This window comes from Ranitomeya variabilis, chromosome 4 (genome assembly GCF_051348905.1).
Source record: "Ranitomeya variabilis isolate aRanVar5 chromosome 4, aRanVar5.hap1, whole genome shotgun sequence".
In the NCBI taxonomy this organism is placed as follows: domain Eukaryota; kingdom Metazoa; phylum Chordata; class Amphibia; order Anura; family Dendrobatidae; genus Ranitomeya; species Ranitomeya variabilis.
Window position 1 is genome coordinate 729,857,641 of NC_135235.1, and position 140,247 is coordinate 729,997,887.

General features: G+C 45.2%; 1 protein-coding gene across 1 annotated transcript; it reads left to right on the forward strand.

The window, feature by feature from the left end:
- Window positions 1–35,042: 35,042 nt before the first annotated feature.
- Window positions 35,043–120,162, forward strand: LOC143767930 (uncharacterized). Its single transcript, XM_077256454.1, has 11 exons — window positions 35,043–35,082; window positions 60,788–60,937; window positions 61,063–61,242; window positions 61,326–61,449; window positions 61,533–61,630; window positions 113,686–113,835; window positions 113,965–114,144; window positions 114,227–114,350; window positions 114,434–114,531; window positions 114,730–114,820; window positions 118,287–120,162. The coding sequence occupies exons 1-11, from the start codon at window positions 35,056–35,058 to the stop codon at window positions 120,152–120,154; spliced, it is 3,090 nt and encodes a 1,029-aa protein (XP_077112569.1). The 5' UTR covers window positions 35,043–35,055; the 3' UTR covers window positions 120,155–120,162.
- The last annotated feature ends 20,085 nt before the right edge of the window (window positions 120,163–140,247 follow it).

Here is a 140,247-nt window from a genome sequence, read left to right on the forward strand (position 1 = left end):
CTGCAAAAAACGCACTAAAAACGCATAAAAAACGCAGGTGCGTTTTCTGCCAGAAGATGCAGATTTTGTGCAGAAAATTCTGCACCAAATCTGCATCGTGTGCACATAGCCTAATAATGTGTGTGTGTGTTTTTAACCCTTTCATACAACTGGATTAATAATGGATAGGTGTCATAATTGACGCCTCTCCATTATTAATCTGGCTTAATGTCACCTTACAATAGCAAGGTGACATTAACCCTTCATTACCCCATATCCCACCGCTACACGGGAGTGGGAAGAGAGTGGCCAAGTGCCAGAATAGGCGCATCTTCCAGATGTGCCTTTTCTGGGGTGGCTGGGGGCAGATGTTTGTAGCCAGTGGGGGCCAATAACCATGGACCCTCTCTAGACTACTAATATCTGCCCTCAGTCACTGGCTTTACCACTCTGGCGGAGAAAATTGTGCTGGAGCCCACGCCATTTTTTTCCGCGATTTAACCCTTTATTTTAGCAGCTACAGCGGCCAAATTTTGCACATACACACTAATAACAGTAGTGTGGAATATGCAAAAAAAAAAGGGATATGAGATGGTTTACTGTATGTAAACCATGTCTCATATCATGTCGGGTTTGTGCAGGAGAAATGAAAAGCCGGCAATTGAATTACCGACTTTTCACATATATAGCGCTGAATTAAATATAAATACAGAATATATATATATATATATATATATATGCGTCTCAATGAAATATATATACACTGTATATATGTTTTAACGAACATTTGGGCCCATAAATCCATTAGCTGTCGGTTTTGCAAGCCTGCGAGAAAATATCGCAGTACGGATGCCATACGGATTACATACGGAGGATGCCATGCGCAAAATACGCTGACACACCCTGACTACGGAGGACATACGGATCACTATTTTGGGGACTTTTCTGCTTATTACGGCTGTAAAATACGGACCCTATTTTGATACGCTGAGTGTGAGGCCGGCCTTAGACATCAGAGCAGTCACACAGAGGAGAAGCCTTTTTTATTTTCTTAATGTGGGAAATATTTTACTTGGAAATCAACTGTTAATAAACATTAGAGATGTCACATAGGGGAGAAGCCATTGTTATGTACATAATGTTGGAATAGTTTTAACCAAAATTGGATCTTCTTAAAGGGGTTGTCTCATGTCATTCCTCATGTTTGCTGACAAAAGGATAAAACTAAACTTTATTAATTCCAAATGTAAAACTATACCCATAATTCACCCCCTGAAGGTTAGTCAGAAGGTGACTAATAGAAAAAACATGTACCCCACATTTCAGTATATAGGGTGAGGTGAGGTATACACACTCACTCTCAAAGCCTCTCACTTCTATGGGTTTCTTCGTCCTCACCAAAGACGACTCATCGGGAGACTTAATTTAATATTGACCTATATTCAAGCCAGACTAGATGGGGAAAAACAGCTAAAATCGTGTATCATGTTATCCCAAACAGTCAGAAAACTAGTCATATATAGGCAGATCCCAGACGTCAAACTATATACTTCGTAAGTTTATAAGCCACTCCAGTGGCGGTCAGTCAGGAATAGAAAGTATGTGAAAATACAATATAATTATTGTTTTTTTTATTTGTTTGGTATTGTAACAGCTGTCTATTAGTAGTGCAGGCAAATTGTCCTAGACTGAACTCAGTTTTCAGACGGCCTAATATGTACCACTCAGGGAAACTTATCTGCTCCAAAGATCATTAGCAGCTTCTACAGTAAGTAATGGTCATGCTGCGGTCTGTCAAGCAATGAGTACAATATCATTATAAAGACTAGGGATATGTGCAACCATAATGTCTGGGAGATCTGTGCTATTATTTAGTATGAATATGGAAATTAAGTTGTGTTCCCTGAGCGGTATATACTGTATTTTCACATACTATCATTCCCGACACTGGAGTGGCTTATAAACTTACGAAGTATATAGTTTGAAGTCTGTGATCTGCCAATATGTGGCTAGTTTTCTGACTATTTCAGATGACATGATACATGATTTTAATTTTTTTTTCGTCTAGTCTCGCTTGAATATAGGTCAATATTAAATAGTCTCTTGATGAGTCGTGTTTGGGGAGGACGATGAAACGCGTAGAGACGGAAAGCTTGGAGAGTGAGTGTGTATATGTCACCTCACCTTATATACTGAGATGTGGGGTAAATGTTTTTTTCTACTGGTCATCTTCTGACTAACCTTCAGGGGGTGAATTATGGGTATAGTTTTACATTTGGAATTAATAAAGTTTAGTTTTATCCTTTTGTCAGTGAATCTTCTAATCAAGGGATAATTAAATATATATATATATATATATATATATATATATATATATATATATATATATATATATATATATATATACTGTGTGTATATATATATATATATATATATATATATATATATATATATATATATATATATATATATATATATATATATACAGTGCCTAAAAGTAGTATTCAACCCCCTGCAGATTTAGCAGGTTTAATAAGATGCAAATAAGTTAGAGCCTTCAAACTTCAAACAAGAGCAGGATTTATTAACAGATGCGTAAATCTTACAAACCAAAAAGTTTTTGTTGCTCAGTTACATTTTTATAAATTTTAAACATAAAAGTGTGGGTCAATTATTATTCAACCCCTAGGTTTAATATTTTGTGGAATAACCTTTGTTTGCAATTACAGCTAATAATCGTCTTTTATAAGACCTGATCAGGCCGGCACAGGTCTCTGGAGTTATCTTGGCCCACTCCTCCATGCAGATCTTCTCCAAGTTATCTAGGTTCTTTGGGTGTCTCATGTGGACTTTAATCTTGAGCTCCTTCCACAAGTTTTCAATTGGGTTAAGGTCAGGAGACTGACTAGGCCACTGCAACACCTTGATTTTTTGCCTCTTGAACCAGGCCTTGGTTTTCTTGGCTGTGTGCTTTGGGTCATTGTCTTGTTGGAAGATGAAATGACAACCCATCTTAAGATCCTTGATGGAGGAGCGGAGGTTCTTGGCCAAAATCTCCAGGTAGGCCGTGCTATCCATCTTTCCATGGATGCGGACCAGATGGCCAGGCCCCTTGGCTGAGAAACAGCCCCACAGCATGATGCTGCCACCACCATGCTTGACTGTAGGGATGGTATTCTTGGGGTCGTATGCAGTGCCATCCAGTCTCCAAACGTCACGTGTGTGGTTGGCACCAAAGATCTCGATCTTGGTCTCATCAGACCAGAGAACCTTGAACCAGTCAGTCTCAGAGTCCTCCAAGTGATCATGAGCAAACTGTAGACGAGCCTTGACATGATGCTTTGAAAGTAAAGGTACCTTACGGGCTCGTCTGGAACGGAGACCATTGCGGTGGAGTACGTTACTTATGGTATTGACTGAAACCAGTGTCCCCACTGCCATGAGATCTTCCCGGAGCTCCTCCCTTGTTGTCCTTGGGTTAGCCTTCACTCTTCGGACAAGCCTGGCCTCGGCATGGGAGGAAACTTTCAAAGGCTGTCCAGGCCATGGAAGGCTAACAGTAGTTCCATAAGCCTTCCACTTCCGGATGATGCTCCCAACAGTGGAGACAGGTAGGCCCAACTCCTTGGAAAGGGTTTTGTACCCCTTGCCAGCCTTGTGACCCTCCACGATCTTGTCTCTGATGGCCTTGGAATGCTCCTTTGTCTTTCCCATGTTGACCATGTATGAGTGCTGTTCACAAGTTTGGGGAGGGTCTTAAATAGTCAGAAAAGGCTGGAAAAAGAGATAATTAATCCAAACATGTGAAGCTCATTGTTCTTTGTGCCTGAACTACTTCTTAATACTTTAGGGGAACCAAACAGAATTCTGGGGGGTTGAGGGGTTGAATAATAAATGACCCTCTGAAAAAACTTTTCACAATTTAAAAAAAAATAAACAAAGAAATAACATTCTTTTTTGCTGCAGTGCATTTCACACTTCCAGGCTGATCTACAGTCCAAATGTCACAATGCCAAGTTAATTCCAAATGTGTAAACCTGCTAAATCTGCAGGGGGTTGAATACTACTTGTAGGCACTGTATATATACTGTGTATATATATATATTTATTTATTTATTTTTTTCTCCTTGAACTCATTCCTCATGTTTGGCCTCATTAAAATAAAAACACTCATACTCTGCTGGCGTGCCGGCTACACTTCAGCGGTGTTGAGACTCACTGTTCCAGGGCTTATGTGAGTTTATCACATCACACGAGCTCTGCGCCCAATCAGTGGCAGCTTCACTGTTCCTTCCTTCGGATGTATTGAACATCAGCAGGAAGCCAAGGCTGCGACTGGTCTCTGACTGCCTCATGATGCTCGATTTGTCTGAAGGTGGGGACAGTGATGTCAGCGCTGTTTGGGCACAGGGCGTAAAAACCTCAAGAGACCCAAGAATGCAAGTACCTACACTGCTGAAATGGTGCCGGTGTGGGAGGTTTGTATAAGTGTTTTTATTTTATTAGGACCAAGCATGAGGAATGAGAAGAGGTTGTCCAAGTAGTGGACAACCTTTTTAAAAATCAAAAATCCCACACAGAGGGAAGTCATTAATTATGAGCGAGTATACTCGTTGCTCGGGTGACCTCCGAAAATTTATGACTGCTCGGAGATTTAGTTTTTATTGCGGCGGCTGAATGGTTTCCAGCTACTAACCAGGCTGAGTACATGTGGGAGTTGCCTTGTTGCTAGGGAATACCACATGTAGTCAGCCTGGCTAGTAGCTGTAAACCATTCAGTTGCCGCAATGAAAACTAAATCTTCGAGCAGTCATAAATACTCGGAGGTCACCCGAGCATGCTCAGGAATACCCGAGCAATGAGTACACTCGCTCATCACTAGTCATTATCATTAGTGATGAGCAAGTGTACTCGTTGCTCGGGTTTTCCCTAGCATGCTCGGGTGATCTCCGAGTATTTCTTAGTGTTCGGAGATTTAGTTTTTCTCTTCGCCACGACAGCACCCACTTGAGAGAGGGGATCCGCCCCTAGGAACAGGAAACCCTTTGGAAAGATAAAAGGGGTGGTCCCCCTCGCTCCCACAGTTGGTTTCCTGTTTCTAAGGGAACTCGTGGAGAAGAGGATACCTGGCCTGGACGCCACTTGCGCGACTTACCTTAGAGGACGGCAGGGGCTCCAGTGCTGGAAGCAGCGTCGGGGGTCCTGGTTCAGCTCCCCCCTCTGCTGGCAGGCACCGTGAGGCCAGGATCGGGGAGTCACCTGGCTCACGGAGGAGGATGCTTCGGCTAAACGTACTCAGGTAAGCACGACGCTGCTTTCGGTGGGCGTACACGCGAGTGTGGGGCCAATGTGTGTTTCCCCAGAAGTGAAACAAAAGCTTCCGGGGTGAGTGAAGGAGAGAGATGGCGCAGCCAGTGTGCAGGTGCACGTAAGATGGCCGTGACCCGGAAGTGACGAAGACTTCCGGGTACAACAGGAAGAAGATGGCGGCCTCCAGTGTAAAAGGACACCAGCGCTGATACCCCGGCATCCAAGCATGGCATCACCTCAGGACCTCATGGGGTGAGTGTGTATCCAACCCTATTAAGCTGATTGTTGCTCCCTCTTTTTTTCTATGCACCCTAGGCAAAAAGAACCGAAAAATCAAAACACAATGTGCTTTATGTACCCAGCCCCTCCCGGATAGTCATACAAAGAGAATGTGTTACACTTGTATTGAAACCACATTACATGAAGAATCCTCAGTAAGATCAGATGACATCAGACAAATGACCAGGGACGAATTGCGGGCCTTACGTAGTTCAGAGAGTATTCTTGAAAGTAAAAGCAAGAAATATAATTCACCAAAATTGGACTGTTCTACTGGTAATGAAGATAGAGATACGGATATTTCCCAGGAATGTATTTCCTCGGAAGGTGAACAAGACACGTGCTTTCCAACAGAAAGCATTGATAATCTTGTAAAATATGTCTGTGACACCATGGGTAATAAGGATACCAAAGACCCCAAAACACCACAAGATATAATGTTTGCAGGATTATCAGAAAGGAAAAGATCAACCTTTCCAGTAATAACAGCAATGAAAAATTTAGTTAAAAAAGAATGGGAGAGCCAAGAGCAAAAAGGGTTCCCTTCATCATCGAAGAGGCGTTATCCCTTTAATGACGAGGACATGTCTACTTGGGCTAAAGCCCCAAAAGTAGACGCGGCAGTAGCGTCCATGCCCAGAAAATCCTTACTTCCAGTAGAGGATTCTGGTTTCCTACAAGACCCGCTGGATCGCAAAGCCTACTCTCTGATAAAGAGGGCATGGGAATCATGTACAGGGGCATTTAAACCGGCTATATCAGCTACATGTACGGCAAGGTCCATGTTAGTCTAGCTAAACGACCTAGAAGAAGGTCTAAAAGGCGGCCTCTCCAGAGATAAGCTAATCTCTTCTACAGCATTCCTGGCGGATTCATCTGCTGACTCTATTCGGTTAGCAGCCAAATCAGCTGGCTTAACCAATGCGGCACGTTGAGCGCTTTGGCTAAAGGGTTGGAAAGGAGATGCCCAAACAAAATCAAAGCTCTGTGGCCTTCCATGCCAGGGTGAGTACCTGTTTGGTACAAAACTAGATGAAATCCTGACCAAAGCGGGTGAGAGGAAAAAGGGGTTTCCTAATAATTATTTTCCATCTTATAGGAGAGCATTCCGTAAGCCCGTTTTTAATAAGAGAAAGGATTTTAGAAACCAGGACCGCTGGGCCAATAGAGATACCAAACAAAAAGGTTCTTTTTTCTGAAAACGCCCATTTAAAATGGAAGACAAACCACGTTAGAACAGATCTACCTGTAGGTGGTAGATTGTCTTTTTTCTCCATATAATGGCATATAGTAACCTCCAACTCTTGGGCAATTAGCCTCATAACTTCAGGCCTAAAATTAAAATTTGCCCGAGTCCCTCCTGACTCATTCCTGTTGACTTCTTTAAAGTCGCAATCTCAACAACAGTTTTTGGAGCAGGAAATAATAAATCTCCTATCCAAAAGAGTATTAGTAGAAGTCCCGTTTTATCAGAGAGGAAAGGGATTTTATTCCCCTTTTTTCTTGGTTCCAAAACTAGAAGGGTCATATAGAACTATAATAAATCTTAAGAAATTGAATATCTTTTTAGAAAACCAAACCTTCAAGATGGAGTTTATCATATCCACTGTAAAACTTCTGTTCCCCGGGTGCTTCATGGCAGTCCTCGACTTAAAAGATGCGTATTACCATCTACCAATTTATGTCAAACATCAGCAGTATCTGCGTGTGGCGATCATGATGAAGGGACAGATATGTAATTTCCACTATACAGCATTGCCCTTTGGACTCTCAATAGCTCTCATAGTCTTTACCAAATTAATGTCAGAAGTAATGTCATACTTAAGATTAAAAGATACTCTCATAGTTCCATACTTAGATGACCTTTAAGTGGTGGGAAATTCCCCTTAACAATGTCAGCAGCGCCTGTTTAATACGATTTCATCCCTACAGGAAATGGGATGGTTGATTAATTGGGAAAAATCCAGATTGTCTCCAACAACCCGTCAAACATTCTTGGGTCTTATCTTAAGGTACCTTCACACGAAGCGACGCTGCAGCGATAGCGACAACGATGCCGATCGCTGCAGCGTCGCTGTTTGATCGCTGGGGAGCTGTCACACAGACCGCTCTCCAGCGACCAACAATGCCGAGGTCCCCGGGTAACCAGGGTAAACATCGGGTTGCTAAGCGCAGAGCCGCGCTTAGTAACCCGATGTTTACCCTGGTTACCAGCGTAAAAGTAAAAAAAACAAACAGTACATACTCACCTGCGCGTCCCCCAGCGTCTGCTTCCTGACACTGACTGAGCTCCGGCCCTAACAGCACAGCGGTGACGTCACCGCTGTGCTTTCACTTTAGGGCCGGCGCTCAGTAAGTGTCAGGAAGCAGACGCTGGGGGACGCGCAGGTGAGTATGTACTGTTTGTTTTTTTTACTTTTACGCTGGTAACCAGGGTAAACATCGGGTTACTAAGCGCGGCCCTGCGCTTGGTAACCCGATGTTTACCCTGGTTACCAGTGTAAAACATCGCTGGTATCGTTGCTTTTGCTTTCAAACACAACGATACACGGCGATCGGACGACCAAATAAAGTTCTGGACTTTATTCAGCGACCAGCGACATCACAGCAGGATCCTGATCGCTGCTGCGTGTCAAACTAAACGATATCGCTAGCGAGGACGCTGCAACGTCACGGATCGCTAGCGATAGCGTTACAAAGTCGTTTTGTGTGAAGGTACCTTTAGACTCTGAAAGTCAGAGGTTTTTCCTTCCAGAATCCAAACAGTTAACAATAAAAAACAAAGTACAATCGGTAATTAATAACCCTGTAATCTCCCTCAGAGAAGGTATGTCCCTTCTGGGTTCCTTTACATCATGCATTCCGGCGGTCCCATGGGCTCAATTCCATACTAGATGGTTGCAGTATACAATATTACAGGAAGAAGAGAAATTACAAGGTCATTTAGGTAGCCGCCTATACCTTCCATTAAATGTAATAGAGTCCCTGACCTGGTGGTTAGAGCCGAATCACCTTGTAGGTGGGGTTCCTTGGGTAGTTAAACCTTCAAAAACAATTTTTACCGATGCCAGTCCTAGTGGTTGTGGAGCACATCTAGGAGACCAGATAGTTCAAGGGCAATGGTCTATTAGGGAGTCAAACGATTCATCTAATGGAAGGGAACTAAAAGCAATTTATCATGCCATATGTAAATTCCTTCCGCAGTTACACAGAACTCACACAAGAATACTATCAGACAACATAACATCTGTTGCATACAAACCATCGAGGAACGAGATCAGGAGCTCTCATGTTTATAACAGACGACATCCTATCTATAGCCGAGATACATCTATCTTTGTCAGCACTGCATGTCAGAGGAGTGGACAATTCAAAGGCAGATTTTCTCAGCCGTCACACTCTCCACCAAGGAGAATGGGTACTCAGTCATCATATCTTCACAATGATAACCAAGAAATGGGGCACTCCCGAAATAGACCTTTTTGCAACAAGAAACAACAGACAAGTCAAAAAGTTCGCTACATTATTCCTGTCCGACAACCCCAATATGCTCGATGCCCTCCAGGTTTCATGGACATTCTGGCAAGCATATGCATTTTCTCCATTAATACTCCTTCCAACCGTAATCAGGAAGATAAGGGAGGACAGAGCAAACATAATCCTAATAGCACCATTTTGGCCCATGGTTTTCCTGCCTCAGAGCCATGTCAATCTCGGATCCATGGATTCTCCCAGAGATTCAGGACCTCTCCCAGGGTCTCTTCAACCACCCTCATGTGAAGGGCCTACGGTTGACAGCCTGGAATTTGAAAGGCAGCTACTAAAGCGAAGAGGCTTTTCAGGAAAATTGATTGATACCCTTCTATTAAGTAGAAAAAGAACTACAACAACTATATATGTAAGAGTATGGAAAAAAATTCTTACCTTCTACCCAGTAGCTCTGTCAAAAGAAATTCCCATATCCTCTATCTTAGAATTTCTCCAGAGAGGGCGTGACTTAGGCCTATCAGTCAGTACTTTGAAGGTACAGATTTCTGCTCTAGGAGCCATGTATAGTCACAGTAATGCCGGAGACAGGTGGATAGCCCGATTTATTTCAGCATGCCAAAGGTCAGAACCAGTCCAAATTCCCCACATACCACCGTGGGATCTTATTCTAGTTCTAGAGGCCCTAACAGGGGACCCATTCGAGCCACTACACTCGTCCGCCATAAAATTTGTCTCCCTTAAAACAGCTCTTCTCGTTGCCCTAGTATCAGCGAGAAGAGTAAGTGACATCCAGGCATTGTCAAGAGATCCTCCCTTTCTGTCAATATTCCAAGATAGAATTGTCCTAAAAACAGACCCTTCTTACTTGCCTAAAGTAGGTTCAAAATTCCATAGATCTCAAGAAATCTTCCTTCCTTCTTTAGTAACCCCGCAAATCAGGAAGAGGAAAAATACCATACACTAGATGTAAGAAGGGCTATAATAGCTTACCTAGACAGAACTAGCCCCTGGAGGAAGAGCAGGGCTCTCTTTGTTTCCTTCCAGGGCCATAAGAAAGGTTCTGGTGTCACGAAGAGCACGTTATCCCGGAGGATTCAGGAAGCAATTTGCTTGTCTTATTCATCAAAAGTGGAGAATCCGCCTGAAACCGTAAAGGCACATTCTACCCGTGCGATAGCTTCATCCTGGGCTGAGAGAGCAAAAGTCCCAATAGAACTGATATGTAAGGCCGCAACTTGGTCTTCTACTACCTTTTATAGTCACTATAGATTGGACTTATCTTCCTCATCTGACTTATCTTTCGGTAGATCAGTTCTTAACACGGTGATCCTCCCCACATGACTATCTCTGAAAGTCTCTCAAGTGGGTGCTGTTGTGGCGAAGAGAAAAAAAGGATTACTTACCGGTAATACTTTTATGGAGCCATGACAGCACCCCTTCACTTCCCTCCCTAATAGTTATTTTCTCATAAGAGCACTGATAAGGGTGAATTGTTCTTGTAGTTGGCCATACTTAAGTTAGCTAAAAGATAATATTGGATTGCCTTCTAAAACTGGTGGGCGGTTCCTCGTGATCTCTGTAACCCAACTGTGGGAGCGAGGGGGATCACCCCTTTTATCTCTCCATAGGGTTTCCTGTTCCTAAAGGCGGATCCCCTCTCTCATGTGGGTGCTGTCGTGGCTCTATAAAAGAGTATTACCGGTAAGTAATCCGGTTTTTCATCGCCCCAGCTGAATGATTTACAGCTACTAGCCAGAGTACATGTGGGGGTTGCCTGGTTGCTAGGGAATCCCCACATGTTATCAAGCTGGATAGTAGCTGTAAATCATTCAGCTGCCGGGATGAAAACTAAATCTCCGAGCAGTCATAAATACTTGGAGACCACCCGAGCGTGCCCGGGAAAACCCGAGCAACGAGTACACTCGCTCATCACTAATTATCATACCTAGAGTGTGAGAAATGAATTACAAGAAAATCGTATTTTGTTGACCATCAAAAATAACTCAGATAGGGAGAAACTATATATGTTATTGACAAATTGTATAAAAACATGATGCGTGCGGCGTGCGTTCAATGATGGAATATTATATGGGAGTTTTATAGAATAAATTAAAGGTGAGAATATTATATGGGAGTTTTATAGGATAAACCAAATCTGTAAAAATAACTCATCTTGATTAGGTAAAGTGTAAAAGAATTGCACCATTTTCCGATACCCGTCGCGTCTCCATTTTTCATGATCTCGGGTTGGGTGAGGGTTTACTTTTTGTGTGCCGAGCTGACATTTTTAATGAATACAATTTTGATGCAGATACGATCTTTTGATCGCCCATTATTGCATTTTAATGCAATGTTGTGGTGACCTAAAAACTGAATTCTGGCATTTTTACTTTTTTTTTCTCGTTACGCAGTTTAACAATCAGGTTAATTCTTTTTCATATTGATAGAACGAGCGATTCTGAACTCAGGGATACCAAATACCTGTATGTTGGATTTTTTTTATTGTTTTATTTTGAATGGGGCGAAAGGGTGTAATTTGAACTTTTATAGTTTTTTTACTATTTTTTATATTTTTAAAAACTTTTTTTTTTACTTTTGGCATTGTGAATACATGCATCATTGTATCTTAATTAACCAGATGACTATATTTAGCAAACGAAGAATAATAGAATATTATCTGTATGTTGGCTTTCAAATTTAAGTATTGATTTCTGGTTGGTTAAGAAAACAGACTTTTGTTTGTTTAAGCCTGTAATATTGACTTTTGTTATGCGTGTATCCTTAATCACTACTGATGTTTGCTTAATATGCTAATTATGCATTGTATTATGGAGCCAGTTTGTTGACTTCTAAAGCAGAAAGGGAAAAACTATGCAAATACTTTACATAATGAAGTAATGCTACTTGATCTTGTCTCCATTTTTACCCTTTATGTAAATACTGAATGAGGGATACTTGTCCAAAAAATAGTCCAAAAATAGGTTACATGCCTCTGTATAAAGAGATTGAGAGAGAGAAACTGGAGGGACCTAGGTTTGTTGCAGGGCATCACTATCTGTGTATTCATAGTGTGAGATCAATGGCCAAAAGTCATTTAACCCCTGAAAAACATCAGTTACATATTCAAATATATGAACATTGGCTGTTTGCCCACTTTGATGCCAGTTCTGATGCCCAGAACCCATTTGGGCCAGGTTGGAGAGACCTGGATTTGATTCGGGCCATCAAAATGTATTCCTAGTGTGAGATCAGTGGCCCAAATGTTATGATCCGGTGGTAGGATCTCAAAACTGACCAGACTCATATGACCAGAATATAGTGACAAGTTCTGGGGATGTGGAAACTATATTGACCGCAATCCTAATCCTATCCACGCACACTAAAGGTAGCCGTGGAGCGTTCCTAAAATCCTAGACGCCTCTTCACAGCCTGAGAAACTGACTACCCTGTCATGATCTCTGCAGGCAGAGATCATAGCAAGCCTATAGAGGGACAAGCTCTCGGAAGATGGAACTATACTGACCATGAACTAAGCCTGCCGCGCAACTAGAAATAGCCAGGTAGCATTTCCTATTTATCGCTAGATGCCCAGCTCTGGCCTAAGACCTAAATAGCTAGCAGAGGGAAATATAAGACCTGGCTCACCTCTAGAGAAATATTCCAAAGAAGACAGTAGCCCCCCACATATAATGACGGTGAGTTCAGATGAAACAACAAACGCAGCAGGAAAATAGTCTTAGCAAATTTGAGGTCCGCTTACTAGATAGCAGAAGACAGATAGTATACTTTCATGGTCAGCAGAAAAACACTAACAAAACACCATCCAGAGATTACCTTAAACTCTGGCATTAACTCATAACGCCAGAGTAGCAATCCCTGATCAACGAGAGCTTTCCAGACACAGTAACAAAACCTCAGCTGTGAACTGGAACAAATAGGCAAAACAAAACATGGACAAAAGTCCAACTTATCTAGTAGTTGTCTAGAAGCAGGAACAAGCACTGAGAGGCATCAGATAACATTGTTGACCGGCAAGAAACCACCAGAGAAATGAGCTTAAATAGCGACACCCACTACTGATGGAACCAGGTGAAACAGGAAAGAGGATGACAAGTGCAATTCCACAAGCGGCCACCGGGGGAGCCCAGAATCCAAATTCACAACAGTACCCCCCCCTCAAGGAGGGGGCACCGAACCCTCACCAGATCCACCAGGGCGACCAGGATGAGCCCTATGGAAGGCACGAACAAGATCAGAAGCATGAACATCAGATGCATTGACCCAAGAATTATCCTCCTGGCCGTAACCCTTCCAGTTGACCAGATACTGGAGTCTCCGTCTGGAAACACGAGAGTCCAAAATTTTCTCCACAAACCCTCAACCAACACCGGAGCAGGAGGCTCAACTGAAGGTACAACAGGTACCTCATACCTGCGCAATAACGACCGATGAAAAACGTTATGAATGGAAAAGGACGCAGGGAGGTCCAAACGGAAAGAAACAGGATTAAGAATCTCCAATATTCTATAAGGGCCGATGAACCGAGGTTTAAACTTAGGAGAAGAGACCCTCATAGGGACAAAACGAGAAGACAACCACACCAAATCTCCAACACAAAGCCGAGAACCAACACGACGATGACGGTTGGCAAAACGCTGAGTCTTCTCCTGGGACAACTTCAAATTGTCCATAACCTGCCCCCAGATGTGATGCAATCTCTCCACCACCGCATCCACTCCAGGACAATCCGAGGATTCCACCTGACCGGAGGAAAATCGAGGGTGAAACCCCGAATTACAGAAAAACGGGGACACCAAGGTGGAAGAGCTGGCCCGATTATTGAGGGCGAACTCTGCCAATGGCAAAAAAGCAACCCAATCATCCTGGTCAGCAGAGACAAAACACCTCAGATATGTCTCCAGGGTCTGATTAGTCCGCTCGGTCTGGCCATTAGTCTGAGGGTGAAAAGCAGATGAAAAAGACAAATCTATGCCCATCCTAGCACAGAATGCCCGCCAAAATCTAGACACAAATTGGGTACCTCTGTCAGAAACAATATTCTCAGGAATACCGTGCAATCGGACAACATTCTGAAAAAACAGAGGAACCAACTCAGAAGAAGAAGGCAACTTGGGCAGAGGAACCAAATGGACCATTTTAGAGAAACGGTCACAGACCACCCAGATGACAGACATCTTCTGGGAAACAGGCAGATCTGAAATAAAATCCATCGAGATGTGTGTCCAAGGCCTCTTAGGAATAGGCAAGGGCAACAGCAGTCCGCTAGCCCGAGAACTACAAGACTTGGCCCGAGCACAAACGTCACATGACTGCACAAAGACTCGCACATCTCGTGACAGGGAAGGCCACCAGAAGGATCTTGCCACCAAATCCCTGGTACCAAAAATTCCGGGATGACCTGCCAATGCAGAAGAATGTACCTCAGAGATGACTCTGCTGGTCCAATCATCCGGAACAAACAGTCTATCAGGCGGACAACGATCCGGTCTATCCGCCTGAAACTCTTGCAAGGACCGCCGCAGATCAGGAGAAACGGCCGACAAAATTACTCCCTCCCTAAGGATACCTGTGGGTTCAGAATTACCAGGAGAGTCCGGGTCAAAACTCCTAGAAAGGGCATCTGCCTTAACATTCTTAGAACCCGGTAGGTATGACACCACAAAATTAAAGCGAGAAAAAAATAAAGACCAGCGCGCCTGTCTAGGATTCAGGCGTCTGGCAGTCTCAAGATAAATCAAATTTTTGTGGTCAGTCAATACCACCACCTGATGCCTAGCCCCCTCGAGCCAATGGCGCCACTCCTCAAACGCCCACTTCATGGCCAAAAGCTCCCGATTCCCAACATCATAATTCCGCTCTGCGGGCGAAAATTTGCGAGAAAAGAAGGCACAAGGCCTAATGACAGAGCAGTCGGAACCTTTCTGCGACAACACTGCCCCAGCTCCGATCTCCGAAGCGTCAACCTCAACCTGAAAAGGCAGATTCACATCAGGCTGACGCAACACAGGGGCAGAGGCAAAACGGTGCTTAAGCTCCTGAAAGGCCTCTACAGCATGAGGGGACCAATTAGCAACATCAGCGCCTTGTCTGGTCAAATCAGTCAGTGGTTTAACGACATCCGAAAAACCAGCAATAAATCGGCGGTAAAAGTTGGCAAAGCCTAAAAATCTCTGAAGACCCTTAAGAGAGGAGGGCTGAGTCCAGTCACAAATAGCTTGCACCTTGACGGGATCCATCTCAATGGAAGAGGGAGAAAAAATATACCCCAAAAAGGAAATTTTCTGGACCCCAAAAACGCACTTAGACCCCTTCACACATAAAGAATTAGACCGCAGAACCTGAAAAACTCTCCTGACCTGCTGGACATGAGAGTCCCAGTCATCAGAAAAAATCAGAATATCATCCAGATATATTATCATAAATTTATCCAGAAAATCGCGGAAAATATCATGCATAAAAGACTGGAAAACTGAAGGGGCATTAGAAAGACCAAAAGGCATGACCAAATACTCAAAGTGGCCCTCGGGCGTATTAAATGCGGTCTTCCACTCATCCCCCTGCCTGATCCGCACCAAATTATACGCCCCACGAAGATCAATTTTAGAGAACCACTTAGCACCCTCTATACGAGCAAACAAATCAGTAAGCAATGGCAATGGGTATTGATACTTAACAGTGATCTTATTCAGAAGCCGATAATCAATACATGGTCTCAAAGAGCCGTCTTTTTTTGAGACAAAGAAAAACCCAGCTCCCAAGGGAGAAGAAGATGGACGAATATGTCCCTTTTCCAAAGACTCCTTTATATATTCCCGCATAGCAGCATGTTCCGGCACAGACAGATTAAACAAACGACCCTTTGGATATTTACAACCCGGTATCAAATCTATGGCACAATCGCACTCACGGTGCGGAGGTAACGACCCAAGCTTGGGTTCGTCAAAGACGTCTTGATAATCAGAGAGGAACTCAGGGACTTCAGAGGGAATGGACGACGAAATAGAAACCAAAGGTAAGTCCCCATGAATACCCTTACATCCCCAGCTCAACACAGACATTGCTCTCCAGTCCAAGACTGGGTTGTGAGACTGCAACCATGGCAATCCCAGTACCAAATCGTCATGTAAATTATACAGCACCAGGAAACGAATAATCTCCTGGTGATCCGGATTGATACGCATGGTTACTTGTGTCCAGTATTGTGGTTTATTATTAGCCAATGGGGTGGAGTCAATCCCCTTCAGAGGAATAAGAGTCTCCAAAGGCTCTAAATCAAAACCACAACGATTGGCAAAGGACCAATCCATAAGACTCAGAGCGGCGCCAGAGTCAACATAGGCGTCCGTGGCAATGGATGACAAGGAGCAAATCAGGGTTACAGACAAAATAAACTTAGACTGAATGGTGCCCATGGAAACAGACTTATCAAGCTTCTTTGTACGCCTAGAGCATGCTGATATAACATGAGTAGAATCCCCACAATAGAAACACAATCCATTCTTCCGTCTAAAATTCTGTCGCTCGCTCCTGGACAGAATTCTATCACACTGCATACTTTCTGGCGTCTTTTCCATAGACACCGCCAGATGGTGCACCGGTTTGCGCTCCCGCAGACGCCTATCAATCTGAATAGCCATTGTCATGGACTCATTCAGACCTGCAGGCACAGGGAACCCCACCATAACATCCTTAACGGCATCAGAGAGACCTTCTCTGAAAGTTGCCGCCAAGGCGCACTCATTCCACTGAGTAAGCACAGACCATTTACGGAATTTTTGGCAGAAAACTTCAGCTTCGTCTTGCCCCTGAGATAGTGCCATCAAAGTTTTTTCTGCCTGAAGTTCCAAATGAGGTTCCTCATAAAGCAAGCCCAAGGCCAGAAAAAACGCATCCACATCGCGTAACGCAGGATCCCCTGCTGGCAATGAGAAGGCCCAATCTTGAGGGTCACCCCTGAGCAAGGAAATCACAATCCTAACCTGCTGAGCAGGGTCTCCAGCTGAACGAGACTTCAGGGACAAATAAAGCTTACAATTATTTCGGAAATTCTGGAAGCTAACTCTATTCCCTGTGAAGAACTCCGGCAAAGGAATTCTCGGCTCAGATACCGGAGCATGTACCACAAAATCTTGTAAATTTTGTACTTTCGTGATGAGATTATTCAAACCCGCAGTTACACTCTGGAGATCCATTATTGTCAGGTGCACACAGAGCATACAGAGATTAGGAGGAGAGAGAGAAAAAAGACTGCAGCAAGGCAGACTGGAGGAAAAAAAAAAAAAAAAAAAAAATTCCAGCAGACTTCTTATAACTCTCCTTTCTCAACCTGGGTCTTTAACACTTTAGGGGCCGGTCAAACTGTCATGATCTCTGCAGGCAGAGATCATAGCAAGCCTATAGAGGGACAAGCTCTCGGAAGATGGAACTATACTGACCATGAACTAAGCCTGCCGCGCAACTAGAAATAGCCAGGTAGCATTTCCTATTTATCGCTAGATGCCCAGCTCTGGCCTAAGACCTAAATAGCTAGCAGAGGGAAATATAAGACCTGGCTCACCTCTAGAGAAATATTCCAAAGAAGACAGTAGCCCCCCACATATAATGACGGTGAGTTCAGATGAAACAACAAACGCAGCAGGAAAATAGTCTTAGCAAATTTGAGGTCCGCTTACTAGATAGCAGAAGACAGATAGTATACTTTCATGGTCAGCAGAAAAACACTAACAAAACACCATCCAGAGATTACCTTAAACTCTGGCATTAACTCATAACGCCAGAGTAGCAATCCCTGATCAACGAGAGCTTTCCAGACACAGTAACAAAACCTCAGCTGTGAACTGGAACAAATAGGCAAAACAAAACATGGACAAAAGTCCAACTTATCTAGTAGTTGTCTAGAAGCAGGAACAAGCACTGAGAGGCATCAGATAACATTGTTGACCGGCAAGAAACCACCAGAGAAATGAGCTTAAATAGCGACACCCACTACTGATGGAACCAGGTGAAACAGGAAAGAGGATGACAAGTGCAATTCCACAAGCGGCCACCGGGGGAGCCCAGAATCCAAATTCACAACACTACCCCTAAAGAGAAAACAAAGACCTCACTTGACTCAGAGAAATAACCCCAAAGTATTAGAGAGCCCACCACAAATAATAACGGTGAGTTAAGGGGAAAATACAAACGTAGAAATGAAACAGGATTAGCAAATGAGGCCCGCTAACACTAGATAGATAGAAGATAGATAGGAGTCTGTGCGGTCAATACAAAACTATCAAAAATAAGCCACGCAGAGAATGCAAGAACCCCCACACCGACTCACGATGTGGGGGGCGCACGCTGCACCCCAGAACTAACCAGCAAGCAAAAAATCACATAAAGCAAGCTGGACTGAACTCATCATACACTGAGAAACATTTCCAAGGAAATAATGAGCAAAATAAACAAGCAAACTTAGCTTCTCCAGCAGGAGACTGGTCACAAGGAATATTCAGGAGAGCTGAGAATCAGGACTGAATACACCGACAGCAGGCGACAAGTAAAGGTCCAGGTGAATTAAATAGGCCCAGCCTAGGCAGGAAATGAAGCAGCTGAGCCCAGCCAAGACCAGCCATATCGCTAAAGGCCACAAGAGGGAGCCCAAGAACAAACTCACACAGTACCACTCATGACCACAGGAGGGATCCCGAGAACGGAATTCACAACACCCAAAGTCATTAAACCCCTTAAAAACACCAGTTACTTATTCAATTGGCAAAATTTGACTATCTGCCCACTTTGATGCCAGTTCTAATGCCCAGAACCCATTTGGGCAAGGCTGGAGAGACCTGGATTTGATTCGGGCCATCACTATGTATTCTTAGTGTGAGATCAGTGGTCCAAAGTCATTTAACCCCTTAAAAACATCAGTTACTTATTCAAATCTGTGAAAATGGGCTGTTTGCCCACTTTGATGCCAATTCTGATGCCAAGAACCCATTTGGGCCAGGCTAACGGGACCTGGGTTTGATGAAGGGCATCACTATCTATGAATTCTTAGTGTGAGATCAGTGGCCTAAAGTCATTTAACCCCTTAAAAACACCAGTTACTTATTCAAATTGCCAAAATCGAATGCCTGCCAACTTTGATGCCATTTCTGATGTCCAGAACGCACTTGGGACAGGCTGGCTGGAGATACCTGGTTTTGATGTGGGGCATCACCATCTATGTATTCTAAGTGTGAGATCAGTGGCCCAAAGTCATTTAGCCCTTTCATTAATGCCTTCGGTGCCCACTTTGATGCCCATTTTTGTGCCTATTTTATAATTTTTGTAGCTGATTTTAAGTGTATTCACATTAGGGCACCTCGCTGCATTGTATGTTATTATTGTGCTACTTATTTTTTGTTGTTAAACCTATAAAAAACAGAAAGGAAAAAATTGCTGAATAAGAAACTGACGAATAAGAAGCCAACTTCAGTCTCGTGATATATCACTTGAAATCAATTTATAAGGTCAATAGATACTGTGCACTTATAAATGAACTAGCTATTGAACCTGTTCTACATTTATATTGGTATATGGTCTCCATCCTGGTATGTGCTGCTTCCATCCTGGGCCTTAATCCTGTCATGTGGTGCTCCCATCTTCTGCCCCAATCCTGTTATGTGCAGCCCCCATCCTGCGCCCCCTTCCTGTCGTGCAGCCCCCACCCTGTTCCCTCATCTTACTTTGTGTGCCTCCATCTTGCCATGTGCTACTCTCTTCCTGTGCCCTCATCCTGTCATGTGCGCCCATCCTGACGCCCCAATCCTGTCATGTGGTGCTCCCATCCTACGTCCCCATCCTGTCATGTGAAGCTCAGATCCTGCACCCCCATGCTGTCATGGGCTGCTCTCATCCTGCGCCCCCACTATGGTATGTGCTGCCACCATCCTGATATGTGCTACTCCAATTCTGTGCCCCCATCCTGTCATGTGGTGCTCTCATCCTGCGTCCCCATCCTGTCATCTGGTGCTCTCATCCTGCGCCCCCATTCTGTCATGTGCTGCTCCCATCCTGCGCCCCATTCTGTCGTGTGCTGCTCCCATTTTGCTCCCCCATTCTGTAATGTGCTGCCCCCATCCCGAGCCCCCAATCTGTCATGAGCTGCTCCCATCCTGTGCCCCATCCTGTCTTCTGCTGCTCCCATTCTGCACCCCATTCTGTCATGCGCTTCTCCCTTCCTGCACCCCCATTCTGTCATGTGCTGCTCCCATCCTGCACCCCCATTCTGTCATGTGCTGCTCCCATCCTGTGCCCCCATTCTGGTATGTGCTGCTCCAATCCTGTGCCCCATTCTTTAATGTGCTGCCCCAATCCGGAGCCCCCATTCTATCATGAGCTGCTCCCATCCTGTGTCCCCATCCTGTCATGTGCTGCTCCCATTCTGCAACCCCATTCTGTCATGTGCTGCTCAAATCCTGCGCCCCATCCTGTCGTGATGCTCCCATTCTGCGCCCCCATTCTGGTATGTACTGCCCCCAACCTGCGCTCCCATTATGGTATGTGCTGCCCCCTTCCTGGTATGTTCTACTCCAATTCTGCACCCCCATCCTTTCATGTGCTGCCCCCATTTTCTCATGTGCTGCTCCCATCCTGCGCCCCCTTTCTGTTTTGTGCACCTCCATCTTGTCATGTGCTCAGAGGTGTAGCTAGAGGTTCAGCTCAGGAGGGCAAACCATCTGAGTGAGCCCCTAACCCTTGATTACTACTATGGTGGCGCACTTTAATCATGGGTATAGGGGAACCTCAGAAGATGATCCTGCTGTAACCAAAATTAAATCAGTAAACAAAGACCAACACTAAAGCCATATGGTGACCATATAGCGGTAGATACCAGTGCTGCAGAACATATAGGAGATTATAGTACAGGAACAGATAGTGACTTACAGCTGATGTTCATTCTTATTAAATTGTTCATCTTTTCCATCTGGCCCAAACCGACAGGACTCGGCTGAAGAGGTTACAACAAATACACATTTGAATGCTCATATTTCCAGCCCCATCACCATCTATTCTCAACCTGCACAAACTCCTCATCCACCTGATACCCCAATACTGAGCCGCTGCTGCCGTATGTGACAATATTACTCCACCTGATACACGAATACTGAGCCGCTGCTGCCGTATGTGACCCTATTACTGCACCTGATACCCCAATACTAAGCTTCTGCTGCCGTATGTGTCCCTATTACTGCACCTGATACCCCAATACTGAGCCGCTGCTGCCGTATGTGACCCTATTACTACACCTGAAACTCCAATACTGAGCCGCTGCTGCCGTATGTGTCCTATCACTGCACCTGATACCCCAATACTGAGCTGCTGCTGCCGTATGTGTCCCTATTACTGCCCCTGATACCCCAATACTGAGCCGCTGCTGCCGTATGTGTCCCTATTACTGCCCCTCATGCCCCAATACTGAGCCGCTACGGCTGTATGTGTCCCTATCACTCCACCTGATATCCCAATACTGAGCCGCTGCTGCCATATGTGACCCTATTACTCCACCTGATATCCCAATACTGAGCCGCTGCTGCTGTGTGTGTCCCTATTACTGCACCTGCTGTGTGGTTCTCTGTGCCCTCTAAATTCTAAAGCAACCCTCTATAATATAGTAATGCCGGGTGCAAGTGCACTAGAAAACAGTGCCCATATTTTGCCCCCTAGAAAGTAATATTGCCCTGTGTGCCCTTTTGATAGTCACAGTAACCTAAGTTCCCTATAACAATAAATGCCCACTTTACATTTAATAATGTCCCAAGTCTTCCCCTGTACTGCTCCCCTACACAGTGTGATGCTCTCTTATGCACAGTATAATGTCCCCTCCCTGTATAGTACCACCCACACACTATACTGACCCCTTAGTAGCCCCCAAACTGTTTGATGGCCCCAATAATGTATGATGACCCCCTCACTGTAATCTCCATACTGTATGATGACCCCCTAGATAGACTCCATATAGTATAATGCACCAAATAGTCCACAATATAGTATAATGCACTCGCTATAGGCAGACTCTATAGCATAAGGCAGATCCAATAGGCAGACACTGTAATAAGGCAGCACCCCCATAGGCAGACCCTGTAATAAGGCAGCACCCCTATAGGCAGACCCTGTAATAAGGCAGCACCTGTAATACTGTTGTAGGAACTCGAGGATTCTGGTAGCATGGGGCAATGAACAGACAGAGACCGATTTCTTTAGTGCAAATAGTGTATTTGTACCACAGCAATAACACCTAAAACAATATACTGATATCCCGCAATGAAACAAGTCCCTTAACCATATACAGCAAATTGGCAGAGTTCTTAGGGCAGAGTCCTCGGCAAGGTGAGTGTGACAGGTGACGTGGTGCAGATCCAAAACACTGTCGGTGCAGAAAGAGTCAAATCCAGGTATGTAGTAAACGCAGGGAAGTCCAGAACAAGTCCTCAGGTTAATCCCAGGTGTGGCATGAACACGGGTAAGTCCAGAAACAAGTTCTCAAGTTGATCTCAGTTGTGGTATAAACACAAAGATGGGAGGCGGGGAGCCGATGAGCCATGCATGGAGGGGGCCAGGGGGGGAGAGATGACGAGCCATGCAAGATGGGAGCTGATGAGCTATGCATACAGGGGGGATGGCAGATGAGCCAGAGCCACCCATGCATAAAGGGAGGGGGAGATGAGCCACGCAAAAGGGGGGGGGGAAGATGAGCCACCTATGCATACAGGGAGGGGGAGATGAGCCACGCATACAGGGAGGGGGGGAAAGATGAGCCACGCATACAGGGAGGGGGGGAAAGATGAGCCACGCATACAGGGAGGGGGGGAAGATGAGCCACGCATACAGGGAGGGGGAGATGAGCCACGCATACAGGGAGGGGGGAAGACGAGCCACCCATGCATACAGGGAGGGGGAGATGAGCCACCCATGCATACAGGGAGGGGGAGATGAGCCACACATACCGGGAGGGGGGGAGATGAGCCACGCATACAGGGAGGAGGGGGAGATGAACCACGCATACAGGTTGGGAGGGTAAGATGAGCCACCCATGCATACAGGGAGGGGGAGATGAGCCACGCATACAGGGGGGATGGGAGATGAGCTAGAGCCACCCATGCATACAGGGAGGGGGAGATGAGCCACACATACAGGGAGGGGAGATGACGATCCACCCATGCATACAGGGAGGGGGAGATGAGCCACGCATACAGGGGGGTGGGAGATGAGCCAGAGCCACCCAAGCATACAGGGAGGGGGAGATGAGCCATGCATACAGGGAGGGGAGATGACGAGCCACCCATGCATACAGGGAGGGGGAGATGAGCCACGAATACAGGGAGGGGGGAGATGACCAAGCCAGCCATGCATACAGGGAGGGGGAGATGAGCCACGCATACGGGGGGTGTAGATGAGCCACCCATGCATACAGGAGCGGGGAGATGAGCCATGCATACAGGAGGGGGGAGTCGGGAGAGATGAGCCATGCATGATGGGAGCGGGGAGCCGATGAGCCATGCATACAGGGAGGAGGGGGAGATGAGCCATGCATACAGAATGGGAGGGGGGTGGGCCATTATACAGTATGCATGGAGCATCATATGTGGCCATTATACACTATTGAGCATCATGTGTGGCCATTATATAGTATGGAGCATCATGTAGAGCCATTATACAGTATGGAGCATCATGCGTGACCATTATACAGTATGGAGCATCATGTGGGGCCATTATACAGTATGGAGCATCATGTGGGGCCATTATACATTATGGAGCATCATGTGGGGCCATTATACAGTATGGAGCATCATGTGGGGCCATTATACAGTATGGAGCATCATGTGTTGCCTTTATACAGTATGGAGCACTGTGTGGCCATTATACAGTATGGAGCATCATGTGTTGCCTTTATACAGTATGGAGCACTGTGTGGCCATTATATAGTATGGAGCACTGTGTGGCCATAATACAGTATCGAGCATCATGTGTGGCCATTATACATTATGGAGCATCATGTGGGGCCATTATACAGTATGGAGCATTATGTGGAGCCATTATACAGTATGGAGCATCATGTGTGGCATTATACAGTATGGAGCATCTTGTGTGACCATTATACAGTATGGAGCATCATGTGTGGCATTATACAGTATGGAGCATCATGTGTGACCATTATACACTATGGACCATCATGTGTGGCCATTATACAGTATGGAGCATCATGTGTGGCCATTATACAGTATGGAGCATCATGTGTGGCCATTATACAGTATGGAGCACTGTGTGGCCATATTTTTTTTTGTTTATAATTATTGTTTGTGAAACAGTGTGATCAGCAGTGCTAAATGGCTGTGGTTGGGGCGTGGATATGAGTGTGACTAGTTGTGAAATGGGTGTGGTCAGAGCCGCGGCATAAAACTTGCGCGCCACAAACTTTATCCCTCTTACACTTCCTTTAAAAGTTGGGAGGTATGGTACTGCATTTGCCGGATCACAGCAAGTGCTGCGAATGGCCACAAATCCCATAGGGAATGAATGAGGCCAAACGCAGTGTTGCCGTAAGTGATCCGTTACGCGGCAGATGCGGAAAAATTGCCGGATTTGCTGCAAAAGGCTACTGTCACATCAGCGATTTTTGCCAAAAGTCACTGCCGATAGTGTCATGCTCACCAATGGGGGAGGCAGCACTAAAAGTGCCTAGGGCAGCAGAAACTCTAAATACGGCCCTGCACATAGTGACTATGTACCAATATATCACGTATGTTGTTACTTCTACGTGCTGTCATCAGGGGTTGGTCCGACAAATGTTTCCATAACACCATATCTGTTTGTAAAACCGACCAGTGTTTTTTCATGATGTTTCTCATCAAATCCCATCTATGATTATAGCTGTATACAAAGTGTGTATTTATTATGTGATGGTACAATTATCATGTATGTGACTTTTTTGTTGAATAAAATTTGTATAGACACTTTTTTCAAAATTTGGACGTGTACTCTGAGTGTTTCTCTGTAATAAGGCAGCACCCCCATAGTCAGACCCTGTAATAAGGCAGCACCCCCATAGGCAGACACTGTAATAAGGCAGACCCTGTAATAAGGCAGCATCCCTATAGTCAGACCCTGTAATAAGGCAGCACCCCCATAGGCAGACACTGTAATAAGGCAGCACTCCTATAGGCAGACCCTGTAATAAGGCAGCATCCCTATAGTCAGACCCTGTAATAAGGCAGCACCCCCATAGGTAGACACTGTAATAAGGCAGCACTCCTATAGGCAGACCCTGTAATAAGGCAGCACCCCCATAGGCAGACACTGTAATAAGGCAGCACTCCTATAGGCAGACCCTGTTATAAGGCAGCATCCCTATAGTCAGACCCTGTAATAAGGCAGCACCCCCATAGGCAGACACTGTAATAAGGCAGCACCCCCATAGTCAGACCATGTAATAAGGCAGCACCCCCATAGTCAGACCCTGTAATAAGGCAGCACCCCTATAAGCAGACCCTGTAATAAGGCAGCACCCCTATAGGCAGACCCTGTAATAAGGCAGCACCCTTATAGGCAGACCCTGTAATAAGGCAGCACCCCTACAGGCAGACCCTGTATAAGGCAGCACCCCTATAGGCAGACCTTGTAATAAGGCAGCACCCCTATAGGCAGACCCTGTAATAAGGCAGCACCCTTATAGGCAGACCCCGTAATAAGGCAGCACCCCTTTAGGCAGACCCTGTAATAAGGCAGCACCCTTATAGGCAGACCCTGTAATAAGGCAGCACCCCTATAACCAGACCCTGTAATAAGGCAGCACCCCCATAGTCAGATCATGTAATAAGGCAGCACCACCATATTCAGACCCTGTAATAAGGCAGTCCCCATAGTCAGACCCTGTAATAAGGCAGCACCCCTATAAGCAGACCCTGTAATAAGGCAGCACCCCTATAAGCAGACCCTGTAATAAGGCAGCACCCCTATAGGCAGACCCTGTAATAAGGCAGCACCCTTATAGGCAGACCCTGTAATAAGGCAGCACCCCTACAGGCAGACCCTGTATAAGGCAGCACCCCTATAGGCAGACCTTGTAATAAGGCAGCACCCCTATAGGCAGACCCTGTAATAAGGCAGCACCCTTATAGGCAGACCCCGTAATAAGGCAGCACCCCTTTAGGCAGACCCTGTAATAAGGCAGCACCCCTATAGGCAGACCCTGTAATAAGGCAGCACCCTTATAGGCAGACCCTGTAATAAGGCAGCACCCCTATAACCAGACCCTGTAATAAGGCAGCACCCCCATAGTCAGATCATGTAATAAGGCAGCACCACCATATTCAGACCCTGTAATAAGGCAGTCCCCATAGTCAGACCCTGTAATAAGGCAGCACCCCTATAAGCAGACCCTGTAATAAGGCAGCACCCCTATAAGCAGACCCTGTAATAAGGCAGCACCCCTATAGCACCTGTGCAGCACCTTCTCTTCTGGAAGGATCAATTAATGTCTCCATGTGGAGGGCAAATGGAGTCAAGATAAACAATGTGCTGGAGCAAACAAAAATGTAAAAGTGATATTTTAAAAACAAGACAGCAAGATCCTTCCCAAATTCAAAGTCATAAGGCAAAATCTCCTCTTTGTGTATGACAAAGAAAGCAGCTTATTCAATGAACGGCTGCATATTTTAATGTCACTTTTTGATATGGGGAGCACGAAAAAGCAGAAAACTGAACAGAAAAAAGGAAATAATTCAGCTCCCCCTTATGATGGTATTCTCACAGCCTATGAGAATTTTGATCCGAGCACGGAACCGTCTCTGCTTGACGCCAGGTACTTGTGCATGAAAATGAAGGTATCCAGCTCAGGAAATAAAGTTAAAAGTCTTTATTTATACAAATTTAAAAAGCTGCTTGACAAACCAGTGCATACCGGGGGAAGGAATGTCTTGAATATTTGGACGCGTTTCGAACACGTATAGTGCTCTTAGTCCTCAGTTTCACAATGAGCAGTCTTGCCATAAGTTAAAATACGCCCCAAACAGGTGGGGAACAGAGTGAAATGATTGCTCCACAGAATAAAATTAACACTTGAATAGCATGACATGCAATGAAAAGTGCACAAAGAGGAAAAGAAAAGAAAATCCCCCCTATTATGAATGTGCATAACATAATCAAATAATATTGTCTATAAACAATCAATAATGCAACATAATTTCCTTCTTCAAGTTCAAACCTGAAGAACTAACCCCTTCATGACCCAGCCTATTTTGGCCTTAATGACCTTGCCGTTTTTTGCAATTCTGACCAGTGTCCCTTTATGAGGTAATAACTCAGGAACGCTTCAACGGATCCTAGCGATTCTGAGAATCTTTTTTCGTGACATATTGGGCTTCATGTTAGTGGTAAATTTAGGTCGATAATTTTTGCGTTTATTTGTGAAAAAAACGGAAATTTGGCAAAAATTTAGAAAATTTCCCAATTTTCAAATTTTGAATTTTTATTCTGTTAAACCAGAGAGTTATGTGACACAAAATAGTTACTAAATAACATTACCCACATGTCTACTTTACATCAGCACAATTTTGAAAACAACATTTTTTTTGCTAGGAAGTTATAAGGGTTAAAATTTGACCAGCGATTTCTCATTTTTACAGCAAAATTTACAAAACCAATTTTTTTTAGGGACCACCTCACATTTGAAGTCAGTTTGAGGGTTCTATATGGCTGAAAATACCCAAAAGTGACACCATTCTAAAAACTGCACCCCTCAAGGTGCTCAAAACCACATTCAAGAAGTTTATTAACCCTTCAGGTGTTTCACAGCAGCAGAAGCAACATGGAAGGAAAAAATGAACATTTAAATTTTTAGTCACAAAAATGATATTTAGCAACAATTTTTTTATTTTACCAAGGGTAAAAGGAGAAACTGGACCCCGAAAGTTGTGGTCCAATTTGTCCTGAGATACCCCATAAGTGGGGAGAACCACTGTTTGGGTGCACTACAGGGCTCGGAAGGGAAGGAGCGCCATTTGACTTTTTGAATGAAAAGTTGGCTCCAATCTTTAGCGGACACCATGTTGAGTGTGGAGAGCCCCCGTGTGCCTAAAGATTGGAGCTCCCCCACAAGTGACCCCATTTTGGAAACTAGCCCCCCCAAGGAACTTAACTAGATGCATAGTGAGCACTTTAAACCCTCAGGTGCTTCACAAATTGATCCGTAATATGAAAAAGTTTTTTTTTTTTTCACAAAAAAAGTTTTTAGCCTCAATTTTTTCATTTTCACATGGGCAACAGGATAAAATGTATCCTAAAATTTGTTAAGCAATGTCTCCTGAGCACACAGATACCTCATATGTGGGGGTAAACTACTGTTTGGACGCAGGGCTCAGAAGGGAACGAGCGCCATTTAACTCTTTGAATGGAAAATTAGCTCCAATCGTTAGCGGACAACATGTCGCGTTTGGAGAGCCCGTGTGTGCCTAAACATTGGAGCTCCCCCACAAGTGACCCCATTTTGGAAACTAGACCCCCCAAGGAACTTATCTAGATGTGTGGTGAGCACTTTGAACCCCAAAGTGCTTCACAGAAGTTTATAACTCAGAGCCGTGAAAATAAAAAATCAGTTTTCTTTCCCCAAAAATGATTTTTTAGCCCACAATTTTTAATTTTCACAAGGGTGACAGGAGAAATTGTACCCCAAAAGTTGTTTTCCAGTTTGTTCTGAGTACGCTGGTACCCCATATGTGGGGGTAAACCACTGTTTGAGCACACGTCGGGGTTTGGAAGGGAGGGAGCACCAGTTGACTTTATGAACGCAAGATTGGCTGGAATCAATAGTGGCGCTATGTCATGTTTGGAGACCCCCTGATGTGCCTTAACAGTGGAAACCCCTCAATTCTAACTCCAACACTAATCCCAACACATCCCTAACCCTAATCCCAACTCTAACCATGACCCTAATCACAACCCTAACGCCAACACAACCCTAACCCCAACACACCCCTAACCCTAATCCCAACCGTAATCACAACCCTAACCCCAACACACCCCTAACCCTAATCCCAACCATAACTCTAACCACAAGCCTAACCCTAACCCCAACACACCCCTAATCTTAACTCTAATTCCAACCCTAACCCTAATTCCAACCCTAAGTCTAAATCTAGCCCTAAGGCTATGTGCCCACGTTGGGGAGTTTTCCGCACCATTTTTGAAAAATCCGCAGGTAAAATGCACTGCCTTTTACCTGCAGATTTACTGCGGATTTCCAGTGTTTTTTGTGTGGATTTCACCAGCGGATTCCTATATAGAAACAGGTGTAAAACGCTGTGAAATCTGCACAAAGAATTGACATGCTGTGGAAAATACAGAGCGGTATTTTCTGCACAATGGGCACAGCGGATTTGGTTTTCCATAGGTTTACATGGTACTGTAAACGTGATGGAAAACTGCTACGAATCCCCAAGCGGCTAATCCGCTGCGGATCAGCAGCCAAGTCCGCACCATGTGCACATAGCCTAATTCTAACCCTAACCCTAATTGCAACCCTAACCCTAACCCTAGCTCTAACCCTAATCCTAGTTCTAACCCTAACCCTAGTTCTAACCCTAGTGGAAAAATAAATATATTTTCTTTATTTTAATATGTTCCCTACCTATGAGGGTGATAAAGGAGGGGTTTATTAACTATTTTTTTATTTTGATCACTGTGATATGATCTATCACAGTGATCAAAATGAATGAACCAATCTGCCGGCCGGCAGATTCGGCGGGCACACTGCGCATGCGCCGGCCATTTTGTGACAAGTATATGGGAGGGGGAAAACTTTTCAGGATGGGTGGTGACCATGGCGGCCATTTTGAAGTAGGCCATTTTGGATGCAACTTTATTTTTTCTAATGGGAAGAGGGTCACGTGACACATCAAACGTATTGAGAATTTCACAAGAAAAACAATGGTGTGCTCGGTTTAACGTAATTTTATTCTTTTATCAGTTATTTACAAGTTTACGACCACTTATACAATGTGTTCAAAGTGCTGCCCATTGTGTTGGATTGTCAATGCAACCCTCTTCTCCCACTCTTGACACACTGATAGCAACACCGCAGAAGAAATGCTAGCACAGGTTGTTTCAGATGTTGGGGTCATCTGAAGGCAATTGTCTATGCTGTGAAGATACGAGATATGCAGCATCTGAAACAACGGATACTGGATATTCGAAGAGCGCGTGTTGGTTCCTGATCGCGGCTGTTCTAGTAGCAGGAGACATAAACCTATTGAGCATGTATCAGGGTCAAGATACTATGGTGGAAGCTGATAGAACGTGTAGTGAATAGGAGTGAGGGAAAATGAGGGAGGTTTTGTAGATGAGGTGAATAATGCGATACAAAGAGCATCGGCTGATCACTCAGGCTACGGAATGGAGGATCCATTGGAGGAGCGCTCTGGATGCTGGAGACAACAAAAAACACTGGGGGAACAAACTACACAGACAGGAATTGGTGGCAGGCGTGTAGTATATGATATAGTATATATCAGGATATGAAAAGAATAATTACCCGATTTGATATAAACAAACTATGTGTTATTATAGTGCAAATCTATTAAAACTGTATTATAAATAAGGGTGATAAGAAATATAACAATGACATTTATGAATGTATTAGAAGTATGTTAAAAATATTAAAATAGTTAAGATCCTCAATGAATAGATCAATAACATTTATGATGAATATGACAATAACATTTTATAACAAATAATACAATTTATGAAGTCAAAAAGGTCATCACAAAAATACATCTGTAAATCTGTAACTTCGTTGAGTCCATTTGGAGTAAGGGTGTTTAGTTTATAAATCAAAAAGGTTTCTTTCCGATTCAGTTGTCCAATGCGATTCTGAACCTGTGGGGGAATCTCCTCTCTAGGGAATATTTTCAGTTGTTTGTAATATTTGGGAAATAAATAATAGTGGTGCTATTATACCAAATAACTGCTCAGCTGCAAATAAAAAATAACCACAAATCAATGAATGTGAATTTGTGCTAAAGGAGTATGGTTAGGGAGAAAAACGATTCTAGTGTTAAGAAGGGAAAACAATGACATCTGACCCCACATATAACATAGTTACATAGTTATTAATGTTGAAGGAAGACTTTAAGTCCATCTAGTTCAACCCATAGCCTAACCTCACATGCCCTACATGTTGATCCAGAGGAAGGCAAAAAAAAACCACGTGGCAAAGGGTAAGCTCCACATTGGGGAAAAAAATTCCTTCCTGACTCCACATACGGCAATCAGACTAGTTCCCTGGATCAACACCCTATAGAACATGTAAAAGTAATAAATACGTCACTGATCCTAATGTAGATTCAAAATTGAAAATCACTACATGTTATAGTGGACTAGTGATCCTACCATAAAGTTTTAGCGTGAGTTAGACCAATAGGGAGGTTCATTTACCTTGTATTTGGTAAAGCCATGCATAGTGATTAAATTCTGCGAGAGCAGGCTTCATGTACAGATGTAGTATAGAAGTTATGGGGTAAATGCTGTCTCACCTCCGATGGTCAGCAATATGGAGGTATAGTCAGTGGGGCGCTGTCACGGCCAGTGACAGGTGCTCAATATTCATCCTATAATACAGGCGCGTCTTCTGTGTAGTATGGTAACGTCAGGACAGTAAGGACCTACATGACATTGTTGATCATGTGAGAATCACGCGACTGATCTTCTGTATGGAGCAGCAAGTGTACCAAAGCAATCCTAGTATCCTACGCATGTTAGGTGTCGAGTTCTCTCCGCTGCACGGGGGGAATCTCAAACCATGTCATCTGCGGACTCCCATTCTTCCCCAGCCGCAGAGTAGGCTGCTCAAGCTGATGCTGAGCGTCTGGTTACTGCTGCCCTCCCAGGTTCAGCAATTGTAACCAGCAGTAATTAGCGGTGAGCAGACGCTCCAGGGACTAAGTCCTGCTTTTTGGTCAACTGAGCATGCTCGTGGGACAACCTCTCATTGGAGGTCAGGGGTCACATGTTCAGTTCCTGAAGTGGCCCTAATTGGACCACCGGGAAGTTCCCGGAAGGACGCAACTATAAAAAGTTTGCATGGCCACTCGGCCATGCGCTAGTATGAATCTAAAATCGTGTATGTGTGGATGAGTGTGTGCAATCTGATGAACCCCTTCTCTAGTGTTGCTACCTGAGTGTGGGTGATTGGAGCTAACTAGCGCCAGATTGTGCCATCCAGCACTAGGCACGAGAGTACTGCGTCCATTGCAGCATCCGTCAGAGCAGCGCCATGCGCAATTGGTGGGCTTTCCTGCCCAAGTTTAGGGTGGTTAGTGGCATCCACCAGAGCAGCTCTGTACGCACTTTATGTGGTAAATCTTTAAGTTTCTCTCTGGCACAGCAGTTGCGGCATCGAACGCTAGTGGATCTAGAGGGACTCTAACCCTGTGTCCTTGGGGTAGAGTTCTGTGACCAAACATTAGCGTTCACTCTGCGGTATTGCGGCCCTGTGACGCAACAGGGTTCGCCTCCTTACATACCGGGTGAAACTAACCTGTGTGTGCTCACATTATACCGCCATATACTGTCTGCCATTACCGAGCAGCAGGTGTCATCTCTGCACGGTGGACCCCGGGCTGCAAACCTTATATTTTCCTTAATATTATTTGGTGTGTGCCGCCATCCCTAATATTGCATTTATAAGATGGCAGCCTTCTTCCTCAGACTGCTGCTAAAGTCCGGCTACAAATATCCTTGCTGACAATTAGATAATTGAGAGGTTATAAAATCCAAAGAGCTCCATTTCACTGTTTTACCCCTTCGGTCTCAGAGTGTCCAATTGATAGATCCATTTGCTTTCTGCCCTGGACATTTGTTTTACAAAGTTGTTATAGTGTTATGGTGCTGTTATGCTGTTCATAGAAATGTTTGGACAAGGGACGTCCCATAAATTGTTTTTTAATATTTTGCATGTGTTCGCTAAAACGCCCACTGCATATTAGGATTATCAAACACATGTGAAATATTAAAAAACGAAAAAAGGGCTCTGGATTGTTTTGGAATACAATTATCAGGACTGAGGTACAAAAAAAAATATTCCTAGCCACTGATACCTGGAACTAGGTATATATGTAATAGTCAGCAGCAGACAGTAAGGCTACGTTCACATTAGCGTTAAGCTAATGTGCGTCGGGTTTGCGTCGGCGACGCAGCGGCGACGCATGCGTCATGCGCCCCTATACTTAACATGGGGGACGCATGCGTTTTTTTTTGTTGCGTTGTGCGACACATGCGTCTTTTTTGCCGCAAGCGTCGGACCAAGAAAACGCAACAAGTTGCATTTTTCTTGCGTCCGATTTTCGGCAAAAACCGACGCATGCGTCGCAAAACGCAGCGTTTTTGCGTGCGTTTTGACGCGTTTTTGCGTGCGTTGTGCGTTGCGTCGCCGACGCAACGGCGCACAACGCTAGTGTGAACGTAGCCTAATGGAGCCTTTTGATGCATGCAATGATATCCATATACCCCACATACAGTGCCTGCAGGCCTTGTACTGATGTGTATATACGCACATACTGTGCACTCCCTGCTTCCCTAGCACTGCAATCTATATACCCCGTAATTAGTCCTTAGAAGGACTGTTGGTTTAGTTGGATTTGTGGGTTCTAGGATGGTATACCCAGAGTATCTAATAACAGCACAAATCTGTCCCTATCTCGGCAGCAGCTCTCCCTACACTGTCTGATTCCGGACATGACTGTGACGAGCAGGGCGACGCCAGGTCTCTTATAGAAATAATGACGCTGTGCGGCCAGCCAATCACTGTAATGCCACAACAAAGATGGCTTTACAGTGCAAGACAGACAATCCCTGCATGTTGATGGGCGCTCTAGAGAGCACCAGAATTGCAGGGCGGAGACCCGAGCTCCCACCGAATAATCCCAGAAATGCTCGGTACTTGCCGAGTACACCGAGCATAGTGATACTTAGGCGAGTAACGAGTAGTGGCGAGCCTGTTCGCTCATCACTAAGATCGCATGTAATGATTTTATTTGGAAGACATTCCACTTTTAGCGAATCATTCTTCTTTGTCATCTTTCTTGGTGCTAGGACATTTTTCAATGGAGCTCTTCCAAACGTCAAAGAGGGATTGCTGGGTAATGTTTTCCGCACTCCAGCTGTCTGACATGCTCACCATGCTCCTCCAGAGTACGTGAGTAACTCAATATATCATCCAGGTAAACTACCACAAATCTACCAACCAGTGAGAAAAACATATAATTTATGAAATTTTCGAAGACTGATGGAGCATTGCTTAATACGAATGGCAGCATCAAATTTTCAATCTGCCCCTCAGGTGTATTGAATGCGGTCTTCCATCCGTCACCATGGCGTCCATGTATAAGGTTATATGCCCCTCTCACGTTGAGTTCGTGAATTCATTTACCTCCAGGTAATTGGCTAAACAGGTCAGGTATAAGGGGTAAAGGATAGGGAAGGTGAGCTGTGATTTTATTAATCTCTCTAAAATCCAAGCATGGACGCCGCCCTCCATCCTTTTAAAAAACAACCTCCCACGGTGACTGGAGAGGTGCATGGCCGTATATGAGGCTTAGACAAACTCTGGAAGGGGATAAATAAGTGAGATTTCGTCATTTCAGCTCCTGGTGTGGAGTCGATAGCACAATCATATGCCGCCATATACTAGACGTCCGGTAACTGGTGATAATTCCCTCATGTGTGGGGTCTATTTGTCTCCAGAGAAATCACACGTTACATTCCACACATAACACTGTGTAGAAAAGGCGGCGTGAGGTAATTGTGCCAGTAGTGAGGGGGAATAATGGCGGGAATGTCACTGAGGAGAAGTTTCCATGTAGCCTCTTAACTCTGGATATCATTCACTCCCCTGATCATGTGACCCCTGACTCCTCCCCTCCTGTGACCTCATCACAGGTCCTGTGCACAGAACAGCCATATATGTGGAGTGCGGCTCTGCAGGTGGAGGTAAGTGCTGGAGATTCCCCATTACTGGGCGTGGGGGACATTAACCCCTTCAGCACTGAGACTCTTGAGGTTTCTGTTGCCACTTTATAAGAATTATTGCGTTTTTGTTCTGTTTCCTGTAATAGATACATACGGCCCAACTATGGAAGACAGGAAGTGAGGAAATGTATTGTTATCATAGTACAGGGCCCCTTTCTTCGCCCCGATTATGCCCTTTATGCAGTATATATGATGCCCCCACACAGTGTAATGCCCCCAATATGCCCCTTATGCAGTATATATGATGCCCCCACACAGTGTAATGCCCCCAATATGCCCCTTATGCAGTATATATGATGCCCCCACACAGTATAATGCCCCCATTATGCCCCTGTAATCAGGTGACCGGATACAACACACCGACAAACACAAGATGGAAGTAACCAATATAATTATTTATTTCCTGATAATGGGAATTGTGGTCACTACGGCAACAGTGAATAATGCAGAACAGGGTGATTACGAGGTGAAATATCCAATATCAGACACACAATGAATTCTCCGCCTCACTCTCACTAATAGCAGCCTCTAACCACATGTGACTTTAGCTACTGACAAGGGGGATTTTCCTGACACATATAGTCGACAACACTCTACTCTGCGAACACCGGCCATAGTGGGGTCTCCGCCTCTTCCCGTTAGACCATAAGTCCTCCTAATAAAGCCTATCAGGGCTCGCTGGGCCGCCTTCACTTCCACCAGCTTCCTCCTTATCTCTTGTATTACCCTAGGCCAGGGGTAGGGAATCTTTTTTCTGCAAAGGGCCATTTGGATATTTATACCATCCTTCAGGGACCGTATAAACTCCACCCACAAAGTACATCCTGACTCTGGCATTGGTTTCAGGACGTAATCTTTCATTGCATGCCCTTCAGTGTTCAGTAGTGATCACTACGTGTGTGTGCTAACAGAGCAAGAAGAAATTAATGAGCTTGTGACAATCAAAATACAGCTCCTTGCCCAAGAATGCGGTCCCTGAGAATCTGCTCGGGGGCCTGATAAAAGGTTATCGAGGGCCGTAAATGGCCCTGGGGTCTGAGGTTCCCCACCACTGCCCTAGGCCAACACCTGTACTGACTTCAGTGTTGGAAGCAATGGCCCTGCTCACTTGCACCTCCTGCTCTGCACTGCAGGCCTATACTACTGAGCGGAGTCTCCTTACAGATCCTCAGTGCTTGACCAACAGCAGATGTCTCTTGTTCCAGAAGAAATGAAAGCTGAGACTCTGTTCTTCCCTGGCGGAGTCTGAACTCTGGGTCTTGACCACTGCAGGTCATGTTCTTAGGTCTTGGCAGGCATATTCTGGACTCCGGGTCTTGACCAGCGCAGGTGTGGTTCTCAGGCCTTGGCTGGCATAGTCTGGACTCTGGGACTCGTCTGGTGCCGCCTGGGTTCTGCGACAACCAGCTGCCTTGGGCACTTTACCATGGCCTGGTACTTCACATTCTTCCCTGGCACCCCATTGTTTTGCTTGGCGCCAAATCTTTTCTGGCTTTGGGGCTATTGCCTTTATAATAACAGGAAACTGTGTCATCAAGGTCACCTGACCTGGTTTACCTTCTAGACTCTTCCTTGCTGACACCCTCCCTCTTCCCATTGATTCCGCAGGGTCCTGTCTGGACGGCAGATGGCAGTCTTTTTGTACAAATGCCGCACAGCCCTGTGGAATTGTTCTTCTTATGACACATCTTTTTACACCACTTATGCTGTATATATGATGCCCCTCACACAGTATAAAGTTTCTACAGTAATAATAATAATTTTTATTTATATAGCGCTAACATATTCCGCAGCACTTTACAATTAAGCGGGGACATGTACAGATAATAAATTCAGTACAAGTGAAGACAATTTAAACAGTGACATTAGGAGTGGGGTCCCTGCTCGCAAGCTTACAATCTGCAAGGAAATGGGGGGACACAATGGGTGAAAAGTGGTTGTTATTTCAGGTCTGGCTATTATAATACATAGGGATTTTCATACAAAGCTGCATGATCCGGTCATCAGCCCGTGTGTTTAAGTGCAATAGTCAAGTATCAAGTGCAGTTATCATGTGCATGGAGGGTGTGGACACAGATGAATAATAGGGTGCAGATTCAGAGTAATATTTGGAAGGAGGAAACAGGGCAAAGTTAGTTTACTGAGTAGTTGATGTGGTAGGCTTGTTTGAAGAGATGGCTTTTCAAAGCGTGCTTGAATAGGTCGGGGCTAGGTATCACTCTGATTGTCTCGTGTCTGCTGGCGCAGCACGAGAGAAGTCTTGGAGACGGAGGTGTGAGGTTCAGATTACAGGGGATGTTAGTCTTAAGGTACCGTCACATTAAGCAACGCTGCAGCGATATAGACAACGATGCCGATCGCTGCAGCGTCGCTGTTTCGTCGTTGTGTGGCCGCTGGAGAGCTGTCACACAGACAGCTCTCCAGCGACCAACGATGCCGAAGTCCCCGGGTAACCAAGGTAAACATCGGGTTACTAAGCGCAGGGCCGCGCTTAGTAACCCGATGTTTACCCTGGTTACCAGTGTAAATGTAAAAAAAAAAACCACTACATACTTACATTCCGGTGTCTGTCGCGTCCCCCGGCGTCTGCTTCCCTGCACTGTGTCAGCGCCGGCCCTAAAGCAGAGCGGTGACGTCACCGCTGTGCTCTGCTTTACGGCCGGCCAGCGCTGACACAGTGCAGGGAAGCGGACGCCGGGTGACGCGACAGACACCAGAATGTAAGTATGTAGTGTTTGTTTTTTTTTACATTTACAATGGTAACCAGGGTAAATATCGGGTTACTAATCGCGGCCCTGCGCTTAGAAACCCGATGTTTATCCTGGTTACCAGTGAAGACATCACTGAATCCGCATCACACACGCCGATTCAGCGATGTCAGCGGGTGATCCAGCGACGAAATAAGGTGCTGGCCTTCTAGCTCCGACCAAGGATGTCACAGCAGGATCCTGATCGCTGCTGCATGTCAAACACAACGATATCGCTATCCAGGACGCTGCAACGTCACGGATCGCTATTGTTATCGTTGTTAAGTTGTTCAGTGTGAAGGTACCTTTAGGTTGTTTGTAGAATGGAGGGCACGTGTAGGGCAATAGACAGAGATGAGAGAGGAGATATAAGGCGGTGCAGAACTGTGGAGAGCTATGTGGGTGAGAGAGATGAGTTTATACTGGACCCTGTAGCGAATGGGTAGCCAGTGTAATGACTGGCACAAGATGGAGGCATCGGTGAAGCGGCTGGACAGAAATATGACTCTGGCTGCAGCATTCAAGATGGATTGGAGAGGAGAAAGTTTGGTAAGAGGGAGACCGATCAGAAGAGAGTTGCAGTTGTCCAGACGAGAATGAATAAGAGCGACAGTAAGAGTCTTAGCAGTTTCAACGGTGAGAAAAGGTCGGATTCTGGAGATGTTTTTAAGATGCAGGTTACAAGAGCGAGTGAGTGATCGGATATAGGGAGTAAAGGAAAGTTCGGTGTCAAATATGACCCCAAGACAGCGGGCATGCTGCTTGGGAGTTATGGTTGAACCCTCCAGGGTAATTTCGATGTTGGGTAGAGTGAGGTTAGTAGAAGGGAGAAACACAAGAAGTTCCGTTTTGGAGAGATTTAGTTTCAGGTGGGGGGGGGGACATGATGTTAGAGACAGCAGACAGACAATCCTTGGTATTTTGAATTAGGGTAGGGGTGATGTCGGGGGAAGAAGTGTATAATTGGGTGTGATCAGCATAGAGATGATACTGGAACCCAAATCTGCTGATTGTTTGTCCAATAGGGGCCGTGTAAAGAGAGAAGAGGAGGGGGCCTAGGACTGAGCCTTGCAGAACCCCGATAGTAAGGGGACGAGGAGAGGAAGAGGAGCTGGCAAAAGATACAGTGAAGGAGCGGTCAGAGAGGTAGGAGGAGAACCAGGAGAGGGCTGTTTCCTTGAGGCCTATAGAGCGGAGCATAGTGAGGAGGAGCTGGTGATCCACAGTGTCAAATGCGTCAGAAAGATCCAGGAGAATCAGCAGAGAGCAATGACCTTTGGATTTAGCCGTTATTAGATCATTAGACACTTTAGTGAGGGCAGTTTCAGTGGAGTGTAAAGAGCGGAAACCAGATTGTAAGGGGTCAAGAAGAGAGTTATCCGAGAGATAGCGGATTAGACGGGAGTGGACCAAGCGATCCAGGAGTTTAGAGATGAAGGAAAGGTTAGAGACAGGTCTGTAGTTAGCAGTGCTGTTCTGGTCCAGGGATGGCTTTTTAAGTAAAGGGGTTATGATGGCATGTTTAAATGAGGAGGGAAAGATACTTGAAGAAAGAGAGAGGTTAAATATTTTAGTCAGGTGAGTGGTGACCACTGGTGAGAGAGACTGCAGGATATGTGAAGGAATGGGGTCACTGTTGCAGGTTGTAGGCTGAGCAGAAGCGAGGAGCTTGGACACTTCTTCTTCTGAAACAGGCTCAAAGATGTACTGGCTTCTCTCACACAAAATATATTTCCACAGTTCCGCCGTACCCCCACACATAGTATAATCTTCTCACAGTACCGAAGTTCCCTCCATACACAGTATAATCTTCTCACATTATCACCATCCCACCACACACAGTATAATCTTCTCACATTATCACTATCCCACCACACACAGTATAATCTTCTCACAGTACCGCCATTCTCTCCACACAGTATAGAAGAAAAGCCAAAAACCAGCATGGAAAACCAAAGATGTCCAGACAGAAAATATAAAAATTATTATATATGTTTATTAAGTAATGGCGAAAAATGGTACAAGAAAAGCATGTGCGTGTATCAAGATGCAAAGTATATAGTATATATAGATATTCAGAGAAGAAAAGGTCAACACTGGCGCTCGCCCAAGTAAATGCAGAACTCCCTAGCTGCGAGATTCAAAGCCGGGTAGTGCCCACCCGCATATACACTGAAATAAACAAATAAACTAGAAACCGCGCTTAAGGAGGAAACTAATAATACTGAAATGGACCACACAGGTAGTACTCAAAAACAAACAACAAGGATATCTGCCGCAGTAAAATACCCCCCTGCTAATAGCCAACCGTGCACAGTGTCACCGAAGAATACAACTGAAGCCGCTGCGCTTACCTATGTAGATGTATTGCTTGCGGTATATTAGTTGCAGGCCCCGGAGTTCCCGGTGAAGTCCATGGTGCGTGGTGGAGCTCTATATAAAATCAGGGGGGTTTTGTCCGTGGTGTCTGTCACACACTGTGCCAGATGGAGAGGCACAATACGGAACCAGGAGCGCCCCGGCCGGTAGCGCTCCCTGGATACCACGAGGGGGAAAGCAAAAGCGAAAGTAGGATGGCTGGTAGGCCCCGCCTACTAGTGACGTCACTAACAGGACACCCTGATGAAGAAGAGCTTAGTCTCTTCGAAACGCGTTGGTTAGACCTCTTCTCCCCTTTCTTTGGAGCGCTACGGCGATCCGTACTGTTAGTGACGTCACTAGTAGGCGGGGCCTACCAGCCATCCTACTTTCGCTTTTGCTTTCCCCCTCGTATCCAGGGAGCGCTACCGGCGGAGCGCAGCGGCCTCAGTTGTATTCTCCGGTGACACTGTGCACGGTTGGCTATTAGCAGGGGGTATTTTACTGCGGCAGATATCCTTGTTGTTTGTTTTTGAGTACTACCTCTGTGGTCCATTTCAGTATTATTAGTTTCCTCCTTAAGCGCGGTTTCTAGTTTATTTGTTAATATATAGATATTTTAATACATGATCAGTATATTAATATTAAAACATTGAAATGGCTGATAAAGGTATTACTACCATAATTAAAGTGATGGACAAAAGCAATTACCATATTTTCTGGTGTATAAGATGACTGGGCGTATAAGACGACCCCCAACTTTTCCAAATAAAATATGGAGTTTGGGATATACTCGCAGTATAAGACGGCGATCATCGTATACGGTGTGTGCGGTGTGGATGGTTCCTAGGGTCTGGAGGAGAGGAGACCCTCCTTCAGGCCCTGGGATCCATATTCATGTAAAAAAAAGAATAAAAATAAAAAATATTGGATATACTTTCCCTTCCGACGGCCCGCGGCTCTCAGCGGTGCGAGTGGCGGCCTCCATGCCTAAGGATGCATTGAGCAAAGGACCTTCGATGACGTCGTGGTTGTGTGACCGGTCGCGTGACCGTGACGTCATCGAAGGTCCTTCGCTCAATGCATCCTTAGGAACGGAGGCCGCCGCTTGTACCGCTGAGAGCCGCAGGCCGTCAGAGGGTAAGTATATCCCATATTTTTTATTTTTATTCTTTTTTTTTTACATGAATATGGATCCCAGGGCCTGAAGGAGAGTCTCCTCTCCTCCAGATCCTGGGAACCATACAGGACCGTTCCCTGCACATGCCGTTCCCGGCATATAAGACGACCCCCGACTTTTGAGATGATTTTCAGGGGTTAAAAAGTCGTCTTATACGCCGGAAAATACGGTATATAAGTGTGGAAAAGAGAATAATGTGGCTAACACCAATAGATGTGACAAGGTATACAATAAGAAGTAGTATTTCCAAGTATAAGACAATTTCCAATTATGGATCAAGCAATACCATACATGTAACTATTAGGGAAAGTGTGTAATTCATATATAATATCGAAATCCTTGCACAGATGTAAGAAGTAAAGTGTTCTAGTGTCATGATAAATATAAAATACACCCATTTATAAGATTGCAAAGTGCCATAGTGCCAAACAAAAAAAAGGAAAAAAGGGGCATATACCTTTAAGGACCGCCGAATCATCCTGATACCACGGGTGCGTGGTGCTCAATAATGGCCACACAGTGCTCAATACTGTATAATGGCCACACATTGCTCAATACTGTATAATGGCCATGCAGCGCCCCAGAGTCCTGGTCGTTGCAGTACTGTGGCTCCGCCACTATGGGGAGCTACGGTGCGTCTGATGGCACTGAAGGAGTTCATCTGATCAGGTATCACAGACACCAATACATTTCACAGCTGGGCCTCCGGGGGGAGCTAAGGGTGCTATTCATTAGGCCACTCCCCACCATAGTGGGTAAACTGGGGGTCAGGCAGGAAGTTAGATCAGAAAGCTGACTGGGTTGGAACCAGGCAACACCTTGTGGCAGAGGGTGTTGTAGGGGAAGATACAGTAGGGTCTCTGTCAGGGGTGGGATCCTGACAGAGGCTTGGCAACAAGAACGAACGTAACGGGACCGTGCCTGCTCCGGGTAGCGGCGGTGCCCAAGAAAGGACTAGAAGCGAGATAGATTGTGCTGAGTGAGAAACGAGATCACGCAAAGGAGAAATACCAGTAGGAGTCGTGCTGTAAGACCGAAGCAACATCCTACTGAGGCGCACTACCGGTGGCCGGAACGCCGAGGGAGTATCATAACATTCAGCTTCAAGCAATACTCCAAACAGCGGCAGGACAGTCAGTCTAAGGCGGGCTGTCTCACCTTAAATCACCTATGCAGTCTTGGGGGGCAACTTGTGGAGAGGGGCGACTCTAGGGTCCCGGAAGAGCTCCGAGCCTACCCGTCAAACGGGTGCCGTCCCAACCAGAACATCAGGGAGGGACGGAGGATTAGCAGAACATCATCTAATCGAGTTGTGAGGGAACTTAAGAAACAGACACAACAGTTGTGGGGGACTTTCCGTAAGCACAGCAGGGAAGGACCACAACACATAGCGCTAGTAGGAAGGCACCGATTTCCACCTGTGAAGAGAACTCTGGAGGTGCCATTGGATCGGCCGGACTTGCGCAGCCTGGTGAACCGTGTTCCGGACTGAGGACCCAGAGATCTTCAGTAAAGAGGTAAAGAGACTGCAACCTGGTGTCCTCGTTATTTACTGCACCGCACCACCCCCATCACTACGGCCTCACCATCTACATCTGTTACATCATCACCACCTGTTGTACCTATTTCACTGTGCGCCCCACGGCAGGGTCACGGACCGGGGCCTAGCCGCCGTGACAACCCCAGAGCAGAGACTCGGAGGCCCGGTACCGGGTACCCCTCGGCCCTGCGGCAGTGGGGGCGCTCCAGGCACACAACTGTCGGGGCTGTCTCCTTTGTTGTCCGGAACAAGACGTATAGATCGGGTCCGACCTTTGCACTGTACAGCAGGGGGAGTGGCTAAGTAGCAGAGAGCGCACGCGGAAGCGGTCAGACATGGCGGGAAGACAGGGAGAGCAGCACAGGGCGCCGAAGCTCCGTCGCCTGAGCCTGGGTGCAGTGCAGACCCATGCCTGTGCTCCCCAGCAACCACGCACAGAGACAGTGACAGTACTAGTGCTTTGGGCCCGTTGACTTCCGTCACTCAGGGCGTCATATGCATCTGGCTGGTTGGTGTTGAATGCTCACTGCAAGTGGAGGGCCGGGAGACTCACCGTATACACTGCGCTTGTCTCTCCCGGCATATCCTCATTGAGCCCTGGTGGGCTCAGACTGTTGCAGAGACATTGCCTTGCTTGCCACAGCTGGCTCAGGACCCCGGACCTCGCCGCGGACATCACGGACTGAACGTCTCCATCAGGACCCGGATCATCGCTGCCTCGAGGATCACAACGGATTCATCACGTGCTGACAGCGTTAGCCCAACCATTTGTATCGTGGACTCTTCAGTCAGGAAGCCGTTGAACTGATAAGTTAACCCTAAATAACTTGCGTTAACCCCTCCATACCCTTCATCGTGTCCTCACCTTCCTTTTGTATCCTCCCCTTTGTTATACCCCTGTTAACTCTTCCTCTCACTGCCTGGAGTATATCCCTGTTCAGCAAACCAATAGTGTTAACTCTTGCTCTGCCTCCTGTCCTTTACTGCATCCTGAAACCTGCTCACACAGCAATAACGCTTCATGTGCCTACCTCAAGCGCAGTCGAGTGAGTACTAACCTGTACAATTGGTGCTAGAAGCACAGGCATGAATCCCAAGGGGCAGTGTGACTGCCGCACAGATACCACATGTCCTGGGTGAAAGCAACTGCAGGAGCAAAAGCCAACATGGAGGAGTTAATAAAGCAACTGGTGCAGGCTAATCTTCATCAGCAACATATGTGGCAGCATCAACAACAGCAGCAGCAGATGCAGCAGCACCACAGTCAACAAATGGAACTCTTAGCTGAGGCAATCCATGGCAGGGCAACTGTACCAACCCCAAATCCAGGTGATGACTCTCACGTGAGGAATAAGGTAAGAAGAGCATTGCAAAAGATGACCCCGGGTGATGACATTGAGGTGTTCCTGACAGGGATTGAAAGGGTAGCGGAGTGGGAGAAATTGCCTCCGGAGCAGTGGGTTGAGGTCCTGGCGCCATATTTAACAGGGGAACCACAGAAGGTTTATTATGACTTCGTGTTGTAGGACAAAAAGAGTACAACAATTTAAAAGCTGAGATCTTGGCACACTTAGGAGTGACTCTGACAATCACAGCACAATGGGAGCGTCATTGGGTCCATCGCATTGATAAACCTCCCCGGTCCCAAATCTTTGACCTCTATACCTGGTCCAAAAATGGTTGCAACCTGAATCCTCCTTCGTCAGCACAGATGGTGGAGAAGGTTGTCATGGACAGGTTAATACACTCCCTACCATGGTTGCTGCAATCCTGGGTGGCCCAGGAAGATCCCCGTATTACCGATGATCTAGCGAGTCTGGTGTAGAGATACCAGGTAGTTAAGAGTTCCTTGGGAAAACAATGGGTCGAAGCATCCCAATACTAGGCTTCCCAAAGTGGGTCTGACACTCAAAAGAAGGAAGTTAGAGTAGTATGTGGGGGGCATACAAAAGCCCAGGAGACATCCGAGTTATTGTCAAAGGCCCGTCCAATAATATATTTTGTTGGAGGTGTCATACTCCAGGTCACATAGCCACCCATTGCCCCATGACCACCAAGCCAAAGGACTGCAGCATAAGATGGCACTGCTCATATTTTGTATATCCTGCCTGTAGTGCTGTCGCTCAACCAGGTGAGGCACCGCAGGCATGCCATGTGACCATAAACTTGGTAAAAATGACTGGTTAGTTGAACTCAGAGAATTTGGTAACCATAGTGAGGGCCACAATTCCCCATCGGCCGATTCCTGAAAAGAGGATGGGTGTCCAATGTATCCATGGTGACGCTAAGGAATACCCTGTGTCCCAAGTGGTCATAAACACAAACTTTGTCCCATGAGGTGGGCGTAGTCAAGGACCTATTGCACCCTATTATAATAGGTCTGGACTTTGCATTATTTTGGGACTTGTGGGGGAAAGGGAGGACATCTGATTGTCTGGACAACAGCCAGGTTGCTCCTAAAGAAACTCATCGCAGTCTGCAGCTGACAGGTTTCTGTTTTGTGTGGTTGTTAGCGATGAGGATGAGGCAAGCATCCCCAGAGGCTAACATTCCTGAGCTGGAGGTGTCTGAGAGAAACTTTGGAACTGCCCAACTCAGGGATTTAACTCTAGAAGGGCATTTGATAATGTTACGTTACTTAACCCCTTAATCCCGTATGACGTACTATCCCGTCAAGGTGACCTGGGACTTAATTCCCGGTGACGGGATAGTACGTCATACGCGATCGGCCGCGCTCACGGGGGGAGCGCGGCCGATCGCGGCCGGGTGTCAGCTGCCTATCGCAGCTGACATCCGGCACTATGTGCCAGGAGCGGTCATGGACCGCCCCCGGCACATTAACCCCCGGCACACCGCGATCAAACATGATCGCAGTGTACCGGCGGTATAAGGAAGCATCGCGCAGGGAGGGGGCTCCCTGCGGGCTTCCCTGAGACCCCCGGAGCAACGCGATGTGATCGCGTTGCTGCGAGGGTCTCCTACCTCCTTCCTGGCTGCAGGTCCCGGATCCAAGATGGCCGCGGCATCCGGGTCCTGCAGGGAAGGAGGTGGCTTACCGAGTGTCTGCTCAGTGCAGACACTTGGTAAGCCTGCAGCCCTGTCAGTGAGATCGGTGATCTGACAGAGTGCTGTGCACACTATCAGATCATCGATCTGTGATGTCCCCCCCTGGGACAAAGTAAAAAAGTTAAAAAAAAATTTTTCCACATGTGTAAAAAAAAAAAGAAAAAAATTCCTAAATAAATAATAAAAAAAAAATATATTATTCCCATAAATACATTTCTTTATCTAAATAAAAAAAAACAAAACAATAAAAGTACACATATTTGGTATCGCCGCGTCCGTAACGACCCAACCTATAAAACTGCCCCACTAGTTAACCCCTTCAGTAAACACCGTAAGAAAAAAAAAAAAAAAACGAGGCAAAAAACAACGCTTTATTACCATACCGCCGAACAAAAAGTGGAATAACACGCGATCAAAAAGACTGATATAAATATCCATGGTACCGCTGAAAACGTCATCTTGTCCCGCAAAAAACAAGCCGCCATACAGCATCATCAGCAAAAAAATAAAAAAGTTATAGTCCTGAGAATAAAGCGATACCAAAATAATTATTTTTTCTATAAAATAGTTTTTATCGTATAAAAGCGCCAAAACATAAAAAAATGATATAAATGAGATATCGCTGTAATCGTACTGACCCGTCGAATAAAACTGCTTTATCAATTTTACCAAACGCGGAACGGTATAAACGCTGTTATGACCCCAATGGCGAGGGTCTCAGAGAAACAAGTAAGTCTGCGACGTACAAAAATCCAGCTCATAGGGCAGTGGTAACTGGGTTGACCATATATCTACTCCTAACGCCAACACTAGAAGTAGCCGGGGAACATGCCTACGTTGGTCGCTAGATGTCTCGCGCCAGCCGGAGGACTAACTACCCCTAGAAGAGGAAAACAAAGACCTCTCTTGCCTCCAGAGAATAGACCCCAAAAGTCGGATACAAGCCCCCCACAAATAATAACGGTGAGGTAAGAGGAAATGACAAACACAGAGATGAACTAGGTTTAGCAAAGAGAGGCCCACTTACTAATAGGAGAATGTAGTAAGATAACTTATATGGTCAACGAAAACCCTAACAAAAATCCACACTGGAGATTCAAGAACCCCCGAACCGTCTAACGGCCCGGGGGGAGAACTCCAGCCTCCCTAGAGCTTCCAGCAAGGTTAGGATACAGATTATGTACAAGCTGGACAAAAATGCAAACAAAAACAAATAGCAAAAAGCAAGAAAGCAGACTTAACTTAATTTAGCAGGAACCAGGATCAGTAGACAAGAGCACAACAGATTAGCTCTGATTACAACGTTGCCAGGCATTGAACTGAAGGTCCAGGGAGCTTATATAGCAACACCCCTGACCTAACGACCCAGGTGAGCATACAAGGGATGGCAGACATTCCCAGAGTCAAATCACTAGTAACCACTAGAGGGAGCCAAAAAGATAAATTCACAACAGTACCCCCCCCTTAGTGAGGGGTCACCGAACCCTCACCAAGACCACCAGGGCGATCAGGATGAGCGGTGTGAAAGGCACGAACCAAATCGGCCGCATGCACATCAGAGGCGACCACCCAGGAATTATCCTCCTGACCATAGCCCTTCCACTTGACCAGGTACTGAAGCCTCCGCCTGGAGAGACGAGAATCTAAGATCTTCTCCACCACGTACTCCAACTCGCCCTCAACCAACACCGGAGCAGGAGGCTCAGCAGAAGGAACCACAGGCACAACGTACCGCCGCAACAAGGACCTATGAAATACGTTGTGGATGGCAAACGACACCGGAAGATCCAGGCGAAAGGATACAGGATTAATGATTTCCAATATCTTGTAAGGACCAATGAAGCGAGGCTTAAATTTGGGAGAGGAGACCTTCATAGGAACAAATCGAGAAGACAGCCATACCAAATCCCCAACGCGAAGTCGGGGACCCACACCGCGGCGGCGGTTGGCAAAACGCTGAGCCTTCTCCTGTGACAACTTCAAGTTGTCCACCACATGACTCCAGATCCGCTGCAACCTATCCACCACGGAATCCACCCCAGGACAGTCAGAAGGCTCCACATGTCCCGAGGAAAAACGAGGATGGAAACCAGAGTTGCAGAAAAATGGCGAAACCAAGGTGGCGGAACTAGCCCGATTATTAAGGGCAAATTCAGCCAACGGCAAGAAGGTCACCCAATCATCCTGATCAGAAGAGACAAAACACCTCAAATACGCCTCCAGAGTCTGATTAGTTCGCTCCGTTTGTCCGTTAGTCTGGGGATGGAAAGCGGATGAAAACGACAACTCAATGCCCATCCTACCACAAAAGGATCGCCAGAACCTGGAAACAAACTGGGATCCTCTGTCCAACACAATATTCTCAGGAATGCCGTGCAAACGAACCACGTTCTGGAAGAACACAGGAACCAGATCAGAAGAGGAGGGCAGCTTAGGCAAAGGAACCAAATGGACCATCTTGGAGAAACGATCACATATCACCCAGATGACAGACATGCCCTGAGACACCGGAAGATCAGAAATGAAATCCATAGAGATGTGTGTCCAAGGTCTCTTCGGGACAGGCAAGGGCAAGAGCAACCCGCTGGCACGAGAGCAGCAAGGCTTAGCTCGAGCACAAGTACCACAGGACTGCACAAATGACCGCACATCCCTTGACAAGGAAGGCCACCAGAAGGACCTGGCCACCAGATCTCTGGTGCCAAAAATTCCCGGGTGCCCTGCCAACACCGAGGAATGAACCTCGGAAATGACTCTGCTGGTCCATCTAGCAGGCACAAACAATCTGTCAGGTGGACAAGAGTCAGGCCTACCAGCCTGAAATCTCTGCAACACACGTCGCAGATCTGGAGAAATAGCAGACACGATAACTCCTTCCTTAAGAATACCCACAGGTTCAGCGACTCCAGGAGCATCAGGCACAAAGCTCCTAGACAGAGCATCGGCCTTCACATTCTTAGAACCTGGTAAATACGAGACCACAAAGTCAAAACGGGAGAAAAACAATGACCAGCGGGCCTGTCTAGGATTCAGGCGTTTCGCAGACTCGAGATACATCAGATTTTTGTGATCAGTCAAGACCACCACACGATGCTTAGCACCCTCGAGCCAATGACGCCACTCCTCAAATGCCCACTTCATGGCCAACAACTCCCGATTGCCCACATCATAATTTCGCTCTGCCGGCGAAAACTTCCTAGAGAAAAAGGCACAAGGTCTCATAGTAGAGCAACCAGGGCCTCTCTGCGACAAAACGGCCCCTGCCCCAATCTCCGAAGCATCCACCTCAACCTGAAAGGGAAGTGAGATGTCAGGCTGGCACAAAACAGGCGCCGAAGTAAACCGGCGTTTTAACTCCTGGAAAGCCTCCACGGCAGCAGGAGCCCAGTTAGCTACATCAGAGCCTTTCTTGGTCATATCCGTCAGCGGTTTAACAACGCTAGAGAAATTTGCGATAAAACGACGGTAGAAGTTAGCAAAACCCAAGAACTTCTGAAGACTCTTAACTGACGAGGGTTGAGTCCAATCATGAATAGCTCGGACCTTGACTGGATCCATCTCCACAGCAGAAGGGGAAAAAATGAACCCCAAAAAGGGAACCTTCTGTACACCAAAGAGACACTTTGAGCCTTTTACAAACAAAGAATTTTCACGCAGAATCTCAAAAACCATCCTGACCTGCTCCACATGCGAGTCCCAAACATCAGAAAAAAACAGAATATCATCCAGATAAACAATCAAAAATTTATCCAGATACTTCCGGAAAATGTCATGCATGAAGGACTGAAAAACTGAAGGTGCATTAGAGAGCCCAAATGGCATCACCAAGTACTCAAAATGACCTTCGGGCGTATTGAATGCGGTTTTCCATTCATCGCCCTGCCTAATGCGCACAAGGTTGTACGCACCACGAAGGTCTATCTTGGTGAACCACTTGGCACCTTTAATCCGGGCAAACAAATCTGACAACAGCGGCAAAGGATACTGAAATTTGACAGTGATCTTATTTAAAAGCCGATAGTCAATACAAGGCCTCAAAGATCCGTCCTTTTTGGCCACAAAAAAGAATCCCGCACCAAGAGGGGAAGAAGAAGGACGGATATGCCCCTTCTCAAGAGACTCCTTGATATATGAACGCATCGCGGTATGTTCAGGTACCGACAGATTAAACAGTCTCCCCTTAGGAAACTTACTGCCAGGAATCAAATCTATTGCACAGTCACATTCCCTATGAGGAGGCAGTGCACTGGACTTAGACTCGCTGAAGACATCCTGATAATCAGACAAATACGCCGGAACTTCCGAAGGCGTAGAAGAAGCAATAGACAAGGGCAGGGAATCTCCATGAATTCCATGGCAGCCCCAACTTGACACTGACATAGCCTTCCAGTCCAAGACTGGATTATGGGTCTGTAACCATGGCAAACCCAAAACAACCAAATCATGCATTTTATGCAGAACAAGAAAACGTATTACCTCCCGATGTTCGGGAGTCATGCACATGGTAACCTGTGTCCAAAACTGCGGTTTATTTTTTGCCAATGGCATAGAATCAATACCCCTAAGAGGGATAGGATTTTCCAATGGCTCAAGAACAAATCCGCAGCGCTTGGCAAATGACAGATCCATAAGGCTCAGGGCAGCACCCGAGTCCACAAACGCCATGACAGGATACGATGACAGTGAGCAAATCAAAGTTACAGATAGAATAAATTTAGGTTGCAAATTACCAATGGCGACCGGACTAACAACCTTAGTAAGACGTTTAGAGCATGCTGAGATAACATGTGTAGAATCACCACAGTAGTAACACAAGCCATTCTGGCGTCTATGAATTTTCCGCTCATTTCTAGTCAGGATTCTATCACATTGCATTAAATCAGGTGTCTGTTCAGACAACACCATGAGGGAATTAGCGGTTTTGCGCTCCCGCAACCGCCGGTCGATTTGAATAGCCAGGGCCATAGAATCATTCAGACCTGTGGGAATGGGAAAACCCACCATCACATTCTTAATGGCTTCAGAAAGGCCATTTCTAAAATTTGCAGCCAATGCACACTCGTTCCACTGGGTCAGCACGGACCATTTCCGAAATTTTTGGCAATACACTTCAGCCTCGTCCTGGCCCTGAGACATCGCCAGCAAGGCTTTTTCTGCCTGAATCTCAAGTTTGGGTTCCTCATAAAGCAAACCGAGCGCCAGAAAAAACGCATCAATGTCAGCCAATGCCGGATCTCCTGGTGCCAGCGAGAAGGCCCAATCCTGAGGGTCGCCCCGTAAAAAAGAAATAACAATTTTTACTTGCTGAGCGGAGTCTCCAGATGAACAGGGTTTCAGGGACAAAAACAATTTACAATTATTCCTGAAATTTCTAAATTTAAATCGGTCTCCGGAAAACGGTTCAGGAATCGGTATCTTAGGTTCTGACATAGGACTTCTGATAACATAATCTTGTATGCCCTGCACACGAGCAGCAAGCTGGTCCACACTTGTAATCAAGGTCTGGACATTCATGTCTGCAGCAAACACAAGCCACTCAGAGGTAAAGGGGAAAAGAAAAAAAAATGAGAGAGAGAAAAAAAAACTCAGAACTTTCTTTCTTATAATCCCGCTTCTGCAATGCATTTAACATTTAATACTGGCCTGGCAAACTGTTATGACCCCAATGGCGAGGGTCTCAGAGAAACAAGTAAGTCTGCGACGTACAAAAATCCAGCTCATAGGGCAGTGGTAACTGGGTTGACCATATATCTACTCCTAACGCCAACACTAGAAGTAGCCGGGGAACATGCCTACGTTGGTCGCTAGATGTCTCGCGCCAGCCGGAGGACTAACTACCCCTAGAAGAGGAAAACAAAGACCTCTCTTGCCTCCAGAGAATAGACCCCAAAAGTCGGATACAAGCCCCCCACAAATAATAACGGTGAGGTAAGAGGAAATGACAAACACAGAGATGAACTAGGTTTAGCAAAGAGAGGCCCACTTACTAATAGCAGAATGTAGTAAGATAACTTATATGGTCAACGAAAACCCTAACAAAAATCCACACTGGAGATTCAAGAACCCCCGAACCGTCTAACGGCCCGGGGGGAGAACTCCAGCCTCCCTAGAGCTTCCAGCAAGGTTAGGATACAGATTATGTACAAGCTGGACAAAAATGCAAACAAAAACAAATAGCAAAAAGCAAGAAAGCAGACTTAAATTAATTTAGCAGGAACCAGGATCAGTAGACAAGAGCACAACAGATTAGCTCTGATTACAACGTTGCCAGGCATTGAACTGAAGGTCCAGGGAGCTTATATAGCAACACCCCTGACCTAACGACCCAGGTGAGCATACAAGGGATGGCAGACATTCCCAGAGTCAAATCACTAGTAACCACTAGAGGGAGCCAAAAAGATAAATTCACAACAAAACGCCTCTCCCAAAAGAAATTCATGAATAGCAGGTTTTTGGTCATTCTGCCTCACAAAAATCGGAATAAAAAGCGATCAAAAACGGTCACGTGTCCGAAAATGTTACCAATAAAAACGTCAACTCATCCCGCAAAAAACAAGACCTCACATGACTCTGTGGAGCAAAATGTGGAAAAATTATAGGTCTCAAAATGTGGAGACGCAAAAACTTTTTTGCTATAAAAAGCGTCGCTGGTTTCACATTTGCGTTTTTGTCTGCAGCGTTTTTTGCACAAAAAACGCATGCGTTTTTTCCCTATATTTAACATTGAAAACGCATGCGTTTTTTTGTACGCGTTTGGTCGCGTTTTCAAACGCATGCGTTTTTTTTCTGCATGCGTTCATTTTCAGAAATACAACCTGCAGTATTTTCTTGCGTTTTTAAGCACATGCGTTTGTTTGCGTTAAAAACGCATGCGTTTTTATCGAAAAAAAAACAGAAAACACACTGAAAAGCCACCCACCACCATCAAGGTGATAAAGGGATCCAAACCCTAACCCTAACTCTACCCCTAACCGTTTAATGAACATTTTCTGACAGTCATAGTGCCACGTATTTCAGTGCCACGTATTTCAGTGCCACGTATTTCAGTGCCACATATTTCAGTGCCACGTGTTTCAGTGCCACGTGTTTCAGTGCCACGTATTTAAGTGCCACGTATCACGTATTTCAGTGCCACGTATCACGCATTTCAGTGCCACATATTTTAGTACCACGTATTTCAGTGCCACGTATTTCAGTGCCACGTATTTCAGTGCCATGTATTTCAGTGCCACGTATCACGTATTTCAGTGCCACGTGTTTCAGTGCCACGTATTTAAGTGCCACGTATAACGTATTTCAGTGCCACGTATTTCAGTGCCACGTATTTCAGTGCCACGTATTTCAGTGCCACGTATTTAAGTGCCACGTATTTCAGTGCCACGTATTTTAGTGCCACGTATTTCAGTGCCACGTATTTCAGTGCCACGTATCACGTATTTCAGTGCCACGTGTTTCAGTGCCACGTATTTAAGTGCCACGTATCACATATTTAAGTGCCACGTACTTCAGTGCCACGTACTTCAGTGCCACGTATTTCAGTGCCACGTATTTCAGTGCCACGTATTTCAGTGCCACGTATTTCAGTCACGTTTAGGGTTAGGGTTAGGGCTAGGGTTGGAGGTAAAGTTAGGGTTGGGGCTAAAGTTAGGGTTAGGGTTTGGATTACATTTACGGTTTGGATTAGGGTTGGGATTAGAATTATGGGTGTGTCAGGGCTAGGGGTGTGGTTAGGGTTACCATTGGGATTAGGGTTAGGGGTGTGTTTGGGTTAGGGTTTCAGGTAGAATTGGGGAGTTTCCACTGTCCAGGCACATCAGGGGCTCTCCAAGCGCGACATGGCGTCCAATCTCAATTCCAGCCAATTCTGCGTTGAAAAAGTAAAACAGTGCTCCTTCCCTTCCGAGCTCTCCCGTGCGCCCAAAAAGAGGTTTACCCCAATATATGTGTTATCAGCGTACTCGTGACAAATTGAACAACAACTTCTGGGGTCCAAGTTCTCTTGTTATCCTTAGGAAAATAAAAATTTGGGGGGCTAAAAATCATTTTTGTGGGAAAAAAAAGATGTTTTATTTTCACGGCTCTGCGTTATAAACTGTAGTGAAACACTTGGGGGTTCAAAGTTCTCACAACACATCTAGATAAGTTCCTTGGGAGGTCTAGTTTCCAATATGGGGTCACTTGTGGGGGGTTTGTACTGTTTGGGTACATCAGGGGCTCTGCAAATGCAACGTGACGCCTGCAGACCAATCCATTTAAGGCTGCATTCCAAATGGCGCTCCTTCTCTTCCGAGCTCTGTCATGCACCCAAACAGTGGTTCCCCCCCACATATGGGGTATCAGCGTACTCAGGACAAATTGGACAACAACTTTTGGGGTCTAATTTATCCTGTTACCCTTGTGAAAATACAAAACTGGGGGCTAAAAAATCATTTTTGTGAAAAAAAAAAGAATTTTTATTTTCACGGCTTTGCGCTATAAACTTTAGTGAAACACTTGGGGGTTCAAAGTTCTCAAAACACATCTAGATAAGTTCCTTGGGAGGTCTAGTTTCCAATATGGGGTCACTTGTGGGGGGTTTGTACTGTTTGGGTACATCAGGGGCTCTGCAAATGCAACGTGACGGCTGCTGACCAATCCATTTAAGTCTGCATTCCAAATGGCGCTCCTTCCCTTCCGAGCTCTGTCATGCGCCCAAACAGTGGTTCCCCCCCACATATGGGGTATCAGCGTACTCAGGACAAATTTGAAAACAAATTTTGGGGTCCAATTTATTCTGTTACCCTTGTAAAAATACAAAGCTGGGGTCTAAAAAATCATTTTTGAGAAAAAAAAATATATATTTTCACGGCTCTGCGTTATAATCTGTAGTGAAACACTTGGGGGTTCAAAGCTCTCAAAACACATCTAGATAAGTTCCTTAGGGGGTCTACTTTCCAAAATGGTGTCACTTGTGGGGGGTTTCAATGTTTAGGCACATCAGGGGCTCTCCAAACGCAACATGGCGTCCCATCTCAATTCCAGTCAATTTTGCATTGAAAAGTCAAATGGCGCTCCTTCCCTTCCAAGCTCTGCCATGCGCCCAAACAATGGTTTACACCCACATATGGGGTATCAGCGTACTCAGGACAAATTGTACAACAACTTTGGGGGTCCATTTTCTCCTGTTACCCTTGGTAAAATAAAACAAATTGGAGCTGAAATAAATTTTGTGTGAAAAAAAGTTAAATGTTCATTTTTATTTAAACATTCCAAAAATTCCTGTGAAACACCTGAAGGGTTAATAAACTTCTTGAATGTGGTTTTGAGCACCTTGAGGGGTGCAGTTTTTAGAATGGTGTCACACTTGGGTATTTTCTATCATATAGACCCGTCAAAATGACTTCAAATGAGATGTGGTCCCTAAAAAAAAATGGTGTTGTAAAAATGAGAAATTGCTGGTCAACTTTTAACCCTTATAACTCCGTCACAAAAAAAATTTTGGTTCCAAAATTGTACTGATGTAAAGTAGACATGTGGGAAATGTTACTTATTAAGTATTTTGCGTGACATATGTCTGTGATTTAAGGGCATAAAAATTCAAAGTTGGAAAATTGCAAAATTTTCAAAATTTTCGCCAAATTTCCATTTTTTCACAAATAAACGCAAGTTATATTGAATAAATTTTACCACTAACATGAAGTACAATATGTCACGAGAAAACAATGTCAGAATCGCCAAGATCCGTCAAAGCGTTCCAGAGTTATAACCTCATAAAGGGACAGTGGTCAGAATTGTAAAAATTGGCCCGGTCATTAACGTGCAAACCACCCTCGGGGCTTAAGGGGTTAATGGTCTTGCTTAAGAGTTGGGGGCTGACACCGGATACCCATACTTTGCCGTGAATGGGGAGATGATGTATCGGATCACCAAGCTGAGAGGGGAGGTAATTGAGCAGTTACTGGTGCCAGGGCTGTACAGATGCAGAGTATTAGACATGGTCCATACACGTGTTAGGTGGTCACCTGGGTGTAGAAAAAATCCATTAATAGATCCTCAAGAGATTCTACTGGCCTGGTTGTCACCATGATATTGTGAATTTCTGTAGGTCCTGTCCCACCTATCAGTTGACTTTCCCAGTGGCCCACTTTCATAGACCCTTAGTGCCATTGCCCATTATTGAGATGCCGTTTGATTGCATAGCCATGGATCTAGTGGGACCCCTGGTCAAGCCCGCCAGAGGACATCAGTATATCTTGGTGGTACTGGACTATGCTACGTATTGCCTGGAGGCCATTCCACTACGTAACTCCTCTACCAAGTGTATCACCCGAGAGTTGGTCCATGTCTTCTCTAGAACGGGGTTGCCTAAAGAGATTCTGAACGACCAAGGGACCTCGTCAAAGGTGATGAAGGAGTTGTGCAAAACCCTGCAAGTCACACAACTCTGGACCTCACTCTACCATCCACAAACAGATGGCTTGGTAGAAAGGTTTAATAAAACCTTGAAGGCCATGTTGAAGAAGGTAATAGAGAAGGATGGCCGCAACTGGGACTGTCTACTACCATACCTTCTATTCTCCATCAGAGAAGTACCAAAGGCCTCTAGTGTGTTCTCCCCTTTTGAACTCTTGTATGGCCACACCTCCGTGGGCACCTCGGTGCAGCAAAAGAGACATGGGAGGCAGAGTCTACACCAAGAGAGGATGGCCAAGGTGATGCCCCTCATGATAGAACACCTCCTCAAAGCACAAGAGGCCCAGTCCAGGGTGTAAAATAGGTCGGTGAGGGTGAGACACTTCAACTATGGGGATCGAGTGCTAGTGCTGTTACCTATGGTGGAGAGCAAATTCCTAGCCAAGTGGCAGGACCCCTACAAAATAGTTGAAAAGCTAATACCAACAGACACAGTGAAGTCGCAACACGATCAAATTGTATAAAACATATAAATAGATTTATTAGGATATCAATCAGGACAATTCCATAAATAGCGTAAATAGAGCATAAATATATCTCACTATGAATAACCACATATATAATATGCAGCAGGGGTGAAAAAAACAACCCTGTTGCTCATGGACAAAAATGACTGGTAACAGAGAAAACAGAGAATGTGACTCATATATCCTGACACTGCTGATCTACAGAGATACTATTCGGCATAAATATATATCTATGTTATATCAAATAACAAATGTCCCATAAGATGTCAATCTACAAAGCCGCTAAACAACACCTATCATAAATATGCATGATAACTTGATCTACCATAAATCTTGCCCAAAGTAAGGCTATATAGTTTAATATATTGTGCCAGTAGGCTCAGTCTTAAAAGACATGCTCAGTTTATATAGATGTATCAGTTACCTGCGGCCATCACAGTATCAGGATAATGATCACAAGGCTGCACCTCGTCGCGCGTTTTGCTGTCCCGCAGCTTCGTCAGGAGGTAGACAGTATTGTATATGGCATCCCTTTATATAGTGGCTATAATTACCTGAGTGTCTGTAGCTGTAGCGGCGCGTCCCCGGCATGTTGTCGCTCCGTGATGAGAGCGGTGCTCAAGGATCGCGTCTTCCGGTGACATGATCCAGTCAGCTGACCGGGCCCGTAACCAGGACAACGCGATGCCCGTATAGATCACCGGCACTCACACCGAGCAGCAGCGCATGTTTTGTTTTTTTTTCACCCCTGCTGCATATTATATATGTGGTTATTCATAGTGAGATATATTGATGCTGTATTTACGCTATTTATGGAATAGTCCTGACTAATATGCTAATAAAGCTATTTATATGTTTTATACAATTTGATCGTGTTGCGACTTCACTGTCTCTGTTGGTATTAGCTATTTGATTGTGAAGAGGATCATAGTAAGTTTTTACAGAGGAATTGTTTTGGTGGTATAGTTGAAAAGGTTGGAGATGTCAACTGTAAAGTCCACCAACCAGGGAGAAGAGCCCTACCAGGTATACCACTTCAACCTGATTAAGCCATGGCGAGAAACGGAGCCCATGGAAGCTCTGTGTTGGGTGGCCAAGCCTGAAGCGGATGTGGAGGAAGTTAAGGTGGCAGAGAAGCTGTCACGTGCCCAAAAGCAACAGTGCCGAGAGTTGCTACAGTGGAACAGGAAGCTATTCTCGGAGCTGCCAGGTTGTACGAAGGTCATGGGGGATGAGGTTCTGATACAGCCTAATGTCTGGGTTAACTTGAAACAATATCGGATTCCTGTCGAGAGGTGATCTCAAAAGAGGTGAAGCAAATGCTGAGCCTGGGAGTCTTCGAGGAATCCAAGAGTGGCTGGTCCAGTCCAATTGTAAGGACTCTGGATTTCTTGCTCATCTGTGGTGCTTTATTGCCATTTTCCAAGATGGCATCTGCGATGTCAGCGGGTGATCCAGCGACGAAATAAGGTGCTGGCCTTCTAGCTCCGACCATCGATGTCACAGCAGGATCCTGATCGCTGCTGCGTGTCAAACACAATGATATCGCTATCCAGGACGCTGCAACGTCACGGATCGCTAGCGATATCGTTGTTAAGTTGTTCAGTGTGAAGGTACGTTTAGCCTGCTACAGCTAATCTTGTTTGGCATCAGTTGCTTGTTTATTTGACTGTTTCTGGACTCGTAGCTCTGCACTGCTTCCGGACACTTTTCTAGTGCTGCCAGCCCTGGTATGAACTGTGCCTTATGATCTGCTTACTCCAGACAGTGCTATGCCCATAAGACTTGCCCACAGCTGAGCTGCAAAAGAACTTCTCCTAAGAAGGACCTTGTTTGCCATTCTCTTGAACTTATGTGCACTTTCTGCACCCAGGTTTGTGCATATAAACACTGACTCTGCTTGCAGCAGAGCTACAAAGAATCTTCTCCTGGTTTCACCTTTGTTTGCTGTGTTTTGTACTTGCTCACACCTTGCACCTGAGTTTATTTGTATAATACAGACTTTACACTATACTGCCTGCTGCCTTCTGGTCTCAAGCCAAGAGATTCCTAAGTGTACCACAATAATTGTTACACCAATATTCTTAGTGTCGAAACCAGATGGCGAATGGCCGTTTTGCAATGACTATAGGAAGTTGAACGAAGTTTCTAAGTTTAATGCATACCCGATGCCCCGTGTCGATGAATTAAATGAGAGGCTAGGGCCAACTCGGTACATTACTACATTTGACCTCACAAAATGGCATTGGCAAATCGCCATATCCCAAGACGTCAAAGAGAAGACTGCCTTTTCAATGCTAGATGCTGGATGCTTAAAATACACTAGGATGCCATTTGGGTTACAAGGTGCTCCAGCCACATTCCAGAGAGCCATGAGATCCTAGCTCCTCACAAGAGGTACGCAGCGGCCTACCGACATTGTGATGTTCAGCTAGGAAGCTATCTGAGCAAGGTTCAGGCGATATTTGATGCACTATGGAAGGCAGGGTTTTCCATAAACCCGATGAAAAGTGGGCGTTGGATAATCTAACGTACTGCATATTAGGCAGGAAGTTCAGATTAGTGTCAGACCATGCCACACTGAAGTGGATAAGAACAGGAACAATGCCCGAGTGACCAGGTGGTTCCTAGAACTTCAGGATTTTAACTTCCATGTGGAGAATAGGCCAAGGATACTGCATGGCAATGCTGACGTTTTGTCGAGAGACCACTGTCTGTTGGCAAAAGGTGCCAAGTTCCCCGGCTTTGGGCAGGGGAGGGGATTTAAGATGGCCCCTGGACGAGTCCTTGAGGTGAAATATGTATCATCGTGGCTATTAGCTGCGGTGATGTGAGCTCGGAAACATGCACCAGCACATATAGTGCTGAGAGAGTTCTTAGGCATTTTCCTGGATGGGTGGGAATGACTGATCACATATCCCAACCTCAGGGGTGTGATTTGGCAAATAAAATGGTGGAGCTGGAGATGTGTGGATCTCCTGTGTGTTGGTCTGTGATAAAGAATCGGACACTATCCTGAGCAGGCGGACCTGCTGTGTGCTGTATGGACTTTTTACTTTATGTTTTCACTTTGTGCCGGAAAAGGCTGCTCTTTTATTTTGCTATCCTGAGCGGTTTATGAAGTTTAAATAAACTTGCCTGGACATTGCAGCAATACCACTGTCTGTGCCGACCTCAACCGCAGCCGAGTGAGTACAAACCTCTACAGAGGTTAAAAGGTAACTTATTGGACGCTGCCTCTGACCCGGCCTAATAGACCTTCATACATTGCAGCCCAGACACCATTATTAGGCATGTAAGTATCGTAGTAACTAGGCCACCCCATACTATCAAGTGCTTGGGGAGGAGGGCATTCAGCCGGACGTTGTCACACCTTCTTAGATGTCATGTTTGATTTTCAGAGCATCAAGTGGTTAAACTGTCAGTATTTTTGTTAGAGCCGGCCCTGGGGTGTGCATCTATGTTCTGGTGCCCAAAAGTTAATTTGTAAAAAAAATATGTTTCACTTATTAAAAAACAATAAAATGTGTCTTCTGCTCGGAGACCATTGGAGATGCAGGGACCACGCCAGGAGCAGGTGAGTATGTGACAGCCGAAGCACCCCCTCCCCCGCCGACCTCCCTGGGACAATGACTCGAGTATAAGCCGAGAGGGGCACTTTCAGCCTAAAAAAATGGGCTGAAAATCTCGGCTTATACTCGAGTATATACGGTAGGTTTTATTAGTAGATGTAAAGAAGAAAACTAAATTCTGTAAAATAATAAATATCCTCATATGTTTCCCTTATTATGTCCAGTATTTGTACTATTACACAGGATTTTATGATGTTACATCGGCTCATCTTCTTCTCATTCAGGTCTCTACAATATCGGATCCTCACAGTGAAGATCTTCTATATAAGAGAATTTTCCTAATTTGCCCATCAAGGATTGATATGGACAGAGACAAGAGGGCGGAGAGGATATTACACCTCACCCTAGAGATCCTCTTCTGTCTTACTGGAGAGGTGAGAGATTCTGATGACGTCACATTACGTCATTCTTATCTATGGGAATAACAGATGGACAGAACTGGAGAGGTGAGGACTCTGGAAATGTCTGTAGTGAGATTAATGTGTCTCTCCATAACCAGGATTACACAGTAGTGAAGAAGACCTCTAGTGATAACAGTCAGGACCCTGTGTCTGAGGGATGGGGAAGACCCCTGAGCCCAATCACAGGGCCTCAACCTCACCCCCCTGTAGATGAGAACATCAATGACCAGAAGATCTTAGAACTCACCTACAAGATGATTGAGCCACTGACTGGAGAGGTGACACTGCTGGGAATGCTGGGACATTATATACTAAAGCTATGATGGGATCGAGGGGATGACGGTATCATTGTATGTGTCAGGTTCCTATAAGGTGTCAGGATGTCACAGTCTATTTCTCCATGGAGGAGTGGGAGTATTTAGAAGGACATAAAGATCTGTACAAGGACGTCATGATGGAGGTTCCCCGGCCCCTCCCATCACCAGGTAATAGACAGGACTAAATACACACGGCCTATAATTATCTGTATATAAAGAATGAATTCAGTCGCTGTTTGTGTTTTCTCCAGATCTATCCATTAAGAGGACAACACCAGAAAGATGTCCCCTTTCTCTTCTTCCACAGGACTGTAAACAAGAAGATCCCAATGTTCCTCAGGATCATCAGGTAGATGGAGAGAAGGTGTCATGAGATCTCTATTATGTGTAGATGGCTGTGAAGGTCTTGTGTCCAGTCTTGTTTTATCCACCAGTATTATATGTTTTATACTTAGAATCATAGTTTGTTAGATGCCATTTCTTCTCGTGTTTCCATGTGCAAATGAGAATAAGGATGATCCCTCTATACTGTAACATCCATTCAAATATTTGTAGACAATTAAGTCCCCTCTTGGCCTTCTTTTTGCAAGATAAACATTCCGAAATCCAACCCCTTCATGACATGTGCCGTACTGGTACTGCTCGGCAGGAGGTGCGATTGTGCCCGAAGCAGTGCTAGTACAGCACCGCGATTACGGTGGCCTCACGGTGAGGGCAGCGGCGATCGCATGTGGGTGTCAGCTGTATGTGACAGCTGACACCCAGCAGCAATGCCCATGATCGATGCTATCACCGGAAATGAGTGTATAACCCCTTTTATGCCTCTGTCAGTAGTGACAGCAGCATAGAAAAGCATCGCACGGGGGAGGGGGCTCCCTGCCTGCTTTCCTCAGAACAATTCGATGTGAGCGCGTTTTCCTGAGGGTCTCCATGGAGACCCCCAGCACCAAGATGGCCACTGGGTCCTTCCGGGTCCTGCAGGGAGGTAACTTGTCAGCGCTTGCTTAAAGCAGGACCTGAGAAGCCTCCTTCACTGCCTGTCAGATCGCTGATCTGATACTCAGCAGCGCCAGTGTCCGATCAGATCACTCAATCCACAAAAAAAGCAAGTCCCCACTCAGATCTGTCATCTGTTAACAGAAATATAGGGGGCTTCCACGTTACTGGTAGTACAAAGGCTCTGGAAAAGCAAAATGGCTCCTCATCCGTCAAAAGAAATTCAGCAAATTTTCCGCTCCCAAATCCAAATGCCCCCTCCCTTGTGAGCCCCACTGTGCCTAAAGAACATTTAGCACCCACATGTTTGGCATTTTTGTAGTGATGAGAGCCTACCTAATTTACAGGTGCGTGTCTCCAGAAGCATGAGCTGAGCATAATGTACTGGTCCCTACAGTGTAATGGTCACTACAGAGTACTGGTCACTATAACAGCAGTTTGCAATTTTCACTCTGCAACATCCACTGCTGCCTGTTTCTGGAAAACACCTATGGAGTCAAAATAGTCACTACATCTGTAGATAAATTCCCAAAGGGTTATAATTTCCAAATTGGGGTCCCTTATGGGGGGTACATCTGCACTGTAAGATGGTGCTACTTCCCTTCTGAGCTTTGCACTGTGACTCAAAAGTAGTTTTCGACCACATATGGGGTATGGGTGAACTCAGGAGAAATTGCAAAGCAAACTTTTGTGTCCATTTTCTCCTTTTGCCCTTGTGAAAATCTAAAATTTGTAGCTAAAAAAAATTTATTGTGGGAAAAATGAGATTTTTTTTAATTTTTACAACTTAATGTTATAAACGTCTGTGAAGCACCTGGGGGTTCAAGGTGCTCAATACACATCTGGATAAGGTCCCAAAGGGGTCTAGTTTCCAAAATGGTGTCACATGTGGGGGTTTCCACTGTTTAGGCACATCAGGGGCCAGGGGCTGGATGGCAAATTTTAACTTGGGGGCAAGCATAATGCAGTGGCCCACTGTGACGTGGGCCGGGGCCCATCTTAAAGGGAACCTGTCACCCCCAAAATCACGGGGTGAGGTAAGCCCACCGGCATCAGGGGCTTATCTAGAGCATTCTGGAATGCTGTAGATAAGCCCCCGATGTATCCTAAAAGATGAGAAAAAGACGTTCGATTGTACTCACCCAAGGGCGTTCCCGCTGCTGGTCCAGGTCCGGCGCCTCCCATCTGCATCAGATGACGTCCTCTTCAGGTCTTCACACTGCGGCTGCGGCGTACTTTGTCTGCCTTGTTGAGGGCAGAGCAAAGTACTGCAGTGCGCGGGCGTGGGCCTCTCTGACCTTTCCCGGCACCTGCACACTGCAGTACTTTGCTCTGCCCTCAACATTTCACATGCAACTTGTGAGAAAGATGGAGTCAGTAAGTGCTCATATGCCACAGTCAGAGTTTCATAGGCAGCTGTAGAGATTGTACTTCATGAGTAATCGGTGACAGCAGAGGAAGCAATTTTTACATGACTTGCATTTCATTTTCACAACGTCTGTAGGTACACCTCATTCATCCCCATCTCCTCCATATTCTTCTGTAGCTGCAGTTGTTTTTTCTGGTTCATCCAAGTGTACCATCAACTTAGGAAAGAGGTTTGCAAAACTTCTGAGCTCACTAATAAGAGCTTCTTCATTAACTTTTGATAATTCTGAGATTCTTGTTAGTTTGCCTTCCTTGAGTAGGTTGGGGTCAATTTGAATATTTTCAACAAATTTTGGCTGCAAAAATTGAGTATCAATTATCAACTGTTTATTTTCTGAAAATCTTTCAGTGAGGCTTGTCAAAATCTGATCTAAAATTGGCCTGTATACTTCCACACGAAAACGTTGTGTTTGATCAGCCGGCCGTTCATCAACTGAGCTTTCACCTGCCATTCTTTTCTTTCTTAACAATTGAAATAGCAGCCTTATTTCCCAGCCAGACCATAATAAAGGTAAATATAAAATATCTAAAACTTATTTTATCAATAGGGTCAAACAAAGGAAAATGTGACTGCTAAAATGCTAAAAAATTGAATGGCTGACCATTCGGAACACTAAAAAGAACAAAAAAAAACAAAGTAGGATAGCGAATAAATATAATTAAAAATGATATAAATATATAATAAAACAAAACATACTAGGATGATACAATAAAAAATGCCTATTTTATATATTATTTGGTGAACGGTAGCATTGTGCCCGTACTTGGAAAGCAGATACAACAATAATTTAAAAATAATTTAAAAAAATACATGTGTATTGTTGTACAAATAATGGCGGCAGGGTGAACAAAAAGCAAATGCAAAGATAAAGTATAATATCACATAAAATATTCTATAACCATCACATAAAAGGGAGGTATGGTGTGCACAAAAATCAATACTAGAAAATATATATTATAATATATACATGTGCAATAAACTCCCATCAATATTAACTGTGTACTCAAAAAAGTGCATGGTGCAATAAAGAATGTATATATAAATTAAGTGGAAAAAAGATCAAAATATAATGACAATATGGTCAAAAAAGTGCACCCCGACCCGCTTTTTGGATAAATCCTTCCCGTGACGAAGGATTTATCCGAAACGCGCGTTGGGGTGCGCTGTACTTGGAGAATCTTTAGGTTTTATACACAACTTCGGTGTGCGTATTGAATATATGCATGGGAGATGTGTGTGTGTGTGTGTGTGTGTGTGTGTGTATATACAGTACAGACCAAAAGTTTGGACACACCTTCTCATTTAAAGATTTTTCTGTATTTTCATGACTATGAAAATTGTAAATTCACACTGAAGGCATCAAATCTATGAACTAACACATGTGGAATTATATACTTAACAAAAAAGTGTGAAACAACTGAAAATATGTCTTATATTCTAGGTTCTTTAAAGTAGCCACCTTTTGCTTTGATGACTGCTTTGCACACTCTTGGCATTCTCTTGATGAGCTTCAAGAGGTAGTCACTGGGAATGGTTTTCACTTCACAGGTGTGCCCTGTCAGGTTTAATAAGTGGGATTTCTTGCATTATAAATGGGGCTGGGACCATCAGTTGTGTTGTGCAGAAGTCTGGTGGATACACAGCTGATAATCCTGCTGAATAGACTGTTAGAATTTGTATTATGGCAAGAAAAAAGCAGCTAATTAAAGAAAATGAGTGGCCATCATTACTTTAAGAAATGAAGGTCAGTCAATCTGAAAAATTGGGAAAACCTTGAAAGAGTCCCCAAGTGCATTTGCAAAAACCATCAAGCGCTACAAAGAAACTGGCTCACATGAGGACCGCCCCAGGAAAGGAAGACCAAGAGTCACCTCTGCTTTTGAGGATAAGTTTATCCGAGTCACCAGCCTCAGAAATCGCAGGTTAACAGCAGCTCAGATTAGAGACCAGGTCAATGCCACACAGAGTTCTAGCAGCAGACACATCTCTACAACAACTGTTAAGGGAAGACTTTGTGCAGCAGGCCTTCATGGTAAAATAGCTGCTAGGAAACCACTGCTAAGGACAGTGTTATGATCTGGTGGCCTAAGAGCAGCATGGACGAGCTCTGGAGTAGGTGGCCTCTATACTGACCTCAGACCCTGAACTTAACACCGCAACTAGAAGTAGCCGTGGGGTGTTCCTGTCACTCCCTAGACACCTCGTCACAGCCGGAGGACTAATTACCCTGTTGTGAATTCTGTTCTCGAGCTCCCTCCTGTGGTTATGAATGGTACTTCGGCGAGTTCTGTCCATGGACTCCCTCTGGTGGCTGTGAGTGGAGCTGCTGGTTCTGAGGTTCCTTCTCCAGCTGACCTCATTTAGGCTTTGGCTGGCTGCTCTATTTAACTCCACTCAGATCTTTACTTGATGCCAGCTGTCAATGTCCTAGTACTGGTTCAGTTCTCTTGGATCTTTCAGATGACCTGTCTACTTCAGCAAAAGCTAAGTCCCTGCTAGCTTATTTGTTACCACTGTGTTTTTGTCCAGCTTGCTATTATTATTTGGTCTTGTTAGCTGGAAGCTCTGGGATGCAGAGTGGCATCACCGTGCCGTGAGTCGGTGCGGTGCTCTCTTTTGCTGAACGGCAAGAGTACAGACGTCAGAATGGGCTGTGTTTTTACTGTGGTGACTCCACTCATGCTATCTCTGATTGTCCTGATTGTCCTAAGCGCACTAAACGGTTCGCTAGGTCTGCCACCATTGGTACGGTACAGCCAAAATTTCTTTTGTCCGTTACTCTGATTTGCTCTTTGTCGTCCTATTCTGTTATGGCATTTGTGGATTCAGGCGCTCCCCTGAATTTGATGGACTTGGAGTTTGCCAGGCGCTGTGGTTTTTTCTTGGAGCCCTTACAGCATCCTATTCCATTGAGAGGAATTGATGCTGCACCTTTGGCCAAGAATAAGCCTCAGTACTGGACTCAATTGACCATGTGCATGGCTCCTGCACATCAGGAGGATATTCGCTTTTTGGTGTTGCATAATCTGCATGATGTGGTCGTTTTGGGTTTGCCATGGCTACAGGTCCATAATCCAGTATTGGATTGGAAATCAATGTCTGTATCCAGTTGGGGTTGTCTAGGGGTACATGGGGATGTCCCATTGTTGTCTATTTCGTCTTCCCATCCTTCTGAAGTCCCTGAGTTCTTGTCAGATTACCGGGATGTATTTGATAAGCCCAAATCCAGTGCCCTACCTCCTCATAGGGATTGCGATTGTGCTGTTAATTTGATTCCTGGTAGTAAGTTTCCGAAGGGCCGACTGTTCAATTTATCTGTGCCAGAACACGCTGCAATGCGGAGTTATATATAGGAGTCCTTGGAGAAAGGGCATATTCGCCCGTCGTCGTCACCGTTGGGAGCAGGGTTCTTTTTTGTGGCCAAGAAGGATGGTTCTCTGAGACCTTGTATAGATTACCGCCTTCTCAACAAAATCACCGTCAAATTTCAGTACCCTTTGCCGCTACTGTCTGATTTGTTTGCTCGGATTAAGGGGGCTAGCTCGTTCATCATGATAGATCTTCGAGGGGCGTATAATCTTGTGCGTATTAAACGGGGCGACGAATGGAAAACAGCATTTAATACGCCCGAGGGCCATTTTGAGTACTTGGTGATGCCATTCGGCCTTTCTAATGCTCCATCTGTGTTTCAGTCCTTTATGCATGACATCTTCCGAAAGTACCTGGATAGATTAATGATTGTATATTTGGATGATATTTTGGTCTTTTCGGACGATTGGGAGTCTCATGTGAAGCAGGTCAGAATGGTGTTCCAGATCCTTCTTGCTAATTCCTTGTTTGTGAAGGGGTCTAAATGTCTCTTTGGAGTTCAGAAGGTTTCATTTTTGGGCTTCATTTTTTCCCTTTCTACTATCGAGATGGACCCTGTTAAAGTTCAGGCCATTCATGATTGGACTCAGCCTGCTTCTGTGAAGAGCCTTCAGAAATTCCTGGGCTTTGCTAATTTTTCCCGCGCTTCATCGCTAATTTTTCTAGTGTTGTTAAACCATTGACTGATTTAACCAAGAAAGGTGCGGATGTGGTCAATTGGTCCTCTGCGGCCGTTGAGGCTTTTCAGGAGCTGAAGCGTCGTTTTTCTTCTGCCCCTGTGTTGTGTCAGCCAGATGTTTCGCTCCCGTTTCAGGTCGAGGTGGATGCTTCTGAGATTGGAGCAGTCTTGTTAGCTGGAAACTCTGGGATGCAGAGTGGCATCACCGCGCCGTGAGTCGGTGCGGCGCTCTCTTTTGCACACTCTGCGTGGTTTTTTGTTAGTTTTTTATGCTGACCGCAAAGATACCTTTTCTATCCTCAGTCTGTGTAGTAAGGTCTGGCCTCCTTTGCTGAAACCTATTTCATTCCTGTGTTTGTGATTTCCATCTTAACTCACAGTCAATATGTGTGGGGGGCTGCCTATTTCTTTGGGGAATTTCTCTGAGGCAAGGTAGGCTGTATTTTCTATCTTTAGGGGTAGTTAGCTCTTAGGCTGTGAAGAGGCGTCTAGGCAGAGTCAGGAACGCTCCACGGCTATTTCTAGTTGTTGTGATAGGATTAGGGGTTGCGGTCAGCAAAGCTCCCACTTCCGAGAGCTCGTCCTGTATTACTAGTTTGCTCATCTGGTCATTTCTAGTGCTCCTAACCACCAGTTCAATCATAACATTACCCCTAAAGAAAGAAACAGGAAAACTATCTTGCCTCAGAGAAAATCCCCAAAGGAAAGACAGCCCCCACAAATATTGACTGTGAGAGGAGAGGGAAATTACAAACGCAGACTGAAAACAGAATTTAGCAAAGGAGGCCACGCTACCTAGAAAGAAAAGACAGGACAGAGTACTGTGCGGTCAGTATTAAAATACTACAAAAATCCACCACAGAGAATACAAAAATCTCCACACCTAACTAAAGGCATGGAGGGTAACTCTGCGACTCCAGAGCTTCCAGCTTGGCTGAATAAATCCTTACACAGACAAAGCTGGACAAGAAAAAACATAGCAATTCACTGAACTATAAAGTCCACCGCATGTGGACTGCAAAAACAAAGCCAGGACTTATCTTTGATGATTTGGACAATCCAGCAGGAGAAACCAAGCAGAGATGTGAATCCTCCAGAAAAACAATGGACAACTGGCACTCACTAAAGGGTGAAGCCAGACTAAATAGCCCCGTCCAAAGTGGAAGCACCTGATGACTGCTGTGAAGGACAAACAGCAGCACTACCACTTATAACCACCGGAGGGAGCCCAAGAGCAGAACCCACAACAGAATTCACAACAGGACAGGCCACAAGCAGAAGAGACTTGTTTGGGCTAAAGAACACACGGAATGGACATTAGACAGTGGAAATCTGTGCTTTGGTCTGATAAGTCCAAATTTGAGATCTTTGGTTCCAACCACCGTGTCTTTGTGCGATGCAGAAAAGGTAAACAGATGGACTCTACATGCCTGGTTCCCACCATGAAGAATGAAGGAGGCGATGTGATGGTGTGGGGGTGCTTTGCTGGTGACACTGTTGGGGATTTATTCAAAATTGAAGGCATACTGAACCAGCATGGCTACCACAGCATCTTGCAGCGGCATGCTATTCCATCTGGTTTGCATTTAGTTGGACCATAATTTATTTTTCAACAGGATAATGACCCCAAACACACCTCTAGGCGGTGTAAGGGCTATTTGACCAAGAAGGAGAGTGATGGGGTGCTACGCCAGACCTGAACCCAATAGAGATGGTTTGGGATGAGCTGGACCGCAGAGTGAAGGCAAAAGGTCCAAAAAGTGCTAAGCATCTCTGGGAACTCCTTCAAGATTGTTGGAAGACCATTTCTGGTGACTACCTCTTGAAGCTCATCAAGAGAATGCCAAGAGTGTGCAAAGCAGTCATCAAAGCAAAAGGTGGCTACTTTGAAGGACCTAGAATATAAGGCAAATTTTCAGTTGTTTCACACTTTTTTGTTAAGTATATAATTCCACATGTGTTAATTCATAGTTGTGATGCCTTCAGTGTGAATTTACAATTTTCATAGTCATGAAAATCCAGAAAAATCTTTAAATGAGAAGGTGTATCCAAACTTTTGGTCTGTACTGTGTGTATATATATATATATATATATATATATATATATATATATATATATATGCATGCTATATCACCCACTGTCAGGACTCTGAACATTTTTTACCTTTTGTGCATTACTGCCCTTTTCCAACATGGCTTCTTTGGTCTCATGTGCACTGTGTCTTCCTGCTATGAAACTCCACCCCAGCCTTCAGTCTGTGCTAGAGTATTCTGCCTTGCATCCAGCTCCTGACCTCCGATTGCTCCCTGGCTATATACCTGCTCCTGTGAATCTGTGTGGTGATCCTGCTACTCTGCTCTGAGTTCCTGCTGCATACACCAGTTCCAGTAATCCTCCTTCATCTGCTGCTCCTGTTTACTTCCATCTGCATTTGCTGGATATGTAAGCTTTGCTGCTCTGAAAAAACCTGATACTATTAACCAGGCCTCCCTGGTTGAGCTAAGATATGATTTGAACTGCCTTATAAGCATATCTATCTGTGTTTGGACTACCAAGGACTTATTCGTGTCAAGTATCCTCAAGAATAATTGTGCTTCATAGACTTTCTGCTTGATTGTGTTTTCCTCTGAAGTTTCCTATAGACTGCTAAGCTGCGTTTAATATTTACACCAAGTGTTGTGGATTTGAGTTTCTCTCTGCACCTGTTTGAATCACCGTGTGATAATATAGACTTTACCACTTATAAAACTGTGTCCTGTAGCTGTCTTGTTCCATGCAAAGAGTCTCCTGAGTTATCCCCTATAATTATTACAGGATACTCTAGCCTAAAAAAAAGGAGACTGCTGGAACAATGACTGCAGAAAGCAGATTAGAGCAGGTGTTTTCCATAATTAGATCACTGCAGAAAGATGTGGAAGGTCTGCAAAAGAAGTTTGGAAGCTTTGAACACAATCAACAAGTGTTTTGGACAAACTTTGCAGGACTTAAGCAACCGCATGGCAGCCCAGGAAAACAAACTTGCTGGCATAGAGTCCCAGTATGGACGGGTTTTTCAGGACATAAGCCTTACTGTTGTGAATTCTGCTCTTGGGTTCCCTCCGGTGGTTGTTGGTGGTAATACAGTTGTCCCTGGGTTGCAATCCTGGGCATGTGTCCCTGCTGATTGCAGTGCTGACTGGGGTATTTAAGGTTGCAGGATTCATTAGTCCTTGCCAGTTGTCCATTGTTCTTGGAAAGTTTGGATCTCAGTCTGGTTCCTCCTGCCCTGCTGCCAATTCAGCAAAGATAAGTGTCTGGTTTTTGTTTCTGCAGCACACATGCTGTGTGCTTTACAGATCAGTGCTATTCATTGTTTTTTCTTGTCCAGCTTAGACTGTGCCAGGAATTTTCCAGTCAAGTTGGATTCTCAGGAGATGCAGATATACGTTCCATGTCTTTAGTTAGATGGTGGAATTTTTGTATTATCTGCTGTGGATATTTTCAGGGTTTTATTACTGACCGCTTAGCATTCTGTCCTATCGTTTCCTGTTTAGCTAGAGTGGCCTCTTTTGCTAAACCCTGTTTTCTGCCTGCGTGTGTCTTTCCTCTAATACTCACAGTCAATATTTGTGGGGGGCTGTCTATCCTTTGGGGTTCTGCTCTGAGGCAAGATAGGATTCCCATTTCCATCTATAGGGGTATTTAGTCCTCCGGCTGTGTCGAGGTGTCTAGGATTGTTAGGTACATCCCAAGGCTACTTCTAGTTGCGGTGTCAGTTTAGGGATTGCGGTCAGTATAGGTTCCACCTACTCCTGAGAAAGTCTCATGCGGCTCCAAGGTCACCGGATCATAACAGTACAACTGGCCCTCAATGAGTTAAATGCATCTCAGAAGAAGGGAAGAAAGGTGTTGAGCCATTTTTTTTTCTGTAGCCTGCTTTGTCTTTTCTTCCCTCTTTTTCTCTGGGTGGCTGAGGAGTCTGGTGCTAGCATGGATATTGAGGGATTAGCTTCTCGTGTAGACCAGCTTGCTGCTAGGGTACAGGGTATTTCTGATTATATTGTTCAGACTCCGGTTTTAGAGCCTAAGATTCCTATTCCTGATTTGTTTTTTGGTGACAGGTCCAAATTTCTGAGTTTTAAAAATAACTGTAAACTGTTTTTTTCTCTGAGACCTCGATCCTCTGGTGATTCCATTCAGCAGGTTAAAATTGTCATCTCCCTGCTGCGTGGCGATCTTCAGGATTGGGCATTTTCCCTGGAATCTGGGAATCCGGCCTTGCTTAATGTAGACGCCTTCTTTCAGGCTTTAGGATTATTATATGATGAACCAAACTCTGTGGATCAAGCAGAGAAGACCTTGTTGGCCCTGTCTCGGGGTCAAGAAGCGGCAGAATTGTATTGTCAGAAATTGAGAAAGAGAAAATGGTCTGTGTTGACTAAATGGAATGATGATGCTTTGGCGGCAATTTTCAGAAAGGGTCTTTGTGAATCCGTTAAAGATGTTATGGTGGGGTTTCCCACGCCTTCCGGTCTGAGTGATTCTATGTCTCTGGCCATTCAGATTGATCGGCGTTTGCGAGAGCGCAGAACTGTGCGCGCTGTGGCGTTGTCCTCAGAGCAGATGCCTGAGCCAATGCAGTGTGATAGGATTCTGTCTAGAACGGAACAACGGGGATTCAGACGTCAGAATAGGTTGTGTTTTTATTGTGGCGATGCTTCTCATGTCATTTCAGTCTGCCACAAGCGTACAAAGAGGATCGCTAGTTCATTTACCATCAGTACTGTACAACCGAAATTTCTGTTATCTGTGTCCTTGATCTGCTCATTGTCTTCATTTTCTGTCATGGCGTTTGTGGATTCAGGCGCCACCTTGAACTTAATGGACTTTGAGTTTGCCAGGCGTTGTGGTTTTCCCTTGCAGCCTTTGCAGAATCCTATTCCTTTAAGGGGGATTGATGCTACACCTTTGGCTAAAAGTAAGCCTCAGTTTTGGACACAGGTGACCATGTACATGGCGCCAGCCCATCAGGAAGATTGTCGATTCCTGGTGTTGCATAATGTGCATGATGTTATCGTGCTGGGTTTTCCGTGGTTGCAGGTACATAATCCTGTGTTGGATTGGAAGTCTATGTCTGTGACTAGTTGGGGTTGTCAGGGGGTTCACAATGACGTTCCTTTGATGTCAATCTCCTCTTCTTCCTCTTCTGAAATTCCAGAGTTTTTGTCTGATTTTCAGGATGTATTCGATGAGCCCAAGTCCAGTTCCCTTCCACCGCATAGGGACTGTGATTGTGCTATTGACTTGATTCCAGGCTGTAAGTTTCCTAAGGGCCGACTTTTCAACCTGTCTGTGCCTGAACATACCGCTATGCGGAGTTATGTTAAGGAGTCTTTGGAGAAAGGGCATATTGGGCCATCTTCTTCACCGTTGGGAGCGGGATTTTTTTTTGTTGCTAAGAAGGATGGCTCCTTGAGACCCTGTATTGATTATCGCCTCTTGAATAAGATCACGGTCAAGTTTCAATACCCTTTACCTCTGCTTTCCGATTTGTTTGCTAGGATTAGTGGGGCTAGTTGGTTTACTAAGATTGACCTTCGGGGGGCATATAATCTTGTTCGTATTAAGCAGGGTGATGAATGGAAAACTGCGTTTAATACGCCCGAAGGCCATTTTGAATACCTTGTGATGCCATTCGGGCTCTCTAATGCTCCATCTGTTTTTCAGTCCTTCATGCACGATATCTTCCGGACTTACCGTATATACTCGAGTATAAGCTGAGATTTTCAGCCCAAATTTTTGGGCTGAAAGTGCCCCTCTCGGCTTATACTCGAGTCATGATCGGTGGTGGGGTCGGCGGGTGAGGACTGTCATATACTTACCTAGTCCCGGCGTTCCTGGCGCTGTCCCTGCAGTCCCACTGTCTCCGGTGCCTCAGCCTCTTCCCCTGAGCGGTCACGTGGGACCGCTCATTAGAGAAATGAATAGGCTGCTCCACCCCCCATAGGGGCGGAGCCGCATAATTCATTTCTCTAATCAGCGGTGCCGGTGACCGCTGACAGAGGAAGAGGCTGCGGCACCAAAGAACAGCTGTCCGGGGGAAGGAGCGGGACGCCGGGAGCAGGTAAGTATCGCATATTCACCTGTCCTCGTTCCACACGCCGGGCGTCGCGCCATCTTCCCGGCGTCTCTCCTCACTGACTGTGCAGGTCAGAGGGCGCGATGACGCATATAGTGTGCGCGCCGCCCTCTGCCTGATCAGTCAGTGCGGAGAGACGCCGGGACGGGACGCTGAGGAGCTGCAAGCAAGAGAGGTGAGTATGTTTTTTTGTTCTTTTTTATTGCAGCAGCAGCAATGGTACAGATTTATGTGAAGTATCTATGGGGCAACGGTGCAGAGCACTATATGGCACAGCTATGGGGCAATTGTGCAGAGCACTATATGGCACAGCTATGGGGCAACGGTGCAGAGCACTATATGGCACAGCTATGGGGCAACGGTGCAGAGCACTATATGGCACAGCTATGGGGCAACGGTGCAGAGCACTATATGGCACAGCTATGGGGCAACGGTGCAGAGCACTATATGGCACAGCTATGGGGCAACGGTGCAGAGCACTATATGGCACAGCTATGGGGCAACGGTGCAGAGCACTATATGGCACAGCTATGGGGCAACGGTGCAGAGCACTATATGGCACAGCTATGGGGCAACGGTGCAGAGCACTATATGGCACAGCTATGGGGCAACGGTGCAGAGCACTATATGGCACAGCTATGGGGCAACGGTGCAGAGCACTATATGGCACAGCTATGGGGCAACGGTGCAGAGCACTATATGGCACAGCTATGGGGCAACGGTGCAGAGCACTATATGGCACAGCTATGGGGCAACGGTGCAGAGCACTATATGGCACAGCTATGGGGCAACGGTGCAGAGCACTATATGGCACAGCTATGGGGCAACGGTGCAGAGCACTATATGGCACAGCTATGGGGCAACGGTGCAGAGCACTATATGGCACAGCTATGGGGCAACGGTGCAGAGCACTATATGGCACAGCTATGGGGCAACGGTGCAGAGCACTATATGGCACAGCTATGGGGCAACGGTGCAGAGCACTATATGGCACAGCTATGGGGCAACGGTGCAGAGCACTATATGGCACAGCTATGGGGCAACGGTGCAGAGCACTATATGGCACAGCTATGGGGCAACGGTGCAGAGCACTATATGGCACAGCTATGGGGCAACGGTGCAGAGCACTATATGGCACAGCTATGGGGCAACGGTGCAGAGCACTATATGGCACAGCTATGGGGCAACGGTGCAGAGCACTATATGGCACAGCTATGGGGCAACGGTGCAGAGCACTATATGGCACAGCTATGGGGCAACGGTGCAGAGCACTATATGGCACAGCTATGGGGCAACGGTGCAGAGCACTATATGGCACAGCTATGGGGCAACGGTGCAGAGCACTATATGGCACAGCTATGGGGCAACGGTGCAGAGCACTATATGGCACAGCTATGGGGCAACGGTGCAGAGCACTATATGGCACAGCTATGGGGCAACGGTGCAGAGCACTATATGGCACAGCTATGGGGCAATGGTGCAGAGCACTATATGGTACAGCTATGGGGCAACGGTGCAGAGCATTATATATATATGGCACAGCTATGGGGCAACAGTGCAGAGCATTATATATATGGCACAGCTATGGGGCAACGGTGCAGAGCACTACATGGCACAGCTATGGGGCAACGGTGCAGAGCATTATATATATGGCACAGCTATGGGGCAACGGTGCAGAGCACTATATGGCACAGCTATGGGCAACGGTGCAGAGCATTATATATATGGCACAGCTATCTATGGGGCAACGGTGCAGAGCATTGTATATATGGCACAGCTTTATGTGGAGTATCTATGGGGCAATGGTGCAGAGCATTGTATATATGGCACAGCTTTGTGTGGAGCATCTATGGGGCCATAATGAACGGTATGGAGTATCTATTTTTAATTTTGAAATTCATCGGTACCTGCTGCATTTTCCACCCTAGGCTTATACTCGAGTCAATAAGTTTTCCCAGTTTTTTGTGGCAAAATTAGAGGGGTCGGCTTATCCTCGGGTCGGCTTATACTCGAGTATATACGGTATCTTGATAAATTCTTGATTATATATTTGGATGACATTTTGATCTTTTCCGATGATTGGGAGTCTCATGTGAAGCAGGTCAGGATGGTATTTCAGATCCTTCGTGATAATGCTTTGTTTGTGAAGGGGTCTAAGTGTCTCTTTGGAGTGCAGAAGGTTTCTTTTTTTGGGCTTCATTTTTTCTCCCTCATCTATCGAGATGGATCCGGTTAAGGTTCAGGCCATTCATGATTGGATTCAACCCACATCCGTGAAGAGCCTTCAGAAATTTTTGGGCTTTGCTAATTTTTATCGCCGGTTCATTGCTAACTTCTCCAGCGTGGTTAAACCCTTGACCGATTTGACGAAGAAAGGCGCTGATGTGGCGAATTGGTCCTCTGCAGCTGTCTCTGCCTTTCAGGAGCTTAACCCCTTAACGACCGCCGATACGCCTTTTAACGGCGGCCGCTAAGGGTACTTAAACCACAGCGCCGTTAATTAACGGCGCTGTGGAAAAAGTGAATAGCGCCCCCCAGAGTCGGATTTTCTCTGGGGTCTCGGTTGCCGAGGGTAGCCGAGACCCCAGAGAACATGATTCAGGGGGTTTTACCGACCCCCGAGTTGCGATCGACGGTAATTAACCGTTTACCGGCGGTCGCAACAACAAAAAAAAAACGCGATTTGCCGTTTAATTTCTCTGTCCTCCGATGTGATCGCACATCGGAGGACAGAGAAATGTGGTCCCCGATGGCCCCCAATAGCCCCCCGATACTTACCTACCTCCCCCGGTGCTCCTCGTGGCTCCTGATGGGCGCCGCCATCTTTTTTCCGGGAAAAAATGGCGGGCACACGCGCAGTGCGCCCGCCGCCCGGCACCCGGAAGATCTTCGGGGTCTCGGCTGCCGGGGGTAGCCGAGACCCCAAAGAACATGATCGGGGTCTGTTTGCACCGACCCCTGTTTTGCAATCGCCGGTAATTAACAGTTTACCGGCGACCGCAAAAAAAAAAAAAAAAGCGATCTGTAATTCTCTGTCCTCTGATGTGATCGCACAACAGAGGACAGAGAAATAGGGGGATTCGGGGACCCTAACATACTCACCCGGTGTCCCTGGGTCCTCTTCTGTCTTCTCCTGCCAGCCGGCTTTTTCATCATGGCGGGCGCATGCACGTGCGCCCGCCATCTGCTGCCATCTGCCGGCCGGCAGGAGAAGACGAGTTGGGGCTAAAATTAGGGTTAGGGTTAGGGTTAGGGTTAGGGTTAGGGTTAGAGTTAGGGTTAGAGTTAGGGTTAGAGTTAGGGTTGGGGCTAAATTTAGGGTTAGGGCTAGGGTTAGGGTTAGGCTACTTTCACACTAGCGTTTTTTGGCTTCCGTCGCAATGCGTCGTTGGAGAAAAAAACGCATCCTGCAAAAGTGCTTGCAGGATGCGTTTTTTCTCCATTGGCTTGCATTAGCGACGCATTGCGACGGATTGCCACATGTCGCATCCGTCGTGCGACGGATGCGTCGTGCTTTGGCGGACCGTCGGCACAAAAAAAGCTACATGTAACTTTTTTGTGCGACGTGTCCGCCATTTCCGACCGCGCATGCGTGGCCGGAACTCCGCCCCCGCCTCCCCGCACCTCACAATGGGGCAGCGGATGCGTTGAAAAAACAGCATCAGCTGCACCCGTTGTGCGGCGCTTACAACGCTAGCGTCGGTACGTCGGCCCGACACACTGCGATGGGCTGAGTACGACGCTAGTGTGAAAGTAGCCTTAGGCTTCTTTCACACTTGCGTCGGTACGGGGCGGTCGCAATGCGTCGGCCCGACGTACCGACGCACGTTGTGAAAATTGTGCACAACGTGGGCAGCGGATGCAGTTTTTCAACGCATCCGCTGCCCAGTCTATGTCCTGGGGAGGAGGGGGCAGAGTTACGGCCACGCATGCGCGGAAATGGCGGACGCGACGTACAAAAAAAAGGTTACATTGAACTTTTTTTGTGACGACGGGGGCTAAAGTTATGGTTAGGGTTGGGGCTAAAGTTAGGGTTAGAGTTGGGATTAGGGTTAGGGTTTGGATTAGGGTTGGGATTAGTGTTACGTTTGGGATTAGGGTTGGGATTAGGGTTAGGGTTGGGATTAGGGTTAGGGGTGTGTTGGATTTAGGGTTTTGATTAGGGTTATGGTTAGGGTTGAGATTAGGGCTGTTTTGGGGTTAGGGTTGTGATTATCGTTAGGGTTGTGATTAGGATTATGGATCGGGTTGAGATTAGGGTTAGGGGTGTGTTGGAGTTAGGGTTGGAGTTATAATTTGGGGGTTTCCACTGTTTAGGTACATCAGGGGGTCTCCAAACACGACAGCCAATTTTGCGCTAAAAAAGTAAAATGGTACTCCCTCCCTTCTGAGCTCTGCCGTGCGCCCAAACAGTGGTTTACCCCCACATATGGGGCATCAGCGTACTCGGGATAAATTGGACAACAACTTTTGGGGTCCAATTTCTCCTGTTACCCTTGTGAAAATAAAAACTCGGGGGCTAAAAATCTTTTTTGTTGGAAAAAAAAATATTTTTTTATTTTCACTACTCTGCATTATAAACTTCTGTGAAGCACTTGAGCTTTCAAAGTTCTCACTACATATCTAGATAAGTTCCTTAGGGGGTCTAGTTTCCAAAATTTGGTCACTTGTGGGGGTTTCTACTGTTTAGGTACATCAGGGGCTCTGCAAACGCAACATAACACCCACAGACAATTCTATCAAAGTCTGAATTCCAAAATGGCGCTCCTTCTCTTCCGAGCTCTGCCGTGTGCCAAAACAGTGGTTTACCCCCACATATGGGGTACCAGAATACTCAGGACAAATTGGAGAACAAATATTGGCATCCAATTTCTCTTGTTACCTTTGTGAAAATAAAAATTTGGAGGCTAAAAAAATCTTTTTTGTGGGAAAAAAAATATTTTTTATTTTCACTACTCTGCATTATAAACTTCTGTGAAGCACTTGGGCATTCAAAGTTCTCACCACATATCTAGATAAGTTCCTTGGGGGGTCTATTTTCCAAAATGGGGTCACTTGTCGGGGGTTTCTACTGTTTAGGTACATTAGGGGTCTGCAAACGCAACATAACGCCCGCAGACAATTCTATCAAAGTCTGCATTCCAAAATGGCGCTCCTTCCCTTCCGAGCTCTGCCGTGCGCCCAAACAGTGGTTTACCCCCACATATGGGGTACCAGCATACTCAGGACAAATTGGACAACAACTTTTGGGGTCCAATTTCTCTTGTTACCCTTGTGAAAATAAAAATTTGGGGGCTAAAAAAATATTTTTTGTGGGAAAAAAAATATTTTTTATTTTCACTACTCTGCATTATAAACTTCTGTGAAGCACTTGGGCATTCAAAGTTCTCACCACATATCTAGATAAGTTCCTTGGGGGGTCTATTTTCCAAAATGGGGTCACTTGTTGGGGGTTTCTACTGTTTAGGTACATTAGGGGTCTGCAAACGCAACATAACGCCCGCAGACAATTTTATCAAAGTCTGCATTCCAAAATGGCGCTCCTTCCCTTCCAAGCTCTGCCGTGCGCCCAAACAGTGGTTTACCCCCACATATGGGGTACCAGCATACTCAGGACAAATTGGACAACAACTTTTGGGGTCCAATTTCTCTTGTTACCCTTGTGAAAATAAAAATTTGGGGGCTAAAAAAATCTTTTTTGTGGGAAAAAAAATATTTTTTATTTTCACTACTCTGCATTATAAACTTCTGTGAAGCACTTGGGCATTCAAAGTTCTCACCACATATCTAGATAAGTTCCTTGGGGGGTCTAGTTTCCAAAATGGGGTCACTTTTGGGGGGTTTCTACTGTTTAGGCACATCAGGGGCTCTCCAAACGCGACATGGCGTCCGATCTCAATTCCAGTCAATTTTGCATTGAAAAGTCAAATGGCGCTCCTTTGCTTCCGAGCTCAGCCATGCGCCCAAACAGTGGTTTACCCCCACATATGGGGTGTCGGCGTACTCAAGACAAATTGTACAACAACTTCTGGGGTCCATTTTCTCCTGTTACCCTTGGTAAAATAAAAATTTGGAGGCAAAAAGATCATTTTTGTAGAAAAAATGCGATTTTTTTTTTATTTTCACGGCTCTACTTTATAAACTTCTGTGAAGCACCTGGGGGTTTAAAGTGCTCACCACACATCTAGATAAGTTCCTTGGGGGGTCTAGTTTCCAAAATGGTGTCACTTGTGGGGGGTTTCCACTGTTTAGGCACATTAGGGGCTCTCCAAACGCGACATGGCGTCCGATCTCAATTCCAGCCAATTCTGCATTGAAACAGTCAAACGGTGCTCCTTCACTTCCAAGCTCTGCGGTGCGCCCAAACAGTGGTTTACCTCCACATATGGGGTATCGGCGTACTCAGGAAAAATTGCACAACAAAATTTGTGGTTACATTTCTGTTTTTACACTTGTGAAAATTAAAAAAAATGGTTCTGTAGTAAAATGTTTGCAAAAAAAAGTTAAATGTTCATTTTTTTCTTCCACATTGTTTTAGTTCCTGTGAAGTACGTAAAGGGTTAATAAACTTCTTGAATGTGGTTTTGAGCAGCTTGAGGGGTGCAGTTTTTAGAATGGTGTCACACTTGGTTATTTTCTATCATATAGACTCCTCAAAATCACTTCAAAGGTGATGTGGTCCCTAAAAAAAACATGGTGTTGTAAAAATGAGAAATTGCTGGTCAACTTTTAACCCTTATAACTCCCTAACAAAAAAAAAAATTGTTTCCAAAATTGTGCTGATGTAAAGTAGACATGTGAGAAATGTTATTTATTAACTATTTTTTTGTGACATATCTCTCTGATTTAAGGGCATAAAAATACAAAGTTTGAAAATTGCAAAATTTTAAAAATTTTCGCCATATTTCCATTTTTTTCATAAATAATCGCAAGTAATATCGAAGAAATGTTACCACTAACTTGAAGTACAACATGTCACGAAAAAACAGTCTCAGAATCAGCAGGATCCGATAAAGCGTTCCAGAGTTATAACCTCATAAAGTGACAGTGGTCAGAATTGTAAAAATTGGCTCGGTCATTAAGTACCAAATTGGCTCTGTCACTAAGGGGTTAAACGCCGATTTACTTCTGCCCCGGTGTTGCATCAACCGGATGTTTCTCTTCCGTTTCAGGTTGAGGTTGACGCTTCTGAGATTGGCGCAGGGGCCGTTTTGTCCCAGAGGGATCCTGTTGGTTCCTTGATGAAACCATGTGCCTTCTTTTCCCGTAAGTTTTCGCCTGCCGAACGCAATTATGATGTCGGCAATCGGGACTTGTTGGCTATGAAGTGGGCGTTTGAGGAGTGGCGACATTGGCTTGAGGGGGCCAAGCACCGTATTGTGGTCTTGACCGATCATAAGAATCTGATTTACCTCGAGTCTGCCAGACGGCTGAATCCTAGACAGGCTCGATGGTCCTTGTTTTTTTCCCGTTTTGATTTCGTGGTCTCGTATCTTCCGGGTTCTAAGAATATTAAGGCTGATGCCCTCTCTAGGAGTTTTTTGCCTGATTCTCCTGAGGTCCTTGAACCGGTCGGCATTCTGAAAGAAGGGGTGGTCCTCTCTGCCATTTCCCCTGATTTACGACGGGTTCTTCAGGAATTTCAGGCTGACAAACCTGACCGCTGTCCGGTGGGGAAACTGTTTGTTCCTGACAGATGGACTAGTAGAGTGATTTCTGAGGTTCATTGTTCTGTGTTGGCTGGCCATCCTGGTATTTTTGGTACCAGAGATTTGGTTGGTAGGTCATTTTGGTGGCCTTCTTTGTCACGTGATGTGCGTTCTTTTGTGCAGTCCTGTGGGACGTGTGCGTGGGCCAAGCCTTGTTGTTCCCGTGCTAGTGGGTTGCTTTTGCCATTGCCGGTCCCTGAGAGGCCCTGGACGCATATTTCTATGGATTTTATTTCTGATCTTCCGGTTTCCCAGAGGATGTCGGTTATTTGGGTGGTTTGTGACCGGTTCTCTAAGATGGTTCATTTGGTGCCTTTGCCTAAATTGCCTTCCTCTTCAGATTTGGTTCCATTGTTTTTTCAGCATGTAGTTCGTTTGCATGGTATACCGGAGAATATTCTGTCCGACAGAGGTTCCCAGTTTGTTTCTAGGTTTTGGCGGGCCTTTTGTGCTAGGCTGGGCATTGATTTGTCTTTTTCTTCCGCATTTCATCCTCAGACAAATGGCCAAACCAAGCGAACTAATTAGACCCTGGAGACTTATTTGAGATGCTTTGTGTCTGCTGATCAGGATGATTGGGTGGCTTTCTTGCCATTGGCCGAGTTTGCCCTTAATAATCGGGCTAGTTCGGCTATTTTGGTTTCGCCCTTCTTTTGTAATTTTGTTTTTCATCCTCGTTTTTCTTCAGGGCAGGTTGAGCCTTCTGACTGTCCCGATGTGGATTCTGTGGTTGACAGGTTGCAGCAGATTTGGGCTCATGTGGTGGACAATTTGGTGTTGTCTCAGGAGGAGGCTCAACGTGTTGCTAACCGTCGTCGGTATGTTGGTTCCCGGCTTCGGGTTGGGGATCTGGTTTGGTTGTCTTCCCGTCATGTTCTTATGAAGGTTTCTTCCCCTAAGTTTAAGCCTCGGTTTATTGGTCCTTATAGGATTTCTGAGATTATTAATCCGGTGTCTTTTCGATTGGCGTTTCCGGCCTCTTTTGCTATCCATAATGTCTTCCATAGATCTTTATTGCGGAAATATGTGGTGCCCGTTGTTCCCTCTGTTGATCCTCCGGCCCCGGTGTTGGTTGATGGGGAGTTGGAGTATGTGGTTGAGAAGATTTTGGATTCTCGCTTTTCGAGGCGGAGGCTTCAGTACCTTGTCAAATGGAAGGGTTATGGCCAGGAGGATAATTCTTGGGTTTTTGCCTCTGATGTCCATGCTGCTGATTTTGGTTCGTGCCTTTCATCTGGCTCGTCCTGATCGGCCTGGGGGCTCTGGTGAGGGTTCGGTGACCCCTCAAGGGGGGGTACTGTTGTGAATTCTGCTCTTGGGTTCCCTCCGGTGGTTGTTGGTGGTAATACAGTTGTCCCTGGGTTGCAATCCTGGGCAGGTGTCCCTGCTGATTGCAGTGCTGACTGGGGTATTTAAGGTTGCAGGATTCATTAGTCCTTGCCAGTTGTCCATTGTTCTTGGAAGGTTTGGATCTCAGTCTGGTTCCTCCTGCCCTGCTGCCAATTCAGCAAAGATAAGTGTCTGGTTTTTGTTTCTGCAGCACACATGCTGTGTGGTTTACAGATCAGTGCTATTCATTGTTTTTTCTTGTCCAGCTTAGACTGTGCCTGGAATTTTCCAGTCAAGTTGGATTCTCAGGAGATGCAGATATACGTTCCATGTCTTTAGTTAGATGGTGGAATTTTTGTATTGTCTGCTGTGGATATTTTCAGGGTTTTATTACTGACCGCTTAGCATTCTGTCCTATCGTTTCCTGTTTAGCTAGAGTGGCCTCTTTTGCTAAACCCTGTTTTCTGCCTGCGTGTGTCTTTCCTCTAATACTCACAGTCAATATTTTTGGGGGGCTGTCTATCCTTTGGGGTTCTGCTCTGAGGCAAGATACGATTCCCATTTCCATCTATAGGGGTATTTAGTCCTCTGGCTGTGTCGAGGTGTCTAGGATTGTTAGGTACATCCCACGGCTACTTCTAGTTGCGGTGTCAGTTTAGGGATTGCGGTCAGTATAGGTTCCACCTACTCCTGAGAAAGTCTCATGCGGCTCCAAGGTCACCGGATCATAAGACCTTAAGTAGGCAGGAGAAATTTGCTGCATATAACCGTATTTCTAACTTTTCCCTTCCTTCTAAAGAGCCTGCAGGTAAAACCTTTCGGGAGGTGGAGGAGGTGCCCATGCAAATTGATTCCGTTCAGAGGCGCGAGATCAATGAGCGCCGGGAGCATCACCTTCGTGAAAGTCTATGTTTCTACTGCTTCCAGTCTGACCACTTCTTGATCAATTGTCCTAAGTGTCTTTGACGGCCTAACAAGGTGCTAGCAGCAGTAGGGGAGTATGACAACTGTGATGATGAATCTGACATCTCTGAATGTAGCCTGCCTTTAAACGCTGTATTCCATTCACTTTCTATGACTTCACCCCCCAAGGAGCTGAAGGAGAAGAACTCTCACTGTTCTCTCCCTATTAAGATCCTGTGTTCAGGACAGTGGATTTCCAGTGCAGCTATGATTGACTCTGGTGCAGGTGGCAATTTCATGGATATCGCATTTGCCAAGGAACATGGTATTGAAATTCAGCAAAGAGCCTCTCCAATTACCATGGAAACAGTGGATGGGTCACCTTTAATCTCTGAGCCTATGGATCAGGAGACCGTACCCCTTGAAATTTTGTTGGAGCCTAATCATCAGGAGCAACTTTCTTTCTTGCTAATTTCTTCTCCTCATTTTCCTGTGATTTTAGGCATTCCTTGGTTGCGTTCTCAGAACCCAATTATTAACTGGGAGACCAAGGAGATTATCTTTCCAACAAGAAGCAACTCAGCGTTAACAGAAGCTGTCCCTGAGTCCACGGCTACGGAACCACATGTACAGGTATTTTCTTTACCTCCAGCCTATAAAGAGTTCTCTGACATCTGTGACAAGAAGAATGCAGATCAGCTTCCTCCACACAGGCATTATGACTGTCCCATTGAGCTGCTTCCTGGGGCAGCTATTCCTTTTGGTAACGTATACCCTTTGGCGGCACCTGAGCTTCAAGCCTTAAAGGAGTATATTGATGAAAATTTGGCCAAAGGCTTCATGCGTCCTTCTTCCTCACCAGCAGGGGCACCTATATTTTTTGTAAAAAAGAAGGATGGGACCCTGAGACCCTGTGTTGACTATCGGGAACTCAATAAGGTAACCGTACGAAACCGTTACCCTTTGCCTCTGATTCCCGAATTACTGGAAAGAGTCCGCCATGCTAAGGTATTCTCTAAACTGGATCTTCGTGGGGCTTATAATTTGGTGCGTATTCGTCCAGGGGATGAGTGAAAGACAGCATTCTGATGCCGGTATGGACACTTTGAATATCTCGTGATGCCCTTCGGGCTTTGTAATGCCCCTGCAATGTTTCAACACCTTGCTAATGACATTTTCAGAGATTTGTTGCACCAGTTTGTGGTGATCTATTTGGACAATATTCTAATCTTTTCTGACTCTCTACAGGAACATGAAGAAAATGTCAAAGCTGTTTTAAGACGTCTGAAAGAGAACCATCTGTATATCAAGCCGGAGAAATGCGAGTTCCATCGTTCTGAGATACAGTTCTTAGGTTATATCATCTCTCCCCAGGGGCTGAACATGTAATCTGGTAAGATTCAGGCTATCCTTGACTGGCCAGTACCCAAGAACGTTAAGGAGGTCCAACGTTTTATTGGTTTTGCAAATTTCTACAGACGCTTCATTCTAAATTTTTCTGATATTGTCCATCCCATTACTTCCTTGACAAAGAAAGAAAAGCCCTTTAAGTGGTTATCACAGGCTCAAGAAGCTTTTGATCGGCTTAAGATCTGTTTCACATAAGCACCACTGTTGATACACCCAGATCCAACACTTTCATTCATTGTGGAGGTGGACGCTTCTGATAATGCTTTGGGGGCTATTCTCTCCCAAAGAACTGGAGAGAAGGGTCTGCTACATCCTTGTGCTTTCTTTTCCCGTAGACTAACCTCAGCAAAAAAGAATTACGACATGGGAGGCAAGGAATTGCTGGCTATTACTGCGGCTTTCAAAGAATGGAGGCATCATCTGCAAGGAGCTGCACAACAGATCATAGTGCTAACTGACCATCGCAATTTAGAGTTCCTTAGACCCGCTAGATGTCTTTCTCCTCGTCAGGCTTGTTGGAACTTATTTTTAAATCAATTTAACTTTGTTATCTCGTACCGTCCAGTTTCTCGTAATGGGAAGGCTGATGCTTTATCCCGAATCCATGCTGCGGTTTCCGTACCTGGAGCTCCGTCCAAGACCATTCTATCTGATGCCAATTTCATCGGAGTTATCCACGATCAGGACTTGTGGAAGGAGTGCAGGAAGGCCTATGACGGTGATGTATTTCTGGCCAACCCACCTGTGGATATTAATCTTGTCTTTAAGGGTGGCATGTGGTTCAGAGATCGACGTATCTACGTCCCTGAGGTCGTCCGTCTGCAGATCCTCAAGTTGGTACATGAGTCCAAGTTGGCTGGTCACAGGGGGGTACAGAAGACACAAGAGTTCCTGAGCCGATTCTTCTGGTGGACAACTTGCCAGAAGGATACCAAGGACTATGTTCTCTCTTGCGAGGTATGTACTCGTTACAAGACTCCTCATGTGGCACCTACGGGTCTTCTACAACCATTACCTGTTCCGTCCCGCCCTTGGGGGTCTATATCAATGGACTTTATTGTGAAGCTGCCTACATCGGGGGGCATGAATACAATCATGGTGGTAGTTGATCGCCTGACTAAAGCTGCTCATTTTGTTCCATGCACCGGCCTCCCCTCAGCTAAAGATACAGTGAACTTGGTTATACAGAATGTCTTTCGGTTGCATGGGGTTCCGGATGAGATCATCTCTGACCGTGGAGTACAGTTCACTTCAAGATTCTGGAATGGGTTTTGCTCTGCACTCAATATTAATGTCTGTCTCTCTTCCACTTACCATCCCCAGGCAAATGGTCAGACTGAGCATACCAACCAGACGCTGGAACAATATCTAAGATGCTATGTCAGCCATCTCCAGGATGATTGGCTGGAGTTGCTGCCGTTAGCCGAATTTTCATATAATAATTCTCAGAGCACCTCCACTAAATTTACACTTTTCTTTGCCAATTTGGGTTATCATCCGTGTATTTTACCTAGGTCTCCAATTAATTCTCCTGTTCCGGCAGTGGAGGAAAGGCTGACTGCGATGAGACAAAATCTGGAGGTTCTGAAGGAATCCCCGACCACAGCTCAAGAACGTTATAAGAGATCAGCTGATAGATTCCGTAAACCTGCACCCATGTTCAAGGTAGGAGATTCCGTGTGGTTATCAACTAAGAATCTGAAGTTAAACGTTCCTTCACAAAAACTTGGACAGAAATTCATTGGCCCTTTCAAGATCAATGGTATTGTGAGCTCTGTGGCCTGCCAGCTGAAGCTGCCTAGGACTATGAAGGTACACCCAGTTTTTCATGTATCTTTACTAAAGCCTGTATCTCCTAATACCTTCCAGGGATGTGTTGTGCCACCTCCGCAGCCTGTGGTGATTGATGGACAAGAACAATTTGTGGTGGAGGAAATTATTCCAGGATTCGCAGGAATCGGCTCCAATATCTGATAAGATGGCAGGGATATCCCCCCGAGGAAGAGTCTTGGGAACCTGTGGAAAACATAAATGCCCAACAGAAGATTTCTCGTTTTCATCCGAGATTCCCTGAGAAACCAGGTCCAGGATCGTCCTGAGGCCGCTTCTAAGGAGGGAGTAATGTCAGGACTCTGAACATTTTTTACCTTTTGTGCATTACTGCCCTTTTCCAAGATGGCGTCTTTGGTCTCATGTGCACTGTGTCTTCTTGCTATAAAACTCCACCCCAGCCTTCAGTCTGTGCTAGAGTATTCTGCCTTGCATCCAGCTCCTGACCTGTGATTACTCCCTGGCTATATACCTGCTCCTGTGAACCTGTGTGGTGATCCTGCTACTCTGCCCTGAGTTCCTGCTGCATACACCAGTTTCCAGTAATCCTCCTTCATCTGCTGCTCCTGTTTACTTCCATCTGCATTTGCTGGACATGTAAGCTTTGCTGCTCTTCAAAAACCTGAGACTATTAACCAGGCCTCCCTGGTTGAGCTAAGATATGATTTGAACTGCCTTATAAGCTTATCTATCTGTGTTTGGTCTAAGACAAGGATTTATTCGTGTCAAGTATCCTCAAGAACAACTGTGCTTCATAGACTTTCTGCTTGATTGCATTTTCCTCTGAAGTTTCCTATAGACTGCTAAGCTGCGTTTAATATTTACACTAAGTGTTGTGGACTTGAGTTTCTCTCTGCACCTGTTTGAATCACCGTGTGATAATATAGACTTTACCACTTATAAAACTGTGTCCTGTAGTTGTCTTGTTCCACGCAAAGAGTCTCCTGAGTTATCCCCTATAATTATTACACACACTTTGGTTCTTTGCACTTATATTGTCATTATATTTTGATATCTCTTTCTATTTAATTTATATATACATTCTATGTTGCACCATGTACTTTTTTGAGTATACTTAGTTAATATTGATGGGAGTACCGCAATGCATGGCTTGGAGCGTCACGAGGAACAGGAAAGGCGCCGAAGGTGAGAATAGCATGTTTTTTAATTTTTTTAATTATTTTTAACATTAGATCTTTTTACTATTGATGCTGCATAGGCAGCATCAATAGTAAAAAGTTCATCACATAGGGTTAATACCAGCGTTAACAGACTGCGCTACACCGCGTTATGCCGCGGTGTAACACAGTCGATCTAACGGACTGCTACAACGCTATGTGGGTGGCGGGCGCTGACTGGGGGGGGGGGGGGGAGTATGGAGGGGGCATAGCTTGACCTGGGTTTATTAATACGTCGATGGTTTTGTTTTTCTTTGCATTATCGTCATCACAATCACTGTTTGATAATTCATGTTTTGCAACAGCTTGGTTGCAGTGTCTAAAATTTGTAGAGCCATCAGTAAAATGTGAAACAGCATTTGAAAAGCCAATGCATATGCTGCAGAAAAATGCTTCAATTTTTCGATTTATCACCTTTAAGGTTAGCCAAGAGCACATAACATGATCTCCATTTTGTTTCCTCCGATAATAGAAATCTGCCTCCTTAAATGGGATGTGGTCGCAATCCAAGGTGGTAGTAGGTTGATAAGGATGTTGTTCTACAAATGCAATTTTTTCAGCAACAGAACTTGATGAAGATAGCACAAATGAAAGGCTGGTATATTTTTTTTCTACATCTAAGTCATTGCTTTCTGATATCATGGTGACCTCTTGCTCTGGAAGGTTAATTTGTTCTGCTTGGGAAGCACTGTGTGATTGTGGTTGAAAGCTCTGCCATGAGCTGCTTTCAGGGAAAACCTCTATATCACTAGCATTAGCATCCAAATCTCCTTCATTCGTATGCAACATTTTTGGAGAGCTTGAAAGTTCACTTGGATCAACCGAAATCTCCTCAGTATTACTTTTTGGGGTTTCATCTGTTACTTAACCCCTTAGTGACAGAGCCAATTTGGTACTTAATGACCGAGCCAATTTTTACAATTCTGACCACTGTCACTTTATGAGGTTATAACTCTGGAACTCTTTATCGGATCCCGCTGATTCTGAGATTGTTTTTTCGTGACATATTGTACTTCAAGTTAGTGGTAACATTTCTTCGATATTACTTGCGATTATTTATGAAAAAAAAAACGGAAATATGGCGAAAATTTTTAAAATTTTGCAATTTTCAAACTTTGTATTTTTATGCCCTTAAATCAGAGAGATATATCACGAAAAATAGTTAATAAATAAAATTTCCCACATGTCCACTTTACATCAGCACAATTTTGGAAACAAAATTTTTTTTTGTTAGGAAGTTATAAGGGTTAAAAGTTGACCAGCAATTTCTCATTTTTACAACACCATGTTTTTTTTAGGGACCACATCACCTTTGAAGTTTGAAGTCATTTTGAGGGGTCTATATGATAGAAAATAACCAAGTGTGACACCATTCTAAAAACTGCACCCCTCAACCTGATCAAAACCACATTCAAGAAGTTTATTAACCCTTTACGTACTTCACAGGAACTGAAACAATGTGGAAGAAAAAAATGAACATTTAACTTTGTTTGCAAACATTTTACTTCAGAACCATTTTTTGTAATTTTCACAAGTGTAAAAACAGAAATTTAACCACAAATTTAGTTGTGCAATTTCTCCTGAGTACGACGATACGGCTAACAATGAAAATATATAAATAGAGGGAAAACAAACAAGTTTACCAATAGAAAACCCCCATAAAACTACAATACTTTATTGAATAACCCAGACACAAGAATAAATAGATAACGCCCTACCTCATAGGTCAGCTAGAGTACAAGGGAAGGGGTAAAAATCCCCAAATAGACCTTTACAAATATAAGATATATAACAAGGTTTGAGGATGTCTTCACACATGTGATGCACACACATAAACTATAAGGGTATACAGATATAAATGAAGTATCCCTATAGGCTAAGAGTTGGCCCTAGAGATACAACTACCTAGATGCGGGGGTTGGCACCCTTAAAGAAATCGAGAATGGCGCCCCCGCTCGTGCGATGACTTACCCTAGTCTCCTGGCTCATCCCTACAAGGGATAGAGTGAGAAACAGAACGCCAGATGGCTGTAAATAACTTGTAAATATATATACATATGTGTGGTGCCTCTTACATAACGTCTCAGGCCCTCCCCTCCAGTGTGCTGTAAGACCCAAGGATAGAGATCATTGTACATATATATATAACACATTTGATGGGGGGGGTATATATAAACGGAGAACCTTGTATAGTAGAGGGCACCAAAAAAGTACAAAGCTGAAGACGCCAATCTAAAAAACAAACCTACTCAAGCTGACCAATACCAATGTATATACCACATAGATAATAAAATGACACCACATATAACTGGAACAAATTATTTGCAGAAACTCATAGGATAAAGTCAAATAGATGCATTAATTCAAGATGATGTTATACTCATCTGTTGAAGACTGCAAATCGTCCAGATATCATGGCTCACATTGATGACTTAGAAGCAAGAAATACCTCACTACTACTCTCGACGCGTTTCCCCCACATGGTTGGGTTCATCAGGAGAGACTAGATGAAAATATGGCAGTATAGATGATTGAAAACAAATAGGGCTGCGGTGATTACCTAGAGGTGCCTCCTTCATATACGCGCTCATATCCAGACACTTCCTGTTTAACGTTGTGCTATACCGTTGCCTGATTTCTACAGACACAAATCCCGGGAGCGCAATGCTAAGCTCCAATAGCCGCCATGCCAGTGGAGTCCAGGAACGCCCCCATACAAAGGTAAGAAACCTAGCATGCTCTAGCGGCTCAGAAGGAGAGGTGTAGCCAGCGGCCGCTGCTGAATACGGCGCATGCGCCCAGCAACGAGGGCTGATGATGTCAGACAACACCAGAGCGCAGGCAATAAAAGACCAGTATGTATAGTAGCATACCCCGATGATGAAGGGCTGCCACAGTGTAGAGTATTTGCGCCGTAAACAAATGCACCTATATGGTGCGCACACATGGAAATTGGTAAGAACGGTAAAAAGCTCAGATATTAAAAAATAAAGGCATACAACCAAAACCGCATTGCCATTAGCGGTAGCGCATACCACATAACCTGGCAGTCAAGGCAGTAAAATACAGGGTAAGATACAGTAAATATATCTATACATAAGTATAACATGCTAGCACATATGAATGGGAGCATTAGCTCTTCATGGCAACATCTTTTATGAGCGAAACATGGAGGACCTATAACCCGCAACAAATCAATGTGTACAAATAAACATACAACATGATGAAAAACACCAGATAAATAATGAAAAGAACCGGGCAAATATCCCAAGTTAAAAGGTCTGGCTAGTGATAATGGACTACTGACTTACAAAAAACAGCAATAATTTTGCTGTTCATTTAGACCATCCGGTACAAGGGTTCGCAGCCTGAAAATCCATTGACATTCTTTTTGTAAAAGTAATTTGTCCAAATTTCCGCCCCGTGGGTTACGTCGCACCACTTCAAGGACACAGAAAGAAATAGCTCTACTATCATTGGAATGGGTCAATCTGACATGCTTTGCCACTGGTGTGTCCTGCTTATGTTTTATATCACCGAGATGCTCGCCTATGCGTCTCCGTAGCTCTCTCTTGGTTTTACCAATATAATTAAGAGGACACAGGCATGTGGCCATATAAATCACTCCTTCCGACTTACAGTTAGCAAAGTCCCTCATACAATAGATCCTGGCCGATGTGGTACTCTTAAATGTTTTTTCCCTCCTCACCCACAAACAAAATTTACAATCACCACATTTAAAGGTACCACAAGGTTTGCGATCCAACCATGTGCCTGGTGGTTTGGGTCGATCGTAGAAACTATGGACTAATCTGTCTTTCAACGATCTGCCCTTTTTATACGTAATTTTTGGGGTGGGCGGGACAAAATCCTTAAGGTCGGGGTCAGCTCTTAATATCCCCCAGTGTTTTTTTATAATGCTCTGTACCATATTAGACTTGTTATCGAACATGCCGATAATTCTCGGGACCTCACATATATCTGTTTTAGGTGATGGGTGAAGTAGATCATGACGGGTACAACCAGCTGCATTTCTCCATGCCCCATCCAAAACCACTCCCGGGTAACCCCTCTGGCTAAACCTACATTTGAGATCATGAGCCTGTGTAGTGAACTCTTGATTGTCAGAACAATTTCTCCTGATACGTAGGAATTGACCTTTAGGGATACCCTTGCGCAATGTGCCTGGATGAAAACTATCCCATCTAAGGAGACCATTAGTGGACGTTGGTTTCCTGAAGGTCCTGGTAGAGATCCCTCCCTTGTGATTTTTCTGAATATTAAGGTCAAGAAAGTTGATGGACTCCTCATGTATCTCTGAAGTAAACCTCATATTGATTTCATTATCATTAATACACAGGATAAAGTGGTTAAATTCATCCATAGTGCCAGTCCATAGCATAAACACATCGTCGATGAATCTCGACCAAAATAAAATCTTAGGGAACCACCAGGCCTCCTCCACCAGGATAGTAGTCTCCTCCCACCAGCCCAGGAAAAGATTAGCATACGATGGGGCACAAGGACTCCCCATCGCAGTTCCCCTGAGCTGGTGGTAGGTCCTCCCAAAAAACAGGAAGTAATTGTGATTTAGGATGTACATCATGAGTTCAACAACAAATTTGTTATGCGGGGTACATTGATTGGCTCGGGTTCTCAGAAAATATTCCACCCCCCTGATGCCTGCCTCATGTGGAATATTGCTGTATAATGCTTCTACGTCAATGGACGCAAGGAAGGTGTCTGTCCCAATGTCCATGTCCTCAAGTTTAGTAAGTAAATCCATAGTATCCCTCAAATACGAGGGTAGTGAGGTTACAAATGGACGAAGAATCCGATCAACATAAATCCCCACATTTTGACCCAGGGAATCAACACCAGACACGATAGGACGTCCTTTCAACGGAGCAACTCCCTTATGTATTTTAGGGAGACAGTAAAAGGCAGGCACCAGGGGGAAAGACGGGGAGAGAAAATCAAACTCATCCTTGGTTAGTAATCCAAGGTCTAGACCTTTGGCTAAAATATCTATGAGGATATCAATGTAGAGCAAGGTTGGATCTCTCTTGAGAATTTCATACGTCTTTCTGTCATCTAATATCAGCTGGCACATAGTCATATATTGGTCATGATTCATCAAGACCATGTTGCCCCCCTTATCGGAGGGCTTGATGACAATCTCTTTATTCTTTTCTAATTCCGTTAGGGCCTTTGACTCTGATACGGTGAGGTTAGGTGGTGGATCCCACCCCCTATCTTTGGGGTTAATCCTCAACAATTCCTCCTCTACCACTTTCAGAAAGATATCCACAGAGTCCAACCCCCCAGCCGGGGGTGCTCTAGTGCTCTTCCGTTTAAGCGACGTAAAAGGACCCAGACCAACATTGTGTTCACTGTCACTCAGCAGTTCAGTCAAGATATCAACGGCCTCAAGATCCTCAACCGGAATCCCCATACTCTCACATCTTTCCCTGTCTTTCTGAAGATAAAACTTGTGCCATTTGAGTTTACGTGCAAAAAGGTTCACGTCCTTAACCCAACCAAATGCATCATATCTAGTTGTGGGTACAAAATTAAGGCCCTTGAGTAATACACTGTATTCGTCGTACGACAATTTATAATTACTGAGATTAATAATTTGTCCCGACCCCACAGGATTTAGGTCATTCTGTTTCTCAGTGGGTATCCAAGTGGGGTCCTCTGCTCCAAAAAAGAGGCAGAAGAGGAGGATGAATGGGATGAGGGTATAGATACTGGCGTCCCTAGTGACGGTTCGCCCGTTGTAATCACTGAGGTATTTGTGTGAGACCCCGTCTGTGGCCGCATATCCCCTGTTGGTCCCATAGGGGCACCCAGATGCGTATTGTGATTCTGCCATCTGCGTCTTTGTCCTCTACCTCGTGTTCTCCCCCTCTGTCTCCACCTCCCTCTTGAGTTAGACCGATCCCTGTCAGAATTGTCTGTTTCTGATGATGAAATGTCAGTACGATACTCTCGTTGGGAATTAAGGAAGTTATATGCCCTATTTTCTTTGAACTCGGTAAAATCTCTCGTGAATTGAAAGTGTTTCCTATCTTTAATGTTCGCCTGAAATTTCTCCACAGAGGTTTGTAGTAGAGATTCCCTCCTCGTGAATTCGGGATCAGATTTAAAAACCAAAGTTTTATCAATAAGTTCTCCCAATATTTTACTCGTACGTTCAAAATTAATTTTCTCCTCCTCAATTAGAATTTTCATGAATCTACATGAGGACACTATAGATTCTTTTTCCCAAGCTAGCATAAGCTGAGGATTAACCAATCTTGGTGACGGAGAAAGATTGATTCTCAGACCATTAGGCACAATGTTATTTTTCAGATAGTTTTCAAGGGCCTTAATTTCCCAAAATGATTTAATGTTATTTTTATAACCCACAAATAGTTCATTGAACAAATTCTTAATGGACAACGAGCTGCTATTCCTTGACGGACCACAATCCGTAGAAAAGGCTAAATTAGCATCCTCAACCCATTGGTCAGTGTTGATAGGCCCAGATAAAAAGCCAGCCATATGAAAAAAGGAACTAAACGGCTAACAATGAAAATATATAAATAGAGGGAAAACAAACAAGTTTACCAATAGAAAACCCCCATAAAACTACAATACTTTATTGAATAACCCAGACACAAGAATAAATAGATAACGCCCTACCTCATAGGTCAGCTAGAGTACAAGGGAAGGGGTAAAAATCCCCAAATAGACCTTTACAAATATAAGATATATAACAAGGTTTGAGGATGTCTTCACACATGTGATGCACACACATAAACTATAAGGGTGTACAGATATAAATGAAGTATCCCTATAGGCTAAGAGTTGGCCCTAGAGATACAACTACCTAGATGCGGGGGTTGGCACCCTTAAAGAAATCGAGAATGGCGCCCCCGCTCGTGCGATGACTTACCCTAGTCTCCTGGCTCATCCCTACAAGGGATAGAGTGAGAAACAGAACGCCAGATGGCTGTAAATAACTTGTAAATATATATACATATGTGTGGTGCCTCTTACATAACGTCTCAGGCCCTCCCCTCCAGTGTGCTGTAAGACCCAAGGATAGAGATCATTGTACATATATATAACACATTTGATGGGGGGGTATATATAAACGGAGAACCTTGTATAGTAGAGGGCACCAAAAAAGTACAAAGCTGAAGACGCCAATCTAAAAAACAAACCTACTCAAGCTGACCAATACCAATGTATATACCACATAGATAATAAAATGACACCACATATAACTGGAACAAATTATTTGCAGAAACTCAAGGGATAAAGTCAAATAGATGCATTAATTCAAGATGATGTTATACTCATCTGTTGAAGACTGCAAATCGTCCAGATATCATGGCACATTGATGACTTAGAAGCAAGAAATACCTCACCACTACTCTCGACGCGTTTCCCCCACATGGTTGGGTTCATCAGGAGAGACTAGATGAAAATATGGCAGTATAGATGATTGAAAACAAATAGGGCTGCGGTGATTACCTAGAGGTGCCTCCTTCATATACGCGCTCATATCCAGACACTTCCTGTTTAACGATGTGCTATACCGTTGCCTGATTTCTACAGACACAAATCCCGGGAGCGCAATGCTAAGCTCCAATAGCCGCCATGCCAGTGGAGTCCAGGAACGCCCCCATACAAAGGTAAGAAACCTAGCATGCTCTAGCGGCTCAGAAGGAGAGGTGTAGCCAGCGGCCGCTGCTGAATACGGCGCATGCGCCCAGCAACGAGGGCTGATGATGTCAGACAACACCAGAGCGCAGGCAATAAAAGACCAGTATGTATAGTAGCATACCCCGATGATGAAGGGCTGCCACAGTGTAGAGTATTTGCGCCGTAAACAAATGCACCTATATGGTGCGCACACATGGAAATTGGTAAGAACGGTAAAAAGCTCAGATATTAAAAAATAAAGGCATACAACCAAAACCGCATTGCCATTAGCGGTAGCGCATACCACATAACCTGGCAGTCAAGGCAGTAAAATACAGGGTAAGATACAGTAAATATATCTATACATAAGTATAACATGCTAGCACATATGAATGGGAGCATTAGCTCTTCTACTCTTATACTGCCATATTTTCATCTAGTCTCTCCTGATGAACCCAACCATGTGGGGGAAACGCGTCGAGAGTAGTGGTGAGGTATTTCTTGCTTCTAAGTCATCAATGTGAGCCATGATATCTGGACGATTTGCAGTCTTCAACAGATGAGTATAACATCATCTTGAATTAATGCATCTATTTGACTTTATCCCTTGAGTTTCTGCAAATAATTTGTTCCAGTTATATGTGGTGTCATTTTATTATCTATGTGGTATATACATTGGTATTGGTCAGCTTGAGTAGGTTTGTTTTTTAGATTGGCGTCTTCAGCTTTGTACTTTTTTGGTGCCCTCTACTATACAAGGTTCTCCGTTTATATATACCCCCCCATCAAATGTGTTATATATATGTACAATGATCTCTATCCTTGGGTCTTACAGCACACTGGAGGGGAGGGCCTGAGACGTTATGTAAGAGGCACCACACATATGTATATATATTTACAAGTTATTTACAGCCATCTGGCGTTCTGTTTCTCACTCTATCCCTTGTAGGGATGAGCCAGGAGACTAGGGTAAGTCATCGCACGAGCGGGGGCGCCATTCTCGATTTCTTTAAGGGTGCCAACCCCCGCATCTAGGTAGTTGTATCTCTAGGGCCAACTCTTAGCCTATAGGGATACTTCATTTATATCTGTACACCCTTATAGTTTATGTGTGTGCATCACATGTGTGAAGACATCCTCAAACCTTGTTATATATCTTATATTTGTAAAGGTCTATTTGGGGATTTTTACCCCTTCCCTTGTACTCTAGCTGACCTATGAGGTAGGGCGTTATCTATTTATTCTTGTGTCTGGGTTATTCAATAAAGTATTGTAGTTTTATGGGGGGTTTCTATTGGTAAACTTGAGTACGACGATACCCCATATGTGGAGGTAAACCACTGTTTGGGTGCACCGCAGAGCTTGGAAGTGAAGGAGCGCTGTTTGACTGTTTCAATGCAGAATTGGCTGGAATTGAGATCGGACGCCATGTCGCGTTTGGAGAGCCCCTGATGTGCCTAAACAGTAGAAACCCCCCACAAGTGATACCATTTTGGAAACTAGACCCCTTAAGGAACTTATCTAGATGTGTGGTGAGCACTTTGAACCCCCAAGTGCTTCACAGAAGTTTATAACGTAGAGCCGTGAAAATAAAAAATCACATTTTTTCTACAAAAATGATCTTTTTGCCCCCAAATTTTTATTTTCACAAGGGTAACAGGAGAAATTAGACCACAAAAGTTGTTGTACAATTTCTCCTGAGTACGTCGATACCCCATATGTGGGGGTAAACCACTGTTTGGGCGCACCGCAGAGCTTGGAAGAGAAGGAGTGTCGTTTTACTTTTTCAATGTAGAATTGGCTGGAATTGAGATCGGACGCCATGTCACGTTTGGAGAGCCCCTGATGTGCCTAAACAGTAGAAACCCCCCACAAATGACACCATTTTGGAAACTAGACCCCTTAAGGAACTTATCTGGATGTGTGGTGAGCACTTTAAACCCCCAAGTGCTTCACAGAAGTTTTTAACGTAGAGCAGTGAAAATAAAAAAATCGCATTTTTTCTACAAAAATGATCTTTTTGCCTCCAAATTTTTATTTTACCAAGGGTAACAGGAGAAAATGGACCCCGGAAGTTGTTGTACAATTTGTCCTGAGTACGCCAACACCCCATATGTGGGGGTAAACCACTGTTTGGGCGCATGGCTGAGCTCGGAAGCAAAGGAGCGCCATTTGACTTTTCAATGCAAAATTGACTGGAATTGAGATCGGACGCCATGTCGCGTTTGGAGAGCCCCTGATGTGCCTAAACAGTAGAAACCCCCCAAAAGTGACCCCATTTTGGAAACTAGACCCCCCATGGAACTTATCTAGATTTGTAGTGAGAACCTTGAATGCCCAAGTGCATCACAGAAGTTTATAATGCAGAGTCGTGAAAATAAAAAATATTTTTTTTTTTAACAAAAAAGATTTTTTAGCCCCCAAATTTTTATTTTCACAAGGGTAACAAGAGAAATTGGACCCCAAAAGTTGTCCAATTTGTCCTGAGTATGGTGGTACCCCATATGTGGGGGTAAACCACTGTTTGGGCGCATGGCTGAGCTCGGAAGGGAAGGAGCGCCGTTTTGGAATGCAGACTTTGATAGAATTGTCTGCTGGCATTATGTTGCGTTTGCAGACCCCTAATGTACCTAAACAGTAGAAACCCCCAACAAGTGACCCCATTTTGGAAAATAGACCCCCCAAGGAACTTATCTAGATATGTGGTGAGAACTTTGAATGCCCAAGTGCTTCACAGAAGTTTATAATGCAGAGTAGTGAAAATAAAAAATATATTTTTTTCCCACAAAAAAGATTTTTTAGCCCCCAAATTTTTATTTTCACAAGGGTAACAGGAGAAATTGGACCCCAAAAGTTGTTGTCCAATTTATCCCGTGTACACTGATGCCCCATATGTGGGGGTAAACCACTGTTTGGGCGCACGGCAGAGCTCAGAAGGGAGGGAGCACCATTTGACTTTTTTAGCGCAAAATTGTCTGTCGTGTTTGGAGACCCCCTGATGCACCTAAACAGTGGAAACCCCCCAATTCTAACTCCAACCCTAACTCCAACACACCCCTAACCCTAATCTCAACCCGATCCATAATCCTAATCACAACCCTAACGATAATCACAACCCTAACCCCAAAACAGCCCTAATCTCAACTCTAACCTGTTATGGACCTGGTGGTTAGGAGCACCAGAAATGACCTGATGGTTAAAATGGAAAAACCTGGGACAAGCTCTGAGGAAGTGGTAACTCTACTGACCGCAATCCCTAATCCTATCACACACACTAGAAATAGCCGTGGAGCGTACCTGACTCTCCCTAGATGCCTCTTCACAGCCTAAGAGCTAACTACCCCTAAAGATAGAAATAGTAGCCTACCTTGCCTCAGAGAAATTCCCCAAAGTAAAGGTAGCCCCCCACAAATATTAACTGTGAGTTAAGAGGAAGTAACAAACACAGGAATGAAACAGATTTTAGCAAAGGAGGCCGAATCTTCTCTAGACAGACAGAGGATAGGAAAGGGAACTATGCGGTCAGTATTAAAAACTACAAAAAACACGCAGTGTGCAAAAAGACCTCCACACCGACTCACGGTGTGGAGGTGCAGCTCTGCACCCCCAGAGCTTCCAGCTAGCAAGGAAATATCATAATAGCAAGCTGGACAAAAACATAGCATATACTGAGAAATATATTCAAAAAAACAATGAACAGCAAATGGACTAGCAAGGACTTAGCTTCTGCTGGAGTAGACAGGTCATCAGAGAAATCCAAGAGAGATCTGAACCAGTACTGAGACATTGACAGCTGGCATGAACTAACGACCTGGGCAGAGTTAAATAGGGAAGCTAGCAGCAGCCTCAAAGATCAGCAGTTCCACTCAAAGCCACCAGAGGGTGTCCAAGGACAGAACTCACCAAAGTACCATTCACGACCACAGAAGGGAGCCCGAGAACGGAATTCACAACACTAACCATAACCCTAATCAAAACCCTAAATCCAACACACCCCTAACCCTAATCTCAACCATAACCTCAAACCTAACCCTAATCCCAATACACCCCTAACCCTAATCCCAACCCTAACCTTAACCCTAATCCCAACCCTAACCCTAATCCCAACCCTAATCCCAAACGTAACCCTAATCCCAACCGTAACCCTAATACCAAACCTAATCCAAACCCTAACCCTAATCCCAACTCTATCCCTAACTTTAGCCCCATCCCTAACCCTAACCCTAATTTTAGCCCCAACCCTAGCCCTAACCCTAACTTTAGCCCCAATCCTAACCCTAAATTTAACCCTAACCCTAGCCCTAACTTTAGCCCCAACCCTAACCCTAAGGCTACTTTCACACTTGCGTCGTGTGGCATCCGTCACAATCCGTCGTTTTGGACAAAAAACGGATCCTGCAAATGTGCCCACAGGATGCCTTTTTTGCCCATAGACTTGTATTACCGACGGATGGCCACACGTCGCGTCCATCGTGCACTGGATCCGTTGTGTTTTGGCGGACCGTCGTCACAAAAAAAGTTAAATGTAACCTTTTTTTGTACGTCGCGTCCGCCATTTCCACGCATGCGTGGCCGTAACTCTGCCCCCTCCTCCCCAAGACATAGACTGGGCAGCAGATGCGTTGAAAAACTGCATCCACTGCCCACGTTGTGCACAATTTTCACAACGTGCGTCGGTACGTCGGGCTGACGCATTGCGACCGCCCCGTACCGACGCAAGTGTGAAAGAAGCCTAAGGCTACTTTCACACTAGCGTCGTACTCGGCCCATCGCAGTGTGTCGGGCCGACGTACCGATGCTAGCGTTGTAAGCGCCGCACAACGGGTGCAGAGGATGCTGTTTTTTCAATGCATCCGCTGCCCCATTGTGAGGTGCGGGGAGGCGGGGGCGGAGTTCCGGCCGCGCATGCGCGGTTGGAAGTGGCGGACACGTCGCACAAAAAAAGTTACATGTAGCGTTTTTTTGTGCCGACGGTCCGCCAAAGCACGACGCATCCGTCGCATGACGGATGCGACGTGTGGCAATCCGTCGCAATGTGTTGCTAATGCAAGTCAATGGAGAAAAAAACGCATCCTGCAAGCACTTTTGCAGGATGCGTTTTTTCTCCAACGACGCATTGCGACGGAAGCCAAAAAACGCTAGTGTGAAAGTAGCCTAACCCTAACCCTAGCCCTAACCCTAAATTTAGCCCCAACCCTAGCCCCAACCCTAGCCCTAACCCTAGCCCTAACCCTAGCCCTAACCCTAGTCCTAACCCTAGCCCTAACCCTAACCCTAATTTTAGCCCCAACTCGTCTCTCCTGCCGGCCGGCAGATGGCAGCAGATGGCGGGCGCACTGCGCATGCGCCCGCCATTTTCTTTGCAGAGGAAGAAGCCGGCCGGCAAGAGGAGACGCAGGAGGACCTGGGGACACCGGGTGAGTATGATAGGGTCCCCGAATTCCCCTATATCTCTGTCCTCTGATGTGCGATCACATCAGAGGACAGAGAATTACAGATCGCTTTTTTTTTTCTTTTTTTTTTTTTGCGGTCACCGGTAAACAGTTAATTACCGGCGATTGCAAAACAGCAGTCGGTAAAAACCGACCCCGATCATGTTCTTTGGGGTCTCGGCTACCCCCGGCAGCCGAGATCCCAAAGATCTTCCGGGCGGCGGGCGCACTGCGCATGCGCCCGCCATTTTTTCACGGAAAAAAGATGGCGGCGCCCATCGGGAGCCACGAGGAGCACTGGGGGAGATAGGTGAGTATTGGGGGGCTATTGGGGACCATCGGGGACACTATTTCTCTGTCCTCCGATGTGCGATCACATCGGAGGACAGAGAAATTAAATGGCAAATCGCGTTTTGTTTTTTTTTGTTGCGACCGCCGGTAAACGGTTAATTACCGGCGATCGCAACTCGGAGGTCGGTAAAAACCCCCCGAATCATGTTCTCTGGGGTCTCGGCTACCCTCGGCAACCGAGACCCCAGAGAAAATCCGACTCTGGGGGGCGCTATTCACTTTTTCCACAGCGCCATTAATTAACGGCGCTGTGGTTTAAGTACCCTTAGCGGCCGCCGTTAAAAGGCGTATCGGCGGTCGTTAAGGGGTTAAGAAAAGATTTGTGTCAGTGAAAACAAAGGTCTTTTGTTTATAGCGCTTTAATGCCGCACTACCACGTAAACCAATATACCGTATATACTCGAGTATAAGCCGACCCGAGTATAAGCCGACCCCCCTAATTTTGCCACAAAAAACTGGGAAAACTTAATGACTCGAGTATAAGCCAAGGGTGGAAAATGCAGCAGCTACCGGTAAATTTCAAGAGTAAAAATAGGTACCAATAAAAGTAAAATTAATTGAGACATCAGTAGGTTAAGTGTTTTTGAATATCCATATTGAATCAGGAGCCCCATATAATGCTCCATAACGTTTATGATGGCCCCATAAGATGCTCCATACAAAATATGCCCCATATAATCCTGCATAAAGGTTAATAATGGCCCCATAGATGCTCCATACAGACACTTGCCCCTTATAGTGCTGCACAAACATTATGGCCCCATAGATGCTCTATACAGACACTTGCCCCTTATAGTGCTGCACAAACATTATGGCCCCATAGATGCTCCATACAGGCACTTGCCCCTTATATTGCTGCACAAACATTATGGCCCCATAGATGCTCCATACTGGCACTTGCCCCTTATAGTGCTGCACAAATGTTATGGCCCCATAGATGATCCATACAGGCACTTGCCCCTTATAGTGCTGCACAAATGTTATGGCCCCATAGATGATCCATACAGGCACTTGCCCCTTATAGTGCTGCACAAACGTTATGGCCCCATAGATGATCCATACAGGCACTTGCCCCATATGCTGTGGCTGCAATAAAAAAAAAAATCACATACTCACCTCTCCGTCGCTCAGGCCCCCTGCACTTTTCACCTGCTCCTCTTTCCTGTGTGGCTCCGTCTTCAGCGTTCTCCGCACTGACGTTCAGGCAGAGAGCGTGCACTAACCACGTCACCGCGCCCTCTGACCTGAGCGTCACAGCCAGAGGACGCCGAAGACGGAGCCGCACCGGAACGGAGGAGAGGTGACTATCGCTCAGCGCTCCCCCTCCCCGTCTACTTACCTGCTCCCGGCGCGGTCCCTGCACGTCCCTGGTTCCAGCGCTGCATCTTCTTCCTGTACTGAGCGGTCACATGGTACCGCACATTACAGAAATGAATATGCGGCTCCACCTCTATGGGAGGTGGAGCCGCATATTCATTACTGTAATGTGCGGTACCATGTGACCGCTCAGTACAGGAAGAAGATGCAGCGCTGGAACCAGGGACGTGCAGGGACCGCGCCGGGAGCAGGTAAGTATAATTACACAGCCCCTGCTCCCCCTCCCCTGCAGACCCCTGGGTATGACTCGAGTATAAGCCGAGAGGGGGACTTTCAGCCCAAAAAAATGGTCTGAAAATCTCGGCTTATACTCGAGTATATACGGTAGGTCTGGCCCATCAGTAACCCTGGGATCTGACAAGTGCATTGTTTTTTCTATGAGTTTTACTATTAAACATTTGAAAAGTGTAAATCTTGAAAGCAATATGGACATGGTGACATTTCATTGGTCTTGAAACTGCCAAAAGCTCAACCATTTTTAGTGGATAATGAAAATGATCATACATTTAGGTGTTACTGCGGCTTAAAGCTATTCGTGCAGAAACCAAATAAACATAATATGCTCAAGAAAATCCATTTTGATACAGGAAAGATATATCTTGGTGCCGTGTTAGCCATTGGATAGAAAAATATTTAGAATTGAGAGTCCTCAGTGGTTGATACCTTTTAATGGCTAACTGAAAAGATGGTAACAAATTGCAAGCTTTCAAGACTACTCAGGTCTCTTCATCAGGCATAGACTAAAAGAAATTCTGGAGAAACACATATTTATGCACAGCACATCACAGAAAAAAAAAACAGATAAGACAGGTGACATGAAGCAGAATTACCATGAGTGATAAACAGTTTTGTCCATAAATATTGGACTAGTTCTTAGATAAGGAAGGAATGTTTTATTGTCCTCTGATTGGGGTCTGGTTCTGTTGTGATGACCCCACATGGTCTGAGGGGCAAATTCCTTAGTTGATGTAAAAAGACATAAATCCATGCCACACATTCATTCCTGCACTGAGTGTCAAAGATCATCGTCAGCTTATATTCCCAAACGCTTCTGTCTCTTTTAGATTTGAAGTTACCTTACTTACTTATAAAGAAAAATAAGTTTTATTATACTTGTCATGAAGCGTGGTTGTTTGGTTGCCCCAGTTCTTTCTTCAGGGATTTATTTATATCCCAGTTCCCAGTTCCGGTTTGGAACTTGCAGCTCTCTGGCGCCCCCTTACCCTCAGGTCAGTCAGGGAACTGCACCTAGGATAATTATTCGCCAGAAAGGCTGCCTTGCTATGTACTGGCTATTGGACACACTGCAGCGAAGACGATATAACTACTCCCGCTCAGGCAGGTATTATATTTTTTCAAACGCTGTCCGTCGCTGCCAGTTTTGCCCAACCAGCTCAGAACGCTTTGCTGCCACCAGCTCCTATTACTATGATTAATAATGAGTCAGGAGCCAACCCAATCAGTAGCGTGATTTACTTCAGAGGACGTACGTTTTAGAGACTAGTAGATATTATAGCTTTTACTCCAAAAAGATTAGGCAGTGTTTACAAAAAATATAAAAAATGATATTACGAGATGAGACAATTATAGTATGTACAAAACGATTACAAAATAAAAGGGATTCAAGTTGAAAAACACTTACAGTTCTCTCATATCATGGCAGGCTGTGTGGCTGGCGGGAAGGGCAACACATTCCAATGCATCAGAGCAGATTGCAGAGTTTCTGTTAGCTGACTTCCTGGGCCAAAGACACTCCTAAAATAAGGCTGAATCTCTTATACCCTCGGCTCGTGACATCACTGAGTGGCTGGATACTCCCCTTTTTTGAAAGTTATGAAATCCAGCTATTCGCCATAATTCCTGGGGGGGAAGCCTGTAGAAGGAAGACAAAATTATCATTTTTCTCAGCATGAAAGGGATGTTCATTTAAGTCTAAACACAATTTGGGTATTTGCCTCTGTTAAGCTGTAGTCCCCTACTTGGATTCTGCCGGTACGGGAAATTAGGAAATGCACTGGTGTGTAGCTCTATCGTTGCACATCCCAAATATGTAACTTTCACACCTATACCACTACTTGGGGTTCGAGTTATTCCATCTTGAATAACTCTCATACACAAATGGAAGCACATGGCTGCAAACAAAGAACTGGTTTCTGCTAACCAACACATTCTTGAGGGAGGGGGGAATGAGTGGTATAAAATTACACAGATTGAGAAGAGTAGCTTTCTAGGCAGTGAGAAGGAGGAGCTGTGGAGGGGAACCACAACTGCAGCATGTGTCTTACACAGACCTAATGGATGTAGCAGAGCTCAGTGTGCATGATAATATAGAATCAAATACGTCATATTTCCTGACAATAATCACCCGGGGGGCGGTCCGGTCCGATGGGTGTCGCAGTCCCGGATCCAGCACCTCCCATCTTCTTATGATCGCCATCCTCTTGCTTGTTTAATGGGTCTTGGCATTGCACTCCTGCGCAGGAGTACTTATCTGCTCTGTTGAGGACAAATGTAAGTACTGCAGTGCGCAGGCGCCACGAAAGGTCAGAGAGGCCCAGTACCAGCACACTGCAGTACTTTCCTCTGCCCTCAACAGGATAGATTAGTACGTCTGCGCAGGAGTGCGATGCAGGGTAGCCATGAAGCAAGCAGGAGGGCAGCGATCATAAGAAGATGGGAGGTGCCGTACCTGTCAGACTGGACTGCCCTGAATGGCAGTGGCAGTGTCTTATATCAGCCAAAACAGCTGACAGGTTCCCTTTAAAAAAGATGATGTAACTTGGTATTTTTCATTTGTATTTTAAATGCCACACTTACAAAAGGACAGTAGATACCTGTCTTATAACCAGCTGATATGAAATCAGGGTTGCCAATTTTATGTTTTTTATTCTATCTGTATAACTTAATCAAAAGTCACAGCCAGTCTGCCCTCGGACTGGAGCATGCGGCTCCATGTATTTCTATGTGAGTCTTTCACATCTTCACCCGGTGCTGCCGCCGGCCCTCAGACCAGAGCGTGCGGCTCCATGTATTTCTATGCCAGTTTCTCGCATCAACACCCAGTGCTGCCGCCGGCCCTCGGACTGGAGCGTGCAGCTGCATGTATTTCTATGTGAGTCTCACATCTTCACCCTGTGCTGCCACCTGCCCTCGGACTGGAGCATGCGGCTGCATATATTTCTATGTGAGTCTCTCACATCTTCACCCTGTGCTGCTGCCGGCCCTCGGACCGGAGCGTGCGGCTGCATGTATTTCTATGTGAGTCTCTCACATCTTCACCCTGTGCTGCCGCCGGCCCTCGGACCGGAGCGTATGGCTGCATGTACTGTATTTCTTTGTGAGTCTCTCACATCTTCACCCTGTGCTGCCGCCTGCCCTTGGACTGGAGCGTGCGGCTGCATGTATTTCTATGTGAGTCTCACATCTTCACCCTGTGCTGCCGCCTGCCCTTGGACTGGAGCATGCAGCTGCATGTATTTCTATGTGAGTCTCTCACATCTTCACCCGGCGCTGCTGCCGACCCTCGGACCGGAGCGTGCGGCTCCATGTATTTCTATGTGGGTTTCTCGCATCACACACGCTAGTGTGAAACCGGCCTTAAAGGAAACCTAGCATATCCCCAAAACTATTAAGCTGCAGATATGTGGATAATCTACAGGTTAGTAGTGTTCTGACACCGTGAGGCACTTGCTATGAGAGCTCTGATGCTGGCAGGAAATTCACCTTATTCCATCTGGCAGTCTCACTCTTTCAGTCACGTGGTTACTGCCGGCGTGGGTTCAGTCATCACTCTGTGTATAGGGAGCAGTGGCTGTGAGTGTTCCCGCTGCACTGACTGACAGCTAACTATGCATTAGAACCCGCTGTCAGTCAGTGAACACGCGATTGAAAGAGCGAGACTGTCGGATGGAATGATTATCAGTAATAGGTCAATGTACAGACGTTTCCAGTGAATGAATAGAGGGAAAAACCACCTCCCCACAAACCCCTCACAATCCGTGGGCAATAGCCCAGGTGAAATAAGATCCCTGCAGAGATATTCCCTAAATAAACCCATATAAGACTGAGTACGCTATGTGCCTTAAGTAATCCATCCCTAGCATAGGGGTAACATCACACGTCATGTAGGCATTCAGGGCATGTACGCAGGAAAGACAGGTATGCTTACCACAGGAGAGGTGAGGAGGGAAGGGCACAGCCAGAGAGCAATAAAATAATCGTTTTAATATACAATTCCGTGCCTTGCTCCTTGTTCTCCGGGTTTACATATATTGGTGGAGCGGATCCAATTTTCCTGGGGGTTCACCACTTGGTTGTGTATTCTCCCAGATTGTCGCTATGATTTTGGGATTTTGTATATTATTAATTCAGTTTGCTATTCAAAAAATGGCATAATACGCATAATACAACCCAAAGGTATCTGGGATAATATTGGACGTGGACACCACTTACCGCAGGGCACAGGCACTGAGCAGCAGGGACTGGAGTAGGAGTGGAACTCAGACTATCCTGTGAGCTGTGGGCCTGTGGCAAACTGTAATGGCGGCCACTGCCTGTCTTCTCAGCCTCAGGGTTCAGAGACGTGCCTACGTAGCACGCTGTACATTACCGGACTCTCTGAACCCCAGCCAGATCCAATCTCAGCATGCCACTGGGTGCCATAGCAACGCGCTCTCAGCCTGCAGTGAGTCCCGCCCGCCCCGCTGTCAGCTGTGTGTGTGTGGCCGGCCGCTCTCCACTACCGCGGGCTGCAGTCAGGTGTTCTTTCATTGTACATGCTGCAGGGCGGGCAGATGCTAATTAACTGGCTCGGGGCCAATGCCTCTCTGCCACCCAGCCCAGCCCGCCCCTGCCTACAGCACATTTCTTGGGATTTGCCATCAGATAACTCTTTTTGTAATGACTATTATTATTATTATTATTATTTATTGTTATAGCGCCATTTATTCCATGGCGCTTTACAAGTGAGGAGGGGTATACATAATAAAAACAAGTACAATAGTCTTGAACAATACAAGTCATAACTGGTACAGGAGGAGTGAGGACCCTGCCCGCGAGGGCTCACAATCTACAAGGGATGGGTGAGAATACAGTAGGTGAGGATAGAGCTGATCGTGCAGCGGTTGGTTGATCGGTGGTTACTGCAGGTTGTAGGCTTGTCGGAAGAGGTGGGTCTTCAGATTCTTTTTGAAGGTTTCGATGGTGGGCGAGAGTCTGATGTGTTGTGGTAGAGGGTTCCAGAGTAGGGGTGATACGCGAGAGAAATCTTGTATACGATTGTGGGAAGAGGAGATAAGAGGGGAGTAGAGAAGGAGATCTTGTGAGGATCGGAGGTTGCGTGTAGGAAAGTACCGGGAGATGAGGTCACAGATGTAAGGAGGAGACAGGTTGTGGATGGCTTTGTACGTCATGGTTAGGGTTTTGTACTGGAGTCTCTGGGCAATGGGGAGCCAGTGAAGGGATTGACAGAGGGGAGAGGCCGGAGAATAGCGGGGGGACAGGTGGATTAGTCGGGCAGCAGAGTTTAGAATAGATTGGAGGGGTGCGAGAGTGTTTGAGGGCAGGCCACAGAGCAGGAGGTTGCAGTAGTCAAGACGAGAGATGATGAGGGCATGGACTAGGGTTTTTGCAGATTCTTGGTTGAGGAATGAACGGATTCGTGCAATATTTTTGAGTTGAAGTCGGCAGGAAGTGGAAAGGGCTTGGATATGTGGTTTGAAGGAGAGATCAGCGTCCAGGATAACCCCGAGGCAGCGAGCTTGTGGGACTGGGGAGAGTGGGCAGCCATTTACTGTAATGGATAGGTTCGTTGGGGGGGTCACGTGAGATGGGGGAAAGATGATGAATTCTGTTTTGTCCATGTTAAGTTTCAGAAATTTAGCGGAGAAGAAGGATGAAATAGTGGACAGACATTGAGGGATTCTGGTTAGTAGGGAGGTGATATCTGGTCCAGAGATGTAGATCTGTGTGTCATCAGCATAGAGGTGATACTGAAAGCCATGAGATTCTATGAGCTGTCCCAGGCCAAAGGTGTAAATGGAGAAGAGCAGGGGCCCAAGGACTGAACCTTGTGGGACTCCGACAGAGAGGGGGCGAGGTGAGGAGGTGGTGTGTGAGTGGGAGACGCTGAATGTCCGGTCTGTTAGGTATGATGAGATCCAGGATAGGGCCAAGTCTGTGATGCCAAGGGATGAGAGGGTCTGTAATAATAGGGAATGGTCCACTGTGTCAAAGGCAGCCGACAGGTCGAGGAGGAGGAGAACAGAGTAGTGTCGCTTGCTCTTGGCGGTTAAAAGGTCAGTGGTGACCTTAGTTAGGGCAGTTTCAGTGGAATGGTGTGGCCGGAAGCCAGATTGTAAGCGGTCAAAGAGGGAGCAAGAAGAGAGATGGGAGGACAGTTCAAGGTAGACGTGTTGTTCCAGTAGTTTTGAGGCATAGGGGAGAAGTGATATAGGGCGATAGCTACATACAGAGGATGGGTCAAGAGAGGGCTTTTTGAGGATAGGTGTGATGGAGGCATGTTTAAAGCTTGAGGGGAAAACACCATTTGTTAGTGATAGGTTGAAGAGATGGGTTAGGGTTGGGATGAAGATTGTGGTGAGGTTTGGGATGAGGTGGGTTGGGAGCGGGTCAAGTGCACAGGTGGTGAGATGCGATCTTGAGAGTAGAGTGGCGAGTTGATCTTCTGTAATGGTGGAGTAGTTGGTTTTGGAGGTGGAGGGTAGGGAAGTTGGGAGGAAGGGCTCTGGGGCTTGTTGACCAAAACTGTCTCTGATGTTATCAATCTTCTGCTTGAAGAATGAGGCAAAGTCTTCAGCAGAGATAAGTGAGGAGGGAGGAGGTGCTGGGGGACGGAGGAGAGAATTGAAGGTGTTGAATAACTGTTTAGGGTTGTGAGACAGGGAGGATATGAGAGATGAGAAGTAGGTTTGTTTAGCTGTGGCGAGTGCGGTCTTGAAAGTAGTGAGGGACTGTTTGAATGCGATTAAGTGGTCGTTGGAGTGGGATCTTTTCCATCTGCGCTCAGCAGCCCTGGAAGCTCGCCTCAGTTCTTTGGTCAGGCTGGTGTGCCAGGGCTGTCTGTTGATTTTGCGAGCTTTGGTATGTGTAAGTGGGGCAGCAGATTCCAAAGCTACAGCTATTGTGGTGTTATATAGAGCGGCAGCGTCATCCGCATTGTGTATGGAAATTATGTCTGTGAGAGGGAGGAGGGATTCAGAGAATGAATGTAGGTCAAGATGTTTAAGATTTCTGCGAGGGTGTGAAAGTTTGTGGGGTGGGGACTCTAGACATGGAGTGGAGAGAGATGAGAATGTGAGAAGGTTGTGGTCAGAGAGAGGAAGAGGCGAGTTAGAGAGGTTAGATAGGGAGCAGAGGCGGGTGAAGATGAGGTCCAGTGTGTGACCATCTTTGTGAGTGGCTGCAGAAGACCATTGAGTGAGGCCGAAGGAGGAAGAGAGAGATAGAAGTTTAGTGGCAGCTGAGAGGGAAGTGTCAATGGGTATGTTGAAATCGCCCATGATGATAGTGGGGATGTCCGCAGAAAGGAAATGAAGTAGCCAGGTGGTGAAGTGGTCAAAGAAGGTGGTGGCTGGCCCTGGGGGGCGGTAAATGACAGCAAGTTGGAGGTTGGAGGGGGAGTAGATGCGCACAGAGTGCACCTCAAAGGAAGGGAGGGTAACAGAGGGTGGCAGTGGGATTGGGGTGAAGGAGCAGTTATCTGACAGGAGAAAACCAACTCCTCCACCATGCTTGCTGCTGGGGCGGGGTGTGTGAGAAAGGTGGAAGCCACCGTAAGAGAGTGCAGCAGGGGAGGCCGTGTCAGAAGGGGTGAGCCAGGTTTCGGTGATGGCGAGGAAGGAAAGTTTGGTAGTAACAAAAAGATCATGGATGTAGGAAAGCTTGTTACAGACAGAGCGAGCGTTCCACAGAGCTCCTGTTAGTGGGACTGGGGAAGCGGGGGCTGGGCGAATGGGTATAAGGTTAGAGAGGTTACGGAAGTTTGTGATGGAGCGTGGATGGGAGGTAGAAATGACTGTGGGAATATGGTGAGGAGGACCAGGATTTGGAGAGATATCACCAGCAGTGAGAAGGAGCAGAGATAGTGTTAGCAGGTGGGAGCAGGAGAGAGCGTGAGGGGGCTGCCTGTGCTTTGAGACAGAGGATTGTATGTTAAGGAACTATATATAATATAAGCGTTTCACTTTTTGTATTGAATAACTGGAATAAATTAACTTTTTGATGATATTCTAATTTTTTGAGAAACACCTGTAGGTGACATTATAAATATATTTCTATTTTATATTTTTTTCCTCTTGAGATTGTGGGCCCAATTCCAGCTATTGCTGTCAAACCTGTGATTTCTATCTACACCACAGTGTACAGGATAACAGAGTATAATAAAATTGTCATGGACGTGACTTAAACAACATTGTGCAGTGATTCTGTTTTCCCTATAGTTAAGGATATTTCTTATTGCTAAAACTGTGATTTTTTTTTTTTTCACATTAAACCTTTTTTAAAACTTTTTTAAACACCTCTGATCAGTGCGATCATCCAACATACAAGCCTCTGATGGCTCTGGTGATGCACTGTACTACTGTAGTGCCGTGTATCATCACTGCTGTCAGTGTAATACTAACGGCCCCATACACATTAGTGTTGGCTGAATGGTCATTTGGCAGATGGATATCTCTCCCGAATTCCCCACACACACAAATATTCCAGCTTTCCTGTGGTCTGTATGAGAGAGTCGCCTCCAGACTCATCTAGCGGAGGATTATCTACAGGAACAACAAACGGATTAGCCTCTGAAATTTAGGATGCCAGATCCTTCTTTGCCCTGACATCATCTGTCGGGAGGCCCCGAAATACATTATATGGTCGGCCAAACCCCCTAAATCAGTGCTTTCATGTAACTTTACTCTAAGGTGTATGGGGGCGATAAAAGGTAACTTATTGGATGCTGCCTCTGGCCCGGCCTAATAGACCTTCATACATTGCAGACCCAGACACCATTATTAGGCATGTAAGTATCGTAGTAACTAGGCCGCCCCATACTATCGAGTACTTGGGGGCAGATGGCCATTCAGTCGAACTCTCACACCTTAGATGCCATGTTTGCTTTTGGCAGCAGTAAGTGGTTAAACTGCCAGGGTTTTTGTTGCAGCGACTCTGTACCTGCCGTGTACATCTATGTTCTGGTGCCCGAAAGACTTAATTTTTTTTAAACAATTGTTTATTGTGTGAAAAAATAAAATGTGTTTTCTGCTTTTTCCATGTGTTTTTCTTTTTACAAGAATTGTTGGAGCCAATTTTCTTTTGAAACATTTTAATATGTTTATTTTCTGGTGTTTTTCTTGTAATATAGGAAAGCCTAATGACAGAAATAAACCCCATAAAACACTGTACATGGAGACGTTGTGATCAGATAATTTCTGTCCGCGGTGTTTGAGGAAAAAAAAAAAGCTTTTATAAAGGCCTCAAACATCTGTGTGTGAATCAGACATAAGATCTAAAGTGATAGAAAATTACAGTGCGGGGAAGACTGGAAACCTTCATATTGACGGCTGGTGGTGATGGAGTCAGTGACGGACTCTGGCCAAAAATGTTTCTAGAGCCGTAGTAGAAGATGAAGATGTCGTCCTCATTAGTGTTGAGCATTCCGATACCGCAAGCATCGGGTATCGGCCGATATTTGCTGTATCGGAATTCCGATACCGAGATCCGATACTTTTGTGGTATCGGGAATCGGAATCGGAAGTTCCCAGTGTATGGTTCCCAGGGTCTGAAGGAGAGGAAACTCTCCTTCAGGCCCTGGGATCCATATCCATGTAAAAAATAAAGAATTAAAATAAAAAATAGGGATATACTCACCCTTGGACGCGCCCTGGTAGTAACCGGCAGCCTTCTTTGCTTAAAATGAGCGCGTTCAGCACCTTCCATGACGTCACGGCTTCTGATTGGTCGCGTGCCGCGGAAGGTACTGAACGCGCTCATTTTAAGCAAAGAAGGCTGCCGGTTCACAGCGGTAAAGTCCAGGCTGCGTCGGAGAGGTGAGTATATCAATATTTTTTATTTTAATATTTCCTCTCCTTCGGACCCTGGGAACCATCAGGATACCTTCCGATACTTGGTGTCCCATTGACTTGTATTGGTATCGGGTATCGGTATCGGCGATATCCGATACTTTTCGGGTATCGGCCGATACTATCCGATACTGATACTTTCAAGTATCGGACGGTATCGCTCAACACTAGTCCTCATCATGAAGTAGTTATTTCTCCTGTCACGTGTAATGAATATCTCCTGCAGTATTGCTAATGCCGATTCCAGTGTCGGTAAATGAGTGGAGAATTAGCCTTATGGAAGATGAGTCTATGAGAAACGTTTTCAGCTGCCGACTCCGAGGAAGAAACTGCTTGTTGTCTGTGGCCTAAATATATAGGTTTTATTAGTAGATGTAAAGAAGGAAACGAAATATTGTAAAATAATAAATCTCCTCATATGTTTGCCCTTATTATCTCCAGTAATTGTATTATTACACAAGATTTTTAGGATGTTATATCGGCTCATCTTCTCCATCTTCTCATTCAGGTCTCTACAATATCGGATCCTCTCAGTGAAGATCTTCTATATAAGAGAATTTTTCTGAATCGCCCATCAAAGATGGATATGGACAGAGACAAGATGGCGGAGAGGATATTACACCTCACCCTAGAGATTCTCTTCCATCTTACTGGAGAGGTGAGAGATTCTGATGACGTCACATTACATCATTCTTATCTATGGGAATAACAGATGGACAGAACTGGAGAGGTGAGGACTCTGGAAATGTCTGTAGTGAGATTTATTAATGTGTCTCTCCATAACCAGGATTACACAATACAGAAGAGGACCACTAGTGAACCCTGTCAGGACCCTTTGTCTGAGGGATGCGAAAGACTCCTGAGCCCAATCACGAGGCCTCCATCTCACCCCCTGATACATGAGGACATCAATGACCAGAAGTTCCTAGAACACATCTATAAGATGATTGAGTTGCTGACTGGAGAGGTGACACTGCTGGGAATGCTGGGACATTATACAGTAACGCTATGAAGGGATCAGGGGATGACTGTATCAATGTATGTGTCAGGTTCCTATAAGGTGTCAGGATGTCGCTGTCTATTTCTCCATGGAGGAGTGGGAGTATTTCGAAGGACACAAAGATCTGTTTAAGGATGTCATGATGGAGGTTCCCCAGCCCCTCACATCACCAGGTAATAGACAGGACTAAATACACACGGCCTATAATTATCTGTATGTAAAGAATTAATTCAGTCCCTGTATGTGTTTCCTCCAGATCTATCCAGTAAGAGGACAACCCCAGAGAGATGTTCCCGTCCTCTTCTTCCACAGGACTGTAAACAAGAAGATCCCAATGTTCCTCAGAATCATCAGGTAGATGGAGAGAAGGTGTCATGAGATCTCCCCTATGAAGTGTAGACGGCTGTGAAGGTCTTGTGCTCAGTCTTGTTTTATCCCCCAGTATTATATGTTTTATACATGTGTAATGACAACGGTGGAGATGGCAGGATTAGAGCTGATCATAGATGTGACTTCTCCATCTGTCTGTGACTTTTACAATATTTGTTTCAGGGTGAAGATCTGACCTGTATTAATACTACAGAGACGTATGTGAGGGGTGATGAGTGGTGTAAAGAGGAGATTCCTATATATGACTACCCTGGTGAGTAGTAATCACTAAATGCAGAGAAGTCACAGATTCTTCTCCGCCACCGGCTGTGGCTGCTTTATAGGTGGTGTAGTCCGGCAGTATCACAATCGTGCGATCACCATTTGGCCTCCCGACCATGACATTCTCCTCCACCAAAAACTGTTCAAATGACTTTGGGTATTGAAAGCCCTTTTCTATAGAACTTACCACCTGGATGATCCACCTACCCCCTGGGATTAGAAGACACTGACCGTTACCTGCCCAGATCTGTAAACAACAAAGTCAAGACAGTGAATGTAGAATGTGCTGACAAGTTAGAAAATCACTTGAAGAATTATATTATGATGGGTCTGTAAGAGAAAGCAGAGGGTAATGATGCTGTTGGCTTCCTAGATCCCTGATATCTTATTGGATGAATCTACCTTCTCCCCCTTCTGTGCTGCTGAATGTGCTCATATGGTCCCTACAAGACCAGGTCCAGTCTTCCTGTGCAAACTTTACTTTTATGATCGACAACATTAAATGTGCAGTGATGCCAAGTGTGAATTTCTGTACAATAACAGCAGAGTTTCCCTTTATCTTGAGTTTTAAATTTCTTTTAAAACCTTCTAACTTCAATCAGGATTGTGATAAACTACAGGAGAATCATTTTACCTGTGCCATGATATATCTCTAAGCTGTGCACGGCTGATGTCTGTAATATACATTTATTCACACCTGCAGGAGATATGTTGACATTGCTCGAGCCCTGGTTTCATGGATTCACTCCACGTCCTAAATGACATTATGTGTTCGATCCTAAGGAGTTTACCTTACTGCACAATCTCTCCTGAAATAGGGGCACTAATACCTTCTCTACTCTTCTGGTCAGGACTCATAGTAGCTCCAATGGTTCACCATAAATGAGTGCAACTCTGGTATAGTGTTGGAGTTCTCCCATCGTACATACGTTGTTGTTTGGGATGTAACATACTTTTTTATTCTTTGTCTTTTTTTTACCTGTTCATTCTGTATGATAGTTTGATTGTGGTGGGATCGGCCTAACTCACTTATGTGAGTGTGTAACTGATAGTCTTAAAAAAGCTCTTTGTAATAATTATAGGGGATAACTCAGGAGACTCTTTGCGTGGAACAAGACAACAGGACACAGTTTATAAGTGGTAAAGTTTATATTATAACACGGTTATACAAACAGGTGCAGAGAGAAACTCAAGTCCATAACACTTGGTGTAAATATTAAACGCAGCTCAGCAGTCTATAGGAAACTTCAGAGGAAAATGCAAACAAGCAGAAAGTCTATGAAGCACAGTTATTCTTGAGGATACTTGACACGAATAAATCCTTGTCTTTAGTCCAGACACAGATAGATATGCTTATAAGGAAGTTCAAATCATAACTTAGCTCAACCAGGGAGGCCTGATTAACAGTCTCAGGTTTACAGCTTACATGTCCAGCGAATGCAGATGAAAGTAACACGAACAGCAGATGAAGGAGGATTACTGAACACTGGGGTATGCAGCAGGAACTCAGAGCAGAGTGGCAGGATCTCCAACACAGGTTCACAGGTGCAGTTGCAAGGCCAGGGAGTAATCAGGAGCTGGATGCAAAGCAGAATACTCTAGCACAGACTGAAGGCTGGGGTGGAGTTTTATAGCAGGAAGACAAGTGCACATGAGACCAAAGACGCCATCTTGAAAAAGGGCAGTAATGCACAAAAGGTAATAAAAAATGTTCAGAGTCCTGACACTCTCCATCGCCTCTTCCAAATGCCGAACATCTAAATTTAAAGTTACCCTATCAGCAGGATTGTGCACAGTAACCTACAGATAGTGTCAGGTCAGCGCCGTTATACTGATCACATTGATATCTGGTGATGAAATCCGTCTTGTGGTTGTTGTTTAATCTTTATTTGTAGTTTTCAGTTAATGAGATTCTCGTGCTCTGAGGCGGGGCTGTGTGCGGGGCTTCATTTTGTACTCTGATTACATATTCATCTGTATTGACTTATGACAGGTCACTGATTCCTCAGTGACCTGCCCCCTATTTTACATAATGCATATAATAGTGTTGATATTATTGTTGATTTTGCCTATAATATTGTGGCTATTATGAGGCTTAGAAAAAAAATAACATCCAGCAAAATGACACCAGAGGCTCCTGTCCAGTAGCATCTATCTATTACTTATAGATGCTACTGCGCAGGCGCCGCCATCGCTGGTGACATTTTGCTGGATTGGTTTATAGAAACCCTGTTGCTTCTCAACAGCCTTTGAGCCGCTACAGGTATGTGCATACGTTGCAGAATTGCCTGTGAAATTTTCTGCGCAGATTCTGCATCTCTTGGCAGAAAACACAGGTAAAAATCCGCACGGATTTGATGCTTATTTTCATGCGTTTATTTTTTTTCGGACTTGTATGCGTTTTTGAAAGCTAAATATAGAAAAAAAAAGAATTGTGATTTCATTTCTTGTCCAACCTCTTCATTTACCTACTCCATTGAACAATAATGTTTACACACACAGAAAGAAAGAGATAGATAGATACATAGATTGATAGATGGATAATAGATAGATCTATAGATAGATAATACCAAGCCCGATGTTTAGGAATAAACATAATAAAATAGTACATAAAAAAGTGAAATAAAGACACACACAAAATCTGCGTTAGGCCGGGGTCCCACTTGCGAGAAACTTGCAAGAGTCTCGGACCTTAATACCTGGCACTGCCGTCGGCACTCGGGACTGGAGTGGTAAGCTGCATAGAAATACATGCAGCCGTACACTCTGGTCCCGAGTGCCGGCGGCAGTGCAGAGTATTCATGCGAGAGACTCGTGCGAGTTTCTCACAAGTGTGACCCCGGCCTTAAAGGGCACCTGTCACCCCGTTTTTTCCGTATGAGATAAAAATACTGTTAAATAGGGCCTGAGCTGTGCATTGCAATAGTGTATTTTGTGGACCCCGTTTCCCCACCTATGCTGCCGAAATACGTTACCAAAGTAGTCGTTTTCGCCTGTCAATCAGGCTGGTTCTGTCAGATGGGCGTGGTGTCTTTCCCCAGATCTTGCTTAGTTTTCCGTTGGTGGCGTAGTGGTGTGCGCATGTCCAAGGTCCCGAATCCACTGCACAGGGGAGTGGAAAGAGCGCGATGTGCACTATTTCATTGGTGATCGGTGGGGGCGGCCATCTTCCTTTGGCCGCGCATGCGCAGAAGCGGCGCTCTGCTGGCCGCGGCTTCAGGAAAATGGCCGCGGGATGCCGCGCGTGCGCAGATGGAGATCGCGGTGGCCATTTTCCTGAAGCAGAGTTCGCATCTAAAAAGATTTTCTATTAGACTGTGAACTGTCATTGTCTTGGTAAATAATTAAAGTTTTTTTCACATAGCTTGCCATTTTTATGGACAGTTTAATTAGAAATGTTCAAAAATATAAAATTCAAGGATATTTTATTAAAAAATAATTGTTTTTTATCTTGGCAGATGACTGTACCAGGAGATCAGAAGGACAGCTGACCTCTTCAATTTTTAAATATGATGATCTTGAGATCCTACAAGATACAACTGAAGTGAATGCTATTACTCCAGTTATAAAATCATCCATTCACAGCAAAGATCTGTCAGCTGATCCTTTGAAACAGATCATGTCTTCTGATTCATTACCGACTACTAAGGAAAATCAAAGTCACAAAAGAGGCATTAAAAAACAAACTGCTCCTAAAGCAAAGAAGTCATTTTCATGTTCAGAATGTGGGAAATATTTTAACACGAAAGCACATCTTGATAACCACCAGAGAACTCACACAGGGGACAGACCTTTTTCCTGTTCAGAATGTGGGAAATGTTTTAATCGGAAAGAGAATCTTACTGGACATCAGAGAACTCACACAGGGGACAGACCTTTTTCATGTTCAGAATGTGGGAAATGTTTTAATCGGAAAGAGCATCTTACTGGACATCAGAGAACTCACACAGGGGAGAGACCTTTTTCATGTTCAGAATGTGGGAAATGTTTTAACACGAAAGCGCATCTTGGTACCCACCAGAGAACTCACACAGGGGAGAAGCCTTTTTCCTGTTCAGAATGTGGGAAATGTTTTAACCGGAAAGAGGTTCTTGATAGACACCAGAGAACTCACACAGATGACAGACCTTTTTCATGTTCAGAATGTGGGAAATGTTTTAACATGAAAGCACATCTTGATTACCACCAGAGAACTCACACAGGGGAGAAGCCTTTTTCCTGTTCAGAATGTGGGAAATGTTTTAACCGGAAAGAGTTTCTTGTTAGACACCAGAGAACCCACACAGGGGAGAAGCCTTTTTCCTGTTCAGAATGTGGGAAATATTTTCCCTGGAAATCAGATTTGGTTAGGCACCAGAGAACTCACACAGGGGAGAAGCCTTTTTCATGTTCAGAATGTGGGAAATGTTTTAAATGGAAATCAGATTTGGTTAAGCACCAGAGAACCCACACAGGGGAGATGCCTTTTTCCTGTTCAGAATGTGGAAAATGTTTTAAACAGAAACCGGCTTTGGTTACGCACCACAGAACCCACACAGGGGTGAAACCTTTTTCATGTTTAGAATGTGGAAAATGTTTTAGCGAGAAATCAGTTTTGGTTAAGCACCAGAGAACCCACACAGGGGAGAAGCCTTTTTCCTGTTCAGCATGTGGGAAATGTTTTAATCGGAAAGAGCATCTTATTAGACATCAGAGCAGTCACACAGATGAGAAGCCTTTTACCTGTTCAGAATGTGGGAAATGTTTTAATCGGAAAGAGCATCTTACTGGACATCAGAGAACTCACACAGGGGACAGACCTTTTTCATGTTCAGAATGTGGGAAATGTTTTAACACGAAAGCGCATCTTGATTACCACCAGAGAACACACACAGGGGAGAAGCCTTTTTCCTGTTCAGAATGTGGGAAATGTTATAACCGGAAAGAGCTTCTTGTTAGACACCAGAGAACACACACAGGGGAGAAGCCTTTTTCCTGTTCAGAATGTGGGAAATGTTTTAACCAGAAAGCGATTCTTGTTAGACATCAGAGCAGTCACACAGGGGAGGAGCCTTTTTCCTGTTCAGAATGTGGGAAATGTTTTAACTGTAATGCAAATCTTGTTAGTCACCAGAGAACTCACACAAGGGAGAAGCCTTTTTCCTGTTCAGAATGTGGGAAATGTTTTAATCGGAAAGAGCATCTTATTAGACATCAGAGCAGTCACACAGAAAAGCCTTTTTCCTGTTCAGAATGTGGGAAATGTTTTAACCTAAAAGAGCATCTTGTTAGACATCAGAGCAATCACACAGGGGAGAAGCCTTTTTCCTGTTCAGAATGTGAGTAATGTTTTAACCAGAAAGCGCTTCTTGTTAGACATCAGAGCAGTCACACAGGAGAGAAGCCTTTTTCCTGTTCAGAATGTGGGAAATGTTTTAACTGTAATGAAAATCTTGTTAGTCACCAGAGAACTCACACAGGGGAGAAGCCTTTTTCTTGTTCAGAATGTGGGAAATGTTTTAACTGTAATGAAAATCTTGTTAGTCACCAGAGAACTCACACAGGGGAGAAGCCTTTTTCTTGTTCAGAATGTGGGAAATGTTTTAACACGAAAGCGCATCTTGATACCCACCAGAGAACTCACACAGGGGAGAAGCCTTTTTCCTGTTCAGAATGTGGGAAATGTTTTAACCGGAAAGAGGTTCTTGTTAGACACCAGAGAACTCACACAGGGGACAGACCTTTTTCATGTTCAGAATGTGGGAAATGTTTTAACACGAAAGCGCATCTTGATTACCACCAGAGAATTCACACAGGAGAGAAGCCTTTTTCCTGTTCAGAATGTGGGAAATGTTATAACCGGAAAGCACTTCTTGTTAGACATCAGAGAACCCACACAGGGGAGAAGCCTTTTTCCTGTTCAGAATGTGGGAAATGTTTTAACCAGAAAGCGCTTCTTGTTAGACATCAGAGCAGTCACACGGGATAAGCCTTTTTCCTGTTCATAATGTGGGAAATGTTTTACCTGTAATGCAAATCTTGTTAGTCACCAGAGAACTCACACAAGGGAGAAGCCTTTTTTCTGTTCAGAATGTGGGAAATGCTTTAATCGGAAAGAGCATCTTATTAGACATCAGAGCAGTCACACAGACGAGAAGCCTTTTTGATTTTCTTAATGTGGGAAATATTTTACTTGGAAATCAACTGTTAATAAACATCAAAGATGTCACATAGGGGAGAAGCCATTGTTATGTTCATAATGTGTTGGAATAGTTTTAACCAAAATTGGATTTTCTTAAAGGGGTTGTCTCATGTCATTCCTCATGTTTGCTGACAAAAGGATAAAACTAAACTTTATTAATTCCAAATGTAAAACTATACCCATAATTCACCCCCTGAAGGTAAGTCAGAAGGTGACTAAGAGAAAAAACATGTACCCCACATTTCAGTATATAGATTGAGGTGAGGTATACACACTCACTCTCAAAGCCTCTCACTTCTATGGGTTTCATCGTCCTCACCAAAGACGACTCATCGGGAGACTTTATTTAATATTGACCTATATTCAAGCTAGACTAGATGGGGAAAACAAGTAAAATCGTGTAGCATGTTATCCAAAACAGTCAGAAAACTAGCCATATATAGGCAGATCCCAGACATCAAACTATATACTTCGTAAGTTTATAGACTAGTTTAAAGACTAGGGATATGTGCAACCATAATGTCTGGGAGATCTGTGCTGTTATTTAGTATGAATATGGAAATTATCTCTGGAACTTGTGTTCCCTGAGTGGTATATACTGTATTTTCACATACTATCATTCCCAACACTGGAGTGGCTTATAAACTTACGAAGTATATAGTTTGAAGTCTGTGATCTGCCAATATGTGGCTAGTTTTCTGACTATTTCGGATAACATGATACATGATTTAAATTTTTTTTTCGTCTAGTCTCGCTTGAATATAGGTCAATATTAAATAGTCTCTTGATGAGTCGTGTTTGGGGAGGACGATGAAACGCGTAGAGACGGAAAGCTTGGAGAGTGAGTGTGTATATGTCTCACCTCACCTTATGTACTGAGATGTGGGGTAAATGTTTTTTTCTATTGGTCACCTTCTGACTAACCTTCAGGGGGTGAATTATGGGTATAACAACAAAGAAATAAAAACACACTGGCGCTCCCAGAAGGATGAAACTAGAAAGCTGCAGGTGCCTAGACAGCTACTGTGCTGACTCTGTCAAGTGACGAAAGAGAATAATTAATAAATAAGGGCACCGCGCTAACTAGATAAAGTAGTACAGAGGAATAAAAAGTGAACGTCTAACTAAACAAGACGTGCACCACAATAGTCAGTAGCCCTGACGAAGAAGGTCCGGAGACCTTCGAAACGCGTAGGCAATTGTGGTCCTGTGCGGCATCCGTCCTTTGCTTTTTGTTTTTGGTGACGTCACCCAAATCACGCCCCTTCCTTTCACCGCTCTGTGCAGCGGCTTTTTTCCGGTCCACGTGTGCCGGTCAGCAGCGCTCCTGTCGTGCGCGGCGGGCATACACTCACCAGGGAGGACGCTCCCCATACCACCAGGTGTTTGTACCGCCCCATGCTTCCACTTTGGATATCGTAATACTATCTACTTGGGCCGCTGGTGTTTCCCTTCCCATACCCATCTGGACGGCTACAGCCTTCACTGGGAGCACGTTAGCACCTTCATAAGCAGTATTACTATTATTCAGTAAGTGTGCTTTTTTTACTTTTACTTGCCACGCACTTTGATGTGAAATCTCTGCTTTAATAGGCACCTGCTCTGCTCTTTCTTGTATTGGTTACTGATTGCCTATATTGCTTATACTCCTATTGTGGTGCACGTCTTGTTTAGTTAGACGTTCACTTTTTATTCCTCTACTACTTTATCTAGTTAGCGCGGTGTCCTTATTTATGAATTATGGGTATAGTTTTACATAAGGAATTAATAAAGTTTAGTTTTATCCTTTTGTCAGTGAATCTTCTAATCAAGGGAAAATTATATACATATATATTTTTTTTTTCTCGTTGAACTCATTCCTCATGTTTGGCCTCATTAAAATAAAAACACTCATACTCTGCTGGCATGCCGGCTACACTTCAGCGGTGTTGAGACTCACTGCTCCGGGGCTTATGTGAGTTTATCACATCACACGTGCTCTGTTCCCAATCAGTGGCAGCTTCACTGTTCCTTCGGATGTATTGAACATCAGCAGGAAGCCAGGGCGGCGACTGGTCTCTGACTGCCTTCTGATGCTCGATTTGTCTGAAGGTGGGGACAGTGATGTCAGCGCTGTTTGGGCACAGGGCTCACATGACGTAAAAACCTCAAGAGACCCAAGAATGCAAGTACCCACACTGCTGAAATGGTGCTGGTGTGGGAGGTTTGTATAAGTGTTTTTATTTTATTAGGACTAAATATGAGGAATGGGAAGAGGTTGTCCAAGTAGTGGACAACCTTTTTAAACATCAAAAATCCCACACAGAGGGAAGTCATTATTAATTATGAGCGAGTGTACTCATTGCTTGGGTTTTCCCGAGCGCGCTCGGGTGACCTCCGAGAATTTATGACTGCTCGGAGATTTAGTTTTCATTGCGGCGGCTGAATGGTTTACAGCTACTAGCCAGGCTGAGTACATGTGCGGGTTGCCTGGTTGCTAGGGAATCCCACATGTACTCAGCCTGGCTAGTAGCTGTAAACCATTCAGCTCCCGCAATGAAAACTAAATCTCCGAGCAGTCATAAATACTCGGAGGTCACCCGAGCATGCTCAGGAAAACCCGAGCAATGAGTACACGCTTTCATCACTAGTCATTATCATTAGTGATGAGCGAGTGTACTCGTTGCTCGGTTTTTCCCTAGCATGCTCGGGTGATCTCCGTGTATTTCTTAGTGTTCGGAGATTTGGTTTTTCTCTTCGCCACGACAGCACCCACTTGAGAGAGGGGATCCGCCCCTAGGAACAGGAAACCCTATGGGGAGATAAAAGGGGCCATCCCCCTCGCTCCCACAGTTGGTTTCCTGTTCCTAAGGGAACTCATGGAGCAGAGGATACCTGGCCTGGACGCCACTTGCATGCGGTTTACCTTAGAGGACGGCAGGGGCTCCAGTGCTGGAAGCAGCGTCGGTCCTGGTTCAGCTCCCCCCTCTGCTGGCAGGCACCGTGAGGCCAGGATCGCGGAGTCGCCTGGCTCACAGAGGAGGACGCTTCAGTTGGCCTGCGGAGGGCTAAACGCACTAAGCTGGGCATACGTGCGAGTGTGGGGCCCAAAGTGTGTTCCCCCGGAAGTGAAACAAACACTTCCGGGGTGAGTGAAGGAAAGAGATGGCGGCGGCAAGCAGGCAGTGCGCAGGTGCACGTAAGATGGCCGTGACCTGGAAGTGACGAAGACTTCCGGGTACAACAGGAAGAAGATGGCGGCCTCCAGTGTAAAAGGACGCCAGCGCTGATACCCCGGCGTCCAAGCATGGCATCACTTCAGGACTAAGCGGTGCCTTCGTTTGAAGACACAGCCAATGCACCTCGCAGCCGTACAAGCAGCTGACGATCCAAACAGCAGATCCTCCACATGAAGCACTAAGGAGAAAAGATCCGACCTATCCACCTCTCAGCCTGTGCCTTGACCGATAGCTTCACTGGGGTGTGTATCCCACCCTATTAAGCTGATTGTTGCTCCCTCTTTTTTTCTATGCACCCTAGGCAAAACAAAAAAGAAAAATCAAAACACAATGTGCTTTATGTACCCAGCCCCTCCCGGATAGTCATACAAAGAGAATGTGTTACACTTGTATTGAAACCACATTACGTGAAGAATCCTCAGTAAGATCAGATGACATCAGACAAATGATCAGGGATGAATTGCGGGCCTTACGTAGTTCAGAGAGTATTCCTGAAAGTAAAAGCAGGAAATATAATTCACCAAATCGGACTGTTCTACTAGTAATGAAGATAGAGATACGGATATTTCCCAGGAATGTATTTCCTCGGAAGGTGAACAAGACACGTGCTTTCCAACAGAAAGCATTGATAATCTTGTAAAATCTGCCTGTTACACCATGGGTATTAAGGATACCAAAGACCGCAAAACACCACAAGATATAATGTTCGCAGGATTATCAGAAAGGAAAAGACCAACCTTTCCAGTAATAACAGCAATCAAAAATTTAGTTAAAAAAGAATGGGAGAGCCAAGGGCAAAAACGGTTCCCTTCATCATCGAAGATGCGTTATCCCTTAAATGATGAGGACATGTTTACTTGGGCTAAAGCCCCAAAAGTAGAAGCGGCAGTAGCGTCCACATCCAGAAAATCCTTACTTCCAGTAGAGGATTCTGGTTTTCTACAAGACCCGCTGGATCGCAATGCCTACTCTCTGTTAAAGAGGGCATGGGAATCATGTACAGGGGCATTTAAACCGGCTATATCAGGTATATGTACGGCAAGGTCCATGTTAGTGTAGCTAAAAGACCTAGAAGAAGGTCTAAGGCCATGTGCACACGTTCAGTATTTTTCACGTTTTTGCGTTTTTTCGCTATAAAATGTGATAAAAACGCGAAAAAAACGCTAACATATGCCTCCCATTATTTTCAGTGTATTCCGCATTTTTTGTGCAAATGTAGCCTTTTTTTCTGCGAAAAAATCGCATCGCGGAAAAAAAAGCAACATGTTCATTAAAATGCGGAATTGCAGGGGATTCCGCACACCTGGAAGTGCATTGATCTGCTTACTTCCCGCACTAGGCTGTGCACACCATGCGGGAAGTAAGCAGATTATGTGCGGTTGGTACCCAGGGTGGAGGAGAGGAGACTCTCCTCCACGGACTGAGCACCATATAATTGGTCCAAAAAAAAGAATTAAAATAAAAAATAGTCCTATACTCGCCTTCGATGTCTTCCCGCCTCTCCGCTGCATGCTGCTGCTTCGGTTTCTATAGCTGGTGTGCGGTGAAGGACCTGCGATGATGTCACGGTCTTGTGATTGGTCGAGACCGGTCATGTGACCGCTCACGTGACCGCGACTTCATGGAAGGTCCTGAACCACACCAGCATCTATAGGAACGGACGCCTGCAGGTGAGTATAAGCATTTTTTTTTTTAATTTTTTTTATTTTTAAACATTCTATCTTTTACTATAGATGCTGCATAGGCTGCATCTATAGTAAAAAGATGGTCACACTTGTCAAACGCTATGTTTGACAAGTGTGACCAACCTGTCAGTCAGTTTTCCAAGCGATGCTACAGATCGCTTAAAAAACTTTAGCATTCTGCAAGCTAATTACGCTTGCAGAATGCTAAAAAAACGCAAAAAAACAATGCGGATTTCTTGCAGAAAATTTCCGGTTTTCTTCAGGAAATTTCTGCAAGAAATCCGGACGTGTGCACATACCCTAAAAGGCAGCCTCTCCAGAGATAAGATAATCTCTTCTTTACCCCTGATCAGAGGCGCTACAGCATTCCTGGCGGATTCATCTGCTGACTCTTCGGTTAGCAGCCAAATCAGCGGGCCTAACCAACACGGCATGTCGAGCGCTTTGGCTAAAGGGTTGGAAAGGAGACGCCCAAACAAAATCAAAGCTCTGTGGCCTTCCATGCCAGGGTGAGTACCTGTTTGGAACAAAAATAGATGAAATCCTGACCAAAGTGGGTGAGAGGAAAAAGGGGTTCCCTATTAATTATTTTCCATCTTATAGGAGAGCATTCCGGAAGCCTGTTTTTAATAAGAGAAAGGATTTTAGAAACCAGGACCGCTGGGCCAATAGAGATACCAAACAAAAAGGTTCTTTTTTCGGAGAACACCCATTTAAAATGGAAGACAAACCACGTTAGAACAGATCTACCAGTAAGTGGTAGATCGTCTTTTTTCTCCACACAATGGCGTATAGTAACCTCCAACTCTTGGGCAATTAGCCTCATAACTTCAGGCCTAAAATTAAAATTTGCCCAAGTCCCTCCGGATTCATTCCTGTTGACTTCTTTAAAGTCTCAATCTCAACAACAGTTTTTGGAGCAGGAAATAATAAATCTCCTATCCAAAAGAGTATTAGTAGAAGTCCCGTTTCATCAGAGAGGAAAGGGATTTTATTCCCCTTATTCTTGGTTCCAAAACCAGATGGGTCATATAGAACTATAATAAATCTTAAGAAAATGAATATCTTTTTAGAAAACCAAACCTTCAAGATGGAGTCTATCATATCCACTGTAAAAATTCTGTTCCCCGGGTGCTTCATGGCAGTCCTCGACTTAAAAGATGCGTATTACCATCTACCAATTTATGTCAAACATCAGCAGTATCTGCATGTGGCGATCATGATGAAGGGACAGATATGTCATTTCCAATATATAGCAATGCCCTTTGGACTTTCAATAGCTCCCAGAGTCTTTATCTTTTAATCTTAAGTATGACATTAATTTGGTACTCTCATAGTTCCATACTTAGATGACCTTTAAGTGGTGGGAAATTCCCCTTTACAATGTCATCAGCGCCTGTTTAATACGATTTCATCCCTACAGGAAATGGGATGGTTGATTAATTGGGAAAAATCCAGATTGTCTCCAACAACCCGTCAAACATTCTTGGGTCTTATCTTAGACTCTGAAAGTCAGAGGTGTTTCCTTCCAGAATCCAAACAGTTAACAAATAAAAAACACAGTATAATCAGTAATTAATTACCCTGTAATCTCCCTCAGAGAAGGTATGTCCCTTCTGGGTTCCTTTACATCATGCATTCCGGCGGTCCCATGGGCTCAATTCCATACTAGACGGTTGCAGTATACAATATTACAGGTAGAAGAGAAAATACAAGGTCATTTAGGTAGCCGCCTATACCTTCCATTAAATGTAATAGAGTCCCTGACCTGGTGGTTAGAGCCGAATCACCTTGTAGGTGGGGTTCCTTGGGTAGTAAAACCTTCAAAAACAATTTTTACTGATGCCAGTCCTAGTGGTTGGGGAGCACATCTAGGAGACCAGATAGTTCAAGGGCAATGGTCTATTAGTGAGTCAAACGATTCATCTAATGGAAAGGAACTAAAAGCAATCTATCATGCCATATGTAAATTCCTTCCACAGTTACACAGAACTCACACAAGAATACTATCAGACAACATGACATCTGTTGCATACATAAACCATCGAGGAACGAGATCAGGAGCTATCATGTTTATAACAGACAACATCCTATCTATAGCCGAGATACATCTATCTTTGTCAGCACTGCATGTCAGAGGAGTGGACAATTCAAAGGCAGATTTTCTCAGCCGTCACACTCTCCACCAATGAGAATGGGTACTCAGTCATCATATCTTCACAATGATAACCAAGAAATGGGGCACTCCCAAAATAGACCTTTTTGCTACAAGAAACAACAGACAAGTCAAAAAGTTGGCTTCATTATTCCTCTCCGACAACCCCAATATCCTCGATGCCCTCTAAGATCCATGGACATTCCAGCAAGCATATGCATTTTCTCCATTAATACTCCTTCCAACCGTAATCAGGAAGATAAGGGAGGACAGAGCAAACATAATCCTAATAGCACCATTTTGGCTCAAGAGACCATGGTTTTCCTGCCTCAGAGCCATGTCAATCTCGGATCCATGGATTCTCCCAGAGATTCAGGACCTCCTCTCCCAGGGTCTCTTCAACCACCCTCATGTGAAGGGCCTACGGTTGACAGCCTGGAATTTGAAAGGCAGCTACTAAAGCGAAGAGGCTTTTCAGGAAAATTGATTGATACCCTTCTATTAAGTAGAAAAAGAACTACAACAACTATATATGTAAGAGTATGGAAAAAATTTCTTACCATCTACCCAGCAGCTCTGTCAAAAGAAATTCCCATTTCCTCTATCTTAGATTTTCTCCAGAGAGGGCGTGACTTAGGCCTATCAGTCAGTACTTTAAAGGTACAGATTTCTGCTCTAGGAGCCTTGTATAGTCACAATATTGACGGAGACAGGTGGACAGCCCGATTTATTTCAGCATGCCAAAGGTCAGAGCCAGTCCAAATTCCCCACATACCACCGTGGGATCTTATTCTAGTTCTAGAGGCCCTAACAGGGGACCCATTCAAGCCACTAGACTCGGCCCCCTGTCATGAATCCCCAATGGCTAGGGATAGCACAGGACAAGCAAAGTATAACAAATATCGGACGAGCTCTAGGGTGATGGAACCTGGGCTGACCGCTGCCCTACGCCTGACAAACGCAACTAGAGATAGCCAGGGAGCGTGCCTACGTTGGTTCTAGACGCCACGCACCAGCCTAAGAGCTAACTAGTACTGCAGAGAAAACAAAGACCTCACTTGCCTCCAGAGGAATTAACCCCAAAAGGTATAGTTGCCCCCCACATGTATTGACGGTGAAATGAGAGGAAGGCACACACATAGAGATGATGTATATAGCTTTAGCAAATAGAGGCCCGCTGAAAACTAGAAAGCAGAATGATACAAAAGGGGACTGAGCGGTCAGCAAAAAACCCTAATCAAAAAAAACATCCTGAGATTACAAGAACCCATGTGCCAACTCATGGCACATGGGGAGAACCTCAGTCCACTAGAGCAACCAGCTAGCATAGAGACATTCTAAGCAAGCTGGACCAAAAACCAAACAACTGAAAATCAGCACTTAGCTTATCCTGAAAGATCTGGGAGCAGGTAGGCAGGAACCAAACAGAGCACATCTGAACACATTGATAGCCGGCAAGGGAAATGACAGAAAGGCCAGGTAAAATAGGAAACACCCAGCCTCTGATGAACAGGTGGAAACCAAAGGCCGCAACCCACCAAAGTCACCCAGTACCAGCAGTAACCACCAGAGGGAGCCCACAAACAGAATCCACAACAGTACCCCCCCCTTGAGGAGGGGTCACCGAACCCTCACGAGAACCCCCAGGGCGATCAGGGTGAGCTCTATGGAAGGCGCGGACCAAATCAGTCGCATGAACATCGGAGGCGACCACCCAGGAATTATCCTCTTGACCATAACCCTTCCACTTAACCAAATACTGGAGTTTGCGTCTGGAAACACGAGAATCCAAGATCTTTTCAACAACATACTCCAATTCTCCCTCCACCAGCACCGGAGCAGGAGGCTCGACCGAAGGAACAACGGGCACCTCATACCTCCGCAACAACGACCGATGGAACACATTATGAATAGCAAACGATGCTGGGAGATCCAAACGAAAAGATACAGGGTTAAGAATCTCCGAGATCCTATAAGGACCGATGAACCGAGGCTTGAACTTAGGAGAAGAGACCTTCATAGGGACAAAACGAGAAGACAACCACACCAAGTCCCCAACAAGAAGTCGGGGACCCACGCGGCGACGGCGATTAGCAAACTGCTGAGTCTTCTCCTGAGATAACTTCAAATTGTCCACCACCTGATTCCAAATCTGATGTAGCCTGTCCACCACCACGTCCACTCCAGGACAATCCGAAGATTCCCCCTGACCAGAGGAAAAACGAGGATGAAACCCCGAATTACAAAAAAAAGGAGAGACCAACGTGGCAGAACTAGCCCGATTATTAAGAGCAAATTCGGCCAGTGGCAAAAAAGCAACCCAGTCATCCTGATCAGCAGAAACAAAACACCTCAAATAAGTTTCCAAGGTCTGATTAGTTCGCTCCGTCTGGCCATTCGTCTGAGGATGGAATGCAGACGAGAAAGACAAATCAATGCCCATCTTGGCACAAAACGTCCGCCAAAATCTAGACACAAACTGGGATCCCCTGTCAGAAACAATATTCTCCGGAATCCCATGAAAACGAACCACGTTCTGAAAAAACAAAGGAACCAACTCAGAGGAGGAGGGCAACTTAGGCAAGGGCACCAAATGAACCATCTTAGAAAAGCGGTCACACACAACCCAGATAACGGACATTTTCTGTGAAACCGGGAGATCAGAAATAAAATCCATGGAAATGTGCGTCCAAGGCCTCTTCGGGATGGGCAATGATAACAACAACCCACTAGCCCGTGAACAGCAAGGCTTAGCTCGAGCACACACTTCACAAGACTGCACAAAGGTACGCACATCCCTAGACAAGGAAGGCCACCAAAAAGACCTGGCCACCAAGTCTCTAGTACCAAATATTCCAGGATGACCAGCCAACACAGAAGAATGGACCTCGGAGATGACTCTACTGGTCCAATCATCCGGAACAAACAGTCTTTCTGGTGGACATCGATCCGGTTTATCCACCTGAAACTCCTGCAATGCGCGTCGCAAGTCTGGGGATACGGCGGACAATATTACCCCATCCCTAAGGATACCAGCAGGCCCAGTGTCTCCAGGAGAGTCAGGCACAAAACTCCTGGAAAGAGCATCTGCCTTCACATTCTTTGAACCTGGCAGGTATGAAACCACGAAATTGAAACGAGAAAAAAATAACGACCAACGAGCCTGTCTAGGATTCAAACGCCTGGCAGACTCAAGGTAAATGAGATTCTTGTGATCAGTCAAGACCACCACGCGATGTTTAGCACCCTCAAGCCAATGACGCCACTCCTCAAATGCCCACTTCATGGCCAAAAGCTCCCGATTACCCACATCATAATTGCGCTCGGCGGGCGAGAATTTTCTAGAGAAGAAAGCACATGGCTTCATCACCGAGCCATTAGAACTTCTCTGTGACAAAACCGCCCCCGCTCCAATCTCGGAAGCATCAACCTCCACCTGAAAAGGAAGTGAAACATCTGGTTGACACAACACAGGAGCAGAAGAAAACCGGCGCTTAAGTTCCCGAAAGGCCTCCACAGCCGCAGGAGACCAATCAGCAACATCAGCACCCTTTTTAGTCAAATCAGTCAAAGGTTTAACAATACTGGAAAAATTAGCAATGAACCGACGATAAAAATTAGCAAACCCCAAGAACTTCTGAAGGCTCTTAACAGATGTAGGTTGTGTCCAGTCACAAATAGCCTGAACCTTAACGGGATCCATCTCAATAGTAGAAGGAGAAAAAATGTACCCCAAAAAAGAAATCTTCTGGACTCCGAAGAGACACTTTGAGCCCTTCACAAACAGAGAATTGGCCCGCAAAACCTGAAACACCTTCCTGACCTGTAGAACATGAGACTCCCAGTCATCAGAAAACACCAAAATATCATCCAAATACACAATCATAAACTTATCCAGATATTCACGGAAAATATTGTGCATAAAGGACTGAAAGACTGACGGAGCATTGGAGAGTCCAAAAGGCATTACCAAATACTCAAAATGGCCCTCAGGCATATTAAATGCGGTTTTCCACTCATCACCCTGTTTTATCCGCACCAGATTATACGCACCACGAAGATCTATTTTAGTGAACCACCTAGCCCCCTTAATGCGAGCAAACAAATCAGTAAATAATGGCAATGGATACTGGTATTTGACTGTAATCTTATTCAGAAGGCGATAATCTATACAAGGCCTCAGGGAACCATCTTTTTTTGCCACGAAAAAAAAACCTGCTCCCAGAGGGGACGAAGATGGACGAATATGTCCCTTTTCCAAGGACTCCTTAATATAATTCCGCATAGCAGTATGCTCTGGCAGTGACAGATTAAATAAACGACCCTTAGGGAACTTACTGCCAGGAATCAATTCTATAGCACAGTCACACTCTCTATGAGGAGGGAGCGAATTGAGCTTAGGCTCCTCAAAAACATCCCTATAATCCGACAAAAACGCAGGGATTTCCGAAGGAGTAGATGAAGCGATAGAAATCGGAGGTGCATCATCATGAACCCCCTGACATCCCCAGCTTAGCACTGACATTGTTTTCCAGTCCAGGACAGGATTATGAGTTTGTAACCATGGCAGACCAAGCACTAGTACATCATGTAAATTATACAGTACAAGGAAGCGAATCACCTCCTGATGAACGGGAGTCATGCGCATGGTCACTTGTGTCCAATACTGCGGTTTATTCATAGCCAATGGTGTAGAATCAATTCCCTTCAGAGGAATAGGAACTTCCAGAGGCTCTAGACTAAAACCGCAGCGTTTAGCAAATGACCAATCCATAAGACTCAGGGCAGCGCCTGAATCCACATAGGCATCGACGGAAATGGAAGACAGTGAAAAAATCAGAGTCACAGACAAAATGAACTTAGGCTGCAGAGTACCAATGGCAAAAGATTTATCAACCCTTTTTGTGCGTTTAGAGCATGCTGATATAACATGAGCTGAATCACCACAATAAAAACACAATCCATTTTTCCGCCTATAATTTTGCCGTTCACTTCTGGACTGAATTCTATCACATTGCATAGTCTCAGGTGCCTGTTCAGAAGACACCGCCAACTGGTGCACGGGTTTGCGCTCCCGTAAACGCCGATCAATCTGAATGGCCATAGCCATAGACTCATTCAGACCTGTAGGCGCAGGGAACCCCACCATAATATCCTTAATGGCCTCAGAAAGACCATTTCTGAAGTTTGCAGCCAGGGCGCACTCATTCCACTGAGTAAGCACCGACCATTTCCGAAATTTCTGACAATATATTTCCGCTTCATCATGCCCCTGAGAGAGGGCTAATAAAGCCTTTTCAGCCTGAATCTCTAGGTTAGGTTCCTCATAGAGCAATCCCAATGCCAGAAAAAACGCATCCACACTGAGCAATGCAGGATCCCCTGGTGCCAATGCAAATGCCCAATTCTGAGGGTCGCCCCGTAGGAACGATATAACAATCTTGACCTATTGAGCAGGGTCTCCAGAGGAGCGAGATTTCAAAGAGAGAAACAATTTACAATTGTTCCTGAAATTCAGGAAGGTAGATCTATCTCCAGAAAAAAACTCTGGAATAGGAATTCTAGGTTCAGACATGGGAGTGTGAACAACGAAATCCTGTATGTTTTGAACCTTTGCCGCGAGATTACTCAGGCTGGAAGCCAAACTCTGTACATCCATGATAAACAGCTAAGATCAGAGCCATTCAAGGGTTAAGAGGAGGTAAGAAGCAGCTAGACAGCAATTAAGGGCTAGGCAGCAAAACTCTGAAGGGAAAAAAAAAAAAAAAATTCCCTTGAACACTTCTTTTTCTCCTGCTTCAGCCCAAACAATTAACACTTTGTGGTCCGGCTATACTGTCATGAATCCCCAATGGCTAGGGATAGCACAGGACAAGCAAAGTATAACAAATATCGGACGAGCTCTAGGGTGATGGAACCTGGGCTGACCGCTGCCCTACGCCTGACAAACGCAACTAGAGATAGCCAGGGAGCGTGCCTACGTTGGTTCTAGACGCCACGCACCAGCCTAAGAGCTAACTAGTACTGCAGAGAAAACAAAGACCTCACTTGCCTCCAGAGGAATTAACCCCAAAAGGTATAGTTGCCCCCCACATGTATTGACGGTGAAATGAGAGGAAGGCACACACATAGAGATGATGTATATAGCTTTAGCAAATAGAGGCCCGCTGAAAACTAGAAAGCAGAATGATACAAAAGGGGACTGAGCGGTCAGCAAAAAACCCTAATCAAAAAAACCATCCTGAGATTACAAGAACCCATGTGCCAACTCATGGCACATGGGGAGAACCTCAGTCCACTAGAGCAACCAGCTAGCATAGAGACATTCTAAGCAAGCTGGACCAAAAACCAAACAACTGAAAATCAGCACTTAGCTTATCCTGAAAGATCTGGGAGCAGGTAGGCAGGAACCAAACAGAGCACATCTGAACACATTGATAGCCGGCAAGGGAAATGACAGAAAGGCCAGGTAAAATAGGAAACACCCAGCCTCTGATGGACAGGTGGAAACCAAAGGCCGCAACCCACCAAAGTCACCCAGTACCAGCAGTAACCACCAGAGGGAGCCCACAAACAGAATCCACAACAGCCCCCATAAAATTTGTCTCCCTTAAAACAGCTCTTCTTGTTGCCCTAGTATCAGCGAGAAGAGTAAGTGACATCCAGGCATTGTCAATAGATCCTCCCTTTCTGTCAATATTCCAGGATAGAATTGTCCTAAAAACAGACCCTTCTTACTAAATTAGGTTCAAAATTCCATAGATCTCAAGAAATCTTCCTTCCTTCCTTCTATAGTAACCCCGCAAATCAGGAAGAGGAAAAATACCATACACTAGAAGTAAGAAGTGCTATAATAGCTTACCTAGACAGAACTAGCCCCTGGAGGAAGAGCAGGGCTCTCTTTGTTTCCTTCCAGGGCCATAAGAAAGGTTCTGGTGTCGTGAAGAGCACGTTATCCCGGTGGATTCAGGAAGCAATTTGCTTGGCTTATTCATCAAAAGGGGAGAATCCGCCTGAAACCGTAAAGGCACATTCTACCCGGGCGATAGCTTCATCCTGGGCTGAGAGAGCAAGTGTCTCAATAGAACTGATATGTAAGGCCGCAACTTGGTCTTCTACTACCTTTTATAGTCACTATAGATTGGACTTATCTTCCTCATCTGACTTATCTTTCGGTAGATCAGTTCTTAACTCGGTGATCCTCCCCACATGACTATCTCTGAAAGTCTCTCAAGTGGGTGCTGTCGTGGTGAAGAGAAAAAAATGGATTACTTACCGGTAATACTCTTTTATAGAGCCACGACAGCACCCCTTCACTTCCCTCCCTAATAGTTATTTTCTCATAAGAGCACTGATAAGGGTGAATGGTTCTTGTAGTTAGCCACACTTAAGTTAGCTAAAAGATAAATAATAATATTGGATTGCCTACTAAAACTGGTGGGCGGTTCCTCGCAATCTCTGTAACCCAACTGTGGGAGCGAGGGGGATCACCCCTTTTATCTCTCCATAGGGTTTCCTGTTCCTAGGGGCGGATCCCCCCTCTCTCAAGTGGGTGCTGTCGTGGCTCTATAAAAGAGTATTACCGGTAAGTAATCCGGTTTTTCATCGCCCCCGCTGAATGATTTACAGTTACTAGCCAGAGTACTTGTGGGGGTTGCCTGGTTGCTAGGGAATCCCCACATGTAATCAAGCTGGATAGTAGCTGTAAATCATTCAGCTGCCGGGATGAAAACTAAATCTCCGAGCAGTCATAAATACTTGGAGACCACCCGAGCGTGCCCGGGAAAACCTGAGCAACGAGTACACTCGCTCATCACTAATTATCATACCTAGAGTGTGAGAAATGAATTACAAGAAAATCGTATTTTGTTGACCATCAAAAATAACTCAGACAGGGACCACAGACCAAACCTCCCTGGAAGGGGCGTAACTAAGTAGCTTCCTAGGTGTTCGCTGGAGCCTCTGATGGTGAGTTCAGACTTGTGCAATAGGAAGCTACCAGGTACCACTCCAGGGTGGAGTCTGGTTGTGGCTGCTGATCCCACCGGGGAACGGAACATAGACAAGCAAGCGGGCACGGCTGGCACATAGGCAGGCAGATGGGTACAACAGGAACACTGTCAGGCAGGCGGGCACGGCTGGCTCTCTGGTAGGCAGGCGGGCACGGCTGGCTCTCTGGCTGGACTGGTGGACAAGACTGGTACACTGGAAGAACCGGTAGGGACCGGTCTGCAGGCAGGTATGTAGAACGGGTAAGAACCTGTTCAGACACGAGGACCTAGGAATAAGTAGATAAAGACCGCAAGAGCGGATGCAGAGCGAAAGCACAGGAGCTAGAGACAAGTAAAGAAATGCAGGAGGCGGAGCCAAGTGCGAAACCGCAGGAGGCGGAGCCAAGTGCAAAACCGCAGGAGGCGGAGCCAAGTGCAGACAGGCAGGAGGCGGAGCCAAGAGCTGGAGGCGGAGCCAAGTGCAGACAGGCAGGAGGCGGAGCCAAGAGCTGGAGGCGGAGCCAAGTGCAGACAGGCAGGAGGCGGAGCCAAGAGCTGGCGACGGAGCCAAGTGCAGGAGAAGTAGAACCGCAAGGAGCGGAGCCAGGTAGAACCGCAAGGAGCGGAGCCAGGTAGAACCGCAAGGAGCGGAGCCAGGTAGAACCGCAAGGAGCGGAGCCAGGTAGAACCGCAAGGAGCGGAGCCAGGTAGAACCGCAAGGAGCGGAGCCAGGTAGAACCGCAAGGAGCGGAGCCAGGTAGAACCGCAAGGAGCGGAGCCAGGTAAAACCGCAAGGAGCGGAGAGGAGCTGCGGGAGGGGTCTCTGCAGCAAAGCTGAGCAGAGCCACAAAGAATGTGGAGAGAAGCTGCAGCAAGGGATAACTGCAACAGCAGAAGATAAGCTGAGTAGAAAGGAGCAGAAACGCAGAAGTGAGGAGCAGAGGTAAAGTCACAAAGGTTCAGAGCAGGCAGAGCTGCAAGAGTGCGGAGTGTAAGCAGACTGAGAATACAAGGAAAGACAACAGGGAAGGAAGCCAAAGACTAGGAGACAGAGGTAAGACTAAGTGCAGACAAGGCAATGGAACAAGACACAAGGACAAAGACACTGGGACCAGGATATACTGCCTCCTGGTGGGCGGACAACAAGACCAAGGAAATAACACAGAGAATCCTCCAGAGAGGGAGTAACTCAGAGCAAGGCCAGGCAAACTCAGAAGGAAGACACAAACTGAGCTAACACATTGCACAGGCCCAGAACACTGGGTGGAGCTGAACTAAATACTGGAGGTCTCCTGGCAATTGGTCAGGAACAGATTGGACAGATGCACCTGATTCCTATAAGAACCAGAGAGTTCAGGCGCCGCCCCTCTATACACAGAACCATGAAGCATGCAGAGAGCAGAGACACAGAACATGGAGCTGGCAAGAAACAGAAACCACATCATGGCCTGGAGCAGTGGGTAAGATAGTGTGAGAAATGCGAGGCCATGCCGTGATGCCAGCAGAGTTGTTACACTATATATGTTATTGACAAATTGTATAAAAACATGATGCGCGCGGCGTGCGTTCAAGGATGGAATATTATATGGGAGTTTTATAGAATAAATTCAAGGTGAGAATATTATATGGGAGTTTTATAGGATAAACAAATCTGTAAAAATAACTCATCTTTATTAGGTAAAGTGTAAAAGAATTGCACCATTTTCCGATACCCGTCGCGTCTCCATTTTTCATGATCTCAGGTTGGGTGAGGGTTTACTTTTTGTGTGCCGAGCTGACATTTTTAATGAATACAATTTTGATGCAGATACGATCTTTTGATCGCCCATTATTGAATTTTAATGCAATGTTGTGGTGACCTAAAAACTTAATTCTGGCGTTTTTACTTTTTTTTCTCGTTACGCAGTTTAGCAATCAGGCTAATTCTTTTTCATACTGATAGAACGAGCGATTCTGAACTCAGGGATACCAAATACGTATATGTTTGATTTTTTTATTGTTTTATTTTGAATGGGGCGAAAGGGTGTAATTTGAACTTTTATGTTTTTTTTTTACTTTTTTTAATATTTTTAAAAACATTTTTTTTTACTTTTGGCATTGTGAAGACATACATCATTACATCTTAATTAACCAGAGGACTATATTTAGCAAACGAAGAATAAAAGAATATTATCTGTACTAGATGGTGGCCCGATTCTAACGCATCGGGTATTCTAGAATATGCATGTATACGTAGTATATTGCACAGCCCACGTAGTATATTGCCCAGCCGCATAGTATATTGCCCAGCCACGTAGTATATTGCCCAGCCACGTAGTATATTGCCCAGTGACGTAGTATACAGCTCAGAGCCACGTAGCATATTGCACAGCGAAGTAGTATACAGCACAGAGCCACGTAGTATATTGGCTAGGCACACAGCATATTGCCCAGCTACGTAGTATATTGCCCAGCCAGGTTTGTCACAGGTTAAAAAATAAAAAATAAACATATACTCACCTTTCCGAGGGAGCCCTTGTAGTCCATGGCAGCTTCCGGTCCCAGGGTTGGTATCAACGCAGGACCTGTGATGACGTCGCGGTCACATGACTGTGACGTAATGGCAGGTCCTTCTGCCACCGGAGCCTGCAACGGAGGATGGCGGCCGGCGCGAGCGGCAACGGAGGGTGAGTATAGCAGTTTTTTTTTTATTATTATTGATTTTAACATTACATTTTTTACTATCGATGCCGCATAGGCAGCGTCAATAGTAAAAAGTTGGGGACACATAGGGTTAATAGCGGCGGTAACGGAGTGCGTTACCAGCGGCATAACGCGGTCCGTTACCGCCGGCATTAACCCTGTGTTAGCGGTGACCGGAGGGGAGTATGCGGGCGACAGGCAGTGAATGCGGGGAGTAAGGAGCGGCCATTTTCTTACGGAATGTGTCCGTCGCTGACTGGTCGCGGCAGCCATGACAGGCAGCTGGCGAGACCAATCAGCGAATGAATAACCGCGACAGACAGACGGAAGTGACCCTTAGACAATTATATAGTAGATGTTGGCTTTCAAATTTAAGTATTGATTTCTGCTTGGTTAAGAAAGCAGACTTTTGTTTGTTTAAGCCTGTAATATTGACTTTTTTTGTGCGCTTATCCTTAATCACTACTGATGTTTGCTTAATATGCTAATTATGCATTGTATTATGGAGCCAGTTTGTTGACTTCTAAAGCAGAAAGGGAAAAACTATGCAAATAGTTTACATAATCAAGTAATGCTACTTGATCTTGTCTTCATTTTTACCCTTTATGTAAATACTGAATGAGGGATACTTGTTAAATCCAAAAATAGGTTACATGCCTCTGTATAAAGAGATTGAGAGAGAGAAACTTGAGGGACCTAGGTTTGTTGCAGGGCATCACTATCTGTGTATTCATAGTGTGAGATCAATGGCCAAAAGTCATTAACCCCTGAAAAACATCAGTTACTTATTCAAATATGTGAACATTGGCTGTTTGCCCACTTTGATGCCAGTTCTGATGCCCAGAACCCATTTGGGCCAGGCTGGAGAGACCTGGATTTGATTCGGGCCATCACTATGTATTCTTAGTGTGAGTTCAGTGGCCCAAAGTCATTTAACCCCTTAAAAACATCAGTTACTTATTCAAATCTGTGAAAATGGGCTGTTTACCGACTTTGATGCCAATTCTGATGCCAAGAACCCATTTGGGCCTGGCTAACGGGACCTGGGTTTGATGAAGGGCATCGCTATCTATGAATTCTTAGTGTGAGATCAGTGGCCTAAAGTCATTTAACCCCTTAAAAACACCAGCTACTTATTCAAATTGCCAAAATCGAGTGCCTGCCAACTTTGATGCCAGTTCTGATGTCCAGAACGCATTTGGGACAGGCTGGCTGGAGATACCTGGTTTTGATGTGGAGCATCACCATCTATGTATTCTAAGTGTGAGATCAGTGGCCCAAAGTCATTTAACCCTTTCATTAACGCCCTTCGGTGCCCACTTTGATGCCCATTTTTGTGCCTATTTTATAATTTGTGTAGCTGATTTTAAGTGTATTCACATTAGGGCACCTCGCTGCATTGTATGTTATTGTGCTACTTATTTTTTGTTGTTAAACCTATAAAAAACAGAAAGGAAAAAATTGCTGAATAAGAAACTGACGAATAAGAAGCCAACTTCAGTCTCGT

Coding starts and splice junctions, on each gene's coding strand:
- LOC143767930 (XM_077256454.1), top strand. CDS start 35,056: ATGTGGAGTGCGGCTCTGCAGGTGGAG. Junction 60,938..61,062: donor TCTTCTGTCTTACTGGAGAG/GTGAGAGATTCT, acceptor CTCCATAACCAG/GATTACACAGTAGTGAAGAA. Junction 114,821..118,286: donor TCCTATATATGACTACCCTG/GTGAGTAGTAAT, acceptor TTATCTTGGCAG/ATGACTGTACCAGGAGATCA.